This window comes from Nicotiana tabacum, chromosome 8, assembly GCF_000715075.1.
Source record: "Nicotiana tabacum cultivar K326 chromosome 8, ASM71507v2, whole genome shotgun sequence".
Taxonomy (NCBI): domain Eukaryota; kingdom Viridiplantae; phylum Streptophyta; class Magnoliopsida; order Solanales; family Solanaceae; genus Nicotiana; species Nicotiana tabacum.
Window position 1 is genome coordinate 124488030 of NC_134087.1, and position 144179 is coordinate 124632208.

Sequence of the window (144179 nt, forward strand, 5' to 3'; positions counted from 1 at the left end):
TGTTAGCATTTTTCTTTTCTTTTCTTTTTTTTTCTTTTTATCTTCCATGTTTTGTGTTTTTAACCTGTTGTTACCGATTTCGAATGAGGGGTATGAAAGAAAAATAAATAAAGCTCAAAAGGGGTAACGAAGGATAAAGTGTTTAGGTAGCAGAACAAAATGCCTTCGTCATTCCAGTCTTCAAAACGTGTCAAGTGCAAACAACACAATTAAACATTGCAACATTAAATATCCACGAATTCACCTTTTTATTTGTAATTTTGAAAACAACGCTGGGCAATACTCTCACTTTCATCACCACGAACGGCCCCCTTGTCAATATGGATAATTTGCTTTTACAGTTTTCTTTATGTTTTACCTCACCCCAGTTTCACACGGTTCGGGCTTCAAATGATCTCAAACTGTTCTTATTTTCAAAGGGGTCCCGATCATCCCCAAATGGCTTTACGATCAACTTTTAAGATTAGGCCTAAACTGTGCGCGCATGTCATGTCACTAGAATCGGCGTTGAACAAAAGCAAAACAAAAGGGTAAAGAAAACTAAACAAAGAAGATGACTGGAGATAATTAAAGACCGGAATTTGCATTTAGACAAACGGTAGAACTGTTTAAACAACAAAATAAACAGTTACAACCCTAAAACCAAACCAGATAACACCACATTAGGTAGTAGACAAGTAAAAGGATAAGGGGGTTTGACCACAAGACAATATCCGGATTACAACCCTGAAATAATCCGGACGACAGAAATGACAACAAAATAAACCACCAAAACTCCTCTCTGGCTGACCAGGAGATGGAGCTCCTTTCCAATTGCCAAACACGGTGTTTTAGCCATTGAGTTCTGCATCATCATTGCCAAGACCATTACCAACTTCAATATCATTATCATCAGTTAACAGCTTCCCGGGATGACTCTCAAACTCCATGTCACCAGGCATCCTCCCCATAAAGTGTGCATCATGATGTGCAAGTAAAGGATTCTGCGCGATATTCTGGGTGTCACTATCTTGGATCACAATTAGATTTTCCTGGATCATCCTTTCTATTTCTCTTTTCAAATCCCGACAATTTTCAACATTGTGCCCCTGGGCATTGGAATGGTATTCACACCTTTTAGAAGAGTCAAAGCTTCTTGCACGTGGGTCCACATGATTTGGAGGAATAGATGCAATCATGTCGTGATGCTTTAACCTCTCAAATAAGCTTTCATAGGACTCTCCTATTGGTGTAAATTATCTTTCAACCTTCGTTCCCCTTTATACCTCTGGCTTGGATGTGGGTTATAGGGCACCTGAAAGTTATGTGGAGGCTTCTGGAGATTTTGTGACGCTCGTGCTCGCCTTCTGGGGTGTTTTGGTGGCCGGGCAACATACTGAGGTGGAACAATAGAGTGTTGTGGGTTCTGAGGGGGATAATATTGCTCAGGGGATTCATAGAAAACTTGAGGAGGCTGCTCATACCTTCGAGATGTTCTCCTAGGACCTCTTCTTGACCCTGATGTCATCATGATTTCTTCAATCTTCTCATTTGTGTCGCAAAAATTATCAGACTCAACCCGGACAGCGTGAGTTGCAGCTTTAAAAATTGCTTGACTTATAATATTTCCTGTCTTAAGACCATTCTCTATAATTTCTCCTATTTTGATTGCTTCCAAGAAGGATTTGCCAACTACGGACATCATGTTCTGAAAGTAATCTGGCTCTTGCGCTTGAAGGAAGACAGTTATTAGCTCGTGGTCATCCATGGGTGGCTTAACTCGAGCTGCTTGCTCTCTCCATTTAATGGCATATTCCCTGAAACTTTCACTTGGTTTCTTCTTCAGGTTTGAAAGGGAAATGCGGTCTGGGGCAATGTCGATGCTGTATTAGAATTGTTTGACAAAGGCTTGTGCCATGTCGTCCCAGTCATACCAGCGAGACGTGTCTTGATCCATAAACCATTCGGAAGCTACTCCCGTATGGCTTTCCACAAAATAAGCCATCAACAATTTTTCATTTCTTCCCGCACCTCTCAGTTGATTGCAATACCTTTTCAGGTGGGCAATGGGATCTCCATGTCCATCGTACTTTTCAAATTTGAGAGTCTTGAAACCAGGCGGCAAGTGGACATCGGGGAACATACATAGATCTTTGAAGGCAACACTCTTTTGACCAGACAACCCTTGCCTGTTTTTCAACCATTGTTCTAAGCTTTTCACTCTTTGGGTCATTTCTTTTTGTACCATCTTTCGGGCAGGCTCTTCAATCTTTGCAGGAAGATCAAACGAGTACGGGTGGTACTTAGGAGAGTGGTACTGCTCTTGTTGTGTCGCAAATTGTGACTCATGACGAGGCTGTCCTTGCCCACTGGCCCATGCTTGACACACTCCGGTCATTTGCTGTTTCAGTATTCTATTTTTCTCCGGCACAGTAGACTCTTGTTGAACCCTCTGACTCTGAGTCTCTGGAGCATTTGTAACAACTTTGATGTCAGTTATCATTTTCTTTGGATCTTGTGTTTCCATCTTACCACAAACCGACCAACTCAAATTTCTTCACAATTCAAAACAAAACATGTTAGAATGGACTCAGTCGGTTCTTATTACTAGCAACATCTTTTTCCTTTTTTCTCGATTTTTTTTTTCAATTTTTTTTGTTGTTGTGGTCGAATCTTATAGAGATTGCCTACGTATCATGACCCCGCATGAATCAGACCTTGCGTAGTTCGGACCAATAAAAGATAAACAATAATAAATATTTTTTTTAATTTTCATATTAAAACAAACTGGGTTTCAAAGGTTTGAAGATGACCTACAAACTCGAGAATCAAACAACCCACATATTCTAATCAAAAGATTTACAAACTCAAAAACAAAAGGCCAGCTTCCTTTCTCTGTTTGACAAATGCAACCGAACGGTTATTTTTGCAAACGTGGCCCCTTCCAAATTTCACATGAATTTTGAGGCCGGGGAGGGTTATTTTACGACACTTTACCAACTTGTCCGTTGTTTTACGAAAATAGCCTTTCGACAACTGAAAGATACTCTAAGGCTATTTCGGCAAGAACGGTTTAAGACGCGGCCGAAGCTGGCTCGACTTATTTTTGACTAAAAATTCAAACGGTATTCACTTGACCGCTGACTCTTTGTTTTTTTTTCTTTTCAAATTACAATAAAACCTGGTGTTGCAAACACGACCCTTCAGCGCCTCGGGGACGAAGATTTTTAAGGCTGTGTGGGTCAACTGGACCAAAATTCCTAAACATGACCCAAAAGGTGGTTGTTTATGCAAAGTCAGCCTTCCGGCGTTCCTTTCGGGAACATTCGGCTATGTTTTGACAAAACAACATCACCTGACTTATTTATGACTCTTTTTATCATTTTTCAAATTACAAAAACTCAATATTGCAAACATGGCCCGTCAACGTCTCGGGGACGAAGATTTTTAAGGTTGTGTGGGTCAACTGGACCAAATCTTAAAAAATGACCCAAAGGTGGCTGTTTATGCAAAGTCAGCCTTCCGGCGTCCCTTTCGGGAACATTCGGCTATGTTTTGACAAAACAGCGTCACCCGACTTCTTTATGACAGAATTAAAATTTTGACATGTTTTTTTTCTTTTTATTATTATTTATTTGTTTTTGGCTATTTTAGCAAAAGGTGGGGTTGGACCCGATGAGGGTTGCCTACGTATCTCACATCCGGTGAGAATCAAACCCGCGTAGTTCGGGCAGGTCATAAATAAATAAATGAACTAACTTTTTTTTTAAATTTTTTGAAGAAAAGACTTATAAAGAAGAAAGGGAGCATTTTTGCAAAGAAGGATTTCTAAGAAAATATTTTTGGAATTTTACTTTCAGTGAAAGAAATGCTTCTAAAAGTATTTTTTTTTGAATTTTCTTTTCAATTTTGAAAGAAGAAGGAAAATATTTTCGGATTTTTTATTTTATTATATATATATTAAATAATTAAAAAGACTTTCTAAAGAAGTCAATAATGAAAAATATTTTTGGATTTTTTGTTTTGAAAATTGGGGGTCTAAAAAACTTTTCTAGACTTTTTGGCAAGACAAATATTTTACAACAAATAAAGATATATATACATTTTTTGGAAATAAAGAAAAACTTTTTGGATTTATATATATATATTTGCAACAAATAATAAAACCACTTTCAACGCCTGACTCTTTTTATTTTTTTTATTTTGGCATTTTCACAAACAAATAAATAAAAAAAAAACATTTTAAAAACAAGACTCTTTTTCATTTTCATTTTTATGGCAAGACAAACTATTTTTTTTCTATTTTTTTTTTTTGAAAAACAAGACAGAACAACGCTTTTTTTTTTCTATTTTTCCTTTGCTTTTAATAAAACAAACTAATAAGACATTTTTTTTTCATTTTCTCAAAATTTCGGCAGAGTTTTGACAGTATTTGGGCATTGTGTTTTTTTCAAAAATAAACAATCAATTCCCTAACTGCTATTTCTTTTCTTTTTTCAATTTCAACATATTATTCCTGATATTCAAAAGTTAGTCAACACACAAGTCCGAATCAAATAAATGCGCAAGTAGCTGCAAGTAAGATGCATCAGGATGGTCATTTTCATTTTTTGGTACACCTGTCCTAGACAGACCCAACCCCTGTGTTGAGCCTCCAAAGTCAAGTGCACGTGATGCAAACAAACGTTCCTACTAGGGATCCGGCATGAAGCTGAGTTATTCTAAGTGAAAAACCTGAGGCATATTGTTCTAGACCTAGCTTACCCAAGTGGACAGCTTGAGCCGGAGTGGGGGCAATGTACCGGGAGCACGAAAGTCTACCCGGCCTAGTTACTTGTCCCAACTTCGTCTTATTTGGTATGAGTTCTAATAGAAAGGTGGGCCACGCGCACGTGTGCACCATAAATTCAGAGGACTCAGAAAGAAGAAGGGTTTCGTAGCAGTTTTATATACATAATTCAGATAATATTAAAGCGGTAAAAAGCAACATTTAGCACATTAAGCATAAACATGTAAAAATCAGATAATAAATAAAGCCAACTATAACAGTTATTTTAAGCTCGAATTTCTAACCCTGAACCAGTGGTTCTGGGTTACTAGGTCCCCAGCGGAGTCGCCAGAGCTGTCACACCTCCTTTTTCCGCCCCTGCGAGGGGTGAAGGAGTTTTTCCAATTAAAGGACAATCGAAACGGGATTTGTTTATTTATTTCAGAGTCGCCACTTGGGAGATTTAGGGTGTCCCAAGTCACCAATTTAATCCCGAATCGAGGAAAAGAATGACTTTGTATTACAATCCGCGAACCAGAAATACGGATAAGGAATTCTGTTAACCCGGGAGAAGGTGTTAGGCATTCCCGAGTTCCGTGGTTCTAGCACGGTCGCTCAACTGTCATATTCGGTGTGTTTATCTGATTTTATACAATTATGAGCTCATGTGCAAGTTTTAACTTTTAACCGCTTTCGTCATTATTATTATATTTTTTTAAGAATTGCAACATCATGGAAATACATCTCCAACCACGTCACATCAATGCACTCGTGGTTGTTGGCACATTTCAACTCTGTTGAGATTTGGATTTGGGTTACATAGATGTGCACCCGAGTTTTAAGAAAATTAAATTATTAAAAGGCGTGCCTAAAGCGACTAGCGTATCATTTACTTTGGGTAGGGCCGTGAAATTTTGCTAAACGGTCCATCCCGAAGTCTAAGCAATTTTAAAGCAAATATTTACCGAGGGCCCCACAATTTTGTATTTTTATTCGGTGAGGCTCATCTCATTCTTATTTTTTAAAGGAATTTGCAACGTCATGGACATGCATCTCGGACCACGTCACAATCAATGTACCCGTGATTAGAGACACATTTCGACTCCGTTGAGATTTGGATTTGGGTCACATAAATGTGCACCCGAGTTTAAGAATGTAATTTAATTAAATCGCGTCTAAAGAGTCTAACGCGTTATTATCTTTGGGAAGGCAATGAAATTCACTAAACAGTCCATCCCGAATTTTAAGTATTTATTATGACCAATTATTGAGGGCCCCGCAATTTGCATTTTTATTTGGCGAGGCTCGTCTTATTATTTATTTATTTTTAAAAAAAGATAATCTTAGAATGACTACATTTTTTTATTTTTCATTTTTCTCTAAAATAAATGAAGAAAATGTCCAACTTTATTTACATACTTTCGAGTTATTATAGTTAAGTTTCGAAAGTGAGTCGTTTAAAGAGTTTACATGGGCAGCGCATAGAATGTTCTACATACAGACAGTAAAAGAAAGAAAAGACTACATTAAACTACAACTTCAAATCTTTCTCATTTTTTTGCATTCATGTTTCGAGTAGCTTACAAGATGAACCAGTGTATCATTTGTGTACCTGGTATTGTCAATACAAGAAGAAGAAGGTCAGCAAAGTAGTATGTAACAGCAACATACAGCAGCAGAAAGCCCAACACAGTAGCTTCAACACCTCAATCCAGAAATCCCAGCAACACGGAGAAAACTAGTAAAAATGGAGAAGAAAAACAGTGCGGAAATCTCTCTTTGTTTTTTCTTTCTAGATTTGAACTCTCTATGGTGTTCTTCCGCTCTCAATATTTCAGAAATTTGGTTCTATCTTTTTTACTCTCTCCAAAATGAATTCTGTCCCTGTATATTCTGTGTATCCAGAGTGTATATCAAGTGTATACTGCTCTCTCCGCCCCCTCTTTTTTTTCTTCTCTCTATCTAGTTTTTCCTCTTTTTTCCCACTCCCTTCTTCCTAAATTTTCTCTTCTATTTATAGCAAAATTTTCGAAATTTTCAGATTTATTTTTTTATTTTTTTTAATTAAAAGAAATCCCACTTACAAATTGCTTTTATTTTTTTAGAAAAAGAAATCCCACCTTTATTTACTTTTATTTTTAAAATTTCAACTTTAATTACTTTATCTTATTTAAAATCCCACTTTTTATTTTTTTTAAAAGAGAATCTCACTTTATTTAACTTTTCTTTAAAAAAACAAACCACTATCTTTTCTTTTTCTTTCAAAAATGCTACTTTCAATTACTTTAAATTTTTAAATTTTTCAGATACCTTTATATTTATTTTTTAATTCCAACTTTCTTTTACTTTTTAATTTTTTAAAAATTTCCACAAAACTTTTTATTTTTTTAAATTTTCTACATTCTTTTACTTTAAAAAAAAAAGAGAATTCCACATATTTTTTATATATTTTTTTTATTCAATACTTCCCTTTTTCTTATTTTTTAAATCATTCCCGAAATTATTATTTTTGTTTTAAAAAATATTTTAGGATTTTTTTATATTAAAAAAAAAATAATAATAAAAATAATAGTGATAATTCAGCTTTTAATTTTTTGGTATTTTTATCCTATAATAAAAAGTGTAATAAATCTAAAATAATAGTAGGTTAAAACCCCCTAAAATATTTACATAAAAGAAGTGATAAAAAAAATTAAATGTTGTCAAAAATTAGGTGTTCACAATGACTATCATACGTGGTCCATTTTGATTTTCGGAAAGTTTAAAGGTAATTTTTTCAAAGAAAATTTGATTTTAAAACTTAAGAATTATTGGAGTTGAACACGGTCAGCATTATTAGTAAACGATTGGTGTTTGAACAATTTCGGAAGGTTCATATAATAATTTTACTTTTACGCATATTTGGTTGGGGTCCCAGGTGTCCGAGGCTGTTTCGGTGCTTATTATGGAAAGTTGGAAAATTGAGTTTACAAACATTGAAATCTTTGAATTTTGAAGCTTGATTCTTGATTGTAGATGTTATTTTGAAGTTTTGATCTTGCGAGCGAGTTTATATGAGGTTTGTATAGTTGTATGGATGTTTGGGGTGGGGACCGTGGGGCCCAGGTGAGTTTTGGGGTGGTTTTCAGCATTTTTGCACAAATTGCAGCAACTAATCTGCTGATGGTGTGATGTGCATCGCGAACGCAGAGCTTGTCTTGCGTTCTCGAAGGGTTATTTAGGATGGGAAGATTTTACTCTACGCTAACACGAAGGTGAGCTCGCGAACACGATGGCCTGAGGGGAATTGGCCTTCGTGAACGCGGCTGCCGATTTGCAAACGCTTAGGCTTGGGCACTTAGGGCTGGTGGATCTTTCTTCATCGCGAATGTGACAACAGTGTCACGAACATGGAGGCTTGGGGGCGACAGCCTTCTCGAACGTGTGAAGACCTTTCCGAACGTGAAGATCAGTCGATTATTGGGCATCGCGAATGCGAAGAACACATGACACCCTGGTATATAAAGGGCTGAAAATCGGGATTTAGTCACTTTTCATCATTTTTGAGACCTATGTCATGATTTGAGGAGATTTTTTGAGGATATTTATCCCAAATTATAAAGTTAAAATTTTTTACTTAGTTTTGATTTATTTTCAAGAATTTTCACAGATTTTCATTCCTAAATCTAGTGTAGAAATTGGAATTTTGGAAAAAAATTTATGAGGCTTAATTTTGAGAATTCGATTTGAGGTCCATACTTGATTTAAATCACCTATTTGGACTCGGGGAAGAATGAGAGAATGAAAATTGGTCTTAATTTCGAATTTCAACTATGTAGGCCCGGGTTGACTTTTTGTATATTTTTTCAAATATGTACAAGATTGAACCTTTTTGATACTAGGATAGTTTGTAAAGCTTGGACATTTTTGATTTATTTGAATATTAATTGACTAGATTCAAGTGGTTTGGAGACGTGTGCAAAAAGGAAAAGCGGTATTGGAGGGTCAATTTGTGCCAGAAAGAGGTAAGTATCTTGGTTAACCTTGATTTGAGGAAATTAGAATGTAAATGTATCTTATTGCTACATATTATATGTTTGGGGGGCGGCTTATATGCAAGGTGACGAATGTATATGCGTTTTACTATGGTTTAAGCATGCATGTAGAACTAGCTTTTTTACATCTTGTTGTTTTATGTATTATGTATTTCATGTTTAATTAGATTGTGAAACTCTTTGACTATTCTTATTCTGTTAATAGCGATGTTGAGCTTATTGTGATATTGCATAGTAAGACTATTGAAATGTTGATTTTTCTAGTGGTGCAAAAGTGATGACTATTTTTCATATGGCGAGTTATGTTCAATCACTCTTCACAATATTGTTTGTGCTTCCCATCTTGCTTGGTACTACTTTATATGTTTATGCTTGGAAAAGAAGAGTAAATTGCATGAAGGGTATTTTCGTGCTTGTGAAAAAGAGTGGCTATGAACGAAGGGTGCTTCCGTGCTTCTTCATATTATTACTATTGCATGAAGGATGTTTCTGTTCTTGTGAGAAGAGTGAATATGCACGAAGGGTGTTTCCGTGCTTGTGCGTATGAGAGTAAAAACACGAAGGGTGATTCCATGTCATTTGATTGATATCTCTTCTTCCTTGCTTTAACTATACGAATTGAGAACTTGGCTATGTTTGTTTCATGGTTGCTTTATCTAATTCTTGGACTTGAATTATTGTGAAAGGCTTGTTTGGTATTTTAAAATTATAGTCATTACGTTCCTTAATTGCTTCTTTCATTGTCTCTAGTATTATTACTTCTTGCTATTACGCTTTTTATCTTTCTCGTTATTTTTTTCCGTACTAGCTATTTTCTTTTATTTCCCTTATTGCTCTATCTCTTGTTATTTTTTCTCGTTATATCACTGCATAGGTTTATGCGTAGGTGTCTTATCTTCGCCTCGTCAACCTCGTCGGAGTTAGGCTTGACACTTACTGAGTATATTAGATCGGTTATACTCATACTATAATTCTGCACTTCTTGAGTAGATTTTGGCACCGGACTTAGTGGTACTCAAAGGTCGGACTAGCTTGCTTGATTAAGGAGACTCGAGGTAGTGTTGCACTCTCGTCCACAGGCCTTGTTGTCACCCATCTGTTAGACTTTCTACTGTTTATTCGTACCAAATAGTGTATTTATAATTTCAAACGTTGTATTTAATAATTTTGTAAAAGCTCATGTACTCAGTGATACTCGTTCTAGGAGGTTTTAGACGGTTGTTGGTTCTAGTCTTGTTATTCATTACTAAGCTTTATCCTTTATTATGATATCATGGTGTTTTATGCTTACTTTTGATCCTTCATTCCCGTTAAGTTTGACTTATCTAGCAAGTGGTGTTAGGTACTATCACGACTCTCTTAGTTGAAAATTTGGATCGTGGCAATATTGTGATTAGCTCATCTACAACAAGGGTAAATATGTACATGCATAACACAAAGCCTGGTACAAACCCATGGTAATTTGGTAACGAGGAACTCATACGGTCTTCTTCTATGATATGATTCTCACATTTATGACACCTTTTTTCGTATATATCCTCTATGCTATTCATATATTTATTTGACATGAATTCTTTTCTAATAAGAATTTTAATATTTCAAAAAATCAAACTAGTCTATAAAGTAAATCTAATATTAAAATGTATGTGTAGGCGTATAAAATTTGTGATATTTAAATTGGTAAATTAATTTGGACTATATCAAGATATATTGGTCCAGATAAATATTATGGGCTAATATATAAATAAATTAATTATATAAGCCCAATATATATGGATTAAATAAATAAAACTTAATCCATCGGGCTAGCCTATTTAATTGGGCTAAAGTGATGAGCCCACTTCATTAAGCCCAAGATGACATCTTCCTAGAGGCCCAGTATCATGTCACGTGTCAAATGACGTGGCGTGCCAAGTCAAACGGGAGAGCCAATAGGATCATGCCACGTGTCAAAATGACAAGGCATGCCAAGTCACATTAAAAGGCCATTGAAATCGTGCCACGTGTGCAAGTGACATGTTCTGGCCAGTCAAATGCCGCCATGTCACACTTCAATTTGATTGGTCGGAAAGAGTTTGTTCTTATCATAACTCTTCCTTTCAACAACTATAAATAGGGGTCTTCATAACTCAGAAAGACACCAGAAGTTATAACAAGAAGCAAGAAAGAGCTCGTGGATCAAACGCTGCAAATTTCTCCACAAGTGTCAAGCTTCAAGTTCAAGTTCAAGAAATCAAGTTCAAGTTCAAGAATAAAGAACAAATCAAGGTCAAGTTCAAGTTTAAGAACAAGATCATCGTTTGTGGCAACAAATACATATTCAAGATCAAGCTCAAAGGCCCTTGAATTTATTTACTATTGAAAAGAAGAATCAGAGGATTCATAGAGATTGTACACTCAAATATTTGAAATAAAATACTACGATTGTTGCGATATTTTTCGGTCTTGATTTTATTTTCTCGACGCAAATTTATTGTCTACAAATTCTGGCACGCCCAGTAGGACAATCTCTACCTCTCATCTCAACTTTTCAATCACCAAATTTCAAGAACATTGAAATGGCTTCGAAGAAAATCAACTCCAGATCAACATCCACCAAGGCTGTTAACTCCATGTTCTATGCTGATGTGGAAAACATCCTCAATGTCACCTTTGGAAGCTTCGGACCAGTTACGAGGAGAAAAGCAAGCTCTTTAGGACAACAAGCACCCCAAGTGCCGTCCGCATCAACCCCTGTTTTCGGATCTTCATCCTCAAAAGGAGCAAGATCTTCTACAAACGCATCTGAAGGAGGAAGCGATGTTGCTGAAAAGATCAAGAAAAATCTTGCTCTGCTTGACCTCTCCGGCTCCAAGCACTCTGTTGTGAAGGAAGATGATGATGCTTCAAGCGATGGATCCTCCCCACTTACACCACATAGCGTGAGCCAGTCAAGGATCAATCTGTGTGAAAATCCATGCTACTCTCCGTCATCGACGACAATCATGCAAGCCATGGTGACAAACACTTCATCTATGGAGGAGCAGTTGGCAAACTTGACGGAAGCAATCGCTGGCTTGACCAAATGCATGCAAAATCAAGAGGCTAGAATTGACAAGCTAACAGACAGGGTGGGAATCTTGATGGAAGAAGAATCTACCCATGCACCCGGCAAGCTCCCAGAAGTTCTAGAGAGTGACTCTCCCCAGTACAAGCAGCATCCACTAAGGCTATCCCTGTCTCATCTGAAGGGATGATTCCAATCGATCAACTAAAAGAGTTAATCGTAGGAACCATTAAGAACAAATATGAAGTTGCTGCCAAATCCTCCCTTACATATGCAAAGCCGTACACTGCAAGGGTCGATATGTTGAAGATGCCTGCTGGCTATCAACCTCCGAAGTTTCAATAGTTTGATGGTAAAGGTAACCCAAAGCAACATATTGCGCACTTCGTTGAGACGTGCAACAATGCTGGGACTTATGAAGATTACCTCATCAAGCAGTTTGTCCGCTCGCTAAAGGGAAATGCTTTTGACTGGTACACGGACCTCGAGGCTGGATCTATCAACAATTGGGATCAACTAGAGCAAGAGTTCCTCAATTGCTTTTATAGCACAAGACGCACGGTGAGTATGATAGAGCTTACAAATACTCGTCAACGAAAGGAGGAACCCGTTATTGACTTTATCAATCGTTGGAGGAATGCAAGCCTCAACTGCAAAGACAGGCTTAGTGAAGCTTCAAGCATAGAGATATGCATCCAAGGCATGCATTAGGGATTGCGTTACATCTTGCAAGGTATCAAGCCTAGCACATTTGAAGAACTTGCAACTCGTGCCCATGACATGGAATTGAGCATGGCTTCCGCTGGAAATGAAAGGCTACCCATCTATGAACCTCGCAAAGTGAATGACAGGGAAGAAGTCAGGAAGTGAGGCAAGTCCGTACCCAAGTCTGAAAGCAAAGAAGCTATGAATGTCAATACGTCACTTGTGAAGTTCACGACGAAGGAGAGCAAGAAGCAGAGTATGAAATCCACTTCGTTTCAAGATAAGCCAAGTGGGAAGCTGACTCTAAAAGAAATGCAAGAGAAAGAGTACCCATTCCTGGATTCTGATGTGCCAGTCATTTTTGAAGAACTCCTCGAGTTAAATCTCATCGAGCTTCTGGAGATAAAGCAACCAAATGAAGCTGGGAAAACAAATGACCCAAACTCCTGCAAATATCACCGACTTGTAAGCCACCCTCTAGAGAAGTGCTTTGTCTTCAAGGATAAAGTCATGGACTTGGCTCGCAAAAAGAAGATCGTGCTTGAAGATGAGAAAGCAAGCACAAACCAAGTCTCTATCACCTTTGGCACATTCAGTCCGGATGAATTATGTAATTTTAAAAAAAGTAAAAATGAAGAATTACTGGAGAGCGACAAAGCTGAAGTCAACCAACCTGGTGATGATGAAGGTTGGACGTTGGTGACCTGTCGTAGGCGCCACAAAAGGAGCCCCCAAAAAGAATCAGTGGAACAACCAACAAGGAAGATGATGGTAAAAAGACCAATAAAAAAGAATCCAGTTAGGCATTTGAAGAAAGCAAAAGTAGAGATGCACCACCCTCAAAAGCCATAAAATCCAGTGACCTTGGAGGAGTTTTTACCAAGTTGGGATCGCACGAAGATATCCCATGAGGGCATTGATGCCTCTTGCTGCCATGCTGACAAAGGGGAAGAAAAGAGTGATGACCTACCGTTGGCACCATCTTCGGAAAATCCCATCGAGTCCACTCCTCAAGAAGTTAATGCTTGTGAGGAAAAGGTCACGTTCACAAATGACGATCTTTTGCTAGGTGACACTCCTCATAACCGCCCATTGTACCTTGTTGGCTATATGCGCGATGAAAAGGTAAATCGGATTTTGGTTGATGGAGGATCCTCAGTGAACATTTTGCCAATCCATACTGTGAAAGAACTTGGTATTCCCATGAACGAACTCTCAGAAAGTCGTGTGATGATCCAAGGATTTAACCAAGGGGGGAAAAGAGCCATAGGCGCGATCAGGCTGGGAATTACTATTGAAGATATGCAATCAAGTGCATGGATGCATGTGATCGACGCGAAGACTTCATACAATGTTTTGCTTGGGAGGCCTTGGATACATGAGAATAAAGTTGTTCCATCTACCTACCATCAATATTTAAAATACTACGAGGGTGAAGTCGAGAAGACGGTAGTTGCTGATGATGATCCATTCACCGAGGCTGAGCCACACTTTGCCAATGCAAAGTTCTACTTGAAGAACCGCATTGTGAAGGAGCTGAAAGTTGATGATGGTACGAAAAGCAAGAATGACGAACCCATAACTAAAAGAGCTGATGTGACTATTGGTAAAGCCAAAACTGTTACTGAGGAGGTACCCGCCAACGAGAGTAAATCTCATAAAGGGGGTATTGCGTCTTATGGAAAGAAAGTAAGTCCCGCGCTCCAATATGTCCCTAAAAGGAAGAAAGACGAGGGCGGATCACATAATCTCCAAACCAAGACGCTAAGGGAGTTAACTCTTCCGATAAAACGAATTGAGGCAGTAAAGTTGTCCTCAAAGCTGCTTGCAAGGTTTGTAGCCCAAAATCGTTTGCAGAATGTGGCACTCCCTACAAATCGAACAGATGAAGGTTTCGATCCTAACGCTTACAAGTTATTTGCAAAAGCTGGATACAATCCCAACGAGCCGTCAAAGTTAGGGAAGCTTCCATCAGAAGCTGCAATGAGGCAACCCCGTGAAGGTCTGGGATACAAGCAACCGTTACTAGTGCGCATCTCAATAAGAAGGGCGAGTAGCAATTATATCACTGTAGAAGATGAATCTGCCGCTTCTAACAGGCCTTCTATCTTCGATCGGCTTGGAAAATCAACTGAGAGAACTTCTGTATTTGAGAGATTGGGTCCATTAAAGAAGGGGAATAGGTTCTAGAGAAATCATCGAAATACAAGAACACCCGCTTCACCCGAAATTCAGGAGATCTCTAAGGATTTCCAAAGTTTGGTTCCTTCCAGAATGAGGCGACAAACAAAACTGGTGGTTTCATGTGAAGAAGTACTGAAGGTAAAGCCATATATTGTGGTCTACACTAAGGAACGTAACGAAGATGAAGAAAGTGTAGGTTCTTCGTATCATATCACTGTACAAGGCGAGAATGGTGTTTCGTCTTCGATGGAAGATAATGTGGAATTGGAGGATGTTTCGCCGTGTTATCACATATCCTTCAATGATGGGGACCCTCAAGAAGATGAAGATGCGAAAGATGCTCTACCTGAACTTAAAGAAGGAGTGAAGACGATAGTTGATGCCTTAAAAGAAGTTAACTTTGGCACCGATGAGGAACCAAGACCCACCTACCTAAATGCTTTACTAGAAGCTGATGAAGAGAGCACTTATATTGAGTTACTCAAAGAATTCAGGGATGTCTTTGCTTGGAGTTACAAAGAGATGCCTGGCTTGGACCCTAAAGTAGCAGTCCATCACCTTTCAGTCAGAAATGGTGCTCGCCCTGTTAAACAAGCTCAAAGGCGTTTTAGGCCAGACTTGGTTCCCCTGATTGAAACTGAAGTTAACAAACTCATTGAAGCTGGATTTATTCGGGAAGTTAAATACCCAACATAGGTTTCAAGTATTGTCCCTGTAAGGAAGAAGAATGGCCAGATTCGAGTATGCGTTGACTTCAGGGACCTCAATAATGCATGTCCCAAAGATGAATTCCCGCTTCCTCTTCCGGAGCTGATGATCGATGCTACTACTGGTTACAAGGCAATGTCTTTAATGGGCTGTTCGTCGGGCTATAACCAAATTCGCATGGCACCAAAAGATGAAGAGCTTACTGCATTTCGCACCCACAAGGGTATTTATTGCTACAAGGTCATGCCTTTTGGCTTGAAGAATGCTGGTGCTACTTACCAAAGGGCTATGCAGAATATTTTCGACGATCTTCTCCACAAGAATGTCGAATGCTATGTTGACGACTTGGTAGTGAAATGAAGAGAGAAGGGTAACCACATGAAAGACTTGAGGATGGTATTTGAATTGCTTCGGAGGTACCAACTTAGGATGAATCCGTTGAAATGTGCCTTTGGAGTTACTTCTGGAAAGTTCCTTGGTTTCATTGTCTGCCATCGAGGGATCGAAATTGATCAAGCCAAAGTGGATGCCATTTTGAAAATGCCTGAGCCTCAAGATATCCATGAATTGAAGAGTCTGCAAGGAAAGCTAGCATACCTTAGAAGATTCATATCAAACCTGGCTGGGAGGTGCCAACCATTTAGTCACCTCATGAAGAAAGGTGTTCCTTTCAAGTGGGATCAAGCTTGTAGCAATGCCTTCGAAAGTATCAAAACCTACTTGATGAAGCCTCCAGTTTTAGCAGCTCCTATACCAGGAAAGCCATTGATACCTATACATTGCGGTGCAGGAAAGGTCTGTTGGAGCATTATTGGCCCAAGAAAATAGTGAGGGGAAAGAAAACTCTCTTTACTACTTGAGCAGGATGATGACACCTAACGAGTTGAACTATTCGCCAATTGAAAAGTTGTGTTTGGCGCTAGTCTTCTCAATTCAAAAGTTGAAGCACTACTTTCAAGCTCATGTTGTCCGTCTTGTTTCTAAAGCAAATCCCATTAAGTTAGTGATGTCAAAACCTGTTCTTAGTGATCGACTAGCGAGATGGTACCTCCAATTTCAACAATTCAAGATTTTGTACATCCCTCAAAAGGCTGTAAAAGGACAAGCATTGGCAGACTTCTTGGCAGATCATCCGACACCTGATGACTGGGAGCTAACTGATGAACTACCTGATGAGTACGCAATGGTCGTTGAAGTTCAACCCCCACGGAAGATGTACTTTGATGGTGCTGCGCATCGTGGGGGAGCCGGGGCTGGCGTAGTATTTGTCACTCCTCAAGGTGAAGTCTTGCCCTACTCCTTCACCTTGACACAACTCTGTTCCAACAATGTTGCTGAATATCAAGCATTAATACTTGGGCTTGAAATGGCCGTTGATATGAAGCAATTGCAATTGCAAGTCTTTGGTGACTCCCAGTTAGTGGTCAATCAGCTTTTGGGTAGTTACGAGGTCAAGAAGCCTGAACTACGCCCATATCATGATTACGCAAAAAAGTTGATGGGGTGGCTCAGCGATGTGACTATTCAGTATGTACCAAGGAAAGAAAATAAGAAGGCTGATGCTTTAGCTGCTCTAGCTTCATCATTAGCCCTGCCTGACCAAGCGTAAGTTACCGTCTGCCAAAAATGGGTAGTACCGCCGCCAAATGAGGTCGAAGGCGAAGAAAACTAACTCAAGCAGCTTGCTGCTGTTTCTGAAGTTGAGAAAGAAGAATGACGACAACCCATTATCAACTACTTATGCTATGGGATACTTCCAGAAAATCCGAGGAGAAGGACTGAAATCTGTCGTCGTGCACCTCGCTTCCTTTACTATAAGGATACTCTATACAGAAGGTCATTCGAGGGAGTACTCTTGTGATGCTTAGGAGAAGAAGAAGAATCTATCCAAGTTTTGCAAGAGGCACATTCTGGGGTATGTGGGTCACACCAGTCCGGACCAAAGCTCCACTTCCATATAAAAAGGATGGGATATTATTGGCCAACGATGGTAAAAGATTGCTTGGACTACGCTCGAAGATGCAAGGCTTGTCAATTCCATGCGAATTTTATTCATCAACCTCCTCAAATATTGCACCCGACTGTTGCATCCTGGACATTTGACGTTTGGGGATTGGATGTTGTTGGACCACTGCCAAAGTCCTCTGGTGGGCACCTATACATCTTGGCTGCAACTGACTACTTCTCAAAATGGGCTGAAGTTGTTGCTCTTAAGGAAGTAAAAAAGGAAAATGTTGCAAGTTTCATCCGAGTAAACATTATTTATCGCTTTGGCATTCCTCGTTACATAATAACGGATAATGGAAAGCCATTCGATAATAGGTTGATGAACAGGATTTGTGATCTCTTTGGCTTCAAGCAACGTAACTCTTCGATGTACAATTCTGCCGCCAATGGTCTAGCTGAGGCATTCAACAAGACTCTATGCAACTTGTTAAAGAAAGTTGTCTCCAAATCCAAACGAGATTGGAATGACCGTATGGAAGAAGCTCTATGGGCATATAGAACGACTCATCACACGCCAACACAGGCGACTCCTTATTCACTCGTTTATGGAGTCGAAGCCGTCTTGCTACTTGAGCGTCAAATACCTTTGTTACGACTGGCTATTCAAGAAGGGATCACTGATGAAGAAAATGCTCGACTTCGATTAGCAGAGTTGGAAGCTCTTGATGAAAAGAGATTGGAAGCTCAACAGAGTCTTGAATGTTATCAAGCTCGATTGTCTCGCGCCTTCAATAAAAGAGTTCGTCCGAGATCCTTTCAAGTAGGAGATCAAGTCCTTGTCGTTCGAAGACCCATAATTACTTCCCATAAACCTGTAGGGAAGTTCACTTCAAAGTGGGATGGGCCATATGTCGTACAAGAAGCTTATTCAAGTGGGGCTTACAAGCTGGTTGATGCAGATGGTATGGGGATCGACCCTATCAATGGCAAGTTTTTGAAGAAGTATTATCCTTGAAGTCTCCATGCTCCTCTACGTACAAGCCTAAACTGCAAGTCATGATGCTCCTCGACGTACAAGCCTAAACTGTAAGTCATGACGCTCCTTGACGCATGAGCCTAAACTGCATGTTGCTACACTCCTAGCCCGCAAGAGTATAAACTGTGTACGGCCTAAAAAAAGTCCGCTAGGTTGAAAGTCTCGAAAGAGACATCCTAGGCAAAAGTTAGGATGTAAAAAAAACGTCCGCTAGGTTGAAAATCTCGAAAGAGGCAGCCTAGGCAAATCTACCCAGTCTGAACTACGGTATGACTTGATCCTCTTCACCAAGGTATGTAGGCAGCTTAGAGTTTCATTCTAAGTTTAGTCGCATAAGTTCAAAAGATACATATTGCCCCAATTGTTGTTCGAGTGAAGTATGGAGGAATGCAAAATCAAGCTGAAATGTCATTCTCCTGTTGAACTTTGATTTCATTTGATTTAAAGGGGGCAACCCTCCTTGGTAAATTGATATCTTCAATGGGCCGATTTTAGAAGGATGTCAAGCATTTGCATTGAAGTCCAGGGATTCTCTATGCCTTCAGGTTCGCCAAACCTTCAAGTTTGTTGGTCTCTAAGTCCGCCCTCTGCCTAAAAAAAAGGGGAAGAGAAGTGAGGCGTCAAAAGGAAACATAAGTATAAGGAAATGATTGCTTGGCGCAACGTTTCGAATTCAATGAGATTTGAACCCCAAGATATTTGTGAGAATATGGCTCTTAAATTTAGATTTATGGCAAGTAAGACGTCTTCCGATCTCGAGGCTTCCATATCAAGATACAAAATATTTGGTGAAGTCGCGCAAATCTGGAATTGTCGGTGTATTAGAATTTAGTCTTGATTTCGAAATATTATCTGAATGTATCCGTAAGGCATTAAATCTTGAATTTTGGATATGTTATATATTTGGAATTTAGGTTTCCAGTAGATCAAACGGTTCATGATTTAGACGTTCCTACTTCAAGATACAAAACTTTTGGCGAAGTCACGCAAATCTAAATTTTTCAACGTGGTGGAACCTAAAGTTGATTTGAAAATATTATCTGGGACGATTCTGAAGTTATTTGATTGAGAATTTTGGATATGTTTTAGATTTTGAAGTCTAGTTTTCAAGAAATCAAACGGTTCATAATTGTAACGTTCCTACACTAAGATATGATTTTTTTAGTGAGACTGGGCAAATCTGGAATTGATAGCGAGGTGCAATATAAAGTTGGTTTCAAAATATTATTTGGGACGATTCTGAAATTGTTTAATTTAGAATTTTGGATATGCTCTAGATATTGAAGTCTAGTTTTCTTGAAATCAAACGGTTTGCAATTTCGATACTTTTACACCGAGATATGAATTTTTTGGTGATACTGCGCAAATTTGAAATTTTCAACGTGGTGGGATCTAAAGTTGGTCCCAAAATATTATCTGGGGCGATTCTGAAGGTGCTTGATTCTGAATTTTGAATATATTTTATATATTGAAATCTAATTTTCGAAAAATCAAATAGTTCATTATTTGGACTCTCCCACGACAAGATATGAATCTTTCGTTATAAGTGCGTAAAGTAAAAAATTATGCAACTAAGATAAATGTCGGGTAATGTAAAGCAAATGAGAAACAATCTTATCTAAGATGAAATAAATATCCACTAGGTTAACCTAATATAAAAAAATAAAAGGGGAGATAATGCTAACAACCTAATCTAAACAAAATTTGTAGTTGATCAGTTCTTGATAGCTAGTCTCCAAGTTCTTCTTCTTCTCCTCCAAATTGGCCGAATCATCAACAGTCAACAAATTTATGTTGTCATATGAAGAGACCTCAGTCTCGGCAGTTGAATTTTTTTCTGAATCTCTTCAACCTCCTTTTGAGTCGCTTCTATAACACCTTCGAGGTTCTCCCTCTCTTGTTGTAATGTCTGCAACTTCTTCACGACTCTCTTTAATTTCTTTTCACTAGAGGAAACTTTCTTGACTTTCTCACTTGCTTCAAGTTTGAACGATTCGAGACGCTCTTTAGCTTTGGAAATCAGCTCTAGCTTCTCATCTTCACTCGTCTTATCAGCCATATTGGATCGCTCTTGGTCATATGATGCGGCAAGTTCAAAAAGAGAATTCAGTAAATCTTCTAATGGAGAAAAATCTAGAATATTCGTCTTCTTCATATCCTCGAAGATCTCAATGATTTTCTCCATATAAGATGAGAGCAATTCCGGACGAGTTTTGGAGAGCCTATTGCAAATGTCCTCCCAAAGTCCCAAAATGAATTCCTTCTTGCGATTGAAAACAATGCTTTTTCCTTCAAATATAGATATCGCCGTATTTGTCATTGGTGAAATGTGAGTTATCTCATTTGGAGTTTGTATTTTTAGGGATTCATCATGAGGAAGAGATGATGCCTTTGACGATGACTTCACTTTACACGTAGGCCCTCCAATAGATTCATCACTCACTTGCGGCTTGTCGTATGGGGATACCATCGGATGCCCAATGGTGTTTAACTGCATAAAGAAAAGGCAAAGAAAGTAAGTAACTTATAGTGAAGCTACTCCTAAAAAAAGGAATGAGCGAGGTGATTGTATTTTACCTCTTTGTTACAAGCTGTATGCGTTCTTGAGGGACTATCAACACTTTGAACCTCTACGATCTCTACTGGGTTAGGCCGTTTCCTTTTCCAATTTTGATCTTCATTGGTACTCTGGCTTGTGTCTTGAGGAACATGCGTGTTAAATGGAAGAACTAGAGGGTGTGTCTCTATAGCTATTGAAGTGCACACCACTTCTTTCAAAGCTGCCTTTGAGGATTTAAGCTTCCTTTTTTTAGGTTGCGTAACTACTTTTGGGATTGGAGTTGATATTTTTTTAACTTTTGTGAGCGTCTTTCCAACACCTTGATCTTCACCTCCTAGAGGAGTTGTAGACTTTAGCCCAACATTGTCTACCAAAGCTTGTAAGTTATTCTCGAGAAACTTCTCATGCGCTTTCTCCCACCAAGACATATAATTAGTGGAGAAAGGCTTCTCCATAGGATCTCCCGTTGGGGGAAAAACCACACGTGACATAGATCGATACAGTGTGCAAATCCTCCAAAATCTGATTCCTTCATCTAGAGAGGTATTGCTGATATCGTTCTCCAAAAAGCCGGGGACGTTCTGGTAAAATCCAAATTGACGACCAAACCGATGCGGGCTATATGGCTTGATGATGAATGAGTTACCATACCTCAAATGAAGGTAATTAAAACGTAAGCTCATGAAGTAATTTGATTCCAACTCTTGAGGGGCATCGTTATCCACGTAATAATAAGGACGAGAATTGGTTAACATTGTTGGTGCCCAAACTATATCCTCCCCATTGTGGATACGTTTTCTTCCATCCTTCTCGTCAAAGTACCTTGCAACCCCTTCTCCTGAGTATGCCACCATCAAAGGGACAGACAAAACGTTAGTAAGTGGATAGTGGATTTTGAAGTAATGTGCAAGCCAGCCATAAACATAATGAATGGGAAAAGAAACTTTGACCTGATCGAGTTGGGAAGAACGCGAAATCTTATTCAAACCATGATAAATACTCGCTAAAACTGGGACTGTAAGGCTAATCTGTCGCCCGCCTGCCATCATGCTTGCCATCTTAAAAGTCTCAGGGAGAATGGAGTTTTCTACCTTGGGGAACACAAAGGCACATAGCCAAATTGATAAGAATGCCGCTACATATGTCTCATCTTTCTTGTCAGACCTCACCCTAAGCTTAGAGAATATTGTTTCTTGATCACTCGACCACCTCGTCGTCTCAGGAATAACTCCGTTAGGATTATGTGTTGACTTTAGGCGTGCAGATTTCTTTTCATTTTGCAACGGGGCAGGTTTATATATTAAAGCTTTTTTATACCAAAAACTTGTCCACTTGATGAAGGAGACCTTTTGGGTAGCACCCGTACCCTCCTTAAGATGATGAAATGCGGCAAATAAATACTCGCAAGATCGAGGAATAAATCTAACTTGTTTTTTATTCAAACCGATGAGATCTCTTGTCTCAGGTACCACTTCTTCGTACGGAGAACCCGCAATGGGCAAACCCCCAAGGATATGTAAGTCCCAAAGAGATATAGATAGCTCCCCAGCTGATGTAAGAAGTGTGTTCGTCTTGGGGCACCAAGCCTCACAAAATGCTTGCAAAATGTTCGAGTTTCGATCATAAGTGAAAAGTGAGGCATAGACAGCATCGTAAATCTTTGTTGTACTCAGAGTTTGTTGGCTTCCACCAAGTACGTCTTTGGCCCATTCCCAATATCCTGGGATATGACAATACTCGCCCTCAATTTGTACTTCGCCTTGAATTATGCGACTTCCTAAGTTTGGAAGGGTGCTAGCAATATTTACATGGCAATAGATTGGCGCTTGGAGAGACCACATCTTGGATAATGGATTAGAAATCGATTTGTGTTCCAAGGTCCAGTTCTCTACATGAAGGGAGTTCCTTAGAGGAGGCCATGGGGTTGCATATCGGCCGGCTTGTGAGGTGTGAACCAAAAGTTTGGTTTGTTCTATGCTATCTTCAGTCTCGATGATGAGATATCTAAGTTTTGAGGAAGGTGAGGTATAGTCCCTGAAATTTGCCATCTCTTCGTGCTAAAAAAAAAGAAAAAGAAAAGAGGGGTCATCAAAGTCCGAATCAAGAATATTAGAATGGGTACAAAGGTCTAAATGGATGAAATGCTCTCCATGAATCGGGCCATTTCGAGAGTAATCTCTCCAAGAATTGGGCCACATTGAGAGTAATCTCTCCAAGAATCGGGCCATTTTGAGAGTAATCTCTCCAAGAATCGGGCCATTTTGAGAGTAATCTCTCCAAGAATTGGGCCACATTGAGAGTAATCTCTCCAAGAATCGGGCCATTTTGAGAGTAATCTCTCCAAGAATCGGGCCACATTGAGAGTAATCTCTCCAAGAATCGGGCCATTTTGAGAGTAATCTCTCCAAGAATCGGGCCTTATTGAGAGTAATCTCTCCAAGAATCATGCCATTTTGAGAGTAATCTCTCCAAGAATTGGGCCACATTAAGAGTAATCTCTCCAAGAATCGGGCCATTTTGAGAGTAATCTCTCCAAGAATTGGGCCACATTGAGAGTAATCTCTCCAAGAATCGGGCAAGGATGAATACTCATCCCCTCACACCCCAAGATTATCTTCTTCATGCGTGGATCATCTTGTTGAACAAGAATATATCTTTTCCGCTTGACCTGTAAAAAGGAAAAAAGACAACAAAACAAGAAAAACAAAAGAAAAGAAGAAGAAATTACCTTATAAATACTCCTGAGTGCACAAAAATAGACTCAACTGGGTTGCAAATACTGCAAATTGATGCTCAACAAATTAGAGCCCGGGGGTTTATATAGATCTCCATAGGACGCTTACAATATTATACTGCCGATGTGGGATCGAAATTATATCGTGAACTCCTAAAAGGACTCTGATTTGTTTACTGCGACGACAATGAATCCAAGATGGACTCGAGTTGTTGTATGCAAAGTTAATTCTATAAAATTGTGTCAAAATGAGGAAACACTTCCTTTTCCCAAAAGGAATCGTAGGAAATCATGTGTCAAGGCGGCAATTTTCATATTGAAATCACAACTTTCAATATTTTGTCTTATTCCTATTAAATTAAATGGTCATTATATTGTTTAAATAATTGACCGGGTGTACACGTAACAAAATCGCATGGACAATCTTTTGTGCTTTAAACTGGTCTAAGCCAAATTTGGTAGACCGTCAGTACTTCATTACCCATTTTCGATTCCGACAAGTCAACACTTTAACGAGCCTTGAAGTAGGGGACATTTGTAGGCGTATAAAATTTGTGATATTTAAATTTGTAAATTAATTTGGACTATATCAAGATATATTGGTCCAGATAAATATTATGGGCTAATATATAAATGAATTAATTATATAAGCCCAATATATATGGATTAAATAAATAAATCTTAATCCATTGGGCTAGCCTATTTAATTGGGCTAAAGTGATGAGCCTACTTCATTAAGCCCAAAATGACATCTTCCTAGAGGCCCAGTATCATGCCACGTGTCAAATGACGTGGCGTGCCAAGTCAAACAGGAGAGCCAATAGGATCATGCCACGTGTCAAAATGACAAGGCATGCCAAGTCACATTAAAAGGCCATTGAAATCGTGCCACGTGTGCAAATGACATGTTCTGGCCAGTCAAATGCCGCCATGTCACACTTCAATTTGATGGGTCGGAAAGAGTTTGTTCTTATCATAACTCTTCCTTTCAACAACTATAAATAGGGGTCTTCATAACTCAGAAAGACACCAGAAGTTATAACAAGAAGCAAGAAAGAGCTCGTGGATCAAACGCTGCAAGAAATCAAGTTCAAGTTCAAGAATAAAGAACAAATCAAGGTCAAGTTCAAGTTTAAGAACAAGATCATCATTTGTGACAACAAATACATATTCAAGATCAAGCTCAAAGGCCCTTGAATTTATTTACTATTGAAAACAAGAATCAGAGGATTAATAGAGATTGTACACTCAAATATTTGAAATAAAATACTACGATTGTTGCGATATTTTTCGGTCTTGATTTTATTTTCTCGACGCAAATTTATTGTCTACAGTATGCATAACAATCCTGCATTTTCACTCATGCATAACCATAAACAATGTTCATATAGTTCATGTATAACAAGTCTATGAATTCACCAATTTAAAGAGTATTTGGAAGTTCAAATTTAAAATTAGTAAGTGAAATCCATCACTCGCTCTATTAAAAAAGGAATACCCCATCTGTTTTAATTAATACAATGGTGCTTGACTGAGTACAGAGCCTAAGAAAAAAAATTCTAAAAATTATGGTCTGAAATAAGTCATAAATATTTATGTGATTACAAATAATCTCATTAAGAATAAAATAAGTATTTTATAGTACGGATAAAGTATTACATCTCCTTATAGGAAAACTATCAAATCCTATTATTCTATTTTAATCCTTACATAATTGTTGAGACCCACTCGATATTGAACTACATTTTTGTTAGGCATACTTCGAAGTACAAGAGTTAAATATTTAATTTTAGGTGTAAATTTGAATATACAGTAAAACTTTTTTACAAGAGTCTTATTTGTTACGATATTCTGTAATAGAAAATATATATTATAACATAACATAAAAAAATAATTCCAAACAAAATTTGGCCATTATAGTGAACTGCTGTATAAAGGATAATTATACAGAGGTCTCGCCGTAGATTCTTTAAATTATAATAATAAAATTTGTATATTTAAAACTATATAAAAAATATTATAAGTTAAAATAGTTAATAATTTAGCATATCAAAAAATATTTGAAAAAAGGGTCAAAAAAGCTTTTCAAATAATAGATGTGCCAAACAGAATAATATGAAAGGATTTAAAACAATGTAATTTGATTTCCTACCTTCACTTCCCTTCCTCGTTAGGTACTTACTCTAGTCTCCTAGAATCAAGTCACTTCCTCGGTTTTCTTACAAAGCATTTATTCTATGAGGAATTGGATGTTTTGAATTGTGGGAATTGCGGATTTGGGGAAAGGAAGCAAAGTCCGAAAGTCCGAAAGCAAAGTCACTTCGTTGGTTTTGTGATGAATGCTACGTGAAAAGTCAAGTTTGGTGCTGATGTTAATTACGAGGGTCGTTTGGTTGGAAAGAAGTTATCCTATTCGGAATTGGTTATTCCACCTTTCTATGGGATAAAAAATACTATAATTCGGATTAATTATACCGCAATTTTCTAACAATCAAATATTGCATAAATTTAATTCCGTGATTAATTATTCTTTATCCCTGGTACCAAACGAGCCCTAAATTGGAGTAGAAGTGTTTAATTGAGGTAAGGGTATAACTGTACTTTAATACTTGGAGTTAAGCCCGCCTATCTTATAAAGCCCATTTGCTCTGGAACTTTCACCTATCTTTAAGTTTTCCTTTTCACTCCATTCTTGTTAGATTAGGGCTAAATTTTAGCCTAATCCTTTCTTTTGGGGTGAGCTGGACTTTGAAAGCTATCCAAAAGGTAAATGTGATGTTTCCCTTTTTTTCATGCTTGGTTCTATTAAAGTTTTTGCACTGCTAAACTTCCTTTAAGTTCACATTTAGTTGAGAAGTAGGTTGCCATGTGAGGGGCTTGATAGATAGAGTTACTTGGTACTTAGAGGCGGATCCAGGATTTTAGCTCTGTGGACTCAACATTTATTATTTTTGGCGTTAAACTCATTATATTTTTAAAGTTATGTGTTCATATCTACTATTTATTGTTATTTTAATAGATTTGTATCCATAAATTTATGCTGCATATAGAAAGTACTGGGGTCAGATCAATCCGTTGTTTGAAGGCTGCATCCGCCCCTGTCGGTACCTATGTTGGTGGAAGATAGTAGGTATGTTATGAAATAGCAGTAGGCATCTTATGGAATAGTCCAGGAGTGCATAAGTTGATTTGGACACAACCATTATATGAAAAAAATTAGGTTGCTTTGTGAGCTTAGTAAAAAAGCCTCATGAGTGGGAGGTGATGGAGAAGAAGTGTAGTGCCTTCGAAGGTCTATAGTTGCTAACATTTAGGTATGTATTTGTAATTTTATATGCATGTATGTATTTGTATGGGGTTATGATATTGGTTAAGTACTAGAAGGAGAAGAAAGATAGAAGAAAGAGAAAAAGAATGAGAGAAGAATAAAGGAGGTTTCCTTAGTATGCTTTACTTCCAGCCAAGAGAGGTTTCTTTGAGAGCTTTGTATCCAACCAAGAGGTTGATATTTCGGGTCACTAAGGTAGGAAGGGAAGAAAGTGCAAAAACTTGTAGACTTAAGAAGAGGATTTGGATTTTGTAGGGCGTTGTTTACCAAAATGGGAACAAAAGAAGAAGGTAGAGGTAAATTTAAGCATTGGTCGCCTAAGGTGTTATTTAAGTATGTTGCAAACAAAGTATATGAAGGTCTTATTTATATGTCACTATTTCCTTTTTAGTCTATTTTAAAGGAGTGACATCTTTGTATATTTGAAAATTCTTTAACTTCAAACTTTTCATCTTACTCCTATAACATGCTCTTATAGCATAGAAATGTCATAACATATTTAAGACCACAAGTTATAAGAGTACTTTTGGTATGTGCCAAAAATATTTCTTTCATAATCTATTTGCTTAGTCAAACAATGTTATATAAAATAAAAAGGAGGGGGTATGATTATCTCTAATAGGAGTAATAGATTATTCTTCACTAAGGTAAAGACAAATAACATAATAAATAGAAGATAATGATAAAGTCTTCTTTGTGATTTACATCAGATATATCGTCGGCCATAATTTTGCCGTTTGGATTTTTGAATGACTAGAGATTTACTTCCTCGCAGCTAGTTTTTGCTTATCTCGCTAGTTGGCTTAACTAATGTTGGATGGACTTTGTGAAAGTAAATAAAGTTAGTGTTAATGCTTGTTTGTTGGCTGGAAGCAGTGGCACAACTAAAGGTAAGGAGTGGGTTCAATTGAATCCCCTTCATCCGTAAATTACAGTGTGCAAGTAGGGTAGAAACACTTTTTTTGTATATATATATATAAGCGGTTGAATGCCTTATCATAAAGGAGATTTCTAGGTACAATATTAATGTTTTTTTTTTAAATCTCCTTGTCAGGAATTTTGGCTCCACGCCTCTTCCATTGGCCGACATAACTGGTTATTGTTGTTTTTTTGTGCTTTAATTCCTTTATAATGCTCATTATAAGTTGACATAATAGTCTTCAGTTCATGAATTATAAACGTAAAGCTGTATGAAATTCTTGATGTACAAATTGTAACTTCTATCTTGTCTCTCTGTACCCTACTAAAAAGTAAACAAGTTTGGGTTTTGTATGCATGACTTAAATTTCTGCATTCAGGTGAGTTAAGATGCATGGAGCCGGAAATACACAGACTAGTCCCTTGGTCTAGTATACTTAGGTTTTAACTTACAGGAATTACTGAACAAGAATAGTATATGCAGGTGCAAAGAATTTTGTCTAACATGCTCTTTTGAATTTGAATCCCCATATTCCTTTGTCTGTTTTTGTCTCTGATAGTTTCGTTCACTATACCCTAGTCTTTATCTTATACTAGGTTAGGCCTTCTTGCTTTAAAATCCCTATACCTGACTTTTATTTGGGGAATATGCTTATTCTCAGATATTTAATTCCTCTTCAACCCTTAAGGTGAGTTCGTTAAACATTATTGACCTGTTCAGTAATGATCCTGTAGGGGTGGATGTGAAGGCAAGCCTCTGACAGTACTGGACATAGTGGACCCACTATATTGGATAAAGAGCACTCTCCAATTGATGCCTGAAGCCTGTACTCTATGTCGCCAGTATGTCCAGCACCTCTTTGCCGCCAATTTTGGAAAGCTGAGAACTACAATGGCGGGTTTTTTTCCAAGTCTTCCCCTAGAAGTATTATTCTTTCAATACTAGATCTCTGTCTTTGTCTAAATACATATGCTTTGGTGACTTTAAGGATTCTGTTCCTGATAAGTTAGACAATGATTGCCCATGTTTTAAACTATTTGAAGTGATACCTTCACGTATTATCTTCCTTTTTCCTTCCAGTTAAAACATGTATGTATGGCTTCATGTCACTTCACCAGCAGATTCCTGGTCACGTATACACTTATATCTCCATCTACTGTTATCTAACTTTGTGGTCTCTTTTGGTAGATGGGGCCAGTTTCCTGCATATACACCCCAAGTTCCTTCACTCGAATGCCACTTCACATAAGTGGGCATTTGGAGTTATGTGTTCTTGTCAGTGCCTCAGCTTCCAAGGGTCGAATAATTGCTGACTTCACTTGCTTTCCTTGTGTTCTGTTTTGTAGCCATAGCTGAACTGGTTGACAACGCTTTTGAGTGAGGTAAATTGCTGCTCAAGTTTCTAAGTTTTTCTATGTTCTATTTCGTTTTTGGTCAGGAAATGATAGAAGTTGCTTCCTATTTTCCGCTGCGCTGGGGAAAATTGCTAACATATTTGGTATATGGAGGCTACACTTGTTCTTAATATTTGCTAACATATTTGTTCTTCACTACTTAACCCTATTTTTGTTTAGAATTTCTAATTATGATGTCTTTGACCTATTTTTTAATTGGAAAACCTCTGAAGTAAACGGAGTGAAACATCTATATTTAAAATATATTGTCACTCTATTTGTCCTAAGTTAAAAGTTTGTTGATCTAGAGAAAATGGACATTGGGCCTAATTAAACCCCAAAAGTTAGCTCATGATGTGAAGATTATCCAAAATGATATAAGGAGATAATAGTCTATTCTCTCAGCCAACATGGGACAATCTAACAGTCCAACCGCACACCCATATCTAAACTTTTGGAGCGTGGACAGTATAATATGAGGGCCCAACATTGGGTGAACTAAGAATGGAGATGAGTCTAGCTCTGATACCATGTAAAATAAGATGAATCTAGAGACTAAATCAATTCCAAGAACTAGCTCATAAATTGAGAAACTACGCAAAATTGTATAAAGCGACAACAATCCGTTCGCTTAACCATGTGGGACATTCTAAGAATTGTAATGAGTGGAAATGTAAGCTTTCAAAAATGTGGATTGATTTGAAGTCATCTCTTTGTCGCTTAAAGCGATAAATCAATATGAAGCAAGGAGTTATTGCTTCAGAGAAATGTGCACTTTAAATAATGACGCACAAAGCAATCGGTACTTTGAATCTTAACGGTGAAGAGTTGTACCAATATCGGTATTATTATTAATTTGATAAGGAAGACTGTTATTATATATTTAATGCTGAATTAGTGACTTTAATTACAATTTGAATATTATAGTGGTAAAATCTATGTTGGGCATTTCCAATTTTCTGTATATTATGCGCCTTACATTTCGTTTCAAGCCCTATGGTTTTTTGGTCATTTTGCTTTAAGAAACACTAGTCTTGTGCAATCCTTATTGCATGAGCTTGTTTTGGAGGTTGAGTTAGATCAAGATCTATTTTCTTAACCAAAGCTGTTAGATAGTTATGTGTAAATAGTCCTAGTCCCATAATAAGTAGTAGAGTATGTCCTAGTCCCATGTGTAGTAGGTGTTAGTTTGGTAGTTAAATAGTATTAAATAACCTTAATCCCATATATATTAGGAGTAGGACATGTATTATATATATATACTAGTCTCACGATACGCACGTTGCGCGTGTATTTTATTTCAATGGGTATAAATTTTTATAAATTATATTAAATTTGTGCTTGAATCATAAAATATGTCAAAGAAAAAATTCTAAGTTCCTGAAATTTATGATTCTTGATTCTATTTTGCTAACTTAACAAAAGAAGAAATTTTGTTCCACAAGAGTTCTCAATCATCCCCGTCAATATATTTAACATAAAATCATTTCAGTTTTATAATTTTATTACTATAATTTTATAAGCCATGCATCCTCTTTAGTTTCAACATGATCATATAACTTTGAAGATTTAGAATTATTTTATTTTTATTTTTTAAAAAAACTATGTATTCTTATTTTCATTCTAAAAAGACATAAAGCAGGACGCCCTGACATAAGACGTTGATACTATTCTAGGAGTAAAAGTATAAATTCCATGTAAAAATAAAAAATAGAGTTTATTATTTCAATCAATTTTCACGGATTTATTGTGTTAGTTTTCTTGTGTGTGTATAATAAATTTTTATATTTTAATTTGGAAGCGTTAAAAGTTAGTCTAATTTGATTCAAAAAGAAAATTATAATTGTTTTCTAATATTTTCATGAGACGATTGTTACTAAAATAATTTTCTTGTATACTTTTTTAGTTTTATGTAATCAATAATTTTTATTTTGTCATTTTTGTAAGCGTGGTCATAATTAAACAGCCAACATCAAAAACTAAAAACGGCATTCCCAATTTCTTCGTAGAATTGTGTGCACGTAGTATAGAACATTTAAATTTGGTTTCTACCTCATTCAACTCTCTAAAAAATATTCAAGAAAAGTTGTGTAAGACTACAAATATTTAGTTAGAATTAAAAGTTAAACTAATACTAATAACATGGACCTCCTTGAAGATAATTGGTCTTCTGATAAAGTTTTCTTTCATCATGTGAACAACTTTGGTTATATTTTTTCGATCTATATAAGGTAACTTTTCAATTGATTTGAGTGTCCTAAATATTTGGATTATATACATAATTTAAATAGGGAAAGATTTAATAAGTCAAATTTTAATTGGTTTTAAAATCTTAAAACTTAGGAAAATAACTTAAATTACAATTCTATCCAATATGAAATCTATTTTTAGAGGATAAAAAAGACGAACAACATTTCGCTAAGGGCTTTCGTGCTTTTAATATAGTATAGATATATATATAAGGCTCATTGTATCATTGTTAAGATATGTGGATAATATTAGATTTTCTTCCGTACATTCTCACATGGTATCAGAGCAATTGTGAGAGATTTATCGTTGTGCATAAATTCCAGCGATTTCGGGAAGAGAAATCAATCACCGGAAGCCTTTTTCCGGCGACTTTTTCAAGGCTATTTGTGTCTACGTTGTCTCTGTCAGTGTTGTGCAAAATCCAACACTACCACAAGAGTCACCATTGTCCGGCGACCAAACCCCAAAAAAATCTCCGGCAGCAGCCTCCCCACGCGCCACCAGAAGCTCACTCGTGTGAGCTCAGCCGCGACACGTACAACATCTTCCGGCCATTTTTGAAAAAGCTTCTTCGGAACAGTTGGGCCATCTATCAATTCCGACCCCACCCATACTATTTTCGTTTGATTTTGACCACTTTGAGTTTTTCCGGCGACTACACTGATTTTTCCGGCAACTACAGTAATTTTCCGGCAAAAAACAGTATCTCCTTCGTCTATTTCAGCGTGTTTTCAATTGATTCTTTCTGTTATTTGGTGATACTTTTATAGACATCACTTCAATCCAGCGATGTCTTTGAGAGTCGATGCTTTCGAGTCTAAAAAACCCAGGCTCTGCAGTTTCGGTGTTATGATTACTTCAGAACCTTTAATAGGAAGTTCAAACTACTTAGCTTGGGCCTCGTCTGTCGAGTTGTGGTGTAAAGGTCAAGGTGTTCAAGATCATTTAATCACGAAGTCTAGCGAAGGAGATGAAAAGGCCAAAGCACTTTGGGAGAAGACCGGTGCTCAATTATGTAGTATTTTGTGGCGATCTATTGATTCCAAGTTGATGCCCTTATTTCGTCCATTCCAGACATGTTATTTGGTTTGGGAAAAGGCTCGCACTTTATACATTAATGACATATCTCGTTTCTATTATGTGATATCGCGGATGACAAATTTAAAAAAAAAACATTAATTAGATATGTCTACTTACTTGGGACAAGTACATGCAGTCATGGAGGAATTTGAGAAGTTGATGCCAGTTTCTACTAGTGTTGAAAAGCAGCAAGAGCAGCGACAAAAGATATTTCTAGTTCTTACTCTTGTTGGATTCCTAATGATCTTAACTCAGTACGCGATCAGAATTTTGGCTAGTCCGACTGTCCCCACATTTGATGAATTATTCTCTCGATTACTTCGCCTTGCTGCAGCACCAAGTCACCTAGTGAGCTCATCACAAACACTTGACTCATCTGTTCTCGTATCCCATTCAGTGGACAATCAGACATCTCAAACTATGGAGAATAGACGAGGAGGAGGTCGTTTTGGAAGATCTAGACCCAAGTGCTCTTATTGTCATAAACTTGGACACACTCGTGACGCGTGCTGTTCTTTACATGGTCGTCCACCCAAAAATGCTTATGCTGCTTAGACCGAGACTACAGGTAACCAGGGATTTTCTTTATCTGAAGGGGAGTATAATGAGTTTTTTTAGTATCGAGCAAATAAGCAGACATCTTCACAAGTAGCCTCTATTGCTCAGACTAATACTTCTATTGCTGGTAATTCTTTTGCTTGTGTTGTGGACTCAGCTGCTTCTGATCATATCTCTAGTAATAAATCACTTTTGTCGCATATTGCGTATTCACAGTCTCTTCCCACTGTTACTTTAGCCAATGAGTCTCAAACTAAAGCAAAAAGAGTTGGACAAGCGAATCCCCTACCCTCTGTCACTCTAGATTCCGTTCTTAATGTCCATGACTATCCTTTTAATCTTGCATCTGTTAGTCGTTTGACTCTGCCTTCCATTGTGGTATATATTTTATTGATGATTTTTTTATTATGCAGGACCGCAGTACGGGACAGACGATTGGAACATGACTTGAATCAGAAGGCCTTTACTACCTTAATTCACTTGATTCTTCCCAAGCATGTCTAGTTACAAATCCTCTGGACCTAATTCACAGACGTTTAAGACATCCAAGCTTATCCAAGCTTCAGAAGATGGTGCCTAGTTTGTCTAGTTTATCTACATTAGAGTGTGAGTCATGTCAGCTCGGGAAACATATTCGAGCCTCATTTCGTCGTAGTTGAGAGTCATGCAGAGTCTGTTTTTCTTTAGTTTATTCTGATATATAGGGTCCTAGTAGAGTCAGTTCAACCTTGGGATTTTGTTATTTTTTTAGTTTCATTGATGATCATTCAAGATGTACTTGGATTTTTAATGAAAGATCGTTCTGATTTACTTTCTATATTCTAGAATTTTTGTGCTAATATTAAAAATTAATTTGGTATTTCTATTCGCACTTTTCGCAGTGATAATGCCTTAGAATATTTATCCTCTCAATTTCAGCAGTTTATGACTTCTCAAGGAATTATTTATCAGACCTCTTGTCCTTATATCCCTCAGCAAAATGGGGTTGCAATGAGAAAGAATAGGCACATCATTAAGATTGCTCGCACACTTCTCATTGAATCTCATGTTCTGTTGCATTTTTGGGGTGATGTAATTCTCACAGCTTGTTATTTGGTTAATCGGATGCCTTCATCTCCCATCCAGAATCAGATTCCGTATGCAGTATTATTCCTCAGTCACCCTTATACTCTATTCCTCCTCGTATTTTTGGGAGCACTTGTTTCGTTTATAACTTAACCCCTGGGAAAGAAAAGTTAGCTCCTCGTGCTCTCAAGTGTGTCTTCCTTGGTTATTCTCGTGTTCAGAAGGGATATCGTTGTTACTCACCTGATCTTTGTAGGTACTTTGTGTCATCTGACGTCACATTTTTTTGAGTCTAAACCTTTCTTTACCTCTTCTGACCACCTTGATATATCTGAGGTCTTACCTATACCGACCTTTAAAGAGCTTACTATAGCTCCTACTTCACCTTCCGCCACAGAAGTCTTACCCATTCCAACCATTGGGGAGTCTAATGTAAAGCCCCAGAAAATTTTGCGAAGTAATTTAAGATTTCGTGGTGCCAAGGTAGGCTAATTATTTTATCTCGCGTGCAAATGAGGATTCATGATATAATGGATATCAATTGGATATGTTAATAAGTGTATAAGTCATATTATAAGTGATTTGGGGTCTAAGAAGAGGCCTAAGTCTAAGCCAAGTTGGAAAATTTCATAATAGACTAAAGTTGTAAATAAGTACGCACAAGACCTTACTTTGGACAAGCATATCTCCATTTATATACGGTGTTATGCGATGCACAACCTATCAAATTAAATCTCTTTGTGTCTAGTTTCCAACGCATCAAACTGTTTGTCATTTGGAGATGTATACAGAAAGTTATGACCATTTTACCAAACCTGTGTCAGATGCGTGTCAGCGGCGCGGCCGCGGGAAAACTGAAAGTTTCTGCCTCCGAGCGCGGTACGAGCACGGCCACCGCGTCCCGGGCACAGTTTGACCGCGGTCGCGCCCCTAGCAGCCCTATAAATACCCCAAGACCGGGTATGGAAAGTCTCTAAGTCATTTTTTTGAGCTAAGGCTTGCTCTATCAAGTGGAATCCGTCCCATACTTCCCTCCTATGATCCAAGGTAATGTTTTTGGAGTATTTTGAGTTGATTACTACTCCTAAACACTTATATTAACAAGGATTGATCTTGAAAATCCATAGATTCCCATCCAAATCCCTAAATTGATCAAGAACACTACAAGTGGGGATTCTCAAGATTCTTATTGCAAGAGGTATGTCTATCATCTCTAACTACTCTATGGTGATTATTTATGTATGATATATACGTTAGAACTCATGTGATGGTGATTGGAAGCCATATGTGCCTAACCTAGGTTGTGTTGGTGCTGTAGAGATTGTGAGATGTGTTATTGAGGTATGATTCTTGGGTGTAATTGTATTATGTATACATGCATGTACAAATTAGGTTTGTGGGAAGATTGTTGAACATAAATCAATAAATATTGAGTTGGGGAATGAAGGGAATCTTGTAAAAGAGATTTGAAATCAAGATGCTCAACTAGTATTTGATAAAATGCTCAAATGAGATGAAATCATGAATACCTTCCTAATTTGTGTTCAATTTTGTTATGTCTCAAGTAGATTGGGATTGCTAGAATTTTCGGAACGTCGTAGTAACTTAAGGAAAGCTTAAACAAGGTATGTATGGCTAAAACCCCATTTTCTTAGAAATTGAGCTCCCATGGTGTCCCTGCATATGTTGTAAGTCTGGAATTTGAATTATGTAGTATTTGTTATTTCAAATGATTTGGTGTTGCAAGAATATATGTGAAAGGTGTGTCTCAATGTGTTCAATGTGGCACTCTTGGTAATTGGGGATATATGAAGAATGTGAACTATATGCTAAGTTACATAGATTTCAAGTCAAGTTAAATTGTGATTACTATGCCGAATCATGAGAATTCCTCTCTATGCTTATAACTTGAATTGCTCTTGTATGTGCCCATTATCTTAAATTGCAAGTTTGATGTTGAAAGTGATAGTGATATGGAATAAGAGTTATGAAATATGGCCTAGTGCCAAGTATGATGTGATAATTGTGGCCCCAAGTGCCGATGAACTAATACATGTGAAACCAAAGATTGAAGTGAGATGGATAACGGAAAAGGGTAACGTCTTGTAAGATGACTTAGCCGATCGGGCCATGATCGGAACGCCATGTTATACACACATGGTGGTAATGCAATGATAATTGAAACTGGAAAGTGAGACTAAAATAAGGGTAACGTCTTGTAAGATGGCTTAGCCGATCGGGCCGTGATCGGACTCCGCTCAAGAAAGCGGTGGTATTGTGAATGATGATGAACAGTATTAAAAGCCCCAAACTAAAGCTATGGAAATTATGTGAAAGCTATGTGATTCCTTTTATTTGATGATGTAGTAATTGTTTAAAGCTTTTGTTGAATCCTTATGATTTCTTTGTCCTTGTATGATTGTTCTTTCTAATGAGATGGTGTTTAGTTATACATACTAATACTATTCGATGGCACTAATGTCCCTTTTGCCGGTGGCGATACATCTTTAAATGAATGTAGGTGTTTCTATAGCAGGCAGAGTTGGTCGCAGCTAGTGCCGCATTATCCTTTCAGCTGACTTGGTGAGCCCCACTTCGTTTCGGGGTCCTGTTTCATCTGTTTATCATGTACTTTGTATTTGAGGTATAGTCGGAGCCTTATTGCCGACATTTCCATATTAGTCTTCAGTTGTATTTAGAGGCTCCGTAGACAGGTTGTGGGTAGTGTCGAGTATTCGAATTAAAGTAGAAATATTGATGTTTGACAATGATGTATAAAACTTGTAATATTTTCAAAATTGTGAACGAAGTTGTTAATGGAAATGAAATGGACTTGTTAATGACATGTTTATAGAATTTGATTAATGGTGTACATTTCCTCTTTATTCAAAGACAAATTTGGGTAGTATGAAATCTAACAGGCTTGCTCAGTCGGGTCTACTCAGTTGAGCGCTGGTCGCGCTCCTCGAATTTTGGGGCGTGACAAACTTGGTATCAGAGCCTATGGTTTTAAAGTGTCCTAGGATGTTTTGAGCCGTGTCTAGTAGAGTCCTTCTTATCGGTGTGTTGTCGACCACATCTATAAGTTGGAGGCTACACGGACATTTAGGAATGTGACCCTTCTTCAACACTCCAGATCATGCGATAAAACTTGACTATAAGATTATTTTCTAACTCATGCATTGAGCTTCAAGGTATGTTTAAACGCTCTTTCGTCTATTTCAAGTAGTGTTGTCATATGGTATGACCAATGGGAAAATGCATCAATATTAAGGAGATGACATATGTATCTTGTTGAACGAATGGTATGGGCATATAGGATAAGTACATCGTACCATGAGCATAATTTATTCGAGAAGAGTGTTAAAAAAATGATTACCACCTCTAAAGAAATAATGAATTGATAAGTGATATGTAAGCTTGAATAGCACATGTGGGTAGTGAGCGAAGTATATAAATGATCCTAAGGTGTGAAAGAAAATTAGTTATATAAGCACGTGATATATGGGAGACGTGACCAGGAGATTAATGATGAGAGTGCAAGTCTCTCCTAGGAGACAAGAAGTTATGAAAGGAGAATCAATTGAACCCACGACGAGAAGACCCCTCTACTACGAACTTTATAAAAATCCAGAAGTGTATGAAGTGATATTACATTTCTAACGGATATTGACATGAGGAATTGGAATCCCAAGCCCGTGTGGCTAAATAAGAGAAGAGAACTTATGAGATTAATACCATGGTGACTTAAAACTCCCTAATAGTCGAACATATATATGAGGGATAGATATATGAGACATATGTCCCTAAAATTGCCAAAATTCAAGACTTGTGTCGAAATCCGGAACATTCGCCCCAAGTGGGGGAGGAAGGCCATATTGAGGCCACTTAAATACAATGAAACAAGAGTAAGACCATGTAGCTATGATGTTTGAATATTTTGTTGAAGACATGCGTAGTCTAGAAAAGTGATAATGGATAACGTGATTATCTGAAAGGATACGCTAATGATAGACCACTAGTACCCCCCAAAAGGTGGAAGGTTAAGGAAGGTAAATTCTTCATACATGGAAATGTGAATGATAGGGTCAACGATCCTAGAAACTAAGAGTATATTTGTAAAGGGATTTTATACTTGTTAGAGGGTCAGGAACAATGGAACCTAAGGAAGTACTATAGGTCAAATATGGAAGGTTGCGAGTTTTTAGAATGGGTTAATCATAGATTTGCAATTTAACCAAAGTTCCAAGACGTTAAGAAAGGCGGAACGAGTGGGAGAAATAAATGTGATGCTATAATAATCCAAGAGGGTATTTGGGCTTGATGGAGAGCAAATAAGTGTTAAGTGATATGCGGATGAACACACTTTCCCACGGATATCCTCACAAGAGTTAAGAGGTGAGCATGATGAAATAACTAAGGGAAAAGACCACGTAACATATTGAAGGTTGCATGGCTATTCACTAGCTAGGAAGAATGAGGTGAGAAGAAATGGGGAGAAAACCTATAAATTGAGATGGTCATGGTTATCATAAAATATCTTGTATCAGAATGGCGGACTCGCTTAGAGCAGAAGTGTTAATAAAAGTTATAAAGGACTAACCGTACATATAATAGAAAGTGAGACTACTGGAGGTGAAGTTGTGGTATGATAAACTCACTAAACCAGGCACAATGATATTACAAGTTCACGGGAGGTGGACAAGGGTGTGGCACAATAAGGCTATCAATTATGCACTATGAGCAAAATAGAATGGGAATGAATTTTCTAGTTAGAAGGAAAAGATGGTACCAACATATTGTCCAGGCCAAAGGGCGAAAAAAAGGGGGAAAGACAACACGTCTACCCAAAGGGCAAATGAAAGGTTCAAAATAGATTTAAAGTGGATGAACACTTGTTACAGACCGGACATGTTTAACATGGTAACTCTTAAACCGCAATATCAAGGAACACTATTGGTAGCTACAATACAGGGAATGAGGTAAGTTACTCATCGAGGATAGAATCAGGTGGACTAAGTTTTACACTTAAGAGTAAAATCAAAAGTTGTTGTTGAAGAATTGAGGAGGATCTCAAGTTTCAGAGAATGCCCTTCTCGGGCCAGTGACTCTTCCTAAATTATATACATATAAAGGGTGTTGGTTGATATGTGTTTTGGGCGGTATTTAACCGTAAAGAGGGATCTTGAGAATATTCACAGGGGAAGTAGTGTGGTTTCTTAAATTTTATAAGGCACATATGGGGAGAAGAGGTTGGCTAAGAAAAGTCGGAGCACAATATTACCTTATATTTGATGCAATGTCGTGCAGGTTGATGTTATCAGGGTATGTGCGCAAATTAGCAGGTGTTATTCATTTGAGACAGAAGGTCCTATGAAAAAAAATTCATTCAATAATCTCTTTTGTTGAGAATTTGGAAGAGTTAGTTGCAAGTATTCACGGGAGATTGTAACCATATACGTGAGATTATTGAAAAACTCAATTCGTAAGAGAAATGTGATAAAGATATTCCACTAATGATGCAACATGTTAAGGTGATAGTTTATGCCTCTAGGCAACTCAAGAATCATGGAAAGAACTATGTAGCACATGACTTAGAGCTTGCGGCAGTGGTGTTTGCACTAAAGATTTGGTGACATTATTTGTATGGGGTCCATGTGGATGTATTTATGGACCACAAGAGCCTTCAATATATTTTCAAACAAAAGGAGTTGAATTCGAGACAGAGAAGATGGGTCGAGTTGCTCAAGGACTATGATATCGATATTCTCTATCACCCCGGAAAAGGCCAATGTTGTGGTGGATGATCTTCGCCAGAAATCTATAGGAAGTTTGGCTCATTTGAAGGCATACCAAAGGTCGTTGGCCAGGGAAGTTCACCAGTGGGCTAGTGTAGGAGTTCATCTTGCGGACTCTAGTGAAAGAGGAGTAATTGTGCATAATAGGGCTGAATCGTCGCTTGTAGCGGAGGTGAAAGAAAAGCAATGCAACGATCTATTGCTAGCACAGCTGAAGGAGGGGATTCATGAACATTAGACCACAATTTTTTTTCTCTCTTGGCATGGATGATAGTACACTACGATACCAGGGGTGGCTATGTGTTCTAGATGTAGATGATCTTCGGGAAAGAATCATGGTTGAGGCTCATAGTTTTAAGTATTCCGTTCACCCAGGTTCTACAAAAAAAATGTATCATGATTTCAAGGAAGTTTATGGGTGGAATAACATGAAAAGGGATGTGGCGGACTACGTGGCAAATTGTCCGAACTTTCACCAAGTGAAGGCCGAACGTCAAAGGCCTGGTAGATTGGCACAAAGCATAGAAATCCCAATGTGGAAATGGGAAATGATCAATATGAATTTTGTGGTAGGATTACCACGCACTCTGCACAAGTTTGACTCAATTTGGGTAATCGTGGATCGACTCATGAAATCAGCGCACTTCTTGCCAGTCAAATCTACCGACACAACAGAACAATATGCTCAGTTGTATATCAAAGAAATAGTCAGGTTGCATGGAACCCCATTTTCTATCATTTCTGATCGAGTGGCTCAGTTCACGACCAACTTTTGGAAGAAATTTTAGCAAGGTTTGGGTACGCAGGTAAATCTTAGTACACCTTTTCACCCACAAACTGACGGGCAAGCGGAGCGGACTATTCAGACGCTTGAGGACATGTTGCGTGCTTGTGTTCTTGATTTCAAAGGTAGCTAGGATGGTCATTTGCCACTCATAGAATTTGCTTACAACAACAACTTCCATGCTAGTATCCAGATTGCACCATTCGAGGCACTGTATGGTAGGAGATGTAGGTCTCTCATTGGGTGGTTTAAGGTTGGAGAAGCAGAATTGGTAGGGATAGACCTCATACATCGGGCCATGTAGAAAGTCAAGATTATTAAGGAGAGGTTGAAAACTGCTCAGAGTCGCCAAAAGTCTTATTCGGACATTCGTCGCAAAGATTTGGAGTTCAAAGAAGATGATTGCGTATATTTGAAGGTTTCCCCCATGAAGGGCATCATGCGATTCGGGAAGAAAGGAAAATTAAGTCTGAGGTATGTCGGACCGTACAGAGTCATTCAGAGGATTGGTCAGGTGGCATACAAGCTCGAGCTGCCACCCGAGATGTCGTTGGTACATCCGATCTTCCATGTGTCTATGTTGAAGAAAGTAGTGGGAGATCCGTCCTCTATTGTGCCAGTTGAAGCTATTGAGGTTAATGAAGAACTATCTTATGAAGAAATTCCAGTTGCTATTCTTGATAGGCAAGTCCGAAAATTGAGAAATAAGGAAATTGCCTCCGTAAAAGTGTTATGGCGGAACCAGCAGGTTGAGAAGCCACTTGGGAAGCCGAGGAAGAAATGAGAAAGAAGTACCCACATTTGTTTGAATAGTCATGTAATAGCTTGTATGAATTTGGTTCCTATGAACTCTTATCTTTTGATTTGATCTATGTTAAACTATTCCATTTTGGTGATATATGTTGCCTATACGGCCATTGTTGGTGATGTACAAGTTATGTTATGTCTATGGAACATGTATATGTTGTTAGGATATGTATCTGGGGTCCTCTGACAGGTGGATAGGCCTAGTTACAAAGGAAATTTCGGCAAAATTTTCAGAAATTTAGGGAGTTAGCCAAATTCGGGGCTGTTGATATATTTCATGATATGAAAAAGCTAAAGTTACATAAGGATGGCTAATTAATGAACCTTTATCCTCATTCGAGGACGAATGATCTTAAGCGGGGGAGAATGTAAAGCCCCAGAAAATTTTGCGAAGTAATTTAAGATTTTGTGGTGCCAAGGTAGGCTAATTATTTTATCTCGCATGCAAATGAGGATTCATGATATAATGGATATCAATTGGATATGTTAATAAGTGTATAAGTCATATTATAAGTGATTTGGAGTCTAAGACGAGGCCTAAGTCTAAGCCAAGTTGGAAAATTCATAATAGACTAAAGTTATAAATAAGTACGCACAAGACCTTACTTTGGACAAGCATATCTCCATTTAAATACGGTGTTATGCGATGAATAACCTATCAAATTAAATCTCTTTGAGTCTAGTTTCCAACGCATCAAACCGTTTGTTATTTGGAGGTGTATACAGAAAGTTATGACCATTTTACCTAACCCGTGTCAGATGCGCGTCCGTGACGCGGCCGCGGGAAAACTTAAAGTTTCTGCCTCCGAGCGCAGTACGAGCGCGGCCACTGCGGCCCGGGCGCGGTTTAACCGCGGTCACACCCCTAGCCGCCCTATAAATACCCAAAGACCGGGTATGGAAAGTCTCTAAGTCATTTTTTTGAGCTAGGACTTGCTCTATCAAGGGGAATCCGTCCCATACTTCCCTCCTATGATCCAAGGTAATGTTTTTGGAGTATTTTTAGTTGATTACTACTCCTAAACACTTATATTAACAAGGATTGATCTTGAAAATCCATAGATTCCCATTCAAATCCCTAAATTGATCTAGAACACTACAAGTGGGGATTCTCAAGATTCTTACTGCAAGAGGTATGTCTATTATCTCTAACTACTCTATGGTGATTATTTATGTATGATATATACGTTAGAACTCATGGGATGGTGATTGGAAGCCATAGGTGCCTAACCTAGGTTGTGTTGGTGTTGTAGAGATTGTGAGATGGGTTATTGAGGTATGATTCTTGGGTGTAATAGTATTATGTATACATGCATGTACAAATTAGGTTTGTGGGAAGATTGTTGAACATAAATAAGTAAAGATTGGGTTGGGGAATGAAGGGTATCTTGTAAACGAGATTTGAATTCAAGATGCTCAACTAGTATTTGATAAAATGCTCAAATTAGATGAAACAATGAATACCTTCCTAATTTGTGTTCAATTTTGTTATGTCTCAAGTAGATTGGGATTGCTAGAATTTCCGGAACGTCATAGTAACTTAAGGAAAGCTTAAACGAGGTATGTATGACTAAAACCCCCTCTTCTTAGAAATTGAGCTCCCATGGTGTCCCAGCACATGTTGTAAGTCCAGAATTTGAATTATGTAGTATTTGTTATTTCAAAGGATTTGGTGTTGCAAGAATATATATGAAAGGTGTGTCTTAATGTGTTTAATGTGGTACTCTTGGTAATTGGAGATATATGAAGAATGTGAACTATATGCTAAATTACCTAGATTTTAAGTCAAGTTAAATTGTGATTATTATGCCGAATCATGAGAATTCCTCTATATGCTTATAACTTGAATTGCTCTTGTATGTGCCCATTATCTTAAATTGCAAGTTTGATGTTGAAAGTGAAAGTGATGTGGAATGAGAGTTATGAAATATGGCCTAGTGCCAAGTATGATGTGATAATTGTGGCCCCAAGTGCCGATGAACTAATACATGTGAAACCAAAGATTGAAGTGAGATGGATAACGGAAAAGGGTAACGTCTTGTAAGACGGCTTAGCCGATTGGGCCATGATCGGACGCCATGTTATCCACACATGGTGGTAATGCAATGATAATTGAAACTGGAAAGTGAGACTAAAATAAGGGTAACGTCTTGTAAGAGGGCTTAGCCGATTGGGCCGTGATCGGACTCCGCTCAAGAAAGCGGTGGTATTGTGAATGATGATGAACAGTATTAAAAGCCCCAAACTAAAGCTATGGAAATTATGTGAAAGCTATGTGATTCCTTTTATTTGATGATGTAGTAATTGTTTAAAGCTTTTGTTAAATCCTTATGATTTCTTTGTCTTTGTATGGTTGTTCTTTCTAATGAGATGGTGTTTAGTTATACATACTAGTGCTATTCTATGACACTAACGTCCCTTTTGCCGGTGGCGATACGTCTTTAAATGGATGTAGGTGTTTCTATAGCAGACAGAGTTGGTCGCAGCTAGTGCCGCATCACCCTTTTAGCTGACTTGGTGAGCCCCACTTCGTTTCGGGGTCCTGTTTCATCTGTTTATCATGTACTTTGCATTTGAGGTATAGCCGGAGCCTTGTTACCGGCATTTCCATATTATTCTTCAGTTGTATTTAGAGGCTCCGTAGACAGGTTGTGTGTAGTGTCGGGTATTGGAATTAAAGTAGAAATATTGATGTTTGTCAATGTTGTATAAAATTTGTAATATTTTCAAAATTGTGAACGAAGTTGTTAATGGAAATGAAATGGACTTGTTAATGACATGTTTATAGAATTTGATTAATTGTGTACATTTCCTCTTTATTCAAAGACGAATTTGGGTAGTATGAAATCTAACAGGCTTGCTCAGTCGGGTTTACTCGGTTGAGCGCCGGTCGTGCTCCTCGGATTTTGGGGCGTGACATCTAATATGGCTCCTCCTAGATTCCCCACCACAGGAACACCACTCTTGACATATCATCGTCGTCCGCACCTAGCATCAGACCCAACTGATTCACGTCATGCACCTGACCCTGCTCCTACTGCGGACTTGTCTCTTCCTAGTACGCCGTCTGCACTTTGGAAAGGTATACGGACCACACTTAATCCTAATCCCCATTATGTTGGTTTAATTTATCATCATTTGTCATCACCCTATTATGTTTTTATATCTTCTTTGTCCTCTGTTTCCATCCCTAAGTCTACATGTGAAGCATTGTCTCATCCATGATGGCGACAGGCTATGACTGACGAGATGTCTCCTTTACATACGAGTGGTACTTGGGAGCTCGTTCCTCTTCCTTCAAGTAAATCTACTATTGGTTGTCGCTGGGTATATGCAGTCAAGGTTGGTCCGGATGGCAAGATTGATTGCCTTAAGGCCCGTCTTGTTGCCAAGGGATATTCTCATATATTTGGGCTCGATTACAGTGATACGTTCTCTCCCATGGCTAAGATAGCATCAGTCTGCCTTTTTCTATCCATGGCTGCTGTTCGCCATTGGCCTCTCTATCAGCTGGACATTAAGAATGCCTTTTTACACGGTGACCTTGAGGATGAAGTTTATATGGAGCAACCACTTGGGTTTGTTGCTCAGGGGGAGTCTCGTGGCCTTGTATGTCGCTTGCGCCGGTCACTTTATGGTCTAAAGCAGTCTCCTCGAGCCTGGTTTGGTAAGTTCAGCACAGTTATCCAGGAGTTTGGCATGACTCGGAGTGAAGCTGATCACTCTGTGTTTTATCTGCACTTTGCTTCGAGTCTCTGTATTTATCTGGTGGTCTATGTTGATGATATTATTTTCACACCTCCTTTTTCCGTACCCGCGAGGGGACAAGGGAGTTTTTCCAATTAAAGGACAATCGAAATAGGATTTATTTATTTATTTCAGAGTCGCCACTTGGGAGATTTAGGGTGTCTCAAGTCACCAATTTTAATCCCGAATCGAGGAAAAGAATGACTCCATACTATAGTCTGCGTACCAGAAATCCGGATAAGGAATTCTGTTAACCCGGGAGAAGGTGTTAGGCATTCCCGAGTTCCGTGGTTCTAGAACGGTCGCTCAACTATCATATTCGGCTTATTTATCTGATTTTAATACAATTATGAACCCTTGTGCCAATTTTATCTTTTCACCGCTTTTATTATATCTTAAGGAATGTGAACATCGTTTAAAACATGTTTTTAGATTGCGTCACATGAAATGCACCCGCGATCCGGAACATATTTTTATTCAATGTTTTAGGATTTGGATTTGGATTTGGGTCGCATGAAATGCACACCCGAGTTTAAGAAGGTAAGATTATTAAAATACGCGCCTAAAGCGATTAGCGTATTATTAATTCTGGGAAAGGCCGTGAGATTTGCTAAACGGCCCGCCCTGGAAACTAAGTGCTTTATATACACATTTAACGAGGGCCTCGCAGCTTGTGCATTTTTATTCGTCGAAGGCTCATCTCATCTTTATTTTTTAGAAGGATATCCTATAGCGGCTATGTTTTCTTGTCGCATTTGTCTCTACTAATTGAAAGTAAAATGGTCCTACTCAATTACATGCTTGCAGGTTATTTATAACGGGATTCCGAATGCCTTTGCAGAATAAGAAAACATGGCCATGCACATGGGCAGCTAATCGAACATTATGGGCCCAAACCCAGCCCACACAGTATCGGCTGGGCTTGGGCCACTGCCTTTCTGATGAAAGCCTGCTGGGTTCGTTCGATTCGGGCTCAACCTTAGTGAGGTTGAGAAGTGCAGACTTGCGCTGTTTGTTTTAAAGCAATGGTTTGCCAATTATAAGGAGGCAATTTATCAAAAGGAAATGAAATTAACTAACAATGGATAGTTTCATACTTGACATGCATTAAAGGACATGCTAATCACAAACATAGCTAATTTCTAAAATATAGCCTACTACACTGTCAATCCTGTTGCCTATCAGCTTACACGCACAATACGACATTAAGTTACCCCACATTTGCATTCACTATATAGGAGGGCTAACTCCCGTATCCAGGCAAAAATGTAAACCATTAAACATCACATGATATTCAATATACAGATTATGCATAAAATAAACAATCTTCAACTCTTCTCTTTTGTATTCATACTCAACTTCAAGTTACGTTGACAGTATTAGTCGTGTACCTGGATGTTTGAACAATAAGAAGGAGAAGAAGAAAGGAGTCAGCAACAGGCAACCAAACAACAACAACACAGTAACAACAATGAAGCCCACAGGTGGTCGAGCACCAAGCAAACAATCCCAGACACAGAGTGTAAAACAGCAGAAAACCCAGAATATTCAATGTAACAGCACCAGCAGCTCAATAGTCACAAACAGTTCGGCAACTAACCCAACAACAATTGGCAAAGACAGCTTGACCAACTTGCACTCTTATGCAGTGTTCAGACAATGCTTTGTTACAGTATTCTGAAATTTTCTTTATGTTTCTTTCTGTCAGTTCTTTTTCAACTTAAAACCCTTCTGAAGACTAAAAATGTCCACCTCCTTTATATTCTGAAACAATCCTCTTTATAGGCAGAAATGGCAAGCATTAAGATGCCTTGAACCCTTTCCCTCCTTCCTGCCCATAACTTCTTTTTAAACTAAAAGTCTTCCCCATGCCCATCCATTCGACAGGCCTTTAGCCTGTATTTTTTGCCCAAAAGCATGTGCACCCCTTTTTTATTCAATCAGCCCCATGCTACCAAGTTTGGCTCCCCACTATTACATTAGTTTAATCCTAATTCAGTACTCTATTTGTCAGCTCACTTAAACTAAGCTTTTTTGTTCTTTTCAAACCCCAAACTACCCCTGTTAGACCCTGGTTATTACTGTATTAACCCATTGCAACAGTAGGGCATTTTGAACTTCTGAAAGTTTAAATTCAGAGCTGCCCTAGACTGAATCTTTTAGTTGTTTTGCAAATGCAGTTACAAACTAATCTCAAACAAAGTCAAGCATCCAATTAACAACAAAGTTCGATCAGTCATGTGAAGTTATCAGAACATTTGATCATTCAGTCATAGAAAACTAATCGACGATGTTTATCAAATCGACTATACTAATTATAACAATAAATAACCAGTCGATCACATAAACAACACGTACAGGGTCCCGAATGGCTTCAGACAACTTTGCACAATCACTGGGAGGCCATATGAATTATCTATTCGACGACTAATCTCATCGAGCATATATATCACAAGACGTATTCACATATACACAGGAGAACAAATGACCAAATAAAAGGTCTTTACAAAGACGGAAGAAATTGAAAAAATATCAGAAACACCAAACAACTACAACAAAACATGCTTAACAAATTCAGACAACTTAAACAAAACTGAAAAGAAAAAGAAAACTTACTGAAAATGTTCAACCAAAGCCGACCCAGGTCTGAATTAGATTTGACCATTTGAGGCCGAACAAACTTTAATCGGGGTGTTCTCAACCGAGAACACCTTGATTAAGGTCTATTAGACCTCAAACCTCTATTAAAACTGGTCGGATTCCCCAGGTTCTTGTGTTCTAGGGTTTGGATCTTCAGATTTGAGATTCTAGGATTTGTGGGTAGATTCGGACCAAACCAAGCTTGGTTTGGTCATGGGGGAGGTCAAGGGGTTGTCCAGTGTGAATCTGGGTTGGTTTGGTGTAGATCGGGGTTTGGTCTCGAATCTTCAAATCAAGATTCGAGATGATGGAGTGTGATTCGAGGCCAGGGGGTAACAGATTTGGGTTTGGGGTGGTGAGATGCATCAGGGGTGTTAAGGGGGTGGTCACCGACGTCCTTGCCGCCGGCTTTACAGTGAAGGTGAAGGGGGGCGGCTAGGGTTTGGGACATTAGGGTTGGGCTCTTGGGGACGATGGAACCGGGGGGTGTTTGGATAGGGGGGCGTGGGGTGTGATGGAGGGTTTATATACGGAAGGGGAAGATAGATCAGGGCCGTTAGATCAAGTGATCTCAACGGCTTGGATCTACTAGTGAGTGACAGGACGGGGTCGTTTGGTATGGAAACGGGGTCGTTTTGGTTTAAGTGAGGGGTTGGGTTGACCCGAGTAAACAGGTCGGGTTATGGGTGTGAGTGTGGTTCGTTGGATGAGTTTGAACGGACGGCTCAAATCAGATGCCCTATGAGGCGTTGTTTTGGGTCCGTGCCTGGGCAGGCCTGGTTTGGACCGGGTCCTTGTGCTGGTTTTGGGCCTCTCTTTGGGGCCCAATCTGATTTTCCCACAACCCTTTCCCTTTCTAATTAACCAAATTTAAACTAAATTCCTAAATAAATTGTAAAATTAGAAAAATTTTAAAATAGAATTACACACACATTGGTTAATACCTATAACAATTAACACACAAATTAACATTAAATACAAATCACTCAATGACAAGACATATATTTTTTGATTTTCTTTTCTTTTTGGAGTAACTTTCGCGAAGCCAAAAATCACGTGCTTACAGCTGCCCCTCTTTGCCCGAAGACAAGAAGGGTTTTCGCGCAAAGATAAAGCGGGTGATTTTTGCTCGTCCGATTACTCCGTGTGAAGCATTTTTTGAAAAAGATTTGACCGAACCTTTGTTTCAGAGGTTTCCTACATATCCTGGGCTGAACAGGAATCAGGTCAATGTAGTTCGGGAAGTTTTGGTAGCTGGGACTACCGTGTGACTGTAGTGTTTGCTGCTGTTGTGTGCTGTTACATGCTGCTGGAGGATGTTACCGCTTACCAATCTCCTTGTTACATTGTGCTGAAAAAAAAACAAGAAGCTAGGCTAGCCTATGGATCATAAGATCTCATCTATCTTCAACTTGTTCTTGTCGCCTTACTTTCTTGTCGGCTTGCGTTTTCCTCCGATGCTTTTATTTTGTGAACTTCGGGGACGACACTGGTCCTTTGCCTTTCTGAATGCCAGTTTTCATTACTTTGCTTGTCCCGCTGGGGACATGGCTTTCTTCATTAAGCTTTTCAGTGGTTCCTCCGGTGGTACGGTTCTCTTCATCAGTTTGCTATGCTGGGCATGATTTAATGTTTACAAGCCGCTTCTTTCAAGACGCGTCCTTTCTTCCTTTTGACACATGCACTTGAGTCTGCAATCTTCTGCTTCCTGGTGTTGGGGATTTTTATTGTTTCCTGCTGGGGATTCCTGTTGTAACCTTCTACCTTCCGGTGGGGTTACTGATTTCAAAGTCTGCAGCATAAGACTAAAAAGTATTCCTCTTGTTGTACAGGTGGGCACCTGAATGTAAAACATGAATGTATTCCCGCATTATACTGGTGGGCGACCTAGAACATAAAGGTATTCCCGCATTATACTGGTGGGCGACCTAGAACAGAAAGTATTCCCGCATTATACTGGTGGGCGACCTAGAACATGAATGTATTCCCGCATTATACTGGTGGGCGACCTAGAACATGAATGTATTCCCGCATTATACTGGTGGGCGACCTAGAACATGAATGTATTCCCGCATTATACTGGTGGGCGACCTAGAACAGAAAGGTATTCCATTTGTTTCCTCGTTCTTCCGAGAAATTTTTTGACAACGGCAGAAAATTTTCTGCCCCGGTTTTGGTGATCTCCCTGGCATCGCGTCCTGCTGCCATCATCAACCTTTATTTTCCTGCAGCAGACAAAAGGATTTAGTTAGTTTTAATCATGGTGGGCAGCGGTGTCTTTCCGGTGGGTGATGATTTTTCTCTCTTTCTCTTTTCTTGATTTGTGCCCCCACAACTGGTTGGTGGACAAAGTTGCTTGCTGGGGGCGACCCGTCTGATGGGGATGGTTTTCCATTTATCCCCCTTTTCTTCTTTTCTCTTTACGGAACCAACTGTGGGAGTCTGCTTCCCCCCCCCGAAACCACTCCCTTAAGAGTTTATTTCCTCCCAGAACTGCAAGGCATAAAACTTTATTGCCTGGGGATAACCTTTGGGACTGTTAGGGTTATCTTGCATCGGATCAATTTCCCTTTCCTGTGGAGTCCGACCACTTCGGACTTGGGTCCGTGATTTATTTACGTTCTGCGGGGAAACCTTCTCGGAACTTGGTCCACGAGTCCTTCACCCGTCATTTTCCGCTCTCTTTACGTCACCCTTCTTTCGACGCAATTCGTCCTTTGGTTTTGCGACCGACGCCTTTTGTCTTATTCTCGGTTTTTGGCCTATCCCTTTCGTATTTTTGCTTTTGGACCCCTTCGGTCTCTGGTAGTAAACTTTGAAAGATCCTTTTCAAAACAAATTTTTAGAAAGAAAATGAAAAAGGTAGAAAAGGTGAAAAATCTTTCTGAACCAAAAAACTTATCTGGATGACATGACTGGTCCTTATGATCCTGACGTGCACCATAGATTCCTGACCCAGTCTATTTGTATCAATCATCTTGCCTGATGGTCTTACTTGCTGGGGATAAATGGGTGTCCATTTCTTTGCGAATGTGGACCCTTTTGTCGATCTGTCTTGTCGCCTCATAGTGCCCTTCGAGGGGTTTTCACTAATGAGACTCTCTCTTTTCTCTCATCTCCCGGCGCCTTATGGTGCCTGTGAAGGTTTTCACCGATAAGACTCTCTCATTTCATATCTCTCATCTTTCATCGTCTTGTGGTGCCTGCGAAGGTTTCACCGCCAAAACTCTCTCATTTTATTTCTTCAAAGGAGAATTGGAGTTCTGCCGATATGACCCTCTCTTCTGGAGATTCCTTTGGACTATCAATTCATTTCCAGTTCCTCTTCTTTGCCGGGGATCAGTGTATTATTCTCGGCTTTATCTGCCTGACTTGGCACCTCCTGGAGGTTGATCGGGAGGTCTTTTTTGGATATCGATGTTGGTTTTGGTGTGGGGCCAAAGAAAAGCTAACAAAAATTTGAAATAACTTTGACGGGTGAGCCACTACAACTTTTGGAATCAAACTTTTGCTGGAACTTTAAAACATAACCCCTGCCCCAGTTTTCTTGCTTGGGGGATTTTATTTTCTTACACTATGTTGAGCTATGTGCATTACGCACACTGTGCCTACTATGCACACTATGACCGAGCCGTGAGGCGCCTACGTATCCTCTTTGAGGAATCAGGTCAAACGTAGTTCCTAGCGATTTCATTTTTCTTGTGATTTTTATCTTCTTCTTTTTTCATTTTCTTTTAAATTTTTCTTTCTCTTTTTTTCTTTTTTCATATCTTTCCATTATGTGATTCCAAAAGGGGGATATGAAAGAATAACTTAAGGCTCAAAAAGGGGAAAACAAGGGTAAAAAGTGTTTGGATAGAAGAAAGAATTGCCTCCGTCATTTCAATATCCAATAAGTGCCAAATACAAACAAATGAACCAACAATTGCCATAATTAAAGAAATTACGCGTAATATCTCTTGACTGCATCCAAATTGATAGCCATGTCGACACATCTTCCCTCGATATCCGTCAGACACAAAGCACTGTTGGACAACACTCTGGTCACGATATAAGGCCCTTGCCAATTTGGGGCGAACTTGCCTTTTTCTTTGACTTGATGCGGGAGGATCCGCTTCAATACCTGCTGCCCTACTTCAAACTTCCTGGGGAGTACCTTCTTATTGTATGCCTTTGCCATTCTCTTCTGATACAGCTGACCATGGCACACCGCTGCCAATCTTTTCTCGTCTATCAAGCTCAACTGTTCCAATCGAGCTTTGACCCACTCATTATCATCAATCTCGGCTTCAGCGACAATCCGGAGGGACGAAATTTCGACCTCCGCTGGTATTACGGCCTCAGTTCCGTACACCAACAAATAAGGAGTCGCACCTATGGAAGTCCGGACGGTAGTGCGATAACCCAACAAAGCAAAGGGTAATCTCTCGTGCCATTGTCTAGATCCTTCCACCATCTTTCACAGTATCTTCTTGATGTTCTTATTGGCTGCTTCGACCGCTCCATTCGCCTTGGGGCGATATGGGGTAGAATTGCGGTGTGTTATCTTGAATTGTTGGCATACCTCTTTCATCAAGCTGCTGTTAAGATTCGCACCATTGTCCGTAATGATCACTTTGGGGATCCCAAATCTGCAGATGATATGGGAGTGAACAAAATCCACCACTGACTTTTTAGTCACCGATTTGAAGGTTTTAGCTTCGACCCATTTGGTGAAGTAGTCGATGGTCACCAGAATGAACCTATGGCCGTTGGACGCTGCCGGCTCGATAGGCCCAATGACGTCCATGCCCCATGCAACAAATGGCCAGGGTGCTGACATCATATGCAACTCTGTTGGCGGAGAATGAATCAGATCTCCATGTATCTGACACTGATGGCATTTCCTCACGAAAGTGATACAGTCATGCTCCATGGTGAGCCAATAATACCCTGCTCGAAGGATCTTCGTTGCTAACACATATCCGCTCATATGTGGCCCACAAACTCCAGCATGTACCTCTGCCATGATCGTCGTGGCCTGACCGGCGTCTATACATCTTAACAGTCCCAAATCCGGGGTTCTTCTGTATAACACTCCTCCGCTGAGGAAGAAACCATTTGACAAACGCCGGAAGACTTTTTTCTGGTCTCCAGTGGCCTGTTCTGGATATATCCCCATTCTGAGGTACTCCTTGATATCATGAAACCAGGGCTTGCCATCTACTTCCTCTTCCACTGCGTTGCAATAAGCGTGCTGATCACGAACCTGGATGTGCAGAGGGTCAACATACATTTTGTCAGGGTGGTGCAACATTGATGCTAAGGTGGACAATGCATCTGCAACCTCGTTATGAACTCTCGGGATATGTTTGAACTTCACCGATCGAAATCGCTTGCTCAGATCGTGCAAGCATTGTCGATAAGGTATGAGTTTCAAGTCCCGTATTTCCCATTCGCTCTGAATCTGATGTACCAAGAGGTCCGAGTCTCCCAAGACCAAAACGTCTTGGACATCCATGTCCGCAGCCAATCGCAGACCCAAAATGCAAGCTTCATACTCGGCCATATTATTGGTGCAGTAGAAGCGTAGTTGAGCCGTAACAGGATAATGGCGTCCTGCTTCAGAAATGAGTACTGCTCCTATTCCAACCCCTTTCGCATTTGCAGCTCCATCAAAGAAAAGCTTCCAACCCGGTTCCTCGGGTAACGCCAACTCACTTGTATGCATCACTTCTTCGTCGGGAAAATACGTTCTTAAAGGCTCGTATTTTTCATCAACGGGATTCTCTACCAAATGGTCGGCCAGCGCTTGGGCTTTCATGGATGTCCTTTGTCACATAGACGATATCGAACTCTGTGAGCAGAATTTGCCATTTTTCCAACCTCCCTGTGGGCATAGGTTTCTGAAAGATATACTTCAATGGGTCCAAACGGGATATGAGATAAGTAGTATACGAGGACAGATAGTGCTTCAACTTCTGAGCTACCCAAGTTAGGGCGCAACATGTTTTCTCGAGTTGAGTGTACTTGACCTCATATACTGTGAATTTCTTGCTAAGATAGTAGATGGCCTGCTCCTTCCTTCTTGTGTCATCGTGTTGCCCCAATACACAACCAAATGAATTTTCCAGGACCGTCAGATAAAGAATTAAGGGCTTCCCTGGCTTAGGCGGGATCAACACGGGTAGATTAGACAGATACCCTTTGATTTGGTCGAAAGCCTCTTGACACTCTGCCGTCCAACTTACCGCAGCATCCCTTTTCAGCAGCCGAAATATGGGCTCACAAGTTGCTGTAAATTGAGCGATGAACCTGCTGATGTAATTGAGTCTACCCAACAGACTCATTATCTCTGTTTTGTTCTTTGGCGGTGGCAAATCTTGGATGGATTTGATCTTGGATGGGTCTAACTCAATACCCCGTCGACTGACGATGAATCCTAACAGCTTTCCTGATGGAACCCCGAATGCGCATTTGGCCGGGTTGAGCTTGATATCATACCTTCAGAGTCTTTGGAAAAATCTCCTTAGGTCTTCTACATGGTCTTCCTGACGCCAAGATTTTATCATCACATCATCTACGTACACCTCAATTTCTTTGTGTATCATGTCGTGAAACACAGTGGTCATTGCTCGCATGTACGTTGCCCCGGCATTCTTCAATCCGAACGGCATTACCCGATAGCAGTAAGTTCCCCATGGCGTAATAAAAGCTGTCTTTTCCGCATCTTCCTCGTCCATTAGGATCTGATGATAACCCACATAACAATCCACAAAGGATCCGATCTCGCGCCCAGCGCAATTATCGATCAGGATATAGATGTTGGGCAATGGAAAATTGTCCTTTGGACTTGCTTTGTTGAGGTTGCGGTAGTCGACGCACACCCTGATTTTTCCATCCTTTTTTGGAACTGGTACCACATTGACCAACCACTCGGGATATCGAGTGACCCGAATGACCTTCGCCTGCAACTGTTTAATCACCTCTTCTTTGATCTTTACACTCATTTCTGTTTTAAATTTCCTTAACTTTTGCTTGACCGGAGGGTATGCCGGGTCAGTGGGCAATTTGTGAACCACTAAATTGGTGCTTAACCCCGGCATATCGTCATATGACCATGCAAAAACATCTTTTAATTCCATGAGGGTTTTGATCAATTCTTCCCTAACATTCTGCTCAATGTGGATGCTGATTTTGGTTTCTCGGGCGTTATCAGCGTCTCTTAGATTCACAGCCTCGGTGTCATTTAGGTTAGGCTCGGGTTTCTCTTCAAATTGGCACAGTTCTCGGTTTATTTCTTCGAAGGCCTTATCTTCGTCATATTCGGATTCATCGCCACAAACGACCTCTTGTATCATTAAGTCGGATTCAAATTGATTTATTAGACTAGGTCGAAGATCCGTTGTGCATGCCATGTCAGTAGAACCAGTAAAAAGAGAACTGTTCAGAAAAAGAACAAAACAAAATTAAAATGAGACAAAAGAAAAGAACTTTATTAAACTTGCGGGATAAAAGGGTTCACACTTTTACAAAACAGAAGTAAAATTTGGATTACACCCTGGAATAATCCGAAACAAAACAAAACAACCAAAAACATAAACCAAAGCCTACTACCAAGACTCCCCCCCCGGACAGGAAGAGGAGTGACTGTCCAATTGTTGGTCTTGGCCTCAGGCCCCACAAACTGTATCTCTGCTCTGCTGGACCCTTCTCCAGCTTCTACCATACTGACATCAGCGAATAGCATCCCGAAACTCTGATTTAGGTCCCCGTCCGTCCCGATCAATGGTCCGAGAATCTTTGGGACCGGTGGCCCCTTGGCCCTTGCTCTGACAAAAGACCTTGAGAGACGTGGCACGGGTTTGGGAAGATACCAGACTTTCTTCTTTATTTTCCGCGCTTGCTTTACATTTGTTGCGGTTGGTTTGAACCCCAAACCGAAAGTTTCCAAATTTTTAGGCAGGGAGACAGGTTGGACAATCCCCTGAAGCTCGACTCCCAGGCCTTTTCTCGGCACAAATCCATTACCTAGCATTTCCGAGACCATCATGACTGTTGCGGCAGCTACCCTAGATTGCGGGATGATTTCTCCTTCAGAAATTTTGTTTACCGACACTGTATTGAAAATCTGGTAGACCCAAGGACCTTTGTCATCATCGGTCTCTATGAAAGGCACAATGGCGCCACCCATGGTGCATGCCGTGTCCTCGCCGTGTAGTACGACCTCCTGCCTATCCCACTCGAACTTGACCATCTGATGGAGGGTGGAGGGCACTGCTTTGGCTGCATGAATCCACGGTCATCCTAACATAAGGGTATAAGATACCGTGGCATCTAGCACCTGGAACTCTATGGTGAACAGGACTGGACCGATGGTCAATTCAAGTACAACATCCCCCACAGTGGCTGTTCCATTTCCGTCAAATCCCCGGACACAGATGCTATTCTTGTAGATTCTTTCGTGGTCGATCTTTAACTGGTTCAGAGTGGATAATGGGCAAATATTGGCACTCGAACCGTTATCCACCAATACCCGAGCAACTATAGAGTTTTCACATTTGACAGTTAGGTAGAGAGCTTTATTGTGCTTCGTACCTTCCATCGGCAGATCATCATCTGAGAATGTTACCCTGTTCACCTCGAAAACCTTGTTGGCAATGGTTTCCAGGTGGTTTACAGAAATCTCGTTGGGCACATGAGCTTCGTTTAATATCCTCATCAAGGCCCTGCGATGCTCCTCAGAATGGATTAGTAATGATAGCAGCGAGATCTGGGCCGGTGTTTTCCTCAGTTGTTCGACCACAGAGTAGTCCTGCACTTTCATTTTCCTCAAGAACTCCTCAGCCTCTTCTTCGGACACAGGTTTCTTGGTTGCAGCTGGGCTGGGTCTTCTCAGCTCCACTGGAGCAAAACACCGTCCTGATCGAGTCAGCCCTTGCGCTTCACAGCTGACTTCATCCACTTGTTTTCCTTTGTACATCACCACTGCCTTATCGTATTTCCAAGGCACGGCCTTGCTATCAACCATTGGCAGCTGGACTACAGGATTTATGGTGACCAGTTCCCTGTATACCACTTTCAACACAATTGCAGGTGTGGGTGGAGTCCCTGATATTACCAACTTGTTTGGCTCGGGTTTGCTTGTTGTGGCGGACGGGCTCTTTCCCAATATCACTACTGGATTGACGCCTTCTCCTCGCAACTGTACCCCCGTTCTTTCACTGGTCGATCCTTCTTTCGGAGCGGCCTGGATCATCATCACTGTTTGTGAGGGTTTTCTCAACTCTCCTCCCTCATACACCAACTCAATCATGTGAGTCTCGTGGTACGCTGGCAGTGGGTTCTGGTTGATGTTGGGAGCCTCCGGTGTCTGGACCTCGATCTTATTGGTATCAATAAGATCCTGTATGGCATGCCTCAATTTCCAACACTTTTCGGTATCATGCCCCAGCATCCCTGAGCAGTACTCACAGCTTATTGATTGGTCCACGTTTTGGGGTGTGGGATTTGGTCCTCGAGTCTCGACCGGACTAACCAAACCCAATTGCCTCAATTTGTGGAACAAAGCGGTGTAGGTTTCTCCTAACTCAGTGAACGTTCTCTGTTTCCGCAGCCTATCATTCCTAGCAGCTGGATTTCCCCGAAAGCCTGCCCCTATAGGGTTTCTATATGCGCCTGGTGGAGGATAGGTGTTTGGTGGTGGTGCATATGTGTTCTGGGGAGCCGGCGCGTGCCATTGCGGGAAAACCGGAGGCTGAGTGTATGTCTGGGCCTGGTGTACGGAGCAATGTGGCTCTCGAGGCGGATATAAGTGCTGTGGCGGGTTGTATGGGTAGTTTGGCCTGTGAGGTCTAGGTTGGTTGTAGTGGGGTTTGCCAGACCTGGACCAACTGCTTGCCTCAATCGTGGCAATTTCTTCTTTCTTCCTTCTTCCCAGCGCACCTCCCGCGCCGCTCTGAATAGCCTGGGTCGTGGCCTTGAGTGCCGAGTAATTCAGGATTTTGTCAGACCTCAGACCTTCTTCTATCATGACCCCTATCTTCACTACCTCGTTGAAGGATTTTCCAACCGTCGTCACCAAGTGACCAAAGTAGGTTGGATCCAATGTTTGCAAGAAGTAATCCACCATCTCTCCCTCTCTCATGAGAGGATCGACTCTGGCTGCTTGCTCTCTCCAACGGAACCCGTACTCACGAAAACTTTCCCTGGGCTTCTTCCCGGTCCTCAATAACGTGAGACGGTCAGAGACTATCTCGAGATTGTATTGAAAATGACCCGCGAAAGCCTGCGCCAGATCATCCCAGGTGTACCATCTGCTGGAATCCTGCCTGGTATACCATTCTAGTGCCGATCCGCTCAGACTTTGGCCGAAATAAGCTATCAGCAGCTCATCTTTACCGCCTGCCCCTCTCATTTTGCTACAGAATCCTCGCAAATGCGCCATGGGATCACTGTGCCCTTCATATAAATCAAACTTAGGCATCTTGAACCCAGCCGGGAGTTGGATGTCCGGGAAAGGGCATAGATCTTTGTAGGCCACGCTGACCTGGTTGCCCAATCCGTGCAGGTTCCTGAAGGACTGCTCCAGGCTTTTGAACTTCCTCAATACCTTATCTTGTTCTGGGGCTTTAACTGGCTTTTCAATTTCTGCCGGTACTTCCAAGTGCGGATTGTAGGCCTGTGGTTCGGGGGCATGGAATGTGGGCTCAGGGGGATAGTATTGCGTATCGTGAGCCTGAAACAATGGCTCGCTGGTCGCTCTTTGCAGGGTGGCTGATGTGGGTCCCACAAAAATGGGAATATTTGGTGTTGGGAGAGGTTGATGGGGTGGTGGAGCTTGGGAATCATGGGGGTTTCTTTCCTGATGATAACGGGGATTCGGGAGGCTTGTTGAAGGGCCGGAGTGAGGGTATTCCGGCATGTGCCCCAGTGGCTCAGGGCTCTTTTGTGCTTTGGCTAGAGCTAGCTGCATTGCATTCATCTCTAGTCCCATCCTTTCAATATTTTCCATCGCTTCTTTTAACAACTGGCTCATCGGCCTTTCTTCCTCATTACTATTCTCTGAAGTAGTCATGCTTGTTGCTACCGGTCCTTTGGATCTGGTTTGGTAAGAGTGTGTTGCCAGAATTCTTTAACAACTAACTGTCTGGATTCAGACAACAACAAACTTTGTTAGCGTTAGAGTTTAACATATTTGATCACAACACATAGAGGATGCAATGCTCCTAGGCAGTTAACCGTTTCTACATGCTTTGCTTCAAACAACATGCGTCATCCCAGCTTGCTCATTTGTCCCCTTTTGGGAAACCCTGTATTTTATTTTATTTTTTGTATTTTCTTTTTCTCTTTTTTTTTCTCTTTCTTTCTTTCTTTATTAAAAGCGGTCGAATCTTATGGGGATTGCCTACGTATCACGTCCCCGCGCGAATCAGACCAGGCGTAGTTCTGCTATAAAGTAAAGAAACACAAAATTCTTTTGGAATCATTAAATTCATTCTCAAAATTTTGCTATTACAAATTACTTCAAACAAGGAACAACAATAGTACAGACTCCACAGTTTTTAACCCGATTTGACTAAAAGAAAAGAAAACAACATATGGGAAGGTGACAAAGCCAAATAAAAAGGACTCGACCAAAGATTAATTTTTCAACTTAGGGGCCCGCGAGGCATCATTCGGCCTTTCCGCGGCCCTTGGTGTGAGGTCCCTTTGCAAGCTCTTCAACTCGTTCATAATCCGGTGGACGCAGCCCATGATGGAAACAAGGAGGGTCTTCCGAGGCATTTGCTCGCATGCTAGGCATCTCATGTAGATGTAGTGCCCAATCTTGTCGATCCTTCCTCGAATGTTGTCCCTTTCAGCGAACAATTGCTCTATTTGCCGGTTCTTTAATCCCAGTGCTTGAGCATTGTCAGCAAGTCGATCCTGGAACATCTCCATTTGTCTTTCCATGCAGGCCATTGCATCGTAACAATGTCTTCTGTCGGTCTGGGCATCTCGTGCTTGTTTGATGATCCGATCATGTAGAGTGGAGTTCGTTTCCCTTAATATCCCGATGCTCATTTCATAATCCCTTATGACCTGTTGCAGACGCTGCCTCCGGGCCATTGTGCATTTTGCCCATCTGACCTTCATCCTTGCTACGTGAGCTTCTAATTCTTCTTGGCTTTGGACGACCTGATTTTTCAAACTTGCTATCAATCTTTCGTCGGAGCGACGTTTCTGTCGGTCAATGTTACTTTTGCTGGCTTGGCGTAGGCGGGCCTTTAGTGTCTGGTTCTCTTGGGCTAGCTGGTTCTTTTTGCCTCGCTCCGAGGCGACTTGCACGTTGCTCTCAAATATAAGCCTTTCAACGTGTTGCTTTAGCTTCCCGATTTCAGCCCGGTAACCTTCTTCCCTTTTTAACCATCCCCATTGCTCCTGTGAATCATCTGTGAATTGTTGGACGTGGGCTCTTTTAACAGGTCTCTGCCGAATCTGAAACCTTCTTTCGAACCAAGCATCGTACTTTGGGTCTACCTCACATTTAGCTAGTTCTCGCACCATGGTCTTGGGTTCCAAGAATCTACATTCGTGCCACAGCTTTCTAATCTTCCCCTCGAGAAATATGACTCCCGGGCTCAGCTCAATGGCATGCTTGCTCAGATCTTCATCAGTAGGGATTACTTGAAACCTGCCCAGCTGTCGCAATACCCGATGAGGAGCATATGGCTAGATGCTGCGAAGTCCCATCAAGAGGACATAACATTCTTCAGCCGACATGTAGATCACCTCAGTATCAATCAACCAACCGAATGCCCATTCAATTTGGTCAGCCGTTGTTGATCTTAACCGTGTAAACCATGCTTTGACACCTTCAGGAGATCTGACGCCTGTCATGCGTTTCTCAAAGCCGCTGATACAATTCCTCTCGGTCAACCCGTGGTTCATGTATCCTACTTGGTGATGGAGGTGCTCTTGCATCCATAGCTAAAGTAACAGATTGCAACCTTGGAAGAACTTGCCTCCTTCTCGGCATATAGTCAAAGCTCGGTAGATTTCGGACAAAATCAAAGGAACCACAGTACTGTCGGTTCTTTTGATTGCAACATCGGCCATCCCTACAAGGCCTATCTCTATCTTTTTATCCTTCCTTGGACAGACCACGACTCCCAAGAACGTTGTGATGAAAGCCAAAGTACGTCTTCCTTCCCATTTGTTTCTGTTCCCACCATGAGTTAGTCCAAGGTTTGGTTCCTTGAAACCTTGCGGAGTTCCGTACCGCTGATACAAGAAATGGAGATCACAATATCCTCTCGATAAATCATCATGTTGTATCTTCTGACTGATGCTTAGCAGATCCAAAAATGCATGCGGAGATACTGGCCTTGGCGAAAGTAGGTATTGATCTCTTAACCTCACATTCAATCCTGCATATCCGGCGACTTCCTCCAGTGTTGGTGAAAGTTCAAAGTCAACGAAACGGAATACATTGCGGGTTGGGTCCCAAAATGGTATTAGAGCTTCAAGAATATCTGTCCTTGGCCTAACACTCAGCAAATCGACAAAACCTCCCAATACTCTTCCCACTATCTCTTTGCTATCGGCTTCCAAGTCATTCCACCACATGTGGAGTTGTAGAGGGACCTCGCTGAGGGCCGAGAACGGTTCATTTTGATTCGTGCTCATCCTGCACATTTATTAAGGTGTTTTTAGGCGAAAGCAAAAATCTTTATTTTTATTCCAAACAAAAAATCTTCGAAAAAACAATATATGTATATATATATACATGTGTATATATATTTATACATATATACTTTGTTGTATATCATTATTGGTAAAATGAAACAAGGAGTTGGACCCGATGAGGGTTGCCTACGTATCCCACATCCGGTGAGAATCAAACCGACGTAGTTCGGGTAATAAACTAACTAGTTTATATATATATATATATTTTTTTTTTGAAAATAAAGAAAATTAAAATAAAAACTCATTCCTCATTCTCAGCATGCTATTTTTCTCTTTTCTCTTTTCCTTTGTTTTTAGTAAAACAAACTATTAAAATAAAATATACTCATTTTCTCTTCTATTTGAACTTTGTCATTTTTTTGTAAAAATTTCCCAACATTCAAAAAACGGTCGTCATGCATGTTCGAAGCAAATAAATGCACAAGCAGTGAGCAGGATGCATCAGGATGGCCTTTTCTGTTTCAGGTTGCTATTCCTAGACGGACCCAACCCCTGTGTTGAGTCCCCTAAGTCAAAAATGCACATGATGTAGATAAGCGTTCCTACTAGGGATCCGACATGAAGTTGAGTTATTCTAAGTTCAGAACCTGGGTGTTTGTTCTAGACCTGGCTTACCCGAGCGGACAGCTCGAGCCGAGGGGGGCAGCGTACCGGGAATACAGAAGCTTCACCGGCTTAGCAACTTGTCCGAACCTCGTTCTAAATTAGGATTTGACACTATACAGAAAAGAAGTCGTACGAAGTACACCCTTCTTCATGATTTAGAAGACTCAGAAAGGATCGGGGTTTCGGCACAGTTTATATACAGTTCACGTAATATCAAAGCGGTAAAAGGTAACCAATTAGCACATTAAGCACAGATCATGTGACAAAATCAGATAAAGCTGAACACAACAATTTATTCTAAGCTCGATTTCTAACCCTAAACCAGTGATTCTGGGTTTCAAACGTCCCCAGCAGAGTCGCCAGAGCTGTCACACCTCCTTTTTCCGTACCCGCGAGGGGACAAGGGAGTTTTTTCCAATTAAAGGACAATCGAAACGGGATTTATTTATTTATTTCAGAGTCGCCACTTGGGAGATTTAGGGTGTCTCAAGTCACCAATTTTAATCCCGAATCGAGGAAAAGAATGACTCCATACTACAGTCTGCGTACCAGAAATCCGGATAATGAATTCTGTTAACCCGGGAGAAGGTGTTAGGCATTCCCGAGTTCCGTGGTTCTAGCACGGTCGCTCAACTGTCATATTCGGCTTATTTATCTGATTTTAATACAATTATGAACCCTTGTGCCAATTTTATCTTTTCACCGCTTTTATTATATCTTAAGGAATGTGAACATCGTTTAAAACATGTTTTTAGATTGCGTCACATGAAATGCACCCGCGATCCTAGAAACATCGTGAGATTTGCTAAACGGCCCGCCCTGGAAACTAAGTGCTTTATATACACATTTAACGAGGGCCTCGCAGCTTGTGCATTTTTATTCGTCGAAGGCTCATCTCATCTTTATTTTTTAGAAGGATATCCTATAGCGGCTATGTTTTCTTGTCGCATTTGTCTCTACTAATTGAAAGTAAAATGATCCTACTCAATTACATGCTTGCAGGTTATTTATAACGGGATTCTGAATGCCTTTGTAGAATAAGAAAACATGGCCATGCACATGGGCAGCTAATCGAACATTATGGGCCCAAACCCAGCCCACACAGTATCGGCTGGGCCTGGGCCACTGCCTTTCTGATGAAAGCCTGCTGGGTTCGTTCGATTCGGGCTCAACCTTCGTGAGGTTGAGAAGTGCAGACTTGCGCTGTTTGTTTTAAAGCAATGGTTTGCCAATTATAAGGAGGCAATTTATCAAAAGGAAATGAAATTAACTAACAATGGATAGTTTCATACTTGACATGCATTAAAGGACATGCTAATCACAAACATAGCTAATTTCTAAAATATAGCCTACTACACTGTCAATCCTATTGCCTATCAGCTTACACGCACAATACGACATTAAGTTACCCCACATTTGCATTCACTATATAGGAGGGCTAACTCCCGTATCCAGGCAAAAATGTAAACCATTAAACATCACATGATATTCAATATACAGATTATGCATAAAATAAACAATCTTCAACTCTTCTCTTTTGTATTCATACTCAACTTCAAGTTACGTTGACAGTATTAGTCGTGTACCTGGATGTTTGAACAATAAGAAGGAGAAGAAGAAAGGAGTCAGCAACAGGCAACCAAACAACAACAATACAGCAACAACAATGAAGCCCACAGGTGGTCGAGCACCAAGCAAACAATCCCAGACACAGAGTGTAAAACAGCAGAAAACCCAGAATATTCAATGTAACAGCACCAGCAGCTCAATAGTCACAAACAGCTCGGCAACTAACCCAACAACAATTGGCAAAGACAGCTTGACCAACTTGCACTCTTATGCAGTGTTCAGACAATGCTTTGTTACAGTATTCTGAAATTTTCTTTATGTTTCTTTCTGTCAGTTCTTTTTCAACTTAAAACCCTTCTGAAGACTAAAAATGTCCACCTCCTTTATGTTCTGAAACAATCCTCTTTATAGGCAGAAATGGCAAGCATTAAGATGCCTTGAACCCTTTCCCTCCTTCCTGCCCATAACTTCTTTTTAAACTAAAAGTCTTCCCCATGCCCATCCATTCGACAGGCCTTTAGCCTGTATTTTTTGCCCAAAACATGGGCACCCCTTTTTTATTCAATCAGCCCCATGCTACCAAGTTTGGCTCCCCACTATTACATTAGTTTAATCCTAATTCAGTACTCTATTTGTCAGCTCACGTAAACTAAGCTTTTTTGTTCTTTCAAACCCCAAACTACCCCTGTTAGACCCTGGTTATTACTGTATTAACCCATTGCAACAGTAGGGCATTTTGAACTTCTGAAAGTTTAAATTCAGAGCTGCCCTAGACTGAATCGTTTAGTTGTTTTGCAAATGCAGTTACAAACTAATCTCAAACAAAGTCAAGCATCCAATTAACAACAAAGTTCGATCAGTCATGTGAAGTTATCAGAACATTTGATCATTCAGTCATAGAAAACTAATCGACGATGTTTATCAAATCGACTATACTAATTATAACAAGAAATAACCAGTCGATCACATAAACAACACGTACAGGGTCCCGAATGGCTTCAGACAACTTTGCACAATCACTGGGAGGCCATATGAACTATCTATTCGACGACTAATCTCATCGAGCATATATATCACAAGACGTATTCACATATACACAGGAGAACAAATGACCAAATAAAAGGTCTTTACAAAGACGGAAGAAATTGAAAAAATATCAGAAACACCAAACAACTACAACAAAACATGCTTAACAAATTCAGACAATACTTAAACAAAACTGAAAAGAAAAAGAAAACTTACTGAAAATGTTCAACCAAAGCCGACCCAGGTCTGAATTAGATTTGACCATTTGAGGCCGAACAAACTTTAATCGGGGTGTTCTCAACTGAGAACACCTTGATTAAGGTCTATTAGACCTCAAACCTCTATTAAAACTGGCCGGATTCCCCAGGTTCTTGTGTTCTAGGGTTTGGATCTTCAGATTTGAGATTCTAGGATTTGTGGGTAGATTCGGACCAAACCAAGCTTGGTTTGGTCACGAGGGAGGTCAAGGGGTTGTCTAGTGTGAATCTGGGTTGGTTTGGTGTAGATCGGGGTTTGGTCTCGAATCTTCAAATCAAGATTCGAGATGATGGAGTGTGATTCGAGGCCAGGGGGTAACAGATTTGGGTTTGGGGTGGTGAGATGCATCAGGGGTGTTAAGGGGGTGTTCACCGGCGTCCTTTCCGCCGGCTTTACAGTGAAGGTGAAGGGGGGCGGCTAGGGTTTGGGATATTAGGGTTAGGCTCTGGAGACGATGAAGCCGGGGGTGTTTGGATAGGGGCGTGGGGTGTGATGGAGGGTTTATATACGGAAGGGGAAGATAGATCAGGGCCATTTGATCAAGTGATCTCAACGGCTTGGATCTACTGGTGAGTGACAGAATGGGGTCGTTTGGTATGTAAATGGGGTCGTTTTGGTTTAAGTGAGGGGTTGGGTTGACCCGAGTAAACAGGTCGGGTTATGGGTGTGAGTGTGGTTCGTTGGATGAGTTTGAACGGACGGCTCAAATAAGATGCCCTATGCGGCGTTGTTTTGGGTCCGTGCCTGGGCAGGCCTGGTTTGGACCGGGTCCTTGTGCTGGTTTTGGGCCTCTCTTTGGGGCCCAATCTGATTTTCCCACAACCCTTTCCCTTTCTAATTAACCAAATTTAAACTAAATTCCTAAATAAATTGTAAAATTAGAAAAAATTAAAAATAGAATTACACACACATTGGTTAATACCTATAACAATTAACACACAAATTAACATTAAATACAAATCACTCAATGACAAGACATATATTTTTTGATTTTCTTTTCTTTTTGGAGTAACTTTCGCGAAGCCAAAAATCACATGCTTACAATTATTATTACCAACAATGATCAGGATGGTATTACTAAATTGAAGCAACATCTCTCTCAACACTTTCAGACTAAAGGACCCGGGCAAACTAAAGTATTTTCTGGGTATTGAGGTCGCTCACTCTAGCTTAGGTATTGTGATATCACAACGGAAGTATGTCTTAGACATTCTTGAGGAGACAGGAATGACAGGTTGTAGATCGATTGACACTCTGATGGATCCAAATTCTAAACTTCTGCCAGGATAGGGGGAGTCGCTTAGCGATCCTGCAAGATATAGGAGCTGGTTGGTAAATTAAATTATCTCACAGTGACTAAACCTGACATTTTTCCTTTCCTGTGAATGTTGTAAGTCAGTTTATGGATTATCCGTGTGATAGCCACTGGGATGCAGTTATCTGCATTCTTCGGTATATAAAATCGGCTCCAGAAAAAGGGTTATTGTTTGAGGATCGAGGTCATGAGTAGATCGTTGGTTACAAATACTGATTGGGCAGGATCACCTTCTGACAGACGTTCTACGTCTGGATATTGTGTTTTAGTAGGAGGCAATTTCGTGTCTTGGAAGAGCAAGAAACAAAATGTAGTTGCTCGATCAAGTGCAGAAGCAGAATATCAAGCAACGGCTATGGCGACATGTGAGCTAATTTGGATCAAACAATTGCTCAAGGAGTTGAAATTTGGTGACATCAGCTAGATAGAACTTGTGTGCGATAATCAAGCTGCCCTTCATATTGCATCAAATCCGGTGTTCCATGAGAGGACTAAACACATTAAGATTGATTATCACTTCATCAGAGAAAAGATACTCTCAGGAGATATTGCTACAAAATTTGTGAAGTCGAATGATCAACTTGCTGATATTTTCATCAAGTCCCTCACTGGTCCTCGTATTAGTTATATATGTAACAAGCTCGGTACATATGATTTATATGCACCAACTTGAGGGGGAGTGTTAGTTTGGTAGTTAAATAGTATTAAATAACCTTAATCCCATATGTGGGGGTGTTCATAAAAACCCGAAAAATCGAAGCAAACCGAAAACCAAACCAAACCGACCAAAAAATCGATACTTTATGGTTTGGTTTGGTGTTGGTTTTGAATTTTAAAAACCGATCAAATTTGGTTTGGGTTTGATTTTAATCAGAAAAAACCGAAAAAACCCGACTATAGGAGTAGTTATTTCAAATTTATTATTACACCTATATATATGTATATTTTTATACAAGGTTTCAAATATTTAATGGTGAATTTTAATAGTTTGCACTTTTAGTATAGTTCTTTACCTTTACATTCTAGTTTGATTGGTAGTTTTCTTTTGTTAAGTGTAAGAATCCATTTCGTGTTAAAAATAATATATTTTTAATTGAGTCCTTAAATTATTTATCACTATTTGATTCAATTATCATCAATATATCTTGGTAAATAATAGAATTTTCGAAGGGCAATTGATTTGATAGTGTTACGTTGAAAATGTGGTCTCCGGAATATGTGTTTAGTAGTGTATGTCTTATATTTAAGAAAAAACCCACAAATAACCAAAAAAAAAACGAAAACCCGACATAAACCGAATCGAGAAAAAACCGACTTAATCGATTTGGTTTGGTTCTAATATTTGAAAAACCAACTTACTTGGTTTGGTTTCTTTTTAGGGAAAAACCGATCCAAACTGAACCATGAACACCCCTACCCATATGTATTAGGAGTATGACCTGTATTATATATATATATAGGGATCATTGTATCATTGTTAAGATATGTGAATAATATCAGATTTTCTCCCGTGCATTCTCACAGTAGAAGTAGAATATGTCGTAGTCCTATATGTATTAGGAGTAGAATATGTATTATATATAGCGCTCATTGTATTATTGTAAAAAAATAGATTTTTCTCCCGTGCATTCTCACATGGTATCAGAGCTTCAGTGAGAAAATTATCGTTGTGCGTCATTCTAGCGACATCCGGGAAGAAAGATCTCATCGCCGTGCAATTTTCCGGCAACTTCATCTTGTTCCCAGGGCTCATCACTGCTAAGTGGTACTGTGCATATACCAGTACCACCATTATATCTGAAACCCTTGTGCGACTAAACCCCAGAAATTTCAGTCCGATCGGAACAGAAAAGTCAGTCACCGTGCGTCTTTTCGGTTGACGACTCAAGATTGATTTGCATTATCTCCCCATTAGTAAGTGTTGTGCGAAAACCAACACTACTATCTTGTTCGGAAAAGCCAGGCAACAAAACCCCAGTCAATCACTCCGGTAGAAAGTTCCTCACGCGCCGCCAGAACTAGGGTCCCTGCGAGCTACAGTAACTTTTCCGGTGCGTGTGAGTCATTATGGCCACTTTTTGACAAAACTTCTTCAGGACAACTTGCTTTTCCAGTGATTCTGATCCTACCCATATAAATTACATCAAAGTCTGATAATTTTTATTTTTTACGGCGTGAACAGTAATTTCCAGAAAAAAATTTCTGCTTTCTGGTGCTGTTTTAAAATCTATTTTGTAGTTTAGAATTTGGCTTTGTCTCACTCTTTTAAGATTTTTCCGGCGACCTTTTAGCCAACTCCTGTTTATCATCAACCACCTGGTTTTGTTGCTCAGGGGGAATCTTGTGTCCTTGTATGTCGAATGATCAGCTTGCAAATATTTACCAAGTCCATCACTGGTCTTCGTATTAGTTACATATATAACAAGCTCGGTACATATGATTTGTATGCTCCGGCTTGAGAGGGAGTGTTAGATAGTTATCTGTAATTAGTCCTAGTCCCATATTAGTAGGAGTAGAGTATGTCCTAGTCCCATATGTAGTAGGAGTAGAATATGTCCTAGTCCTATATGTAGAAGGAGTAGAATATGTATTATATATATGGCTCATTATATCATTGTTAATAAATAGATTTTTCTCCCATGTATTCTCACAAAAGCAATTAGTAGGAAAGTTCCTTATTTGATATAAGCTAAACTCCTATATGAAAACTCTATAATATGTTGTTCACCTCTCAATTCAGTAAGAGGTTTCTCTTTTTTATCTTTTCAAATATAGATGACAATCTCAGGGCATATAATCAATCATGTATGTGATAAAGTTGTTGCTCAACCATCTCATGCAGTTGAGTGTCCTTACTTTTCTATTTTCGCATTTCATGTTTCATTTGTTTGGCAGATAGAAAATGGGGCCACCTTCGTCGCTATAGATAAATTATTAAACCCGAAGGATTGAAGTTCAGCTTTATTAATTCAAGGTATCCATTTCTTTCTGGGTTTTTTTGCTCTTCTGATAGTGAAGTTTGTTGTTCTTCTGGTTGTACAACTGTTAATATGAGACTGACAATTTCTATTATTCTACTAGATAATGGTGGTGGAATGGACCCCGAAGCCATGCGTTGCTGTCTGAGTTTTGGATTTTCAGATAAGAAGTCCAAATCAGCCATTGGACAGTGTATGGAGATTCAGTAATTGTTTTTCCTTTCCCGTTCTCTCATTTTTTTATGTAAGTAATGTGTCCCCTTTTAGATGGAAATGGTTTCAAGACAAGTTCGATGAGACTTGGGGCTGACGTTGTTGTATTTAGCTGCTGTATGAAGAACAGGTTTGATACCAGTGGATTATAATTGCACGTGTTGTTTACCATTTTCCTTCTTTCATCATGGGAGAATTTTACACTCTGTAGTATGTAGCAGTCAAAATGGGGTCCTTTATGTTTTGCGGTAGGTCTAAAAGTCCCTTAAATATACCCTGAGGGGTTTTGGTCCTTTAAGTTAGCCAAAAGTAAGCATTTTTTGTCTCTATCAAATATTTATCAAACTCTAATTGTCAGATTTAATGGATTTGTGGGAAAAAAATTGAACAGAAACTCAAAATTGGAGGTGCAATTGCTGCTATTTTTTTAATTCTATTTCTGGTGTCTTGTGCATGTTTTGGTGTTGCAATTTCGAGGATTTGACGGGACTTTCTTGATGTTTTCGGCTGAATAATTGTTTCTTTCCATTGTTCTCTTTAAATCTAACTTCCAATTTTTTTTAAATATTTGGCAGCGATCAAAAGTGCTCTTTTTAGTGAACTCAAAGGACCAAAACCACTCAAGAGTACAATAATGGACTATTTTAAACTTATCCTAAACATAAAGCTTCCGACCTATATACCTTTAAGCAGTTGAACTTAGGGGGTACTCTTTAGCTTTCATGTAATGACCCGACCGATCGTTTTAAGAATTAATGCCCCGATCCCCTATTAATTGCTTTTCCCATATTTGTTTCTGCTATTGTGAGTTGACGGGAGGATTTATTTGGAGTTTCGGAGAGCTTTGGGACAATTAGTCCCTAAATGAGAGTTTAAGTTTTAGAATTTGGACCGTAGTCGGAGCAGTGTGAATACAGTCTCGAAATGGAATTCTGTTGGTTCCGTTAGCTCCGTAGGGTGATTTCGGGCTTAGGGGCGTATTCGGATTGTGTTTTGGAGGTCCGTAGCTTATTTAGGCTTGAAATGCCGAAAGTTGAATTTTTGAAGTTTCCCGTTCGATAGTGAGATTTTGATTTAAGGGTCGGAATGGAATCTGAAAGTTGGAGTAGCTCCGTAGTGTTGAATGTGACGTGTGTGCAAAATTTTAGGTCATTCGGACGAGGTTTGATAGACTTTTTGATCGAAAGTGTAATTTGAGAGTTTTTGGAGTTCTTAGGCTTGAATCCATGGTTAACTCGATGTTTCGATGTTGTTGTAGGTGTTTTGAGGAATGGTATAAGTTTGGATAGTGGTATATGACTTGTTCGTGCATTTGGTTGAGGTCCCGAGGGCCTCGGGATGATTTCGAATGGTTAACGGGAAGTTTGGAGTTGGAAATTTGCAGCTGAAGCTGCTGAGTTTGCTGTCATAACCGCACCTGCGCTTACAGACCACAGGTGCGAGCAAACAGAAGTGAGATCACTTCCGCAGATGTGGCCAAAGGTGAAGACAACTGAAACCTTAGAAGCGGGAGATGTTCCGCACCTGCGGGACCGCAGATGCGAATTCTGGGTCGCAGGTGCGGAGAAAGGGACTTAAGTGAAAATCGTAGAAGTGGTTCCCTTGACCGCAAAAGCAGTAGCACAGAAGCAGAAATGGACCGCAGGTGCGAAAAACCTGGGTTAGAAAGTATAAAAAGATTTCCTTCGCGAATTTAGGTTATTTTTCATAAATTTTCAACGGGAAGAAGCTTTGGAGAGCATTTTCAAGGGAGATTTTAAGAGGGATTCATTGAGGTAAGATCTTTGGTCCTTAAGCTCAATATTGTGGTGATTTTTATCATTGTAAGCATGAAATTTGAAGGAAAATTAGTGGTAAATTGAGGGTTAGGGCTTGGTTAATTGGAGAGCATTGAGTAGTGATTTGAGAGACCATTTGAGGTCCGATTTTTGTACTTTTGGTATGACTAAACTCGTGAGAGTATGAGAATTCTGAAAATGTAAATTTTACCCGATTCCGAGACGTGGTCCCGGTGGGCATTTTGGTTATTTTTCCTAATTTCACGTATTAACTTAGAATTTATTAGTGGAATCGGTTACTTGAAGTTATATTTATATTATGCAATTGAGTTGAATAGATTTGGGCCATTTGGAGTCGAGTACCCATGGAAAGAGCGTAGTTTCGGGTTTATTTTGAGCCGGTTCGAGGTAAGTGGCTTGCCTAACCTTGTGTGGGGAACTCCCCTTAGGATTTGGTATTGTTGATATTTGAAATGCCTTGTACGTGAGGTGACGAGTGCGTACGTGTGCTAATTATTGAAAATCTGGTTTTCATTAAGTAATTTAAATTATGTTTCCTTTCCTGTTTATACTACTTACAATTTAAGCCTGCTGTTAGCTTATGGAAATATGTCTAATTGACTTAATTGCTTTACTTGCTCAAACTGCCTTATTTGGATTATGTGCAACATGCTATGTTAGAAATACCTATTTTACCTTGGTATGAAATTTGAATTGAATTGTGTATTCTTCGAGTTGTTGCTGTGTGTTTACTTTGGGACTACGGGACAGTATTCCGGGAGATCCCCCTGCATGCTTACTTTGGGACTACGGATCGGTATTCCGGGAGATCTCCCTGCACTTTTACATTGGAACTATGGGACTGAGCCCGGTAGATTCCCCTAGTTCTGAGTATTTATGTTTGGGACTATGGATCGGTATTCCGAGAGATCCCCGCACACTATGAGTTGGACTACGGGACGACACCTGAGAGATCCACTGGATATTTATATTTGGAACTATAGGACGGTATCCTGGAAGATCCCCGATTGTTATCTCTGCGTTGAACTGTATTCCTTTTTGTGATTATTTTATCTCAGTTATAGTTGATTTTGTTCTGTCTATCCTGTGTTACTTTTTATTGTTGCACTTAATTATACTCTCTTATTCTATACTATTATACCTTGATTTTCATTTAAACTTAGTAGGGCCCTGACCTTCCTTGTCACTACTCGACCGAGGTTAGGCTTGGCACTTACTGAGTACCGCTGTGGTGTACTCATGCCCTTTCTGCGCATGTTTTTCATGTGCAAATCCAGGTACTTCGACTCAGCCCTACTACCCTTGAGGGGAGGGGATTCTCCAGAGACTTCGAGGTATATCTGCCTCGTCCGCAGACCGAAGAGTCCCTTTCCATTCTCCCTTATAATACCAGCCCTTCTGTATTTACTTTTGTTTAGACATTCTGGAGTTAGATACTTGTAGTTATTCAATACCTTGTGATTTCATGAGATTCCGGGTTTTGGAAAATGTAGTTTCAGTTTGAGAGTTGTATTGTATATGCCGAGTGGCATCTTAAACTTTCATTTGATATTTTTCTACAGTTTTGACGAGTTTATCTCTGTTGTTTTCTTTTCTGCAATTTGTTGGGTTTACCTAGTCGTAGAGACTAGGTGCCATCACGACAATTCATGGATGGCGAACTCGGGTCGTGACATTTCAACTACTTGTTTGTTTGGTTGGATCTGTTGCTGATTTAACTGGTGTTAATAATAGTCATCTTTTCGTTGCTTAAAGTAGTTGAACTTAGGGGGTACTATTTAGCTTTCATCTATTTGTTTGTTTGGTTGGATCTGTTGCTGATTTAAGCAGTGTTATTAAAAACCATCTTTTCGTTGCTTAAGGTGATGAAGCAATGCGAAGTGAGGGGTTATCACTTCATTGGTGAACCCGTGCGCCTCAGAGAAGTGAGCATTTCAAATAAGGATGTGCAACGTGATCCCAACGAGAAGCGATCCATTCTTTAAATCTCAAGTTTAAGGGGTTGGCTTAATATCCGAGTTGTATATTGGATGCTTAAATTATCAATCTTTATTGCAATTTGATTATTTAGGTTCTAAAAACAACAATGCTTGATATTTTTCTATTTTGTAAATTATGTGTTTCACTTTGACAAAGCATGTGCTTCAGTTCTTGCTTTTCACTCATGCCCGATGAGCCTTGTCACTTTTTTGCGCTTTTTCACTTTTAAATACATTTAATTTAAGAATTTCTGGACCAACACTTTTACCAAATTGACTTGAAGGACCAAATTGGATCTGGTCATAAGTTTTGGGAATTAAAGGTATTGTTTCTCACTTTTGGTTCACATGACACTGTCTTTTGATGAGAATATGTAATAAGGCCTCATTCTGCCTTAAAGTTCTTCCTCCATCAATTAGATTTTTGTCATATTAAATAGTGCCCGATTATTGTTTCTTCTATTCTTCCTACCTACCCTGACACAATACTTCCGTTTGTTAGAACTATTTTAGGTAAATGTTCTTGTATTCCAAGTTAAATGTTCTTTTTGACTTGGCTACTTTATGATGTTCTTGTTCCACTTAGGATCCTTCAAGGTAAGAATTAAAAAATGTATCTTGTTTAATTAGAGTCTCGCAGATCGGTACGAAAACGTCTGTACTTATCTACGAGAGGTTATGTAACTGTTAGGAAAATTCCAATTCATTTGATTTCCTTGTCGTGCGAGATTTTGATATCACCATTCTAAACTTCTGTCTTCTATTCTCTCACATATGGTGAGGACACGTGCTACCAGAGATGATTAGGCACCCACGCCCCCTACTGGAGCTGTCAGAGGTCGGGGACGAGATAGAGGCCGAGGACGTGCACTTGGTGCAGCCAGAGCACCCGCGCGAGCTGCCACCGAGGTACCACCAAGAGTTCCAGCCAGAGTCCAGGCACCTGATATGCCTACTACTACTACTAAACCAACGCTCCAGGAGACTCTTGCACAGTTCATGAGCATGTACACCGCTCTAGCTCAGGCAGGGTTGCTTTCCCTTGCTGCAGCTATGTCTTAGGCTAGGAGAGGAGCACAGACTCCTGCTACCCACACTCCTGAGCAGCGAGTGCATGTTGATCAGGTCCCAGAGATTATTTCTGTATAGCCTGCAATCCCAGATCAACCCGAGGACTGGGCAGCGACTTTCGAGGATGAGCAGCTCAGGTTTGAGAGGTTCAAGAAGTACAAGCCTCCTGTATTTAGTGGTCTAGCATCTGATGATGCTTTGGGATTTCTAGATGAGTACCACCGTATTCTCCATACCATGGGTATATCAGGATCGAGCGGGGTTTCCTTCATTACCTTCCAGCTTCGAGGAGCTGCCTATGAGTGGTGGCGTACTTATGAGTTAGACAATCCGGATGAGGCAGCTTTCCTGACTTGGACTCAGTTTTGAGATATGTTCCTGAGAGAGTATGTTCCTCAGAGCCTTAGGGACGCATGGCGCGCAGAGTTTGAGCATTTGCGCCAGGGTACTATGACTGTCTCGGAGTATGCTGTCTATTACACTAGCTTGGCTAGACATGCCCCAGCATTGGTTTCTACTGTTCACGAGAGGGTTCGCCGGTTTATTGAGGGGCTTATTCCCAACATCAGATCTAGCATGGCTCGTGAGTTGGAGATGGATATTTCTAATAAGCAAGTGGTGAGCATTGCTAGGAGGATTGAGGGTATGCATGCTAGGGAGAGAGAGGAGAGGGAGACCAAGAGGTCTCGAGAGTCGGGCCATTATTCTGGTTGCCCATGCTCCAGTTGTAGTTCGTCATGGTAGGGGTTATATGAGTTGCCCCATTCATTCATCTCTTCCAGCAGCTAGTGGTATTCCAGCTCTTCCTAGGCCTCACGAGCCTTATTATGCACCTCCAGTATCTAGTGCGCCTCCTGCGCGGGGTGCTTTTAGTGGTCAGTTCAGCAGACTTGGCCCAAGCTAGTCACAGTCACCACGTCCTCCCAAAGATTGTTTTGAGTGTGGTGACACATGCCATATGGTGAGGGATTTCCCCAAACATATGAGGGGTGCACCTCTACAGACTTCTCAGCCATAACGTGCCCTGCAGACTTCTCAGGATATGGTTATAGCTCCAGTTGCTACCCCACCTGCTCAGCCAGCTAGAGGTGGAGGTCGGAGAGGTAGAGGTCACCCTAGAGGGGGAGTCCATGCCAGATATTAAGCCCTTCCTGCCCGAACCGAGGTTGTCGCCTCCGATTCTATCATCACAAGTATTGTCCTAGTTTGTCATAGAGATGCATCGGTTTTATTCGATCCAAGCTCCACCTATTCTTATGTGTCTTCTTATTTTGCCCCGCATTTGGGTGTACCTTGGGATTCTTTGAGTACCCCTGTTTTTGTTTCTACTCTTGTGGGAGATTCTCTTGTTGTGGACCGCGTCTATCGATCGTGTGGGGTTGCCCTTAGTGGTTTTGAGAGTAGAGCTAATTTATTATTGTTCAGCATGGTAGATTTTGATGTTATCTTAGGCATGGACTAGTTGTCACCCCATTATGCTATTCTTGATTGTCACGCCAAAATCGTGATGCTGGCTATGGCAGGTGTATACCGCGAGTAGAGTGGAGGGGTGTCTTAGATCATACTTCCAATAGAGTTATTTCATTCCTTAAGGCTTAGTGTATGGTTGAGAAGGGGTATGACGCGTATCTAGCTTATGTGAGAGATGTCAGTATTGATACCCCTACGGTTGATTCAGTCCCAGTAGTACGGGATTTTCCTGATACGTTTCCAGCTGATCTTCCGAGCATGCCGCCCGATAGAGATATTGATTTTGGCATTGATCTATTGTCGGGAATTCAGCCCATTTTTATTCCTCCGTATCATATGGCCCCTCCTGTGTTGAAGAAGTTGAAGGATCAATTACAGGAATTGCTTGATAAGGGTTTTATTCGGCCTAGTGTATCACCTTGGGGGTGCTCCTGTCTTGTTTGTAAAGAAAAATTATGGTTCTATACGTATGCGCATTGATTATCGCCAGTTAAACAAAGTTACAGTGAAGAACAATTATCCTTTGCCTCGTATTAATGATTTGTTTGACCATCTTCAGGGTGCACGGGTGTTTTCTAAGATGAACTTGCGCTCAGGTTACGATCAGTTGAAGATTCGGGAGCCAGATATCCCCAAGACTGCTTTCAGGACTCGGTATGGTCATTACGAGTTTCTTGTTATGTCATTTGGGCTGACCAATGCCCCATCAGCCTTTATGAATTTGATGCACAGTGTGTTCCGGCCATATCTTGACTCGTTCATCAGTCTTTATTGATGATATTTTGGTATATTCCTGGAGTCGGGAGGATCATGACCAGCACCTGAGGACAGTGCTTCAGACTTTAAGGGAAAAGAAGTTATATGCAAAGTTCTCAAAATGTAAGTTTTGGTTGGATTCCGTGGCATTCTTGGGCCATGTGGTTTTGAGTGATGGTATTCAGGTGGATCTGAAGAAAGTGGAAGCAGTGCAGAGTTGGCCCAGACCATCTTCAGCTACAAAGATCTGTAGTTTTCTTGGCTTGACGGGTTATTACCGTCGATTTGTTGAGGGGTTTTCCTCTATTGCAGCCCCTATGACTAGGCTGACCCAAAAGGGTGCTCCGTTCTAGTGGATAGAAGAGTATGAGGCGAGCTTTCAGAAGCTCAAGACAGCTTTAACTACAGCCCTAGTTTTGATATTGCCTATAGGTTCGGGGGCTTATACTGTCTATTGTGATGCCTTGAGGATTGGCCTTGGAGCGATATTGATGCAGAAAGGTAGGGTGATTGTCTATGTATCTAGACAGTTGAAAGTACATGAGAAGAATTATCCTTTCCATGATCTCAAGTTAGCTGCTATTGTTCACGCCTTGAAGATTTGGAGTCATTATTTGAACGATGTGCCTTGGGAGATTTATACCGATCACCGGAGTTTGTTGCATCTGTTCAAGCATAAGGATCTTAAATTTTGTCAGAGGAGGTAGTTAGAGCTGTTGAAGGACTATGATATCACTATTTTGTACCACCCGGGCAAGGACAATGTAGTGGCAATGCTTTGAGTCGTCGGGCGGTGAGTTTGGGGAGTTTGGCTTATTTACCAGTAGCGGAGAGGCCCATGGCGATGGATGTTCAGGCCTTAGCCAGCTAGTTTGTGAGATTGGATCTTTTGGAGCCTGGTCGGGGTCTAGCTTGCGTGGTTTCCCGGTCTTCCTTGTTTGATCGTATCTGGGAGCGTCAGTTTGATGACCCTCATTTGCTTGTCCTCAAGGACAAGGTTCTGCATGGAGATGCCAGAGATGAGACTATTGGTGATGATGGGATATTGAGGATGCAGGGTCAAATATGTGTACCCAATGTTGATGGGCTTCGGGAGTTGATTCTAGAGGAGGTCCATAGTTCGCGGTATTCCATTCATCCGGGTGCCGCGAAGATGTACCAGAATTTGAGGCAGCACTATTGGTGGAGGCGGATGAAGAAAGATATAGTTAGGTTTGTAGCTCGGTGTCTCAATTGTCAGTAGGTGAAGTATGAGCACCAGAGACCGGGTGAGTTGCTTCAGCAGATAGAGATTCCGAGACTTTGTAGTTCAGCTCCCACAGACTTTGAGAATGTTCAATGCCATTTGGGTGATTGTGGATCGGCTGACCAAGTCCGCGCATTTCATTCTTGTGTGTACTACCTATTCTTCGGAGCGACTGGCGGAGATTTATATCGGGGAGATTGTTCGTCTGCATAGTATTCCAGTTTCTATCATTTCGGATAAAGGTACGCAGTTCACATCACGATTCTGGAGGGTCGTACAGTTAGTTACTCGGGTGGAGTTGAGTACAGCATTTCACCCTCAGACGGACGGACAATCCGAGCACACTATTCAGATTCTTGAGGATATGCTCCGTGCGTGTGTGATTGAGTTTGGAGGGTCTTAGGATCAGTTCTTGCCATTGGCGGAGTTTGCCTACAACAACAGTTATCAGTCCAGCATTTAGATGGCACCGTACGAGGCTTTATATGGTAGGCGATGTAGATCCCCGATGGGTTGGTTTGTGCCGGGTGAGTCTAGATTATTGGTCACAGACTTGATTCAGGATGCTTTGGAGAAGGTTAAGGTGATTCAAGATAGACTCCGTACAGCCTAGTCCAGACAGAAGAGTTATGCGGACCCGAAGGTTCGTGATGTTTCCTATATGGTTGGAGATCGAGTTCTGCTTTGGGTTTCGCCTATGAAGGGCGTTATGAGATTTGGAAAGAAAGAGAAATTGAGTCCGAGGTTTATTGGTCCCTTTGAGATTGGGGCGTGTTGGGGAGGTTGGTTATGAGTTTGCCTTACCTCCTAACCTGGCAGGAGTTCATCCGGTATTTCATGTTTCGATACTCCGGAGGTATCACGGTGATCTGTCACACGTGTTGGATTTCAATTTAGTCTAGTTGGACAAGGATCTATCTTATGTTGAGGAGCCAGTGGCGATATTGGACAGGCAGGTTCGAAAGCTGAGGTCATAGAATATTGCATCAGTAAAGGTCCAGTGGCGGGGTCAGCCGGTCTATGAAGTGATCTAGGAGACCGAGCAGGATATGTGCAGCCGTTACCCTCATATTTTCACTACTTCAGGTATGTCTCTATGCTCGTTAGAGGATGAACAAATGTTTAATTGTAGGAGGATGAAACAACCAAGCCAGTTGTTTTAAGAATTAATGTCCCGATCCCCTATTAACTGCTTTCCCCGTGTTTGTTTCTGCAATTGTGAGTTGATGGGAGGATTTATTTGGAGTTTCGGAGAGTTTTGGGACACTTAGTCCCTAAATGAGAGTTTAAGTTTTAGAATTTGGACCGTAGTTGGAGCAGTATGAAGACGGCCTCGGAATGGAATTTCGTTGGTTCCGTTAGCTCCGTTGGGTGATTTCGGGTTTAGGAGCGTGTTCGGATTGTGTTTTGAAGGTATGTAGCTTATTTAGGCTTGAAATGCCGAAAGTTGAATTTTTGAAGTTTCCAATTCGATACTGAGATTTTGATTTAAGGGTCGAAATGGAATTCCAAAAGTTGGAGTAGCTCCGTAGTGTTGAATGTGATGTGTGTGCAAAATTTCAGGTCATTCAGACGAGGTTTGATAAACTTTTTGATCGAAAGCGTAATTTGAGAGTTTTTGGAGTTCTTAGGCTTGAATCCATGGTTAATTCTATGTTTCAATATTGTTATAGGTGTTTTGAGGATTGGTATAAGTTTGGATAGTGGTATTTGACTTGTTCGTGCTTTTGGTTGAGGTCCTCGGGGCCTCGGGATGATTTCGGATGGTTAACGGGAAGTTTAAAGTTGGGAATTTGCTGTTGAAGCTGCTGAGTTTGCTGTCATAACCGCACCCGCAGCTTGAGGATCACAGGTGCGAGAATACAGAAGCGAGATCACTACTGCAGATGCAGCCATGGTGAAGAGAGCTGAAACCACAGAAGCGGGAGGTGTGTCGCACCTGCGGGACTGCAGATGCGGATTCTGGGTCGCAGGTGTGGAGAAGGAACTTAAGTGAAAACTGCAGAAGCGGTTCCCTTGACCGCAGAAGCGGTAGTGTATAAGCGGAAATGGACCGCAGGTGTGAAAAACCTGGGTCAGAAAGTATAAAAAGATTTCCTTCGCGAATTTGGGTTATTTTTCATAAATTTTCAACGGGAAGAAGCTTTGGAGAGCGTTTTCAAGGGAGGTTTTCAGAGGGATTCGTTGAAGTAAGGTCTATGGTCCTTAAGCTCGTTATTGTGGTGATTTTTATCATTGTAAGCATGAAATTTGAAGGAAAATCAGAGGTAAATTGAGGGTTAGGGCTTGGTTAATTGGAGAGTTTTGAGTGGTGATTTGAGGGACCACTTGAGGTTCGTTTTGGTACTTTTGGTATGACTCAACTCGTGAGAGTATGAGGATTTTGAAAATGTAAATTTTACTTGATTTCAAGATGTGGGCCCGGAGGCATTTTAGTCATTTTTCCTAATTTCGCGTATTAGCTTAGAATTAATTAGTGGGATCAGTTACTTGAAGTTATATTTACATTATGCAATTGATTTGAATAGATTTGAGCCATTTAGAGTCGAATACTCGTGGCAAGAGCATGGTTTTGGGTTGATTTTGAGCCGGTTCGAGGTAAGTAGGTTGCCTAACCTTGGGTGGGGAACTCCCCTTAGGATTTAGTATTGTTGATATTTGAAATGCCTTGTATGTGAGGTGACAAGTGCGTACTTGTGCTAATTGTTGAAAATCATGTTTTCATTAAGTAACTTAAATTGTGTTTCCTTTATTGTTTATACTATTTGCAATTTAAGCCTGCTGTTAGCTTAGGGAAATATGTCTAATTGACTTAATTGCTTTACTTGCTCAAACTGCCTTATTTGGATTATGTGCAGCATGCTAGGTTAGAAATTCCTGTTTTACCTTGGTATGAAATTTGAATTGAATTGTGTATTCTTCGTGTTGTTGTATGTTTACTTTGGGACTACGGGACGGTATACCGGGAGATCCCCTTGCATGGTTATTTTGGGACTACAGATCGGTATTCCGGGAGATCCCCTATCCTTTTACATTGGAACTACGGGACTGCACCCGGTAGATTCCCCCAGTACTGAGTATTTACATTTGGGACTACGGATCGGTATTCCGGGAGATCCCTGCGCACTCTGAGTTGGACTACGGGACGACACCCGGGAGATCCACTGGATATTTATATTTGGAACTATAGGACGGTATCCTAGAAGATCCCTGGTTGTTATCTCTACGTTGAACTGTATTCCTTTATGTGATTATCTTGTCTCAGTTGTAGTTGTTGTTGTTCTATGTATCGTGTGTTACTTCTTACTATTGCACTTAATTATACTGTCTTATTCTATACTGTGATACCTTGTTTTTCATTTAAACTCAGTAGGGCCCTAACCTTCTACGTCACTACTCGACCGAGGTTAGGCTTGGCACTTACTGAGTACCACTGTGGTGTACTCATGCCCTTTCTACGCATGTTTTTCATGTGCAGATCCAGGTACTTCGACTCATCCCTACTACCCTTGAGTCGAGGCGATTCTCTAGAGACTTCGAGGTATATATGCCGCGTCCGCAGACCAAGGAGTCCTTTTCCATTCTCTCTTATAATACTATCCCTTCTGTATTTACTTTTTTTTAGACATTCTGGAGTTAGACACTTGTAGTTATTCAATAGCTTGTGATTTCATGAGATTCCGGGTTTTGGAAAATGTAGTTTCAGTTTGAGAGTTGTATTGTATATGCCGAGCGGCATCTTAAATGTTTCATTTGATATTTTTCTACAGTTTTGGCTAGTTTATCTCTTTTGTTTTCTTTTCTGCAATTTGTTAGGTTTACCTAGTTGTAGAGACTAGGTGTCATCACGACAGTTCACGGATGGCGAACTCGGGTCGTGACATTTCAACTACTTGTTTGTTTGGTTAGATCTGTTGCTGATTTATGTGGTGTTAATAATATTCATCTTTTCGTTGCTTAAAGCAGTTGAACTTAGGGGGTACTATTTAGCTTTCAACTATTTGTTTGATTGGTTGGATCTGTTGTTGATTTAAGCAGTGTTATTAAAAGCCATCTTTTCGTTGCTTAAGGTGATGAAGCAATGCGAAGTGAGGGGTTATCACTTCATGGGTGAACCCGTGCGCTTCAGAGAAGTGTGCACTTCAAATAAGGATGGGCAACGTGATCCAAACGAGAAGAGATCCATTCTTTAAATCTCAAGTTTAAGGGGTTGGCTTAATATCCGAGTTGTATATTGGATGCTTAAATTATCAATCTTTATTGCAATTTGATTATTTAAGTTCTATAAACAACTATGCTTGATATTTTTTTATTTTGTAAATTATGTGTTTCACTTGACAAAGCATGTGCTTCAGTTCTTGCTTTTCACTCAAGCCCGATGAGCCTGGTCACTTTTTTTGTGCTTTTTCACTTTTAAATACATTTAATTAAGAATTTCTGGACCAACTCTTTTACTAAATTAACTTGAAGGACCAAATTGGATCTGGTCATAAGTTTTGGGAATTAAAGGTATTGTTTCTCACTTTAGGTTCACATGACACTGTCTTTTGAGGAGAATATGTAATAAGGCCTCATTCTGCCTTAAAGTTCTTCCTCCGTCAATTAGAATTTGTCATATGGAATAGTGCCCGATTATTGTTTCTTCTATTCTTCCTTCCTTCCCTAACACAATATTTCTGTTTGTTAGAACTATTTTATGTAACTGTTCTCTTATTCCATGTTAAATGTTCTTTTTGACTTGGCTACTTTATGATGTTCTTGTTCCACTTAGGATGCTTCAAGGTAAGAATTAAAAAATGTATCTTGTTTAATTAGAGTCTCGCGGATCGATACGGAGACGTCTGTACTTATCTACGAGAGGCTATGTAACTGTTAGGAAAGTTCCAATTCATTTGATTTCCTTGTCGTACGAGATTTTGATATCACCATTCTAAGCTTCTGTCTTCTATTCTCTCACATATGGTGAGGACACGTGCTACCAGAGATGATCAGGCACCCACGCCCCCTACTGGAGCTGTTAGAGGTCGGGGCCGAGATAGAGGCCAAGGATGCGCACGTGGTGCAACCATAGCACCCGCGCGAGCTGCCACCGAAGTGCCACTAGGAGTTCCAGCCGGAGTCCAGGAACCTGATATACCTACGACTATAACTACTCCAGCGCTCCAGGAGACTCTTGCGCAGTTCATGAGAATGTACACTACTCTAGCTCAGGCAGGGTTGTTTCCTCTTGTTGTAGCTATGTATTAGGCCGGGGGAGGAGCACAGACTCCTGTTGCCCACACTGCTGAACAGCGAGTGCATGTTCATAGGTCCTAGAGATTATTCATGTACATCCTGCAGTCCCAGATCAGCCCGAGGATAGGGCAGCGACTTTCGAGGATGAGCAGCTCAGGCTTGAGAGGTTCAAGAAGTACAAGCCTCATGTATTCAGTGGTCTAGCATCAGATGATGCTCCGGGTATTCTAGATGAGTGCCACCGTATTCTCCGTACCATGGGTATATCAGGATCGAGCGGGGTTTCCTTCACTACCTTCCAGCTTCGAGGAGTCGCCTATGAGTGGTGGCGTACTTATGAGTTAGACAGTCCGGATGAGGCAGCTTTCCTGACATGGACTCAGTTTTCAGATATGTTCCTGAGAGAGTATGTTCCTCAGAGCCTCAGGGACGCATTGCGTGCAAAGTTTGAGTATTTGCGCTAGGGTACTATGATTGTCTCGGAGTATGCTGTCTGTTACACTAGCTTGGCTAGACATGCCCCAGCATTGGTTTCTACTATTCGCGAGAGGGTTCGCCGGTTTATTGAGGGGCTTATTCCCAGCATCAGATCAAGCATGGCTCGTAAGTTGGAGATGGATATTTCTTATCAGCAGGTGGTGAGAAATGCTAGGAGGATAGAGGGTATGCATGTTAGGGATAGAGAGGAGAGGGAGACCAAGAGGTCTCGAGAGTCAGGCTATTATTCGGGTTGCCCGTGCTCTAGCTGTAGTTCGTCATGGTAGGGGTTATATGAGTTGCCCCATTCATTTAGCTCTTCCAGCAACTAGTGGTATTCCTGCTCCTCTTAGGCCTCAGGAGCCTTATTATGTACCTCCAGTATCTAGTGCGCCTCCTACGCGGGGTGCTTTTAGTGGTCAGTCCAGCAGACTTGGCCCGAGCCAGTCATAGTTGCCACGTCCTCCTAGAGCTTGTTTTGAGTGTGGTGACACATTCCATATGGTGAGGGATTGCCCCAGACTTAGGATGGGTGCACCTCTACACACTTCTCAGCCACAGCGTGCCCCGCAGAGTTCTCAAGCTATGGTTACAGCTCCAGTTGCTACCCCACCTGCTCAGCCAGCTAGAGGTGGAGGTCGGGGAGGTAGAGGTCACCCTAGAGGGGGAGTCCATGCCAGATATTATGCTCTTCCTTCTCGTACCGAGGCTGTCGCCTCCGATTCTATCATCACAAATATTGTCCTAGTTTGTCATAGAGATGCATCGGTTTTATTGGATCCAAGCTCTACCTATTCTTATGTGTCTTCTTATTTTGCCCCACATTTGGGTGTACCTCGGGATTCTTTGAGTACCCCTGTTTATGTTTCTACTCCTGTGGGAGATTCTCTTATTGTGGACCGCGTTTATCAGTCGTATGCGGTTGCTCTTAGTGGTTTTGAGACCAGAGCTGATTTATTATTGCTCAACATGGTAGATTTTGATGTTATCTTGGGCATGGACTGGTTGTCACCCCATTATGCTATTCTTGATTGTCACGCCAAAATCGTGACGCTGGCTATGGCAAGTGTATACCGCGAGTAGAGTGGAGGGGTACCTTAGATCATACTTCCAGTAGAGTTATTTCATTCCTTAATGCTCAACATATGGTTGAGAATGGGTGTGACGCGTATCTAGCTTATGTGAGAGATGTCAGTATTGATACCCCTACAGTTGATTCAGTCCCAGTAGTACGGGATTTTCCTGATATGTTTTTAGCTGATCTTTCAGGCATGCTGCCCAATAGAGATATTGATTTTGGCATTGATCTATTGCCGGGCACTCAGCCCAATTTTATTCCTCCGTATCATATGGCCTCTCCTGTGTTGAAGGAGTTGAAGGATCAGTTACAGGAATTGCTTGATAACGGTTTTATTCGGTCCAGTGTATCACCTTGGGGGTTCTCCTATCTTGTTTGTAAAGAAAAAGGATGGTTCTATACATATGTGCATTGATTATCGCCAGTTGAACAAAGTTACAGTGAAGAACAGTTATCCTTTGCCTCGTATTGATGATTTGTTTGACCAGCTACAGGGTGCACGAGTATTTTCTAAGATTGACTTGTGTTCAGGTTACCATCAGTTGAAGATTCGGGAGCCATATATCCCCAATACTGCTTTCAAGACTCGATATGGTCATCACGAGTTCCTTGTTATGTCATTTGGGCTGACCAATGCCCCATCAGCCTTTGTGAATTTGATGCACCGTGTGTTCCGGCCATATATTGACTCGTTCATCATTGTTTTTATTGATGATATTCTGGTGTATTCCCGGAGTCAGGAGGATCATGACCAACACCTGAGGACAATGCTTCAAACTTTAAGGGAAAAGAAGTTATATGCAAAGTTCTCGAAATGTGAGTTATGGTTGGATTCCGTGGCATTCTTGGGCGACGTGGTTTTGAGTGAGGGTATTCATGTGGATCCGAAGAAAGTGGAAGCAATGCAGAGTTGGCCCAGACCATCCTCAGCTACAGAGATCCGCAGTTTTCTTGGCTTGGCGGGTTATTATCGTCGATTTGTTAAGGGGTTTTCCTCCATTGCAACCCCTATGACTAGGCTGACCCAAAAGGGTGCTCCGTTCTAGTGGACGGAAGAGTGTGAGGCGAGCTTTCAGAAGATCAAGACAGCTTTAACTACAACCCTAGTTTTGATATTGCCTACAGGTTCAGGGGCTTATACTGTCTATTGTGATGCCTCGAAGATTGGCCTTGGAGCGATATTGATGCAGGAAGGTAGGGTGATTGTCTACGTGTCCAGATAGTTGAAAGTATATGAGAAGAATTATCCTTTCCATGTTCTCAAGTTAGTTGCTGTTGTTCATGGATTGAAGATCTGGAGTCATTATTTGAACGGTGTGCCTTGTGATATTTATACTAATCACCGGAGTTTGTAGCATCTGTTCAAGCAGAAGGATCTTAATTTTCGTCAGAGGAGGTGGTTAGAGCTGCCGAAGGACTATGATATCACTATTTTGTATCACCCGGGCAAGGCCAATGTAGTGGCCGATGTTTTGAGTCGCCAAGCGGAGAGTTTAGGGAGTTTGGCTTATTTACCAGTAGCAGAGAGGCCCATGGCGATGGATGTTCAGGCCTTAGCCAGCTAGTTTGTGAGATTGGATCTTTCGGAGCCCAGTCGGGTTCTAGCTTACGTGGTTTCCCGGTCTTCCTTGTTAGATCGTATCTGGGAGCGTCAGTTTGATGACCCTCATCTGTTTATCCTCAAGGACAAGGTTCTGCATGGAGATGCCAGAGATGAGACTATTGGTGATGATGAGGTATTGAGGATGCAAGGTCGAATATGTGTACCCAATGTTGATGGGCTTCGGGTGTTGATTCTAGAGGAGGCCCATAGTTAGCGGTATTCCATTCATCCGGGTGCCGCGAAGATGTACCAGGATTTGAGGCAGCATTATTGGTGGAGGCGGATGAAGAAAGATATAGTTGGGTTTGTAGCTCGGTGTCTCAATTGTCAACAGGTGAAATATGAGCACCAGAGACCGGGTGGGTTGCTTCAGCAGATAGAGATTCCGGAGTGGAAGTGGGAGCGGATCACCATGGACTTCGTAGTTGGGCTCCAACGGACTTTGAGAAAGTTCGATGCCATTTGGGTGATTGTGGATCGACTGACCAAATCCGCACACTTCATTCCTGTGTGTACTACCTATTCCTCGGAGCGACTGGCAGAGATTTATATCCGGGAGATTGTTCGTCTGCATGGTATTCCAGTTTCCATCATTTCGGATAGAGGTACTCAGTTTACATCACGATTCTGGAGGGTCGTATAGTTGGGTACTCGGGTGGAGTTGAGTACAACATTTCACCCTCAGATGGACGGACAGTTCGAGCGCACTATTCAGATTCTTGAGGATATTCTCTGTGCGTGTGTGATTGAGTTTGGAGGGTCTTGGGATCAGTTCTTGCCATTGGCGGAGTTTGCCTACAACAACAGCTATCAGTCCAGCATTTAGATGGCACCGTACGAGGCTTTATATGGTAGGCGATGTAGATCCCCGGTGGGTTGGTTTATGCCGGGTGAGTCTAGATTATTGGGCACAAACTTGGTTCAGGATGCTTTGGAGAAGGTTAAGGCGATTCAGGATAGACTCCGTACAGCCCAGTCCAGACAGAAGAGTTATGCGGACCGGAAGGTTCGTGATGTTTCCTATATGGTTGGAGACCGGGTTCTGCTTTGGGTTTCGCCTATGAAGGGCGTTATGAGTTTTCGGAAAGAAAGGGAAATTGTGTTCGAGGTTTATTGGTCCCTTTGAGATATTGTGGTGTGTTGGGGAGGTTGCTTATGAGCTTGCCATACCTCCTAGCCTGGCAGGAGTTCATTCGGTATTTCATGTTTCGATGCTCCGGAGGTATCACGGTGATCCGTCGCACGTGTTGGATTTTAGTTTAGTCCAGTTGGACAAGGATCTATCTTATGTTGAGGAGCTAGTGGTGTTATTGGACAAGCAGGTTCGAAAGTTGAGGTCAAAGAACATTGCATCAAAAAAGGTCTAGTGGTGAGGTCAGCTGGTCGAGGAAGCAACCTAGGAGACCGAGTAGGAGATGTGCAACCGTTACCTCATCTTTTCACTACTTCAGGTATGTCTCTATGCTCGTTAGAGGACGAACGAATGTTTAAGTGTAGGAGGATGTAATGACCCGGCCGGTCGTTTTAAGAATTAATGTCCTGATCCCCTATTAACTGCTTTCCCGTGTTTGTTTCTGCTATTGTGAGTTGACGGGAGGATTTATTTGGAGTTTCGGAGAGTTTTGGGACACTTAGTCCCTAAATGAGAGTTTAAGATTTAGAATTTGGACCGTAGTCAGAGCCGTGTGAAGACGGCCTCGGAATGGAATTCAGTTGGTTCCGTTAGCTCCATTGGGTGATTTCAGGCTTAGGGGTGTGTTCGGATTGTGTTTTGGAGGTCTGTAGCTTATTTAGGCTTGAAATGCCGAAAGTTGAATTTCTGAAGTTTCTAGTTCGATAGTGAGATTTTGATTTAAGGGTCGGAATGGAATTCCAAAAGTTAGAGTAGCTCTATAGTGTTGAATGTGATATGTGTGCAAAATTTCAGGTCATTCAGACGAGGTTTGATAAACTTTTTGATCGAAAGCGTAATTTGAGAATTTTGGAGTTCTTAGGCTTGAATCCATGGTTAATTCGATGTTTCGATGTTGTTGTAGGTGTTTTAAGGATTGGTATAAGTTTGGATAGTGGCATATGACTTGTTCGTGCTTTTGGTTGAGGTCCCCGACGCCTCAGGATGATTTCAGATGGTTAACAGGAAGTTTGGAGTTGGGAATTTGCAGCTGAAGCTGGTGAGTTTGCTGTCATAACTGCACCCGCGGCTTGGGGACCACAGATGCGAGCCCACAGAAGCGAGATCACTGCCGTAGATGCGGCCAAAGGTGAAGACAACTAAAACCACAGAAGCGGGAGGTGTGCCGCACCTGCGGAACCGCAAATGCGGATTCTGGGTCGTAGGTGTGGAGAAGGGGACTTAAGTGAAAACTACAGAAGCGGTTTCCTTGACCGCAGAAGCGGTAGTGCAGAAACGGAAATGGACCACAGGTGCGAAAAACCTGGGCCAGAAAGTATAAAAAGATTTCCTTCGCGAATTTGGGTTATTTTTTCATAAATTTTCAACGGGAAGAAGTTTTGGAGAGCATTTTCAAGGGAGATTTTCAGAGGGATTCATTGAAGTAAGGTCTTTGGTCCTTAAGCTCGTTATTATGGTGATTTTTATCATTGTAAGCATGAAATTTGAAGGAAAATCAGTGGTAAATTGAGGGTTAGGTCTTGGTTAATTGGAGAGCTTTGAGTGGTGATTTGAGGGACCATTTGAGGTTCGATTTTGGTACTTTTGGTATGACTCAACTCGTGAGAGTATGAGGATTCTGAAAATGTAAATTTCACTCGATTTCGAGACGTGGGCCCGGGGGCATTTTGGTTATTTTTCCTAACTTCGTGTATTAGCTTAGAATTAATTAGTGGAATCAGTTACTTGAAGTTATATTTACATTATGCAATTGATTTGAATAGATTTGGACCATTTGGAGTTGAGTACTCATGGAAAGAGCGTGGTTTCAGGTTGATTTTGAGTCGGTTCGAGGTAAGTGGATTGCCTAACCTTGTGTGGGGAACTCCCCTTAGGATTTGGTATTGTTGATATTTGAAATGCCTTGTATGTGAGGTGACAAGTGCGTACTTGTGCTAATTGTTGAAAATCCTTTTTTCGTTAAGTAACTTAAATTGTGTTTCCTTTCCTGTTTATACTATTTGCAATTTAAGCCTGCTGTTAGCTTAGGGAAGTATGTCTAATTGACTTAATTGCTTTACTTGCTCAAACTGCCTTATTTGGATTATGTGTAGCATGCTAGGTTAGAAATACCTGTTTTATCTTGGTATGAAATTTGAATTGAATTGTGTATTCTTCGTGTTGTTGTTGTATGTTTACTTTGGGACTACGAGACGGTATACCGGGAGATCTCCTTGCATGTTTACTTTGGGACTACGGATCGGTATTCCGGGAGATCTCCCTGCACTTTTACATTGGAACTATGGGACTGCACCCGGTAGATTCCCCCAGTACTGAGTATTTACATTTGGGGACTACAGATCGGTATTTCGGGAGATTCCCGCACACTATGAGTTGGACTACGGGACGACACCCGGAAGATCCACTGGATATTTATATTTGGGACTACAGGACGTATCCTGGGAGATCCCTGGCTTTTATCTCTGTGTTGATTTGTATTCCTTTCTGTGATTATTTTGTCTCAGTTGTAGTTGTTGTTGTTCTATCTATCATGTGTTATTTCTTATTGTTGCACTTAATTATACTGTCTTATTCTATACTGTGATACCTTGTTTTTTCATTTAAACTCAGTAGGGCCCTGACCTTACTCGTCACTACTCGACCGAGGTTAGGCTTGGCACTTACTGAGTATTGTTGTGGTGTACTCATGCCCTTTCTGCGCATGTTTTTCATGTGCAGATCTAGGTACTTCGACTCAACCCTACTACCCTTGAGTCGAGACAATTCTCCAGAGATTTTGAGGTATATCTGCCGCGTCCGCAGACCGAGGAGTCCCTTTCCATTCTCCCTTATAATACCATCCCTTCTGTATTTACTTTTGTTTAAACATTCTGGAGTTAGACACTTGTAGTTATTCAATAGCTTGTGATTTCATGAGATTTCGGGTTTTGGAAAATGTAGTTTTAGTTTGAGAGTTGTATTGTATATGCCGAGAGACATCTTAAACTTTCATTTGATATTTTTCTACAGTTTTGGCGAGTTTATCTCTGTTGTTTTCTTTTCTGCAATTTGTTGGGTTTACCTAGTCGTAGAGACTAGGTGCCATCACGACAATTCATGGATGGCGAACTCGGGTCGTGACATTTCAACTACTTGTTTGTTTGGTTGGATCTGTTGCTGATTTAACTGGTGTTAATAATAGTCATCTTTTCGTTGCTTAAAGTAGTTGAACTTAGGGGGTACTATTTAGCTTTCATCTATTTGTTTGTTTGGTTGGATCTGTTGCTGATTTAAGCAGTGTTATTAAAAACCATCTTTTCGTTGCTTAAGGTGATGAAGCAATGCGAAGTGAGGGGTTATCACTTCATGGGTGAACCCGTGCGCCTCAGAGAAGTGTGCATTTCAAATAAGGATGTGCAACGTGATCCCAACGAGAAGCGATCCATTCTTTAAATCTCAAGTTTAAGGGGTTGGCTTAATATCCGAGTTGTATATTGGATGCTTAAATTATCAATCTTTATTGCAATTTGATTATTTAGGTTCTAAAAACAACTATGCTTGATATTTTTCTATTTTGTAAATTATGCGTTTCACTTTGACAAAGCATGTGCTTCAGTTCTTGCTTTTCACTCATGCCCGATGAGCCTTGTCACTTTTTTGCGCTTTTTCACTTTTAAATGCATTTAATTTAAGAATTTCAGGACCAGCTCTCAAAGGTATCAGGTTAAAAAAGATGGATTAAATTGCAAAAAAGACTCGTGGGAAGTAGACAGAGACTTAGTTGATACAAACCTATGAATAGAAAAACGAAGACGGGTGGATCTACGTACCCCGAGAATAGAAGCTAGAGAACGTAAGTCTGAAGAAGAGTCTTTTACCAAATTAACTTGAAGGACCAAATTGGACCTGGTCATAAGTTTTAAGAATTAAAGGTATTGTTTCTCACTTTAGGTTTACATGACACTGTCTTTTGAGAGGAATATGTAATAAGGCCTCATTCTGCCTTAAAGTTGTTCCTCCATCAATTAGAATTTGTCATATGGAATAGTGCCCTATTATTGTTTCTTCTATTCTTCCTTCCTACCCTGACACAATATTTCCGTTTGTTAGAACTATTTTAGGTAACTGTTCTTGTATTCTAAGTTAAATGTTCTTTTTGACTTGGTTACTTTATGATGTTCTTGTTCCACTTAGGATCCTTCAAGGTAAGAATTAAAAAATGTATGTTGTTTAATTAATGTTAAATGGGAAGATTATATGGGCCACCTTCTAGTTGTAAAAAAGACAATTACCTTCTTTTTTGTCTGCAGTTTATAGAGTAGAAGAGGGGAAGAGTTTAGGATAATTCAACATCGGAAACAAATGTCCTTATTAAGCAGGATGAATGTTCACTTTGGGATGTTTCACCTCTGCAACTCCAGTGTTTTGTTTTCTTTTCTATTTCCTGAATGGTCAGTTTAAAGAAGTTACTACAAATAATTATTCTTATGGTGAATGAAAGAAGCTTTTTTCTTTTGGATCCGGCAACTTGCTTAATGTAGTTGGTCATTAATCATTTGATATCTCTACACTTGTATTCTGAGCAAGCAATGGACACAAAGCATCGGTCTTCTCTCCTATACATTTTTGACAGGGGAAGGCCTTGACAGAATAGTGGTTCCTATGGTGAGCCGCAGTTGTATTGGTTACAGTGTTTTAAAAGGAGTTTTTGGAGCGGGTCCTGTGTCGGGACATAGTAAAAACACAGCAAGGCGATCCTGGGGGCAAAAGTATCGCGAGGCATAAGCCCCATTGTTCTGGGCATACGCTGAGGCGTTTGTAAGTTTTTGTTTTGGGGTGTAAGCCTAGGATGCCTCTCAGATTAGAATTAAAATTGCTAAACAAGTCCTTAATATATATAATATCAAAAAGCACAAAGTCGGCTTGTTATTAAATTCTAAAAAGTTTATAGTCAAGAAATTTCTTAGCCCTAATTTTTATTCTTTCTCTTCGTCATCTACCGGGTAAAGGAGAAAATGATCAATTTGCAATGACAAAGCAAACACGCATCATCCCCCATCACTTGCTCTGGTTCGACGCTTCTGATTGTAGATTCCTTCTTTGCTTGTCTTTCTTTTGAAGTTCTTATGCTCTTTCAAGTTAGTATATACATTTCTACTCTATATATTTCCAAAGTCTGATTAGTCTTTTCAGATGAAGTAATTCTGATTAGTTTTTAGTCAATTGTTGATTCTATTTAGTGTTTTAAGATGAAGCAGTTCTATACACATTTCCACTTGTTTTATATTTTATTGAAATTTCTTTAAATTCTATGTAATATTTACCTTCTTTTAATTATAATTTCCGTTATATCTGTTTGTAAAATATTACAAATAAACAGATATTATTTCCTGGCCAGCAAATAAAAAAGTTTAGAAGGAACTTATAAATAGAGTTAGAAAAGGCTAATTTACCGCTTATAATTACTTTACCTTTATTTTAGTTCCCAAAACTTGTTAAATATCAAATCATAATTGTCACAAATAATGAAAAAGAGATTATTGTATTTATAAATGAGAACTTGTACTTATAATTTTGTAAGGCTACACTAGGTGACGAATTTTTATGTAGTACAAATATGAGATGTTTAGAAAATTTTGAAAAAAGCGAAGATTAACTGAAATAACTAGGTTTAAACAGGTAGTTCATTTGCTTCCTACTTTAATTCTATTTCATGTATTAATTAATTTATTTACATTCAATTTGCATCATCAAGATAAAACAATTTGTTTACATGCAACTAAAATCCAATAATACTGTTTGGGGTTTTGAGCTTTGCAGCTTTCTAATATTAATTGCTAGAAAGAAGTGATGAAATGTTGAAGAGGGTGATGGAATTGGTGTTGATGGGAGTCAATAGGAAGTTTTTTCTTTTTAACTTTATCTAAATTTTTATCTTTATTTTAGTGATATTTTGATTTGATGTTTCCTATTATATACTGATGTAAAAACTTTAACTGTAAACTTAAAACTTGTTGAAAGTGTATATGACATGGTTATTTGTAAGCTTTTATTGGTCTAACTATAAATTTCCAGCCAGAAGTTATAAATGTTTTTATACTTTCCGTTTATCAATTTGTTATTTCATGTTAATACTAATTCCCCTTCATATTCTTCTGCATTGAGTCTCAGACATATCTCCTTTGCTCTCAGTTTTATTTATGTCTTTGTTTATGCATTTAAAATAAGAGTCTGAACAACTACATTGACTAATATTAGAACCAAATGGGATGAAATCAGAATTTGTTATGGGTAATTTGAGCCTTGATGAAAATTGAGGTGGAAAATGATTTTAGAATGTTGGAAGTTGAAGAAATTTTTGGTGGCTGGTCAATTGCCAGCCAATATAGCATAGGGAGAGAAATTGTTATTTATCATTGTTCAAGAGGCAAATGATTCTAACCATCTAACACTTCCTCTCTTGTCCTTAATTCTTTTAATATTTGAAATTTTTTTGCTCATATGATACAGGTTGAATATGAGTTCATATCCGCCCTGAACAACATTTTGTGAATAACCTCTCGTTGTTGTTGCAGTGGTCTCCATTTTCAACGGAGGAAGCCCTTCTTAAGCAAGTGAGTTTAAAACTGCATCAATTTGTCTCTTCTTAATTAAATAATACATTACGCATAATGGCACCCAAGGATGTGGCCTAGTGGTCAATGAAGTGGGTGAGAACCATGAGGTCTCAGGTTCAAATCCCAGCGGAGGCAAAAAACACTAGGTGATTTCTTCCCATCTATCCAAGCCTTGGTGGATAGAGTTACTTGGTACTCGTTGCTGGTGGGAGGTGGCAGGTATCCCGTGGAGTCGAGTTGCGTGCAAGCTAGCCCGGACACCACGGTTATAAAAGAAGAAAAAAATTAGGCATAATATATCCTGACAAGGTTAATAGCCAATGTTATTATCCTATAAAGGGCCAACTTTTCTTTTTAAATGCTAAAGGGAATTTGGAAGCGTGGAGTTTGACATGTAAGAGAGAGCTCAAGCGTGAGGGGTTGGTGCTCTGGAATGCGAGGCCATGCGAGTAGCAGAACATCTAATGCATAAATTAGACATCCCTTAATTAGTAACTCCCTTCGTTTCAATTTATGTGAACCTATTTGACTAGGCACGGAGTTTAAGAAAAAAAAAAAGACTTTTAACTTGTGGTATAAAATGTATATTGTATGGCTATAAATCGTTGCATAAAGGTAAATTGTTTCCAAATATGGTATGGACTAAAAAGGAGATATGTTCACATAAATTGAAAAGGATGGAATATAATAAAAGATCTTGAGAAGATGATGCCGTTTCTCATGGCATATGAAAAGAATTAAAAGTCAAAGAGTGGGAGATAAACCCAAATGAAACTGCTTTTGCTTTTTGTAGTGTTGAAGTTTCTGCCATCTAAACACATGATTTCTTGTTAAATGCTAAAGGGAATTTGGAAGCGTGGAGTTTGACATGTAAGAGAGAGCTCAAGCGTGAGGGGTTGGTGCTCTGGAATGCGAGGCCATGCGAGTAGCAGAACATCTAATGCATAAATTAGACATCCCTTAATTAGTAACTCCCTTCGTTTCAATTTATGTGAACCTATTTGACTAGGCACGGAGTTTAAGAAGAAAAAAAAGACTTTTAACTTGTGGTATAAAATGTATATTGTGTGGCTATAAATCGTTGCATAAAGGTAAATTGTTTCCAAATATGGTATGGACTAAAAAGGAGATATGTTCACATAAATTGAAAAGGATGGAATATAATAAAAGATCTTGAGAAGATGATGCCGTTTCTCATGGCATATGAAAAGAATTAAAAGTCAAAGAGTGGGAGATAAACCCAAATGAAACTGCTTTTGCTTTTTGTAGTGTTGAAGTTTCTGCCATCTAAACACATGATTTCTTGTTAAATGCTAAAGGGAATTTGGAAGCGTGGAGTTTGACATGTAAGAGAGAGCTCAAGCGTGAGGGGTTGGTGCTCTGGAATGCGAGGCCATGCGAGTAGCAGAACATCTAATGCATAAATTAGACATCCCTTAATTAGTAACTCCCTTCGTTTCAATTTATGTGAACCTATTTGACTAGGCACGGAGTTTAAGAAGAAAAAAAAGACTTTTAACTTGTGGTATAAAATGTATATTGTGTGGCTATAAATCGTTGCATAAAGGTAAATTGTTTCCAAATATGGTATGGACTAAAAAGGAGATATGTTCACATAAATTGAAAAGGATGGAATATAATAAAAGATCTTGAGAAGATGATGCCGTTTCTCATGGCATATGAAAAGAATTAAAAGTCAAAGAGTGGGAGATAAACCCAAATGAAACTGCTTTTGCTTTTTGTAGTGTTGAAGTTTCTGCCATCTAAACACATGATTTCTTGTCATTGATGAAAAGTTGTGTTGTGGAATCTTCTACATTTGCTGCTTCAAAATTCAGGATGCCCTGATGGTTGGATCCTCAGAATCTTAGTCTTTTTAAGCTCTTCACATCTGAAAGTTACCTTGGGCTAGTTACTTAACTATTCTATCAGTGGACTATTCTTCATCTCTAAGCACCTCATCAGAATGAACTTTTTAACTACTTACCTGAACCATTGACCAGATGTCTTAGATTAAATAAGACGTTTTGCTTTTTTTCTTTCTTTTTCTCTTGAGGTGTTGGAGGGTTTGAATTTGTTGCCATGTTAAAGTTTCCTGGACAGCTGGACCTATCTTGATTAGATAAAACATTGTCTGTATTATGTCCTGACGAGGTTACTAGATACTGTTATCATTCTAGAAAAAGGAATTTTCTGTCTGAATGCTAATGGAGAAGAGGGGTTGCTCTGATGGTAAGCAACCCCCACTTCCAACCGAGAGGTTGTGGGGTTGCTCTGATGGTAAGCAACCCCCACTTCCAACCGAGAGGTTGTGAGTTCGAGTCTCTCCAAGAGCAAGGTGGGAAATTCTTGGAGGGAAGGATGTCGAGGGTCTATTTGGAAACAGCCTCCCTACCCCAGGGTAGGGGTAAGGTTTGCATAAACACTACCCTCCCCAGACCCCACTAAGTGGGATTATACTGGGTTGTTGTTGTTGTAATGCTAATGGAGAATATATAAGGTTGGAGTTTGACATGTGAGCAAAAGAGCTCAAGTTAAAATGAGGAAGGGTGTTTGGGACTGCAAGGGCATGTGAGCAGAGAATCTCTGATGAATAACTGAGAGATCCTTTAAATTTTGTGGCAAGTCATCCTTAATTGCCAGATGCATTATGTCTATTTGATTCTTCTTCCTGGTTCCAACTGTTGATATACCTTATCTATAACCAACTATTCTTTTCCCACAACAGTTGGATGACATTGGTGATCATGGGAGTAGGATCATAATCTACAATTTGTGGCTAAATAATGAAGGCAAAATGGAGCTTGACTTTCAGTCAGATCCTGAGGTTTGATTTCTTTATCTGATTTAATTTTCCCATTTGGAATCTCTTGCACTGTTATTTACCATAATATGACTACCACTACAATAATTGCAGGATATTCGTATCTCTTGTGATGCAGAAAGTGGTAAAAGTTGCTCCAGCACGTCAGTAAGTGACCTGCATCTTGCCAACACTCTTCAGTATTCACTCCGAGTAAGTTCGTTAATGAACAAGATGCACTTGAAGTTTCTTCATTCAAGGAGATCCCTGATTTCTAACTATGTTGTATTCTTCTTCTAAACAGGCATATCTATCTATCCTGTATTTGAAAATCCCTGAAAACTTTTGCATATGGTTGCGTGGACGGATAGTAGAGTATCATAACATTGCTAGAGATCTCAAGTATCCAGAATTTATCGTGTACAAACCTCAAAATGGTGGATGCAAAGAGGTTTCCACTAGTTTCTCTCTTTCTCAGACGTACTGTAAAGCATATCATTGATAACATTGATCAGAGCCTGTTCTTTTGTCAGAACAGTATATCAGTATAAGCCCATTTCTTCCTTTGATCTGCTTATGATTAAAAAAAGACCGATTATTAAGGATACTATATGGACACACTCGCACATACTATAATTTCTGGAAAAAAATGTAAACATCTGTGTATAGGGGGTACTTTGAGTTAAAACATTAATATAACTTTTCCCTTCATATAAAGGATAAAAAGGGTAAGTTGAGTCAAACTTACTAAATGGAGGATGTAGTAATAGGGTATTAGAAATGGTATTTTTAGAGAGCTGCATAGTGCAGTTTTTTGCTATAAAGCTTCAGATTTTTCTAATAACACTCAGCAGCTTCCCCCTTCTCCCTCTTTAAGATTCCTAACTGTTATTTTTCTTTATTCTTGGCAGGGTTCCGTCATTACTTCCATTGGCTTCCTAAAGGAAGCTCCATTGGTGAATATTCATGGTTTCAATGTCTACCACAGGAATCGTTTGATACTGGTGAGTTGCTCTATCCAATGTTTTGATTTTGTAAATGGTACTTTGACTCATCTAGCACCTTCAGAAGTTTCCCCACTTCTCCAAAAGCCACTTCGCGCTTTTAGAAGACACATAGCTTTTGAGGTTTACTCTAGGACCTGATAATGACTGAAATTGATATGCATAAAACGATAAAATAGTAAATATTCCACCTGTCTTACTACAAAGTTGTTTTGCATAGTGATAAACCAGATGTCCATACCTTCAGAGTCTATCAGGACCCAAATAATTTGATGAAAAAGAAAAAGAAAAAAAGGAAGAGAAGGAAAATGGATGAGATGAGATAGTTTCGTAATTTGAACCTAATTGATATGGGGGATAGAGGGAAAAGGATTTCTAATGGGAAACTGTTTGCTGTGGGTCTGAAACAATGTTTCAGTATTAGTTCCATTACGCTTTTAGTTATGTATTCCTCCATATACCTAGCTTCCCTTAAACATACCTTTTGTACGCCTTCTCAATTTTTCCTTCCATCTCTTTTCTCCTCCGTTTCTGAGGTCTTATCTTTATGAACTGGCGCTAAATATATATTCTGCATTTAACCTGGTCTTCGGACAAGTATACACTATTTTGCACTGTGTTTATATCCTTTTGCTTAATTATCTTCTGCAATAACAGATTTTACTGTAAATGATATCTAGAGCCTATGTCTTGTCTTAAAAAATTTCCATTCGTTTCTTTGCAGCCATTTTGGAATGTGGCAGGCTCTTCTACTGCTAGAAGCAGAGGGGTTGTAGGTAAGGAGCCTATGAAGCATTTCTTCTCTACTTGTGGTGCTTTATTCTTTTGGTCCACTACTAGCTGGAAAAGGCTCTAACTATTTTTTCCTGCCTTTTTAGGTGTTCTAGAAGCAAACTTTATTCAGCCAACTCATAATAAACAGGACTTCGAGAAAACACCCCTCTTTCAAAAGCTCGAGAACCGATTAAAGGAGATGACATGGGAGTACTGGTAGGCTATTACTTGAAGAACTATATGCCTACAAACTGCTGTTTAGCACTGAGTTGTATCGCTCCTATTCCTGGGCAACTAGTTTATCTAACTTCTCCACATGGATTATACACCAATAAACTGCTGTTTAGAAAATTAGCTGAATCCCAACTGTCTTGGACCGCCATTTTACATTCTATGCATGTATTTCTGTCTTAAGCAAGGAAATGAGAAATGTCTATTTAGCTTCTCAAATTGATTGCTATTGTTTATCATTCTGGATGCCCTTTTTTGCTTGTTCTTTGTGTGATTCTTGTTAATTGAATGTTTATTTGTTGATTGATTGATTTTATGTATTTATCATTTGATTTTGACAGGGATTATCACTGTGGACTAATTGGTTATCATGCAACTAAAAGGCTTCGTAAACCTTCTCAGGTTTCATCAGAATCTAGACAGAAACATGGTACGTATCACCCCATTCCGTTGAGCAAAATGTCCTCTGTTGTTACTGGTGCCAAAGTTTTCTGTACTTCCTTCCCAAATAACACACAAGATGTTGACGGACCAAAAACAAATAGAGTTGTTGTCATTATGTGCATATTTCGGTGGGGTTTGGATGATTCCTCATTTCAAGGAGGATTTTGTAGCAATTTGTGAAACGAACAGAAGTTGGTGGAATCATCAAAGAATGTGATATGATAGTCTGTACCTGGATATGTCTTCTTGTCAGTAACTTGCCAAGGGAGTTGAATCTCTTAACTTGCAAACATCGTATCAAACGAAAGCACAGCTAACACGTGATACAGTTTGAAAATATTGTTTATTGTGCCCTAATCTTCTCTAATTTTTAGTGCTCCTGGCACATAATAGATATACCAAATACATCCACAATAGGAAGATCTGCAAGTTGAAATTAATGGTGTCTAACTTCTGAATGATGGCTTAAAAACAGTAGTATTGTAATATATCCCATCAGACATTATTTAGTATTTGATCAATTAGGGGGACACGGAGATATAGAAGAATGTATCATAATTCATATTAGATGTATTGTTTGGGAACTTGTTGCTGTCTCCTGTCTTGCATGTGTTCGCAGATTGCATTTTCATATACTTTTATCCACTGGACATACAGTATTAATGCATAAATTTCTCTTTGATCCCTCGAGGTTGTTCAACTTTCATTTCACCTCTATTTGCTATAAGAATAGGTCTTACCCTTGGCCTTTAACAACCCGATGAGTTTGCGCTATACATTTCCGTACTACCCGTAAGCACCTTTTGTCATTAGTACCTCTCATACAATCTTTTGCGATTTACAGCAACCACGAAAAGGAAAGACCATGATCATTCAATAGAACCTGAAATTCTGAAACGAAAGGCGGGATTAAGGGTCAATCTAACTGGTCCCGAGTCCATTCAAAATCCGGTTTGTGTCTACGAACTTTCCTCCACTTATTTTGACTTCAATAATTGACTGTGAAACTTAGCATTATGTTTTAAAATTTTGTCCATGCATTTCAGGTCATTCTCTGCTTTTGTTTTAATCTCTTCTTTATGTTTAACTGAACATAGCCTGCCACCACTACCACAAGTCACTTGGAAGATCAAGAGTTGGTCCTCCTCCTTAAAGAGAACAAAAGGCTCTACGCACGATAAGTTCAAAATGAGTCACTTGACTTCTTTTTTATCCTAATTATTCCCACCATGACGGTATTTGCTTGGACACGCAGTTTAAGGAAGAATGAAAAACTTTTGACACGATAAATAACATACTAAAACTACCTTAGGATCATGTGCTCTTCTACTTGTTATTTCATCCCTATAAGAGCATGTCATTAAGAGAATGAGAATTTTAAAATAAAAAAGTTAACAAATATAAAAAGGTGTCAATCTTTTTGGAACAGAACAAAAAGGAACAATGTTAGATAAATAGAATGGAAGAAGTAGAATTCCAAATTCCAAATTCCAAATTCCAATTGCACCCGTACTTTTGGGCAAGTACAATTCAGAAAGATATATATACTTAGCTCATGAATGCCAGCACTTTGCCTTCTTCCTTGTAAATGTTATGTTCATGATAACCAGCAGTTTTGCATTCTCCCTTCTCGTATACATCGTGGAGTTGTTACTTGTAACATACTAGTCTTTTCAGATGCTCTTTTCTAAAGTTCCCTTTCATGTGCTTTTTCTGTCCTTCAGATGCTCTGAATATGAGAAGATGGATGAGGAACTTAATGCTAAGGTAATCCTAAGAGAGTTTGCTTTAGCTGTTGTGTTTTGATGTTCCAGTTGAACGGTGGCATCTAGTTTCAAGTTTTTGCTCTAGTATATTATGAAAGATCTTGAGAACCATGTATTGTTTATGCAACCTTGGTAGGTAACTTTGCTAAGGAAGGAACTGAAGGAAGCCCAGCGCGAATACGGTCGGTTGCTAATTGAATCAGGATCCCTGGAGTACCCCAAGATGGAAAGTACTGTTACTCTATAGATAATACTTGTTATAGTGCTCGTATGTATATATTTTTGTAAACTTTAAGAAATCCCTCGCTCAACTTCTTGTGCTTGTAAGAAATGGAGCTAACTTGCTATAGTGCTTGTATGTACATATTTTCTGTAAACTATATATTTTTGTTTAAGAAATCGGATGTAGCGTCTGCTGAAACTAGCAGGTTCTTCTTCTGTCTGTGACCTTTAAATCTGCACATTTGCTTGTCCCTTCCATATAGGGGCAGATACAGGTGGAAGGGAGTGGGGTTCACGTGCACTTGTACTCCCCTTCCTAAATTATTATAGTAATGCTATCTCTTTAAAACTACAAAATATATGTGCACCCAAGATCAAAAAATTCGATGGTATAATGATTACTGTGTGTACCTCTACAAGGCTAGGAGTTCAAATCCATGTTGATCTTGTTGCCCTTTCCTTTCTTTTTCTAGAATTAGATCCACCTATGAGAGACAGGCGTATGTGGTGTCACCTCTTGCGTTTTAATTAAGCGTTTTTTTCTTTTGGTTTATTCTTGCAAAATTCCCTAGTCTCAAACATTGAAATCCCTATCCTACTTTTGTCACCAAAAAACCAAATGTTTGAGTCTAAAATAGTGTAGGTGGAGTATTATAATTCCGTTGTACAACAACGGGGTTATCCGAAACTGCATCAACTATAAGGACATCAAACTGTTAAGTCACACTATGCAAGTCTGGGAGAGAGTGCTGAAGATGAGGGTGAGGAGGGGTGTGTCGATTGTCGAGAACCAGTTCAGTTTCATGTCGGGGGCAATCAGCTAGTGAAACCATTTATACTGTAAGGAGATTGGTGGAACAATATAGGGAAAGAAAGAGGGTCTTATATATGGTGTTCATTGACCTAGAAAAAGCATACGACAAAGTTCCAAGGGAAATTTTATGGGATGTTTAGAGGATATAGGGGTACTCATACATTAAGGCGATTAAGGACATGTATAATTGAGCCAAGACCTGTGTAAGGTAGTGGGAGGAGACTTGGGAGATTTTCCTGTCAAGATGGGGTTGCACTAGGGATCAACTCTTACCCCCTTTTTTATTCGCCTTGGTGATGGATGTATTGGTGTGACACATCCAAGGGGAGGTGCCATGATGTCTGTTATTTGCAGATGACATAATACTGATTGACGAGACGTGAGGTGGAGTTAATGTGAGGCTGGAGGTTTGGAGACAGACTCTGGAGTCTATAAGTTTTAGGTTGAGCAAAATTAAAACAGAATACTCGGAGTGCAAGTTTAGTGACATGACTTACGAGGCAAACGTAGAAGTGAGGCTTGACACACAAGTCATCCCCAAGAGAGCAAGCTTCAAGTATCTTGATTCTATCATCAAGATAATTGGGAGATTGACGAGGATGTTACACATCGTAGCAGAGTGGGTTTGGGTGAAATGGAGGCTTGCATCTGGTATCTTGTGTGATAAGAATGTTCCACAAAGCGTTAAAGGTAAGTTCTATAAGGTGATCATTAGACCGACGATATTGTATGGGGCGGAGTACAGACATCTAATAATTCTCATGTTCAGAAGAAAAAGTAGCAAAAATGAGGATGTTGAGATGGATGTGTGTGTGTGTACTAGGAGATATGATTAGGAATGAAGACATTTGTGACAAGGTAGAAGTGGCCCTCGTGGTGGATAAGATGCAGGAAGCAAGACTAAAATTGTTTGAGCATGTGAAGAGGAGATGCACAGATGCCTAATTGAGGAGGCGTGGGAGGTTGGCGATGGGAGGTCTTAGGAGAGGTAGAGGCAGACCGAAGAAGTATTGAAGAGAGGTGATTAGGCAGGATACTCACTTTCATCTTACCGAGAATATAGCCATGGATAGGAGGACGTAGATGTCAAGAATTAGAGTAGTAGGTTAGGAGGTAGTAGTAGCAGTCTCGTATTTCTTTGTCTTATATTTCTATTACTACCTACTGCTTCTTTTGCTTCGATTTTTCCATTATCTTGTTGTAGCTACTACTTCTCTTTTCATAGCTTCTTTACTACTTTATTTCCCTTTTACTACTGTCGGTTTTTGCTTTCCTTGAGCCAATGGCCTATTGGAAATAATCTCTCTACCTTTACAAGGTAAGGGTAATGTCTGTGTATACACTTTCCTCCCCAGATTTCATTTATAGGATTACACTTGGATTGTTGTTATTGTTGAGCCTAAACTAGTACTAGTAGTGAATGATGTACCATAACGTCAATAGATTCAATTGAACTAATAATTTTAACTAATATATATATATATATATATATATATATATATATATATATATATATGCGAAAGTAATATAAATGTAAACTTGAGCAAGAGTAAAATAAATAAAAATTTGATTGTTATTGAAACTTAAAAATTGATAATACAAGTTAAAAACTTATAATAATATACTAGAGAGAGCTCTAATCAATTCTAGAGAGAGGGAGGGAATTCTTTCTCAAGTGGTAGTGTAAGGTGTGTGTTTTACAAGTGATAGGGGGCTATTTATAGCCAAAAACTAAAAATTACATAGTGTTTTCTAATGTCATTCATGATATCATTAGAAGTAAGTACTAACTGATATCATGGATGATATCAGCTGTGATATCACATTGATATAGTTTCTTATTAATTTCTTAGAATATTAAATCACGGTCTTTTTCTTCCTCTTCTTCTGATGATTTTTCAGACAAAGATGCTTGATTTTTGTTTACCGAGAAAATGGTAATAACAATTAAATTTGTTATAGGACTCTAAAACTACGTGATCTATTTTTATGCTAGTTTGTTAAGCAGTTGATGCTATGTATGTGAGACTTAGAAATGAAATAAGAATTAAGGATAGGGTGATAATCAAACCGCTGGGCCAATTATCGGGGCCTCGAGCTCACTGATTCGGGGCCTCGAGGTCGATTCCGAAAGTTCGGCAAGGAGCTATCAAGGGGGTTCGGAATACGGTTAACAGTTATACTAAAATTAACGGAGGTTCTTTATGGCCAATGATAGGCAATAAATGATGAACAAGTATGAAGATAATAAATAAAGACAATAATATCAAGAGAGTATGTTAGAGAGTAAATAGAATGTTCTTGTATATTTCGTGTGGAGCAGATGAAGCAATAGGAACTTACAAAGTGATAGGGATCCCCTTTATATAGGAGGGCAATCCCATCATAGTACAACAAACATTAATGACAAAGAGGTAGGGATGTGACAGCTAGCCAATGTCATGGTGCAGGTTCAGACTAGCCTCAGACTAGCCTGACAGATTTCATCGGCCCTGGCTGCACTCCTTGGTAACTCCCCATATCTGTTGTGGTCGCGACCAACATTATCCCTAGGTCGGGCATCGACAAACCTCGAGGGAGGAAACTCGGCCATAACCTAGCAGCCTCGAGGCTTCGAAATGATCCTCTGCAATGCCTTAATGCCGAGAAATGGGACCCTCCGATTTTGCCGTATACAGATAGTCCCTGCGTTTCTTGGAGAGGAGCGATAAGAAACGACCTTGACATCTGACTCCTCGGACTTCCCGTGATGATGCCATACTGATGATGCAAGCCTACGTGATTATCGAAACATTTCGTCGTTTCGCTTCTCCAGGATCATTCAAAGCATTGCGGTTTCTCATTCTTCAAAGCCATAATGTCGCCGCTGATTCAGCTCCCAAGGATGCATTAAATGTACCTGCCATTACGTCTTTCAAGAGCGATAATGGTGCCGTCAATTACGCTGCCTCCTTTTCTATAAATGGGAGCCTCCTGGGATCAACCTTTCATTTATGTCTACGGAGATTATGAATGCACGATTCTGTCGGTTAGTGCACATATCGAACCCAGAAGCGAGTGTTCTTTCTGACTTTCGGTTGATAAAAACGGCTTCTCGCAGAATCCTTTGTCGTTCCTTGGGCCAAACCTGGATTGATCCGATAAACTCGGGTCGTCGGGATCCTTACTTTGAGTCGAATGGAAGTAGGGCTTCGAACCCCTAAACTGAGACTTAGCCTTTAGACCTCTAAGAGCAGTCCCCGAGTGAGGGTTGATTCGGGGCATTTGGAAACTTGTCTTGAACTTAATGTATGTAACCTTAAGGCATTGTAGATAGGTCCTGGATGGGGGACTGCCCGGTTTTAGATAATATCCTGAGGATGAACCTTATGGACGGAGCTTGAAGTGCTTATTATTCTTCCTGAGAGGGGCCTTCAAAATCGGGTATCGTCTTGCAATGCTGTTAAAGGCTTCCTGGAGCCTAACTTATTTTTCGAAGGAGGTCCTCGAGGTCGGGTACAACCTCGGGGCTGGTGATGATGCTGTTGGCTTCTTAAAGCCTAACTTCTGTTTGATGGAAATCCTCGAGGTCGGGTACCACCTCGGGATTTGGCGATGATGTCGTTGGCCTTTTAAGACCTAACTTCTATTAGATGGAGATCCTCGAGGTCGGGCACCACCTCGGGATTGGCGAAGATGCCATTGGCCTTTTAAAACCTAACTTCTGTTGGATGGAGATCCTCGAGGTCGTCTACCACCTCGGGATTGGCGAAGGCGTTTTTGGCTTCTTGGAGCCTAACTTCTTTTTTTATGGAGGTCCTTAAGATCAGGTACCACCTCGGGACTAGCGAAGGCATTTTTGGCTTCTTGGAGCCTACACTTCTTTTTTATGGAGGTCCTCGAGGTTGAGTACCACCTTGGGACTAGCAAAGGCGTTTTTGGCTTCCTAGAGACTAACTTGTTTTTGATGGAGATCCTCGAGGTTGGGTACCACCTCGGGACTAGCGATGATGACATCGATCAATGTTTCTAATCGGCTTTGGGGTAGGCGGACCGTCGCTGTTTCTTCCATGTATAAATATAGGGTTGACTCTGCTCTTTTTTGGAGATTCCACCATTTTAAGTAGTTACCCTTCTTTTTTTGTGCTAGCCTCTCGTTACTTCAGCACTAACACACGCTCATATTCCCGTTTTAGTACTCTAATTTTGTCATAGCCATGGCTGCTATGTCGGGGTATGTCCGACAGAGGGGGAGAGCTCTGCCTCCGGCATTCAGGACCAACGAGAGTACACCTTGAAGGCTACTTCTTTGATAGGAGAATAACATCTTGAGTCAGTGAGAAAAGACTGCGGATGGGGGGAGAAAGCGATGTTACAGGCATTTTCCCTTGGTGAGGGCATCACGGATCGTGCCGATGGATTCTTAAATGTGTCCACATATCCTTTCAAACTGGCCCCCCTTGATAGGGTTGTGCTCAACTTCTGCCTAGAGTATTGGGTTACCTTGGCACAGATCCATCCGTCATTTTGGCAAACAATATTGATGGTGAGATTTTTTTGCGGAGAAGGCAGGGCTTGAATTTACTCTTAGTCATCTTATCAGGCTGTACTGGCCCTTCCACCATCGAGGTCTTCTAACCTTGCGATGCCGATCGACCACGCCCTTCGTTGTTGTTGATGAGGAAGATGGAGACCAGAGGTGGATGAGTCGCTTCGTCCGAGTGCAGACCGCTGACATTATCCCCGTGGAGCTTATTCCATTCCTTGAGGAATGGAATCATACACGTAAGTGGTGCATTTCGTGCCTTCTCAGTTTTGCCTTTGGCGAAAACTGGTTTCGTAACCGTGCCCTCCTTTCTTTTTCTGCAGCGGTTTCATGGGCACCGGGCGACATTCCTGATTTGTCGTATTGGGTCCGAAATTTGGCAACCCACTCGACCTGTGATGAGCGTAAGTGGAAAGCTTTGTCCCGGTGTAGATGGGAAGCAAAACGTCATGGTGAGTGATGTGCTATTTTTTCCTTTTCCTTCTTTCATATGGAGAAGCATTTTCCCTTTATGCGTGTTAATCTTGCTGTTGTAGGCATTGGAGAGCCTTTTGAGGCGAGGCCGCGCTTCTCTGGAGAGGGGAAGGGTTGCCAACTCCCGGGCTGAAGAATGACAACAATAAGCAAGAGATGCTTTTACAGGCGATATCGCTCAAAGTAAGGCAAAACGAGACCAGGGCTTTGGAACGGAAGCATCGTCCGAGCATGTCGCGTCTGTAGTTCCTAGTTCCGGAAGGAGGGTTTCTCCATTACTGTCGCTTCCCTTTCCACCGACAGTACTTTGAGAGATACTAGGAAACTGAGGTCACATACCCCGAGCGACCGTGCTTCGACCGGAGTCGACTCTTTCAAGGCTGGAGGAACCAGATTGGTAGGTGTGTGCTCGACCTTCGAGGAAGCCCAGCGGCTTCACTTTGTGGTGAGTTTCGACACAAATCTTTCGAGCTTCGCTTCTTCCCTTCCTTATTGGGTTTTCTTTTGCAGGCCTTCGACAAGCTCAAGTCCGGGTTGCTTCGTTGTGAAGCCAGGCTATGGAAAGCTCTAGATGATGAGAGATCCCTTAAGCTCCTTTGTGATGAAAAGGAAGTCGAGTTGGTACACTTGCAGTGTGAGGTGGGCCGGTGCTTGAATTACGAGAACCACCTGAAGGAGCAAGTAATTTTCTGTCCCAGGTGAGCGTACATTCCGCCTCCTGGTTCCTGAGGCTAATGCTTAGTTTATTTTAGTTGCAGAAAAAGACGGAGGCCCTGGAGCGCCTTCGAGATAAAGTTGGCCGGGACGGGCATGAGCATGATGAGCTGAAAGCTCGGGCGGAGGCTTAGGCTTTAGAGGGGAAGGACACTCTAGCTAAAGTTCCCACCTTTGAGGCCCAACTTCGCTTAGCTCGTCGTAATGATTTGGTTCAAGTAGATATGATTGTGAAGCTTGAGTACGAGCTTTCAAAAGTTAGGGCTGAGATCGTTGATGCCCGGGCAGAAGCTGTAATGAGCCGGACTAAGGCTGACCAGGAGGTGGCGGTCTATTCAAAAGGATGCTGCCAATGCTCAAGCTGAGCTGAGAAGGATCCTCGACCGTGAAGGTAGGATTAAAGAATATGCTCGTTGCAAGTCTCGAAGAAAGACCTTCGAGGAGATCCGTGCTAGGGGTTTCGCCCTCTTGGAAGAATTGGCGCTAGCAAGTGCGGACGAGCTTGATGCTCGGTTGCTTTTGACTGATGCCGAAGAAAGCGAAGATGAGGCCGGTAGGCCGTAGCCCCCGGGGGGGGATAGATTTTGTCATTTGTATGTAGCACTTTCGTAGCATGTTTGTAAACGGAGATTGTGCTTTTTCACACACGTGTATGAAAGAAAACCTTGCAGCTTTATTTCTTTTGTATCTCTTACTGTCTTAAATTTAGCCAGGTGGACTGGTCTTTGAGTTGGTAGGAATCATTAGAGTCGTGATATGGCCCTGGGGCTCATTAGACTGGCCTGTAGGCCCTTACGTACTTTTGCTCTTAGGCATATATAGGCCAACCGTTTTGGGCTCAGTCCCCGAGTCCAGCATCGACTCGAGCTTAACCATCCAGTGGCCGAAATTTAGGCTGGCGACAGTGGCTCTTGCACTTTTGGTCGACGCAACCTTTTAATGTGGGCTGGCGACAGTGGCTCTTACGCCTTGCTCTTAGGCATATTTAGTTAACTATTTTGTGTTCAGTCTCCAAATCGTATTATGACTCGAGCTCATTTGACCCTCAAGTTTTGTATTTTTGTGGGCTGGTGACAATGTCTCTTATGCCTTGGGTCGAAGCGACCTTTTATGTTACGCCTTGGGTCGAAAAGACCTTTTATGTGTGTGGCCCTGAGGCTCATTAAGCTGGCGACAATGGCTCTTACGCGTTTGGTCGATGCGACCATTTATGGGCTTTATTTTTCCCTCGATAAGGATAAATAGTGTTTGCCTGACTCTTCGACGACTTAATAAAACCTTAATTGCGAGTCGTTATATGGCGATGATTTAGCACTTCAGGAGGTTTTGGCTCGGAGGCTGAGTATCTCGAAGCCGATGTTTAGGAGCTGACATGGTCGAAGCTCTTTTGCCTGTTTCGAGGGTAGCCTGTTTAACCGATTCTTTTCGAAGTAGATTCAAAGTAATTGAATGCCTATGATTTTGTAGCGACGGACGGACATCCCCGAGTTGTGTTAGTACGACCGGTACAGCCGTGTGACCGGAGTCACTTGTGTTTGGCCAGAGCCTTTGAGTCTCGAGTGAGATAGTTTCGGCATCTATATCGAGGGTATGCCTTTTTAGGGGTCTTACAAGTTCGATATATAGTTGAAACTTTGAGGTCGGGTTTATGCCTTTAGTAAGGTCTTACAAGTTTTTCATGCCTTTGAGGTCTTACAGATGTTGTCACTTGGTACAAATGTGGTTCATGCATCGCTCGAGGTCTTACAGATATAGTTGATGCCGTATGTAGGTTTTACGAGACCGAGTCTGCCCGCTCAGGGTCTTATGACCTCAGATTTTGATAAGTCAATGGAGGTGGCGCTTGATGGCAGTCCCCGAGTTGTTGATGGTTTCTTGACTTGGGAGCCATTGTTTGCAAACTTTGTATTACCGTATCTAGGGCTTACGATTTTGGAGATCCCAACCCTGGGGTCGTGCATTTTTTTGAGATTTTGACGCCAGTCCCCGAGTATTCGGGGTACTTTCGGCATTGGAGATGTTTCGCAATTTTCATGTTGCCTCATCTAAGGGCTTATGATTTTGGAGTCTCGACCCGGAGGTTGTTCAGGTGTTGAATTGTTGATGCCAGTCCCTGAATGTTCGGGACGTTCTCGATGGAGGAGTCATTTTTGCGAATGTGTTGAGCCTCCTTTGGAGTGTGAGATGTTTTGATAAAAGATATTCTTCAATTATTTGGTAAAAGTGTACATGTTTTCACCGTCGGGGGCCCAGCTATACGGACATGGCTCATTCGACCGTTTGGCTCGGTACATCATTTTCCTATTGGGACCCCATTTGGCATTTCTTGGCTTTTCCAAGCGGATGGCCTTCCGGGGGGGAGCCCCTCAGTGTTCGAGGCCGATTGCAAAAGAAGACTCGAATACTTGTTGAGTCTCCCTTAGGTAGAATGCGGATGTTGCCTCGTTAAAAACCTTGCCGGTAAAACCTTTTTCGGGATAAAAACTCAGTCGAAGGAAAAGATAACAATGGATGCTTTAAAACCTTAAGGTCTTCGAGCTGGGTTAGCGCTCTAACTGCTTCGGTCGGGCGCCTGCATAAGGGTTAGTATGAAATATAAAATGAAAAAGGAGATGGTTATACCTTAGTGTGGGATGTGTCGGCGATGTTTCGAGGACCAATATTTCTTAGTTACTCGAGATGAGGATGCGGTATGGTCCTTTACTTTGTTTGATCGGGTTTAATCGAAGGTGTGGCTTGATTACCCTTTGGCTCTTTTGTAAGCGGAGGTATTGGTGCCGGTGCCATATCGTGCACCGCGAACATTTCCCTTGCCGCATATTGTTCCCCGTAGACGGTTTTAATCCCATCCTTTGTCGGGAATTTCATAATTTGGTGTAGAGTGGATGGTACTGCTCTTATGCAGTGTATCCAATGCCGTCCGAATAAGGAATTGTACCTCATGTCTCCTTCGATGACATGGAATTTGGCGTTTTGGGTCGTGCCGGCTACGGTGACTGGGAGGGTGATTCCTCCTTTTGTTGTTTCACTTGCCATGTTGAATCCGTTGAGGAATCAAGTGGCGGGCATGATTTGGTCAAGCAGTCTGAGCTGCTCTATCACCCTCGACCTGATAATGTTGGCCGAGCTACCTGGATCCACGAGTACATGTTTTATTTGAAAAGAATTTACAAGGAAAGAGATTACCAGTGCGTCATTGTGAGGTTGAGACAAGGTCTCGATGTCCTCTTCGCTGAATGTGAGGGCATCCTCGGGTATATATCCCCGGATTCGCTTTTCTCCGGTGATGGATATTTTTGTCCTTCTCATCACGGGTTCCTGCAGGGCATCAACACCTCCCAAGATCATGTGGATGACATGTTGTGGCTCGTTTGTTTCGTTCTTCTTGGCTGCCTCTCTTTCTCGGAACTGATTTTTGGCCGGTCGCTGAGGAATTCTCGGAGGTGACCTTTATTGAGTAGTCTAGCTACCTCTTCCCGGAGTTGGTGGCAATCCTCGGTCCTGTGGCTGTGCGTGTTGTGAAACTCGCACACTAAGTTATGATTCCTTTGTGAAGGATTCGATTGTACAAGCATGGGCCACCTAGTGTCTCTGATTTTACTGATGGCGAACATGATGTCTGATACATCGACATTGAAGTTGTATTCTGATAAGTGGGGTGCCCTCATTGGCCCTTCGTTCTTATCGAATCTGGCTCTATTGATGAATCCCCGAGGATCCTGTCCTCAGTCTATCCTTCGATCATAGCAAGGTAGGTTGCGCCTCGGGGCGTTCCTTCTGTCTACGGTGTATGGCTGATATCTTTCTTTGTTTGGTTTTGGCTCCTTTGCCAGGAGCCTGCTTGGCTATACTGAGCCTGAGGGGGCTCCCAGCTGGTCGTCTTCGGCCCTGGTCTTTGACTGGTATCGGTTGTGGACGTCCGACTAGGTGACAACGGGATACTCGATCAAATTATGTTTCAACTATTTTGAATCCATCGAGCTTCGTTCATTCAGACCTTGAGTAAAAGCTTGCACTTCCCAGTTGTCGGAGACTGACGGTAGCTCCATCCGTTCCATTTGAAAGCGAGATACAAATTCTCGCAGTATCTCGTTCTCCCTTTGCTTGATCTTGAAGACGCCGTATTTCCTCGTTGCTACTTTGATGGCACCGTCATGTGCTTTTATTAAGGATTCTGTTAACATGGAAAATGAGTCTTTGGAGTTAGGAGCTAGATTGTGATACCACATCATGGCCCCCTTCGAGAGTGTTTCCCCGAACTTCTTCAATAGGACAGACTCGATATCGTCGTCCTTTACATCGTTGCCCTTTACTGCGCAAGTGTAAGCAGTAACGTGCTCATTGGGGTCTGAGGTCCCATTGTATTTTGGGAGTTCTGGCATTCTGAACTTCTTGGGAATGGGTTTCGGGGCTGCTTCCTCGGGGAACAACCTCTGTATGAACTTCTTCGAATCCACACCTTTCAGGACCAGGGGTGCGCCCGGAATTTGGTCGACCCTGGAGTTGTAGGTCTCGACCTTTTTGTCGTTGGCTTCTATCATTTTCTTTCCCGATTCGATCCTTTTGGTGAGGTCCTCGAGCATTTTTATGATGGTGGGATCGGTCATCAACCCATTATTGCTCGATCTCTCTGGTGCCTGTTAGGCTGGGGGAGCTGTCTCTGGCGCTACCGTGCTAGGTGTTTTCTAGTGACTTTGTAGCTGAGCAATAGCTAGCTGTTGTGCCTGCAACATTTCAAAAATAACATGAAGGCTAACCACCCGTTATTCCCTAGTAGGGGTTTTCTGAGCTTCTTGTGGATCTCCTTGATGCACGTTCCTATCGATATGCAAGCTAATATCGACCCGTTAGGCGTCACGTGAGACCGCATCCACGTGGATCAGTTCTGGCGCATTCCCAGGGTTTTGTGGTGGCACACCAATACCTGGGACATCCACACCGCTTTCTCCGTGGTCCTCAAGATTGTTATTTTCACCTCCATTTACCGAGTTAGACATTTTGACATGAATCGAAGATCTTGAACAAGAAATAGCGTGAAAGATAACTTGCGTTTTGTGACGAAACCAGCAAAAAATAATTACTATTATTTTTATCCCCACAGTGGGCGCCAAACTGTTTACCGTAAAAAAGGTAATAACAATTAAATTTGTTTATGGGACTCTAAAAATACGTGATCTATTTTTATGCTAGTTTGTTAAGCAGTTGATGCTATGTATGTGAGACTTAGAAATGAAATAAGAATTAAGGATAGGGCGATAATCAAACTGTTGGGCCAATTATCGGGGCCTCGAGCTCACTGATTCGGGGCCTCGACGTCGATTCCGAAGCTCGGCAGGGAGCTATCGAGGGGGGTCGAAATACGATTAACAGTTATACTAAAATTAACGGAGGCTCTTTATGGCCAATGATAGCCAATAAATGATGAACAAGTATGAAGATAATAAATGAAGACAATAATATCAAGAGCGTATGTTAGAGAGTAAATAGAATATTCTTTGTATATTTCGTGTGGAGCAACTGAAGCAACAGGAACTTACAAAGTGATAGGGATCTCTTTTATATAGGAGGGCAATCCCATCATAGTACAACAAGCATTAATGACAAAGAGGTAGGGATGAGACAGCTAGCCAATGTCGTGGTGCAGGTTCAGACTAGCCTCAGACTAGCCTGACAGATTTCATCGGCCCTGGCTGCACTCCTTGGGAACTCCCCATATCTGTTGTGGTCGCGGCCAATGTTATCCCTAGGTCGGGCGTCGATAAACCTCGAGGGAGGAAACGCGGCCACAACCTAGCATCCTCGAGGCTTCGAAATGATCCTCTGCAATGCCTTAATGACGAGAAATGGGACCATCCGATTTCGTCGTATACAATTTTGTTGACCTGGAATTTGTGTCTTGAGGAAATCAAGAATTTTCTCCATTTCCTGAATAAAATCAAACCCGCTGCTGGAATCAGCTAGTTGTGCCTTTGCAATAGAATTTTGTTGTAAAAATAAAATTTTGGCAGCATATGCGATAGCTAGATGTCATGGATGAGATAGAAACCACTTGTCTACTGCTGGAACTAGGAGTGTCAATGAATATTTAAAAACCGACCGAACCGTACCGCACCGATTTTTAGGTCTTTTTAATAAAACCGTAGTTTTTTCTTTAAATCTATAACCGTACCGATAATTAGTGTAGGTTTTTTAATTTTATAAAAACAAATCGAAAAAATACCGAACCATGCCGAATAAATTTACATGAAAAATATGTTTATATATTAAGTTTAAAAATAATAAAGTATTAAATTTTTCCTTGTGCTTTGGAATTATGAAAACTGTTACAAGGCAACAAGTAATTAAACTCAAAATCTTAATTCTCAAACCTATTATACTACTCCTATTGAAACTAAACTATTTCCATCATATTCACTAGCAAGACACAAGGTATTCTAGTGATTATGAGTAACAAATTATAATGTATTGAATATGTTTTCTTTCATATGATTTAAATTTATATTTTCAAATATTTAATCATCTATAGACTTTATTCTCGAGTCCAAGATTGTTTAATATCTTTCAACTCGTGTGATTTATATTTTCTTTGTCTTTGCTTAGTTTTTTTTATACTTGATGAATCTATACTCTGACCATCTTTTATGTATCTTAATTCATCACCCTTTAAATAGTAAAAAAAGTCTAGAGAGTTTTCCTAAATCCTATAAAAGTATGTATGTTATTGCATTTGCTTCTACTAGTGCTTTTAAATAACATTTAAAAAATGTCAAAGATTAACCGAACCGTATACCGAAGAGAAATCGATATGATTGGTACGGTTTCTAAGAACCTAATTATAATTATACATAATAGAATAACTAAAAAATTGGTATGGTACAAATTTTATAAAATAACTGTCGAACCGAACCATTGACACCCCTAACCTGATATGGATTTTCACTGAACCACAGTGGTTGATGAATGACTATGGGACAATCTTATGAAATCATCGAGATGCATTACTGTTCTATTTTTCAATATTTTTTTCCTCACTTAATTTTAATAATACTTATTAAATTGCAAGATTCTCTACTTTGCTAGAGGAACATTCACAGAGTCAACTTTTGATATTCCATTGACCAGTTTAATTAAACACTAATCTTACCATTTTCATACAACCTGACGACAACCATTTTTTAAAACTAGTAAAACAGCTCGAACCATTGTTCTTGTCCTTTACGCAGTATTGGTTTAGTCATTTCCATTGTTTCCTTTTGCTTTTTCTTCCACTTTTGAATAGCATGGTCAAAAAGGAATACTAAAATCTTTCTTTAGTATTAACATGGTTGAAATTTGAGAATAAAACTTTAAATTTTATGCACTGACAACTTACAAAATATTGACATAAGCAGGTGAGTCACATGAGAATTACAAATAAATTTTTGTGATAAACATTAATTTGTAACCTAAAAAAATAATAGTTGACTTGCTATCACATGTTAAACTATACCGATAGTACAAATAACTTTTTGGGAATTGGGGTTTATACTAGAGTTAGAGGTAGATTTTAAAACTTTGCTAGCAGCAAGAATAATTTTGTCTGGATAGTATAACAAAAGTTAAACATAGATAAATCCGAAAGTAGAGGAGTAAATTTGCCATTTTCCCTATAACTTATGTCCTTGAGATAATAATAGAAAACTCACAAAATAATTTGACTTGTGTAGGATCCAAAACATGGATATTGTTGGCTTGAATTGGGGTCAGGATTATTAGTAGGATACTGGCCTTCATTCTTGTTCAGCCATTTGCAAAACCATACAAGCATGATACAATTTGGAGGTGAAATAGTAAACTCAAGATCAATGGGATTTCACACTTCAACACAAAGGGGAAGTGGTCATTTTGCAGATAAAGGTTTTGGCAAGGCATCCTATTTTAGAAACTTGCAATTGGTTGACTGAGACAATAACTTGATTCCTTTATCAAACCTTCATTTTTTTAGCTGACAATCCTAATTGCTATGACATCAAAGCTAGAAAAAATAATATTTGGGGTGATTATTTTTACTATGTAGGTCCTGGTAGGAATTCAAAGTTTCCATAAAAGTAAAATGCCATCATATTCTTGGTGATCTTGTAGAGTATCCTATTGTTCTGACTCATATCTTTTTGCCTCTTTCTTACTTTTCTCTTTTTTACTTTATTATATTTTTCTTTGTATCCCTTCTTACGACAGCATATAATTAGAGGGTCCGCGTAATTTTAGATTCTTTTTAGAAGAAATTGTCTGCTCCTAACATTTCAGTATCACTATCTCGTATGGTTTCTTTAGCATCATGTGATCTCTTTCTCGTATTTTCCTATTAGTCTTTTTCAATATAATTGTTTGTAGATCTGTACAATCACACACTTCAGGTATATATAATGGCCTGAATCAGAGGCGGAGCTAGGATTTTAGGTGTATGGATTCTAAATTATAAATACAGGGTTTAGAAAAAAGTCACTGGGTTTTCTTCCACCGTAGCTCTACTGTAGACATATGAAAGTTTTCTTCTTAATAAGGGCATAAGTATAGCAGTAAGTAAAACATGACTCTTTTCCAACAAATAAGCAAATCAAGAGTAAGGAATGATGTAGTTAAACGAGACCCAAATGCCAAAAATGAATACTTGAAAGAGACCTTGGCCAACCTCAATCACTGGAGCTATTTTGGAATTGTTGTTTTTGTGTGCGAAAGGGTTGCTTTAATAGCATTTTTCAGGTGATTTATGGCTGTAAAAGGGGGATTTTGGGAGCTGATTTTCGCTGATTTTTGTGGGAGTTTATTTGTAGATGAAATTTGGGGTGTTTTGGAGCTGGAGTTTGAGGCAGCTTCCATCTTTTGGTTTTCAATTGAGTAAGAGGGCTCCTTTAATGGTGGAAAATAGTATTTTGTTGTTGGACAGGAAGGAGTTGCTGCGCCTCTTTTCATCTAGGGTTTTTTTAATCTCTTGGCAGAACCCCAACTTTTTTGATTTGAAAACTTGAGAAGATTAGAAGAAACAACCACGACGTCGTTTAATTGTTGTTATTTGTGCTTTTTTTCATCTAAGGTTTTTTTAATTTCTTGGCAGAACCCCAACTTTTTTGATTTGGAAGCTTGAGAAGATTAGAAGAAACAGCCACTACGTCGTTTGATTTGTGCTATTTGTGCTTTCTTAAAAAGAACAAGAAAATAGCTCTACATTCAGCGTGATTCGACCCTATGACGCGTGTTCTCCAAGCGAACCCAGAACTCTTACCATTGAACCTAAACCCCTTTTGTTACTAGGTTCACCATGATATGTTTATATATAAACAGTAAATTTTTTAATACAAATACAGAGTCTCGAAAAAGTTACTGGGTTCACCCGAACCCGCACCCTTTACAGTAGCTCTGCCCTTGGCCTGAATGTCCTTAACCAACCATCTTGAGAAACGTAAACTGTAGCATCTATCTTATTCTGTGCCGATGAGACTACAAATATCTCAAGCAAACCTAAGTAATCTTTTAAGGTTTTCAAATGTGATGGGTTTTTAATATATTTGCCTTATGTTTTAATGATCTAACAAACTTACTGTCGAGGACCAGATAGGGAACCTGACACACTTGGGCTACATTGCAAGTTAACGAATTCTAGCTAAATGTGAACTGTTATAGCTTCAGGAGATAGAGAACCAAACAAGGACCCGATACCCTTATGGTTCCCTCATAGCAGTACGAAGTCAATTGGACACAGCTGGAAGCGACGTGACTGTCTGCACTATTTCTGCCTGCACTGCACTGTTTCTAGAGGCCACTTATTCTTTGACTAACTAAAGTTCTTACATCATTCAAATGATTTCATCAAGGTGTATTAAGAAGGAGTTTATATCAAAACATCACTTGAACACTTGAGAATTCATTCAAGCTTTCTGCAAAATAGTGAACTTCATTCTCAAGAGCTTGAAGAACAAAGTTAAATGCTACTACGGACCAGTTCCTAAATCTAGTATTTTGTTGTCCTTAGTTGAGTTGTAACTTTGTGATTGTTCTTACTGTAACTCATAAATTGCTTAGCTAGAAGCGTTGATTAGGAACCCTCTTATAAAAACCATAAATTCTCTGAGTTTGTGTTGTGACTAGAGTTAGTCATAAGTTAAAGCCTTTGTAACTAGAGAGTTACAAAGTGGTTTGTGGTAAGAGTATCACAAGTTAGTTGTGTTGAAGTCTTTGTAATGGAGTCATTACAAAGTGGCTTGTAATAGGTGTTTATAAGTTAGTGAAGTGGAAAATCTACAAGTGTAGGTCGTGGTTTTTGTCCTCTTGAGTTGGGATTTTTCCACGTAAAAATCCCGTATCTTTTTTACTTACTGTGTCATTAGCATTCTCAGTAAAACTCATAGAGGACCAGGTACTCTACTATTTGGTGGACTCATATAAACTAACAATTGGTATCAGAGCAGGTTCCTCCTATCAGGCTAACACCTAGGAAGGATCCTTATGGCTGCTCCACCAAATTTTGAAGAAGGTCAATCTACATACAGACCACCTAAGTTCAATGGACAATACTATGGGTGGTGGAAGACAAGAATGCACGATTTTATCATGGCTGAGGATTCTGAGTTATGGAATGTCATATGTGACGGCCCTTACGTCCCAACAAAGGTACTTGAAGAACTTCCATTCTCAATGCCAAAAACCAGAAAAGAATACACTGACGTAGATAGGAAAGCAGTGGAGAAGAATTTTCGTGCAAAGAAGATTTTGGTCTGTGGAATAAGACCTAATGAATATAATAGAATCTCTGTTTGTGACACTACTAAGAAGATATGGAAAGCTTTGCAAATAGCTCATGAGGGAACTACCCAAGTAAAGCAATCTAAGATCAATATGCTCATTACCGAGTATGAACTCTTCAGGATGAAGGACGATGAATCTATTCAAGATATGCACACAAGATTCACTTCCATCATAAATGAGTTGTACTCACTTGGTGAAATCATTCCTAGAACAAGCTAGTGAGGAAAATCCTCAGTATCCTGCCTAGCTCTTGGGAAAGTAAGGTGAATGTTATTACTGAAGCAAAGGACCTGCATGAGCTGACCATAGATGAGCTGATTGGAAATCTGAAAACCTACGAGATAAAGAGGAAGATAGATAGTGAAAGAAGAGAACCAAAGAAAGAAAAGAACCTGGTACTCAAAGGTGATAGCAATGACTCAAGTGAGGAGGACAGTGACATGACTTGCTTAACTAATAGATTTCAGAAGATGGTAAGAAGAAATGGAGGAATGCAAAAAAGGGGCAGCTCTATCAAACAAAAGAACTATGATCTCTGTCATAAGTGTGGAAAGCCTGGGCACTTCATCAAAGATTGTACTCTCTTGAAGCAAGAATTCACCAAATACAACCCTGAGAAAGCAACTAAGAGGAACCTGGTTCCTGATAAGGACTTCAAAAGAAAGAGATCTGCTGACAATATGGTAAAACAGCTCTTGCAGCATGGGGGGACTCCTCTAGTGAGTCTGAAGATGAAACTGATGCCGGTGATAGCTCCATGATGGCAGTTGAAAGCGAAGAAAATGAATATGATTCAATTTTTGCTTTGATGGCCCAATCAGATGATGATAAAGACGATGACAACAATGAGGTAAATTTCAAGGATGTTCAGAGGAATCTGAAATCTTACTCTTCTAAAAAACTTATGTCATTAGCTAATGTATTGATTGCTGCCTATCATAACCTTGTGGAGGATAAGGATGCCTTGATCTTAGAACTAGGGGAAGCTGAACAAACCAGAGATGATTTGGTAGTGTGTGAAGTGGATCTGAAGGAAACCATTTGTGAGTTGAAAAAAGACGAAGATGCCTTAACCAAAAATATTGCCAACTTAGAGCATGAAAGAGATGACTTAGTAGTGGTAGTTGTTGACCATAAGGAAACTATTGAGAACTTCAGTAGAGAAAAGGAGGCCCTAGTGAAAAGAGTGACTAAAATTGAGAAAGAAAGAGATGATCTCTTGGTAGTAGTCGCAGACCTGAGGGAAACAATGGAGGGACTAGAAACTGAGTCTAAACCTGAAAATACTAGAAAAGGAAAAGAGGTAGCCAATGAGGAACACATTAGGCTTGAAAATGAGTTGAAAGCTGTGAGAACTAGGTTGTGTGTTGAAACTGAGAAAAACAAGCACCTCCAGACTGAACTGGGAAGAGTAAAAAATGATCTTGAAAAGTCCCTAAAGTAGACCTGCTCCTCAGAAGCTATCACTGCCATGTACACTAATAATGGTGGAAACAAGTAGGGAATAGGGCTCCAAAGGGAGAAAACCATTTACAACCCACATAGCAAATATGTGATTGTACCCGAAAACTGGTTGTGTGCCCACTGTGGGAATAATGGACATTTCAAGGAAAGTTATCAAGCCATGGTCCAGTTCATTCAGAAAAACAGAATGGTTGCTGAAAATATAATCACTAAAAGGGGACCAGGTTCCACTCACAAAAAATGCATATTACCTGCATGGACTAAGAGAGCTCTTATTCATCAAGGTACCTAAACTTGCTTGGGTTCCTAAAACTAACACATGATCTTCTTGTGTAGGGAACAGTGAAAGGAAGCAGTCAACAATGGTTTATGGATAGTGGGTGTTCAAAGCACATGACTAGGAACACGATGGACTTTCTTTCACTAAAAGCCCTGCAAGGAGGGAGTGTATCTTTTGGCAATGGGAAAAATGGTTACATTCTTGGAGTTGGAAAAGTCGGGAAATTACTCACTCATTCTATTGAAAATGTGTACTATGTCAATGGTCTTAAGTATAGTCTCTTGAGTGTCTCTCAGATCTGTGATAAAGGAAACAAGGTGGGATTCTTGTCCATGATATGTATAGTTACTAATTCGGTAACTGGTGAAGTGGTACTTGTGGCCAAGAGATATAAGAACATCTATGTTGCTGATTTCGAGTCCTTACAAAGTGGTGATCTGAGTTGTCTAAAAGTTGTTAATAATGATGCTGAACTCTGGCATAGAAGATTGGGGCACGCAAGCTTCTCTCTTCTGAACAAACTAATTCAGAAGGACCTGGTCCATAGTCTGCACATGTCAAAGTTCAAGGTACAGAAAGTTTGTGATACTTGTGCTAGAGGAAAATATGTGAAGTCCTCTTTTAAGTCTAAAAGGGATGTGAGCACCTCAAAGCCACTCGAGCTTCTGCATATGGACCTATGTGGTCCTATGAGAGTGCAAAGTAGGGGAGGAAAAATATACATTTTTGTGATAGTAGATGACTACTCCAGATTCACATAGACTATGTTTCTTAGAACTAAAGATGAAACCTTTGAGGTGTTTGTGGCCTTTGTGAAGAAAATCCAGGTAAAGATGGAATCTAGAGTCACATGTATTAGATTAGATCATGGAATAGAATTTGACAATGCCAAATTTGATGAGATCTGCAATGAAAATGGCATCACTCACAACTTCTCAACTACCAGAACCCCCCAGCAACATGGAGTAGTAGAAAAGAAGAACAGAACTCTTGAAGAAATGGCAAGAACAATCCTAATCGACAGTGGAATTGCAAAGAACTTCTGGGCTGAAGCATTCAACACTGCCTGTTGCTTGGTGAACAGGTTCATGATTAGATCACTCCTGAACAAAACCCCATATGAGTTGCTGAATGGAAGGAAACCCAAGTTGACTCACCTAAGAACATTTGGGTGCAAATGTTTTGTTCTCAATAATGGAAAGGATCATCTTGGTAAATTTGATGCCAAGAGTGATGAAAGAATATTTTTGGGCTACTCTTCTCAAAGCAAAGCATACAAGATATACGACAAGCACACTCAATGTGTTGAGGAAAATGTTTATGTCATTTTTGATGAGTCCTATCCATCCTGTGAGAAGAGTGCTGAAAAGGATCAGGATGGAGAACTCTCATTAGTCTTTGGTGAAGTCATTGACATGACAAATGGAAAGGCAGATATGATGGTGTCACACCTCCATTTTACACACCCCGAGGGTATATAAGGGCGTTTTTCCAATTTAAGTGACATTATTCGAAATGAGATTATTTTATTCAATTCTTAGAGTCACCACTTGGAATATTTTAATTGGTGTACCAAGTCACCTATTTATTTTAAATTCGAAATCGAGGAAATTTCAACTTTCCTTTTGAAGTCTGCGAACCAAAAATTCTAGATAAGGAATTCTGTTAACCCGGGAGAAGGTGTTAGGAATTCCCGGGTTCCGTGGTCCTTGCACGGTCTCTTAGCAATTTATACTTGGCTTAATTATTTAACTACTCATTTTTAAGACCTATGTACAATTATATTTTACCGCTTTTAATCACTTGACTTATTCCTAATTAAAGAATTGAGTTACCCGTACGTATACTCTTTTCTTTTGACGCGTCAAAATCATGTCACGCGAACGTGTCCATGATTAATTGTAACTACCCGACCGGTCGTTTTGAGCTTTTGCACTTTGCTCACTAGTTCTAGGGCATGACTTGCCTCGTGTGACATATTATGACTTATGAAAATCGTTGGTGTTGGGTTTTAGGTTAATCAGAATGAATTTGGAAGAACAGTTTCAGTTGAAAGCTTAAAATTTGAAAGGTTTGACCAAGATTTGACTTGTTTGTATTTGATCTTGGATTGGAATTTTTATGGTTTGGTTATCTCCGTTACGTGATTTGGGACATAGGAGCATGATCGGAATGCATTTTGGCAGACCATGGAAGGTTTAGGCTTGAATTGGCAAAATTGAGATTTCGGTGTTTTCCGCTTGATAGATGAGATTTTGATATTGAGGTTAGAATGAAATTTCGAGAGTTGCAGTAGCTTCGTTGTGTCATTTGGGGTGTGTGTGTAAAATTTCAGGTCATTCGGACGTGGTTTGGTTGGGTTTTTGATCAAAAGCGTAATCTACGAGATTTGGGATTTCTTAGGCTTGAATCCGATCCAAATTTGGTATTTTGATATTTTTTTGAGTGTTCCGAAGGTCGGAACAAGTTTGAATAAGGTATTAGGATATGTTGGCATGTTTGGTTGAGGTCTCGAGGGCCTCGGGTGAGTTTCGGGTGGTTAAATGGGTCATATCCTTGTTTTGAAAGTTGTAGATTTTCTGTAGTTTTTGTTGCAGACTTTTGGCCTTCGCGTTCGCGAAGGGATGCATGATGAGGCTGTGAATTTGGCCTTCACGTTCGTGATGTTGGTCCCGCATCCGCGAAGGGTGAGGTCCTGAGTGTCTCGCGAATTCGATGAGTTTCCCGTGTTCGCGTAGAGTAAATGGAGCAGCTGGGGTCCTAGACCTTGCATTCGCGAGAGGGTCTCACATTTGCGCAGAAGGAAATTTTGGTTTGTGAAGCAGTGTGCTTCGCGAACGCGTGGGACATGCCGCGTTCGCGATGAAGGAAAATCTGGGCAGACAGTTTATATTTAAAATCGAGGGTTTAAGTCCAATTTCATAAAAATCATTGTAGGGCTCGGGAGAAGGTGAAATTTGAAGAGATTTTCAGTGGAGCTATTGGGGTAAGTATACTTCACTCACATTTGGTTTAATTCCAAGATTTGGTCATGAATTTCATCATTTAATTTGAGAAATTAGAGTGAAAATTGGGGGGAAATGGAAGAAAAGTTTGAGATTTCTTTTGGGAATTTGAATGGCAATTGAGGTCGGATTTTGTCAAATTTGATATGGGTAGACTCGTGAGTGAATGAGGATTTTATTGATGTGATTTTTATCGAGTTCCGAGACGTGGGCCCGGGGGTCGGGTTTGAGCAATTTCGGGATTTTTGACGTAAATTGGATATTTTCAAGTGGGCTTCGTTTCCTTAGCATATTTTAATGATTATGCACTGATTGTGGCTAGATTTGGAGCATCCGGAGGTCGATTTGTGCGGGCGAAGGCATCACGGGCTAGAGTTTGGATCGAATCGAGGTGAGTAATGATTGTAAATGATGTTCTGAGGGTTTGAAACCCCGGATTGCACATCGTAGTGCTATATTGAGGTGAGGCACATGCTTGATGACGCGCGTAGTGTCATGCACTATTGGGGATTATGACTTGGTTCGTCCCGATTGATGATTTTACCGCGTATTTGATTGAAAACTATTTGCTATCATCATTAGTAGGGTTGAATGCCATATTTGGGCCTAGTGCCAGCTATTTGAACCTTTCAGAGATTTTTGTTGATATTTCCTCATTGTTTTGACTTTATACTTGAACTCAATCATGTTATTTTCCACTGTTTTCCAAACTCAGCCAAGTTTACTTTGCTTTAACACTTGAAATGATATTTCAAATAATATTTTGGGCTGAGCATCATGTTTTATTGTTGCTCGAGTGGCTTAGGTGATTTTTGACTGGGTAAGGCTGAGGGCCTGTGTTGTGAGGATATCTTTTGGGTCAGGCTGCACGCCGCAACAGTGATACACTGATCTTATTTGAGGCCGAGGTCCTGAGATATGTATATATATGCCACGAGGTGGCTTGATTGATATGAGGCCGAGGGCCTAGTTTGATGCCACGAGATGACTTATTATTGCGCTTGGGCCGTAAGGGGCCTCTCCCGGAGTCTGTACACCCCCAGTGAGTGCGGGTACCCATTGTGATGCGAGATATAGCTCGAGGGGCTGATATTGTTCTATGTGATTGCCCGAAGGGCTAGTATGGTTCTATGTGATTGCCCGAGGGGCTGGTACTGTTCTATGTGATTGCCCGAGGGGCTGGCATTGTTCTAAGATATGGCCCGAGGGGCAGAGTTGTTGACATTGTGCCCGTGGGGCGAACCTTTATGTGTTTATCTTTCCTATTTACCTATCATTTACCTGTTAAACTATGGTATTTGTGCCCGAAGGGCAGATTTCTGTGCTTAGCTACACTAACTGTTTTGCATTCATTTGCGTAACTGTTGAAAAAAGTTATTTTCAAAGAAGTTTTAAACTGAGCTAAGATGTTTTAAGAGATTTTTTTTACAGCTTCACTACTTTCTTACTGGTTTTTGAACTGCTTCTATACAACATCTTGATATGCTTTACGTGATTTCTTACCATTCAGGCTTTAGTTATGATTATTACTTACTGAGTCAGAGTACTCACTTTACTCCCTACACCTTGTATGCAGATTCAGGTATTTCTGAACCCGGTAGCGGGTTTTTGTTGATCGGAGGCAGATCATCGGAGTTTAGCAAGGTTGCTGTCGGCGTTCGCAGCACTGCTTTTCTCCCTCTTTACTTCACTAGTTTGTATTTTGTACACTCAGACTTTTAGTTGTATTTAGACCCTAGTGGATGCTCGGGACTTGAGACACCCCGATGTCGGGTTGTATTTATTTCCGCAGTGTTCATTTAAACTCATGTTATGCAATATCTGATTAAATGAAAAGGCATTAAATTGACTTATTAAAATTTTTGAATTGAAATTGGGAAATTGTGTCGGCTGGCCTTGTCTTCACGAGAGGTGCCATCATGACCGGGCCGGTTGGGGTCATGACATTAATAGCACTTTTTGTTGATTTATTAAGAAAGTTTGGTTGAAGCTGCACGAACACATCCCTCGAGCCTTTTAGAGTTAAATTTGCAATTATATTGCGCGAACGTATATATAATCGCAATACTAATTTAAATCGAGCCTAAAGCAAACTACGATTGTTCAAATTAATAAGAGGTTTGCAAGGGCCATGCAAAATTTAATAATGGCACGCCTCGATCTTAAAGAGTTATTACTAATTATACGAGGGCCATGGACTTAGAGATTTTGTTTATCATGGCACACCTCAAATTCACAAATTTTAAATTAGGTTCATGAGGGCCATATGTTATAGGTTTTAAAACATGGCACACCTCAAATGATTTTCCTTTTAGAAGAAACTTATTTAATTAAGGTCACCTAGGATTGTTTACCATGAAAATGGTAACAACAATTAAATTTGTAAATGGGACTCTAAAAATACGTGATCTATTCCCGAGCTAGTTGTTAAAGGGGTTAATGCTAAGAGCATGGAGTATAAAGATAAAATTCGAGTTAAGGCGAGGCTATAATCAAACCAAAGGGTCCTGCTGCCCGAATGCAAAGATGGTCGATGGGACCTTCGAGGTCGGCGTTGATATCAATCTCGGACTATCGGGGACAGCCGGGGATGGGATAACAGTTAAAGATGCAATTAGATAGGACTCTTTTCGGCTAATATTAAGCTATAGAATGAAGAACAAGTTAAGAGGCAATGAATACGGGGCGGCCTCGTGCCAATACCAAATGATAAGAAGAATTATTGGAGATAAATAACTTTGAGCCAAAGGGAATAAGCAATTTTTAGAGAAGAGGGGGAGAGAAGATATTATTGCACTTGAATAGGATGGTTGGAGCTCTGCCTTACAAGGTGTTGGTGACCCCCTTTTTATAGAAAAGGGGCGCCCAAACTTAGTACAAAATACTTAGTATGACAAAAAAGAATGAGATATGACAGCCCGTTAGTCTTACGTCGTAAGCGGGCTGGTGTCGAGCTGCTTGGATAGATTTGATCAACCCCGGGTGTATTCCTCGAGGAATTCCTGCGCTCGTCGGGGCCTCAGCAGATGTTTATTCTTGGCAGGGCGTCGACAGGTTTCGAGGGAGGCTACTAACCCGAGATCCCGTGCTTTCGGGGTCACTCTCTGAAGCATTACGTCAGGGGGAAATCGGTTCCCCGGTTTTCACCGCACACAGATAGTCTCCGCGTTTCTTGGAGGGAAGTGATAAGAAACGGTATATATATATCATTCCCTGATCTCCTGTAGCGGTATTATGCCGATGGTGCAGCCCTTTTATGATAGGTATCGAGGTACTTCGCCTTTCTGCTTCTTCGGGATCTCCGAAACATTACAAGCCTTGGAGTCATATCATTGTTATCAGTTCATCCTCTATGGACACATTGATTTTGCCAGCCGTTACATTTTTTGAGGGCGGTAATGGCACCGTCGGTTGCTCTTCCCTCCCTATAAATGGGGCTCCTTGTGGCTGGCTTTTCTACTCAAACTTTCTTCGATACCTCTCCTTCCTTTTCTGCCATCTTGAAGTTCCGCCATTTTGTCGTGTTCGAGGCCCCAGGCTTCAAGATTTTATGCCATATGCGCCTTGACTCCTTTCTTGATCTCTTTTTGGTTGGATGGAGTCGTGTCGCTGTGATGTTGCTATTGTTGTTGTTGCTGTTATAGCTGCTGCAGTCGTTGCCAGCTCGAGGCAGTGAGGCGGAGGGCCGATTTCTTCCGACCTGGGGGTATTTTTTGGACTATGCATCGCTGCTCAAGAGGGGGCTCGAATTATACACTGCTTCTCATCCTCCTCAATTGGCTCGGTGCGTTACACCCCTTTTGGATTCCTGGGGGATATGGTGGTGCTTCTCACTGGCTGTTGCCTCCTGGGTCGAGGCAACATCACAAGAAGTGTCTTGGCGGGATTGATTTTGGCGGGCTTCACGACAGCCAGATTTTTCACCCAGCCGCTTCTTGTCTCCTTCCCCTCACCTCTCTTCCTTTTAAAGATGCCATTCTAAGGAAATGAGGTGAGGTCCCTGATCTTCGGACTTGGAAGATATTGTCTTTGAGGTCATGTGCCCGAGGGGATGACGACAGATATGTCGCACAAAAAGTAGGCTAAACCCTTAGGCTTTTGTTGTATGCATATCTTTGGATTTCTTTTTTGCGTGATAATCTCCTTTGCAGGCTTTTGTAATCATATGTAAGGACCCCTCGAGGGCCGTTGTTTATGGATTTCTTATGAATATGAATAAACCTTTTCAAACTTCTGCTTTCCTTTCTTTGCTTTATTTTTGTATGCTCTCATGCTCTTTGAGGCTCTTTAAATGCCTTGTTTTACTTGCTGACTGCCGACATCTTACTTGAGTGCGAGCATTCGTTCCGATAGGTCCGAGCTATCGGGGCCCTCCAAATTGTTTGGAGATTATTGAATTCCGGGACCTTCGGGGATGTTATCCCAGACGAAGGTCATCTCTGGGTACTCGGGAGTCCCTGTCGATCTCGATGTAGATAACCCTTTTTAGAATGTACAGGATTGACTGAGTTTACTTGTATTTGGGCGCATCCTCTGACCTTCGTGGAGCTTTCGATTGATAAAATAGCTCTGCATAGGGTTCCTCGTGCCCCGACCTAAAATAAGACCAGTAACATTGGGTCGCGGATCTTTATCGTGAAGGCGTGGGTGGTGTTTTTGTTCTTTCGTAGTGACCTTTGAGAGGAGGATTGACCAAAGGCTGGTAGGTTTTTTAGGGGAGCCGATGGCTGCCTCTCGAATGCAGTATCTGGGCAAAAATCTGCCTACGTTAAGATCATCCAGATCGATATCGGGGGATTGTTCCGTATGAGTGCATGTTAAGATGCAACTGTACATGCTTGCTGGTTTCCTTTGGTGGAGGCCTTTGTGTGCTGATCTTGTGTTGGCGAAGGCATTGCTGGCCTTTCGGGGCTTTATCTTACCGTGATGGAGGTTTCCAGGGTTGATTGTTATGTCGGTGACGGGTGTGATGTTAATGGTTGGTACCTTTAGTAGTTCTTGAATATGTCGTCGTTCTTCTTAAACACGATGTGAGGCTATTTTTGCTTCCTCGGGGGTTGTGGGAATCTACCTTTAATAGCTGCTTTATTTGGGGAAGGCAGAGGCTGGGCACAAGCGAATCGTTCCTCCCAGGTGTTGGTGTCGGATAGTCCTTTGGGAGCATGGACGTGCCCCTTCCGGGGGGTCATAGTTTTTCAGGCGGGAAATGATGATACAGAGATGTGTGATGTGACGGAGCCTTTTATCTAGGCGAGGCCATTTTACGCTTCCGAGGGGAATGCGTCGATTGAGCCGGGTGTTTCCGGAGCCTTTGATTATGGGGTGACGAGCCCAAACTATGGGGGCTATTTGATTGAGCAAGTGGCTTCCTGTTGTATGCATTTCGCCCAATTCTGCCCTTAGGGCTAACCCCTATTTATATCAGCTGCAGAAAAAGTGAAGGTTTCGGAGTACCTTAAGGGCGACATCAACTTCGTCAGAGCGGCTTATGGAGAGCTAAGGGTCCAATTATACGCTCAAGCTTCTGAGGGGACGAATATCTCAGACAAGTTCTCCGCCTTTCGAGGTCCAACTCCCTTTGGGGAAGCGCCAAAGTTCAGCTGGGTATGACTGAAAAACTTCGAATTTGATCTTTAGAGCCGAGATAATTTGAGACTTGGGCCGAAGTGATACTAAGCCGAACCAAGGCGGGTCGGGAGATGGCAATTCGTATGAAAGGTGCTATTGATGCCCAAGCCGAACTGCAGCGAGCCCTCGGCCGAGAGAAGAGGATTGAGAGATTTGTTCGTCGCAGGTCCCGAGGAGAGGTACTCGAGTTGGCTGGTGCAAAAGGCTTCTCTTTTCCTGGAGGAATTGGCTCGAGCCAGGGGAATAATTGTGGCGCTAGGTCACTTCTTGCTAAAGTTGCGGAGGATGATTCTTGACAAGCCGTATTCCTTTCTAGCTCAGAGTGTAGATTTTTCTATTTATTGTCGCTTCGTTTCCGATATATGCAGAATATGCCTGTAGATGGAGAGTGCGCCTTTTCTGCGTATGCAATTTTATAAGAATGAATTTTGAAGTTTTGTTTCTTCTGTACCTTTTTCTTTGTTATTGTTTTCGACCGGGCGAGCTGGTTTTGATGTTCGATGGGATCCTCGTAGGTCCGAAACTGATCAAGCAGATCAGGGACTTTTAAGCATGATTTTTGATGTGAGCAGGTGTCGGGGCCTCCGTGTTTGGTCCAGCTGTCTAGGCTTGGTCTTCGAGTCGGGCTCCAACTCGAGCCTTCTAGTTTTTTGAATTTTTGTCCCTGTGCGGATAAGTAGTATTTGTTTTGATCTCTCGCTTTTGGCCATTCGCTGCTCCAACTGTTTGTTGGGTCCAGTCTCCGAGTCACGCTGTGACTGGTGCTGCAATCGACCCTTAGGCTCTCTTCACGGGCGAATGATAATGGCTCTTCGTGCTTTGGGTCAAAGTGACCTCTCTGGCGCGTGGCCTGGAAATTTAATCGACTGACGATGATATCTTTTGAGTCGTGCCCTTAGGCATCCTGTAGTTTAAATATTTTTGGGTCCAGTCTCCAAATCGCATTGTGATACGACCTGTAATCGTCCCTTAAGTTTTCCTGATTCTTTGGCCGGCGATAGTTGCATTTATGCAGCGCCCTTAGGCACATCGCGGATTCTGGGTCAGTCTCCGCATCATTGCAATTCGAACTGTACTCGACCCACAAATATTCATGATTCCCTGGCCGGCGATAGTGGCATTTATGTCGTTTGGTTGTTTGAGACCTTTTAGTATGTGGCCCGGAGGCTTTGCTTAGTTAACTATTTTGGATCTGGTCTTCGTATCGGGTTACGATTCGAGCTCATTTTAATCCTCAAGTTGTAAAGATTTTTAGCTGGCGACAATGGCTCTTACGTTGTTTGGTCGTAGAGACCTTTTAATATGAGGCCCGTAGGCTTGCTTAGCTGGCGATAATGGCTCTTATGCTGTTTTTGCCCGTGGGCTTTTTGTAAGCTTTGTTTTCGCTCGTTAAGGTCTTTTTATAATATTTTTGCCTGACCCGTCGTCGGTTCCAGAGGAACCTCGATTTCAAGTCGTTGTCGGCGATGTTTCGAGCACCTCGTAAGGTTCATAGCTTGTAGGTCGAGTAGATTGGCGCTCTTGCATTTTGGAGCCGACATTGTCGGAGCTCGTTTTTGCCTATTGAGGGAAGTCAGTTTTAACCGGTTCTTTTTGAAGTATATTCAGAGTAGTAGCCTGCGATTTTTTAGCGACAGTCGGGTGTCCCCGAGTCGCGTTATTTTGGTTGTATCAGTTGTTTTGACCGTAGTTATATGTGTTTGGTCGTAGTCATTTTTGATCCTTAGTGATAGTTTTAGGCGTCTACATCGAGGGTATGCCCTTTAGGGATTCTTACCAATGTGATGTATAACCCAAAACTTCGGGATTTTTCATGCCTGTTGAGGTCTTACAGTTTGTCATGCCTGTTGAGGCCTTACAGTTTGTCATGCTTATTGAGGTCTTACAGTTTGTCATGCCTATTGAGGTCTTACAGCTCGTAGAATAGATCCGGTTATGCCAAGGTTGCCCGCTAGGGTCTTACAGTTTCAGATTTTCCAGTGCATGGCGATTGGCGATAGTTTTCGAGTTTGTTTAAGCTTGAATACCGTTTCTCATGAACTTGGAGTTTGCATTGTGAGGGCTTTGTGAGCCCGGAGTTCCGACCCTGGGGTCGTGTGGACACTGATCTGTTCAAGTCTCCGAGTATCTCGGGATATATTTGGCGGAGAGGTTTTTGTCGAGAGTATACTACGACTTTCTCCTTTTGGGAGATATTTTCCGATCCTTTGGCGCAATACATGTGTTGTTGTGCTGAGTCGACCTATTTTTGGTCGAGTGTGGCGATTTTCATGTTGCCTTACTCCGAGAAAGAGCCTTTCTCTTTTTTCATGGGGAAAAAAAAGGTATTTTTTGATTGCCCGATACAATAGTACATGCTTCCGCTCTGGTGGGATCTGATTACATCGACCGTTTGGCCCTATATGTCATCTGCCCGTAGGAATCTCTGCTTTGGCATTTCTCCACTTCCTTTGAATTGGATGGCTTCCAGGGGGAATGCCCCTCGCCGCTTGCAAGTTGGCTGTAAGAGTGGCTTCAATCAATTCTGTGGAGTTTTCCCTTTTAAGGAGCTTTGCAGCCGTTGCCTCGTTAAAAACCTTGCCGGTAAAAAAACCTTTCTTTTTTTGGGATAAAAAACTCGGTCGAAGGAAAAGAGTGCAGCGGGCCTGCTTTGGGGATCTCGAGGTCTTTTGATAATGTTAGTGTCTCGGTATCTCCGATTGAGTATCTGCATGAGGGTTAGTTCTTAATTCGAAATAAAACAAAAGGAATGGATGTACCTTGAAACGAGACAGGCTGGCGGCACCTTGGGGTCGGCTTATTTCGACCGCCCGGGGGCGGACATGTGATGCAAATTTCTATTTTGCATTGTCAAACCCGATCGGGGTCGAGATCTGATTCACCCGTTGGCTTTTTCGGGAGCGGAGGTACGGGCGCTGGTAGCACATCATGTATTGCTAACATTTCCCTTGCCGCATGTTGTTCCCCATACGCGGTTTTGATCCCATCTTTTGTCGGGATTTTATCATCTGATGGAGAGTGGATGGTACCGCTCTCATGCAGTGTATCCACGGTCGCCCAAACAAGCGGTTATATCTCATATCTCCTTCGATGACATGGAATTGGTGTCTTGGGTTGTGTCGGCCACGGTAATCGAAAGAATGATTTCTCCTTTCGTTGTTTTACTCGCCATGTTGAACCCATTATGAACCCGAGTGGCGCGCACAATCCGTTTAGTTAGCCCGAGCTGTTCTACCACCGTTGACCTAATAATATTGGCCGAGCTACCTGGATCCACGAGTACACGTTTTATCTGAAAAGAATTTACAAGAAAGGAGATTACCAGGGCATCATTATAGGGTTGAGACAGAGCCTCGGTATCTTCTTTGTTGAATGTGAGGGCGTCTTCGGGGATATATCCCCAAGTCCATTTTTTCCTGGTGATGGATATTTTTGTTTTCCTCATCATGGGCTCCTGCGGTGTATCGGCACCCCCCATGATCATGTGGATGACGTGTTGTGGTTTGTTTGCCTCGTTTTTCTTGGTTGCCTCTTTGTCCGGGAACTGATTTTTGGCTCGATCGCTAAGGAATTCTCGAAGGTGCCCTTTGTTGAGTAGTCGGGCCTCTTCTTCTCGTAGTTGATGGCAATCCTCGGTCCTGTGATCGTGTGTGTTGTGGAACTCGCACACTAAGTTGTAATTTCTCTGCGAAGGGTCCGACTGTATTGGTTTGGGCCACTTGGCATCCCTGATTTTGCCGATAGCGAACACGATGTCTGATATGTCGACGCTGAAGTTGTATTCCGATAAGTGGGGCACGTTCATCGGCACCATGTTTCGATCGAACCTGGTTCTGTTGATGAGCCCCCGAGGGTCCTGTCCTTAATCTATCCTCTGATCGTTGCGGGGTAGGTTGCGCCTTGAGGCATTCCTTCTGTCTTCGAGGTACGGTTGGTACCTTTCTTTGTTTGGTTTCGTCTCCTTTACCAGGAGTCTGTTTGGGTATACTGAGCCCGAAGGGGCTCCCAGCTGGTCATCCTTGGCCCTGATCTTTGACTGGTATCGGTTGTGAACGTCCGACCAGGTCACGACTTGGTATTCGATTAGATTTTGTTTTAGCTATTTCGAAGCCATCAAGCTTCGTTCGTTCAGGCCTTGGGTGAAGGCCAACACCACCCAGTCATCGGAGACTGGTGGCAGCTCCATCCGTTCCATCTGGAAGCGGGATACGAACTCCCGTAACATCTCGTTCTCTCTCTGCTTAATTTTGAAAACGTCGGATTTCCTCGTTGCTACCTTGATGGTTCTGGCATGTGCTTTCACGAAGGAGTCCGATAGCATGGCAAACGAATCTATGGAGTTGGGAGCCAAGTTATTGTACCACATCATGGCCTCCTTCGAAAGCGTTTCTTCGAATTTTTTTAGCAACACAGACTCGATCTCGTCATTTTTTATGTTGTTGCCTTTTACTGCGCAGGTGTAAGCAGTGATGTGTTCGTTAGGGTCAGAAGTGTCGTTGTACTTAGGGAGTTCCAGCATACTGAACTTTTTCGGGATAGGTTTCGAGGCCTCTTCCTCGGGGAACGGCCTTTGAATGAACTTCTTTGAATCCAAACCCTTGAGGACTGGGGGCGCACCTAGGATCTGGTCGACCCTAGAGTTGTAAGTCTCGAATTTTTTATCATTGGTTGCAATCATTTTGTCACCTGATTCGATCCTTTTGGGAGGTCTTCGAGCATTTTTACGATGGCGGGATCAGCCACTGATCCGTTGTTGCTCGACCTTTCGAGTACTCACTCGGCGGGAGGAGCCGTCTCTGGTGCCGCTGTGCTGGGGGTTCTTGGATGACTTTGTAGCTGAGCGATATCCAATTGTTGTGCCTGTAACATTTCAAAAATAACATGAAGACTAACTTCCTGTTCTTCCCGGGCCGGGGTTCTTTGTGCTTTCTGTTGGTCGTTGTGTTGTACGCTCTTGTCGGTGTGAGAAGTTTCGTCGACTTGTTGTGCCTCTTGTGAATCTACGTCCGCTAGGATCGTTCCGGGAGCGATATCAGGATTCTGCGGAGGTGCTCCAGCGGCTGGGATATCCACGCCGTTTGTCCATGATTTTCGAGTTGTCGTTCTCAACTCCGTTTACCGAGCCGGATATTTTGGCTTGAAATCAAAGGTTCTTGGATAAGAAAAAGTGCGAAAGATAATGTGCGTTTGTGTGACGAAACCAGCAAGAAAATAATCACTATTATTTTTAGCCCCACGATAGGCGCCAAACTGTTTACCGTGAAAATGGTAACAACAATTAAATTTGTAAATGGGACTCTAAAAATACGTGATCTATTCCCGAGCTAGTTGTTAAAGGGGTTAATGCTAAGAGCATGGAGTATAAAGATAAAATTTGAGTTAAGGCGAGGCTATAATCAAACCAAAGGGGCTGCTGCCCGAATGAAAAGATGGTCGATAGGACCTTCGAGGTCGGCGTTGATATCAAACTGGGACTATCGGGGACAGTCGGGGATGGGATAACAGTTAAAGATGCAATTAGATAGGACTCTTTTCGGCTAATATTAAGCTATTGAATGAAGAACAAGTTAAGAGGCAGTGAATACGGGGCGGCCTCGGGCCAATACCAAATGATAAGAAGAATGATTGGAGACAAATAACTTTGAGCCAAAGGGAATAAGCAATTTTTAGAGAAGAGAGGAAGAGAAGATATTATTGCACTTGAATAGGATGGTTGGAGCTCTGCCTTACAAGGTGTTGGTGACCCCCTTTTTATAGAAAAGAGGCATCCAAACTTAGTACAAAATACTTAGTATGACAAAAAATAATGAGATGTGACAGCCCGTTAGTCACATGTCATAAACGGGCTGGCGTCGAGCCGCTTGGATAGATTTGATCGACCCTGGGTACATTTCTCGGGGAATTCTTGCGCTCGTCGGGGCCTCAGTCGATGTTTATTCTTGGCAGGGCGTCGACAGGTTTTGAGGGAAGCGACTGACACGAGATCCCGTGCTTCCGGGGTCACTCTCCGAAGCATTACGTCAGGGGGAAATCGGTTCACTGGTTTTCACCGCACACAAGGATATTTCTATTTAGGACTTAATTTAACAAAGGCTAACTAATCATGAAAAGGTTTTAAATTATTTTTGGGATAAGGGGAATGGGCCAAAACAACCAGCTAACGAATCAGCTTTGAGAGATGAAAATTGGGCTCACGAATGGCCCATAAATTAGAAGCCTAAGATGCAATTACGGGTTCTGAGACAAACAACCCACGTTGGGCTTAAATTCTAGGCGGGCCTAGTTGTGCATTGGCACTGGCTGGTCCTATCCACCTCTTTGCATTTTTTTTAGCCATGGTATACATATAAATCAGGAACTACAAAAGGAAATTTCTTTTTAAGTTAAAGCAATCCAGATTCACAACCACCAAAATTAAATGTTAATCATAATACATACGATTTGCAAACAACGTCACATTTATGCCATGAACTATGAGGTAAATATCCTGGGTTTGTGCTTTGACCCAGGCCTAATGACCTAGGTCAGATTTGCTCGATGAGCCCAAGCCTTGGGATTGTTTGCAAATACAGCCAAGTTACAATTACGCACAATCCCAAATATATTCATTGCAGAGAAAAATATGACATTGAGAACCTACTTAAACATAAATTAAAAATTAACAGTCTGTTTACAATCTTGTAAGTCCCAGAATTTATACAATGAAACTTTTACTCCTAATGAATTAGTACATTAACAGCTAATGTCTAAGAGAAATCTTTTTAAAAAAAAGGAAAAGTAAAAAAAATGAAGGTTCCTTCTGATTCCAGAATCCTTTTCATCACTTCTTTCAAATCCAAGGCACAAAATCTGCAAGAGGCCAGCTACTGAGCTGCTTCTCACAAAAAGCTGCTTTCCTAGGCTCCCAACATGAAGCTTCTTGTTGCCAAATCAGCTTTTATTCTCGAAGTATCTCATGGATCTGACCATATGGAAAGGTTAGATTCACAAATCTACCTTAGTTATACTAAAATGCTATATTGACAGGCCAAATTTAAATACATAATGCAGAAACAAGTAATGATTCATGGGTTTAACCATGTTAAGGGTTAAACAAATGAACCACTATAAGTTTCAATCTCAAAATCTTGGTTGACTACCTTGTGAGGTGCTAAATGAACTCAAAAGGGAGTAAGAAGGGGGGCTTAGTCTATGGACCTGACCATGTAGGGGTCAGGTACAATAAACTAGCCTGGTTTTGAGGAGGGGAAAGCTTGAACACATGGACTAACCATTGCAAGAAGAAAAGCAATGTATACTAGCAGGAAATAATTAACACTTATTAAAGAGGTTAAAGCATTATTACAGAAGCTAGGGGTAAAGAAATTCAAGCATTTTTGAGATAAAGAACAGCCCTAACACCATTGCAATTTCAGCATACACAACTCAATCAGACATACATGAACAGTGTCAAACAAGGTGAATCAACTCATATTCATCTTAAGCCTCAATTACATGGCAGTCAAAATAAGGAAAGATTCACATGTACCTTGACAACAGCAATCAAACAACAAATGCAATGAAGGTAAGCCTGTTGGAAAAGGATCAGAAGCAAGAAACAACAGCAATCACCAGACAGTTTTAGCAGAACCAAAAAATTCCCAGAATATCAAAACCAAAATGCCACTTGAAAAATCAGAAATCCCAACAAAGCCTAAGAAGATTCTTCTTTTCAACTCATTTTCAGCTTGTTAACAGCAGGAGTTTTTCTTTTTTCTTTTTTTATTTTTGAAGTTTTTCTAATATTTCCTTAAGTTTGAAATTCAGAAAGATAGAGGCTATATATAGGCTGCCTATGGGGAGGGTATCTTTTAGCATATTCTTTATCCTAAAGAATAATAGTACAGTCCTTTTTAACAACCCTTGGTACAGCTGTCCTATTTTCAGCATATTTTTTAAACAGCTAGGACAGTTGTACACTTTCCTAGAAATATCTAATTTTCAGCCCAAGTAGAAACCCCTTTTTAACCCTTAGATTGCTACTTATTTCAGGTTCTACCTAAACTTTTCTAGTCCAAATGAGCCCCTAAAGTTTTACTGATTTTCACATCAGGGCAAACAACTTGAAACAAAACAAAATATGCATCAGATGTTAATAGAACAGTGGAAAGTTACAAAAAACTACTGTCATTTGAATTTGAATCAACCTAATATATTATTAGGACTGTTCTTCCTAGCTAACTGCAGCAATCATAAAGAAAAACCTAGAATCTAAACTAATTCAGCATACAGATTAACAGGCTAGCCAATCAAACACCAAAATCTAATATTAAAACTAGCAGCAGGAACATTCAATTAAAACAGAATCAAGGCGACTAGTTTATTAAAACCCTATTCAGACTTAACTCATGTAATTCAGGCATAGAAACTTAACCAATTGCTTGATTAACAACTAATCAAAACTAAAAATCAGATGAACAGGCAGCTATGAACATAAAAACAATACAAAGTAAACAAAACCCTAAGTGAGCCTAAACTTAAATGAATATTGATAGCAGAAGTGGTAACAGTCAAAGAATCAAATAGGATCAGGCCATGAAAGCTAACAATTAAGCCTAAACCTATTCCATTACTTAACATGCTTCAAACAAAGATGAATTAAACAAGAAAAAAAAATCTGAAACTAAAAGAAAACCTAAAATTATGCTGTTAAAATAAAAACACTCAGTCATGCAGAGAGGAAACAAAAAATAAATTAAAACAATCAAAAGAAAAGAAGAAGGGATTTACCATGTTTTAATTTAAGAACACTGGATCAAAACACAAGCTTGTCCGAACCTGTTGAAGAGTAATATGGACTTTGGCCAACAATAATCGACTGTTCTTAACAAGAACAGTCGATTAATGGAGGTTTTAAGTCCATTTGACCAAATACAGCCCGAAAAAGAGAAGAAAGAAAATTAGGGTTCTTCCGGAGTCACGAGATTTGAAATTTGAGGAACCCAAGGCTGATTCAAAAGGGGTTAATGGTGGTTTGGGTCTTAGATATGGGTAAAGGTCATAGGGTATAAGTTTGAAGCGATTTGGAACGGTCGAAGTTTTGGCCGAATATTCGATTTAAGATTCGAACGGACCAGGCTTGATTCGAAGGAAGTGGAATGAAGATTTGGAATGGGGAGATGCAGGGGAGTTCGTGCTATCATTTTGGGACTGATTTGACCACCAGAACTGCCGTGAGGCGATTTCCGGTGGTGGTTCACGATGGAGGCGGCGTGGGATTGTGAGGCGGCTAGGGTTTTTAGAGTGAAGGTGAGAGACAGAAGAAATGGAGTGATTTTTTGGGTTTTGGGGGTAGCTTGACTTCAGTTCGGACAGTTATAAGGTAAAGCTCAGTTAGTTCCGGGCCGTTGGATTGATAATATCCAACGGCTGTGATAAGGCGTGACCAAAACGACTGTGATAAGGCGTGACCAAAATGGGGTCGTTTGGGGACTAAGAAGAACTGGATCGGGTTTGTTGGTATCGGGCTTGGGTTTTGGAGTGGATTTGGCCGGGTTTGGGACAAATTTTGGGCTGGTTTGGAGACCCAATTTCGGAAAATTAATACCCTCTTTTTATTTTCAAATTCTTTTCTTTTCTTCCTTTTTCCCTTTTCTTTCTCTTTTTTTTAATTAAAAATCTTGAATTACCTAAAAATGTGAAATTAAACTAATTAATTAATTATAAAAATTGTAAACATCACTTAACTCTAAATTAAAAGAGAAAAATAAATAAACTAAGAATTGAAAGAAGATAAACAATGTAAAATGAGTTATTTTTGTGATTTTCAAATTTTTATAAAACAAATAATTACTGACTAATTCTAAAAAATGTAAAAACAAGTCCTAAATTCAATGCATAATATTTTGGTATATTGTTTTTCATGATTTAAATAAATTAAAAATTCCAGAAAAATGCAAATAATTCAGAAAATTCTACAGAAATTCCTAAAATGGCCAATAATCAACAAAAATCTATTTTTCTTGGGGTTTTATAGGAGTGTTTTGTATGGGGCAAAAATCATATGCTCACAGTTGCCCCTCTTTGCTCGGAAACTCGAACGATTTTTGGGCAAAGATAAAATGAGCAACTATGAGGGATTTTTGCCCGTTTGAAACTCTACGAGAAGCACCTTATGAAAAGAGTCTGACCGAACCTTGCTTCAGAGGGTGCCTACATATCCTTGGCTATAAAGGAATCAAGTCAGTGTAGTTCTGGACGTTTTGATAGTTGGGACTACCAGGAAGCTGTGATTTCACTGTTGCTGTCGTTGTTACTGCTTGCTGAACTCCATATTACACCAAAATGGCAAATAAAAAGCTAAACTAACTAAACCTATCAATTGCGAGTTACAAGATTCCTATCTATAAATCTTCTGAAACTTTGATCTTGAGTCTTGGTTGGTTCTTGCTGCAGACACCGATCTGAATCTTAATGCTCGTTAGCTGTAACCGCTGGTTCCCTTTTCAGCTTTTGGATCAAGGCGGGACATGCAATACTTGCAACTTCAATCATATCTTGATCAACCCGCACCTTTCTCTGCTTCAGCACTTTGAGTTTACTTCTTTTTGCTTTTTTCTTCTTTCTTTATTTTGGATTGAGACTCATTCTTTTGGTCATCTTAAACCCTGTGCCTCGAGATAAAACCTGCTCAGACACCAAAAACAAATGAACAAACGGAATTTTTCTGCCCCAGTTTTCACCAGGAAAATTTCGTGAGTTATTGTAACAAAATCTAAACTATTTCTTTATTGAAAGCAATAAAGTTCTGGATTGTGTATCCTTGGGAGAAAGAGAGTAGGGAGTGGAGCCCTAATTTGGAAAAATTGCCAGGTTATGCTAGAGAGATAACCGGGTTATGCCGGAAAAGAAAAAGGTCCTCGGGTTATGCTGGTAAAGTCATCGGGTTATGCCAAAAAAGAAAAAGGTCGTCGGGTTATGCCGGAAAAGAAAAAGATCCTCGGGTTATGCCGGGGAGGTCCACGGGTTATGCCGAGAAAGGTAATCGGGTTATGCCGAAAAAGAAAAAGGTCCTCGGGTTATGCCGGGGAGGTCTACGAGTTATGTCGGGAAAGGTCATTGGGTTATGCCGGAAAAGAAAAGGTCCTCAGGTTATGCTGGGAAGGTCTACGAGTTATGCCGGGAAAGGTCATTGGGTTATGCCGGAAAAGAAAAAGGTCCTCGGGTTATGCTAGGGAGGTCTACGGGTTATGCCGACAAAGATCATCGGGTTATGCCAGAAAAAATATCCTCAAGTTATGCCAGGGAGGTCCAAGGGTTATGCTGGTAAAGGTCATCGGGTTATGCCGGAAAAGAAAAGGTCCTCGGGTTATGCCGGGGAGATCCACGGATTATGCCGAGAAAGGTCATCGGGTTATGCCGGAAAAGAAAAAGGTCCTCGGGTTATGTCGGGGAGGTCCACGGGTTATGCCGGGAAAGGTCATAGGGTTATGCCGGAAAAAATATCCCCGGGTTATGCCGGAGAGGTCCACGGGTTATGCCGGGAAAGGAAAAGGTCCTCGGGTTATGCTGGGGACAGCTAGGGAATGGGACCCTTTGTTGAAAAAGATTACCAGGTTATGCTGGCATCGACTAGGGACTGAGACTCTAATGGAAAGATTACCAGGTTATGCATGCTGGCATCAACTAGGGAGTGGGACCCTATGCTACCGTGATTTTGAATTTTTCTTCTTCTTTTTTTACTATTAATACTTTATTCAAAATAATGCGTGAAGAGTTTGAAAGGGACTTCCCTTTTTTGGGGTTAACTTCTACTACAGTACCATTCTGGTCTCTGCGTATCTTGCTTTCATTGCACCTGCTTCTTGCGGGATTATCTTAGATTGCACCTATTTTCAAATCAAAGAATAATTTGTCAGTTTGAAACGATGGCTGGTTTTGTGGCCTTGATTGTTTTGATCATTTGATCCTGGCCCAACCCTTTGCTGAAATCTTTTACTGCTTGTTGGCTTTTTGGAGACCGATTTTTCTTCTAAAACCGAGGACCTCCACTTCTAAAATTTCACATGACGGCGCACCTGTGTGGGGCTTTGGCTTTTTCATCTTATTCTGCCTTTATGGGCACTTGACTTTAGATTTTTTTTTTATAATTTTGACTTCAAAGCATCGACCATCATGGCCAGTCGGGATTGACTTGATGCACCCGCTAAGGCTGAGTGCTTATCTTTGGATGTGGCTTTTATTAAGCAGAACCCTGTAAAACCAATCTTGCCACCTTTTCTTTGTATTAGTTTTCGGAACAGAGTTAGACCGAAAGGGATTCAAAGAAAAGCGAATAAAGGACAAGAAAGTGAATTTAAAGAGAAGTGTCCCTTTCGGGGAAGAAAGAAGGACTTATCTGGGGTGCATGCAGACATCAATAGACATAACATGCTTCTTGGACTGGATACCCGATCCATACAACCATCCATCTTCTCATAAACCGATGATGAACCGTGTTTCAAAATCGGGAAACCTTTCTAGGACTCTTTCAGTGCCAATGTTGGTAAGGGATTTCTTCTTTTCGATCAACGACGCCCTTTGCAGGTTTTTGCCAATTGACCTCTCTCATTTCTGTTCTCACCATCGCCTTATAGTGCTTTTTACGAGTTTTCACTAACAAGACTCTCTCATTTTCAATTTCTCTGCTTTCCTTAATCTTAGGTGCCCATAGATTTTCACCAATAAAACTCTTTTATTTTATTTCTCTCATCTTGATTGCATCGGATCCAAACAACTGCGTTCTCCGATTTTGACCACCTTTCAACGGTTGATCAGAAGGACTTGAACAAGGTTTGGGTAAAATGAACTTGGGTTGAACTATAACTTTGGAACCATTAAGGCGGGATCTTCACCGAACCATTATAACATCTGCCCCAATTTCACTTTTGGGGGAAATTGGATTTTTGTTTTGGTGTGACTGAACCCTAGAGAGAGGCTACCTACGTATCCTTTCGGAATCAAGTCGAACGTAGTTTAGGGAAATATTTTGTTTTTGTTGTTTTGTTGTTTTTTCTTTTCTTTTCTTTTGATGATGATTTTTTTTCAAACGTCTTCAAGTTCCAAAGAGGGTAATGAAAGAAAAGTAACCGACTCAAAGGGTTAGCAAAGGATTGGAGTGTTTGGGGTAGCGAGAATGAAATCCTTCGTCATCCCAACCAGATAATGTTGTTACTTTAGAAAGACTAGCCATAATATCGTTTGACTGTGTCTGCATTTACAGTTGTTTCAGGGTCATTTCCTTCGATGTCTCCCAGGTAAAACGCCCATTTTGGCAACAATTTTTTGATAATGTATGGCCCCTTGCAATTAAGAGCGAACTTTCCTTTTTCTTCCTGATGGTGGGGGAGAATACGCCTCAAAACGAGTTGCCCTACTTCAAAGTTTCTAGGCCGCACTTCCTTGTTGTAGGCATGGGCCATTCTTTGTTGATACAACTGTCCGTGGCAGACTGCGGCCATTCGCTTTTCATCAATTAGGATTAACTGTTCTAGACGGGTTTTAACCCACTCACTGTCCTCGATTTCAGCTTCAACAATGATCCGAAGAGAAGGGATTTCAACTTCTGCGGGTATCAAGGCTTCAGTGCCATAAACCAAAAGATACGGGGTTGATCTGAATGATGTGCGCACAGTAGTGCGATATCCCAATAGTGCAAATGGCAACTTTTCATGCCATTGCCTGGAATTTTGGTTCATTTTTCTCAGAATCTTCTTGATGTTCTTGTTTGCTGCTTCGACAGCACCATTGGCTTTGGGCCGATAAAGAGTAGAATTTCGATGCATGATCTTAAACTGCTCACATATCTCCCTCATCAAGTGACTATTCAAGTTTGCAGCATTATCCGTAATAATAGTTGCAGGAATACCAAAACGGCAGATGATATTGGAGTGCACAAAGTCTACCACTTCTTTCTTAGTGACAGATATGAGAGTAATTGCTTCAGCCCACTTCGTGAAGTAGTCGATGGCGACCAATATGAATCTATGCCCATTTGAAGCTTTTGGCTCGATCGGTCCAATGACGTCCATGCCCCAGGCAACAAATGGCCAAGGCGCTAACATGGGATGCAGTTCTGTAGGCGGTGCGTGAATCAAGTCACTGTGCACCTGACACTGATGACATTTTCGGACGAAACTGAAGCAATCTTTTTCCATAGTCATCCAGTAATAGCCTGCTCGAAGGATCTTCTTTGCCAAAACATACCCATTCATATGGGGTCCACACACTCTTGCGTGTACTTCATACATGATTCTTCTAGCCTCTTCGTTGTCAACACATCTTAACAAGTTGAGATTCGGAGTTCTTTTGTACAAGGCCTCACTACTCAAGAAGAAACCACTTGCGAGCTATCTAATGGTTCTCTTCTGGTCTCCACTGGCTTGCTCGGGATATTCTTTAGTTTTTAGAAATCTCTTGATATCATGATACCATGGTTGAACATTTGGTTATGCCTCAACCGTATTGCAGTAACCATGCATTTCTCGGATTTGGATTTCCAACGGGTCAATGTGGGCATTGCCTGGGTATGGAGACATCGAGGCCAAAGTAGCGAGTGCATCGGCCAATTCATTGTGACAACGAGGGATGTACCTGAACTCGACTGACTTGAACCGCTTGCTAAGATCTTCCACATGTTGCCTGTAGGTAATAAGCTTGACATCTCGAGTTTCCTATTCTCCTTGAGCTTGTCGGATAATCATATCTGAATCTCCATGATCAACAATTCTTTGACATCTTGGTTGATTGCCATATTCATACCCATAATGCAAGCTTTATATTCGGCAGTGTTGTTTGTGCAGAAAAGCAAAGTCAGGCTGTGGCTGGATAATGCTGACCAGTGGGTGAGATCAAGATTGCCCCAATTCCAATGCCTTTTGCGTTCACAACTCCATCAAAGAACATTTTCCAAGCATTGGTGTCTTCTGATGTTAGCTCAATCGAATTCACCTCTTCATCCGGAAAATAAGTAATCAGGGGTTGGTATTCATCATCAACAGGGTTTTTGGCTAGGTGATCCGCTAAAGCCTGGGCTTTCATTGCC

General features: G+C 40.6%; 1 pseudogene; it reads left to right on the top strand.

Annotated features, from left to right (window-relative positions):
* The first annotated feature begins 25879 nt into the window (after nucleotides 1-25879).
* LOC107789096 (protein MICRORCHIDIA 6-like) lies at nucleotides 25880-101162 on the top strand (annotated as a pseudogene).
* The last annotated feature ends 43017 nt before the right edge of the window (nucleotides 101163-144179 follow it).